General features: G+C 52.7%; 12 protein-coding genes across 12 annotated transcripts; 10 read left to right on the top strand and 2 right to left on the bottom strand.

Annotated features, from left to right (window-relative positions):
* Positions 1–12,237: 12,237 nt before the first annotated feature.
* LOC34623222 (ribosome-recycling factor) lies at positions 12,238–14,333 on the bottom strand. The gene is made up of 5 exons (XM_022736351.2): positions 13,760–14,333; positions 13,382–13,476; positions 13,017–13,100; positions 12,816–12,872; positions 12,238–12,435 (listed from the first exon to the last, which is right to left on the bottom strand). Exons 1-5 carry the CDS (start codon positions 14,331–14,333, stop codon positions 12,238–12,240), a joined length of 1,008 nt encoding a protein of 335 aa, XP_022590138.2.
* Positions 14,334–15,314: 981 nt separating this feature from the next.
* LOC34623221 (AMP deaminase 3) lies at positions 15,315–23,360 on the top strand. The gene is made up of 16 exons (XM_026336517.1): positions 15,315–15,386; positions 15,521–15,694; positions 15,925–16,251; positions 16,620–16,743; positions 17,591–17,640; positions 17,895–18,099; positions 18,289–18,390; positions 18,632–18,686; positions 19,560–19,692; positions 20,441–20,637; positions 21,068–21,246; positions 21,584–21,702; positions 21,905–21,918; positions 22,207–22,224; positions 22,559–22,672; positions 22,844–23,360. Exons 1-16 carry the CDS (start codon positions 15,315–15,317, stop codon positions 23,358–23,360), a joined length of 2,400 nt encoding a protein of 799 aa, XP_026192302.1.
* Positions 23,361–27,373: 4,013 nt separating this feature from the next.
* Positions 27,374–28,573, top strand: LOC34623220 (protein transport protein bet1). The gene is made up of 4 exons (XM_026336507.1): positions 27,374–27,493; positions 28,012–28,068; positions 28,267–28,341; positions 28,496–28,573. The coding sequence occupies exons 1-4, from the start codon at positions 27,374–27,376 to the stop codon at positions 28,571–28,573; spliced, it is 330 nt and encodes a 109-aa protein (XP_026192292.1).
* Positions 28,574–35,594: 7,021 nt separating this feature from the next.
* Positions 35,595–41,857, top strand: LOC34624156 (ice-structuring glycoprotein). The gene is made up of 10 exons (XM_026336516.1): positions 35,595–35,781; positions 36,361–36,408; positions 36,478–36,557; positions 36,676–37,187; positions 37,838–37,942; positions 38,055–38,282; positions 40,001–40,373; positions 40,452–40,832; positions 41,392–41,506; positions 41,691–41,857. The coding sequence occupies exons 1-10, from the start codon at positions 35,595–35,597 to the stop codon at positions 41,855–41,857; spliced, it is 2,196 nt and encodes a 731-aa protein (XP_026192301.1).
* Positions 41,858–43,840: 1,983 nt separating this feature from the next.
* LOC34618170 lies at positions 43,841–46,006 on the top strand. Its single transcript, XM_026336515.1, has 5 exons — positions 43,841–43,951; positions 44,118–44,375; positions 44,985–45,174; positions 45,526–45,571; positions 45,811–46,006. The coding sequence occupies exons 1-5, from the start codon at positions 43,841–43,843 to the stop codon at positions 46,004–46,006; spliced, it is 801 nt and encodes a 266-aa protein (XP_026192300.1).
* Positions 46,007–48,526: 2,520 nt separating this feature from the next.
* On the top strand, positions 48,527–52,308 carry LOC34618169 (protein arginine N-methyltransferase 5). Its single transcript, XM_026336514.1, has 5 exons — positions 48,527–49,068; positions 49,268–49,916; positions 50,115–50,234; positions 50,476–51,072; positions 51,133–52,308. The coding sequence occupies exons 1-5, from the start codon at positions 48,527–48,529 to the stop codon at positions 52,306–52,308; spliced, it is 3,084 nt and encodes a 1,027-aa protein (XP_026192299.1).
* Positions 52,309–56,988: 4,680 nt separating this feature from the next.
* LOC34618168 (general transcription and DNA repair factor IIH helicase subunit XPD) lies at positions 56,989–64,605 on the top strand. Its single transcript, XM_026336513.1, has 20 exons — positions 56,989–57,130; positions 57,399–57,484; positions 57,719–57,899; positions 58,036–58,137; positions 58,334–58,564; positions 58,844–59,010; positions 59,404–59,579; positions 59,854–60,055; positions 60,218–60,300; positions 60,812–60,917; positions 61,319–61,410; positions 61,654–61,840; positions 62,077–62,157; positions 62,494–62,645; positions 62,841–62,987; positions 63,194–63,314; positions 63,446–63,499; positions 63,710–63,871; positions 64,189–64,279; positions 64,460–64,605. The coding sequence occupies exons 1-20, from the start codon at positions 56,989–56,991 to the stop codon at positions 64,603–64,605; spliced, it is 2,709 nt and encodes a 902-aa protein (XP_026192298.1).
* Positions 64,606–66,414: 1,809 nt separating this feature from the next.
* LOC113147119 lies at positions 66,415–68,288 on the top strand. The gene is made up of 3 exons (XM_026336512.1): positions 66,415–66,720; positions 66,979–67,904; positions 68,195–68,288. The coding sequence occupies exons 1-3, from the start codon at positions 66,415–66,417 to the stop codon at positions 68,286–68,288; spliced, it is 1,326 nt and encodes a 441-aa protein (XP_026192297.1).
* A 2,032-nt stretch (positions 68,289–70,320) lies between these two features.
* On the top strand, positions 70,321–81,723 carry LOC34618167. Its single transcript, XM_026336511.1, has 22 exons — positions 70,321–70,525; positions 70,725–70,812; positions 71,923–72,119; positions 72,267–72,354; positions 72,506–72,559; positions 72,679–72,784; positions 72,977–73,567; positions 73,888–74,340; positions 74,561–74,695; positions 74,952–75,107; positions 75,502–75,560; positions 76,539–76,625; positions 76,777–77,684; positions 77,747–77,942; positions 78,007–78,083; positions 78,301–78,405; positions 78,868–79,006; positions 79,349–79,375; positions 79,695–80,426; positions 80,547–80,708; positions 81,030–81,194; positions 81,480–81,723. The coding sequence occupies exons 1-22, from the start codon at positions 70,321–70,323 to the stop codon at positions 81,721–81,723; spliced, it is 4,974 nt and encodes a 1,657-aa protein (XP_026192296.1).
* A 1,848-nt stretch (positions 81,724–83,571) lies between these two features.
* On the bottom strand, positions 83,572–87,379 carry LOC113147118 (AF4/FMR2 family member 4-like). Its single transcript, XM_026336509.1, has 8 exons — positions 87,211–87,379; positions 86,241–86,347; positions 85,793–85,993; positions 85,176–85,651; positions 84,792–84,879; positions 84,683–84,727; positions 83,887–83,901; positions 83,572–83,754 (listed from the first exon to the last, which is right to left on the bottom strand). Exons 1-8 carry the CDS (start codon positions 87,377–87,379, stop codon positions 83,572–83,574), a joined length of 1,284 nt encoding a protein of 427 aa, XP_026192294.1.
* A 5,135-nt stretch (positions 87,380–92,514) lies between these two features.
* Positions 92,515–100,298, top strand: LOC34622650 (probable alpha,alpha-trehalose-phosphate synthase [UDP-forming] 9). The gene is made up of 15 exons (XM_026336508.1): positions 92,515–92,619; positions 93,060–93,196; positions 93,500–93,629; positions 94,074–94,274; positions 94,317–94,886; positions 95,312–95,556; positions 95,994–96,111; positions 96,647–96,770; positions 97,034–97,263; positions 97,475–97,638; positions 98,182–98,292; positions 98,814–98,995; positions 99,496–99,638; positions 99,799–99,881; positions 100,079–100,298. Exons 1-15 carry the CDS (start codon positions 92,515–92,517, stop codon positions 100,296–100,298), a joined length of 2,763 nt encoding a protein of 920 aa, XP_026192293.1.
* A 4,874-nt stretch (positions 100,299–105,172) lies between these two features.
* Positions 105,173–105,913, top strand: LOC34624159. Its single transcript, XM_022737252.1, has one exon. The coding sequence runs from the start codon at positions 105,173–105,175 to the stop codon at positions 105,911–105,913; it is 741 nt and encodes a 246-aa protein (XP_022593151.1).
* Positions 105,914–114,513: the final 8,600 nt, after the last annotated feature.

Raw genomic sequence — 114,513 nt, 5'->3', positions numbered from 1 at the left:
CTCCGCGGCGCCCGCCCCGGCGCGCCCCCCCCGGCGCCCCCCCCGCTCCCAGGCAGACCCCCCCCGCCCACCCCCCTACCCTGCCCGTGAGTGACATCTGTTGCCCATCCCACACAACACCCCCCCCTCCCCCCACCATCCCAACCCCCGCCCACCCCCCCCCACTCCCACCCCCTCCCGTCCCCCCACACTCACACCCCCTCCCTTCCCCCCCCACATACACATCCACACATACGTATCCACGGAGCTTGCTGCAGGGGAGCAAACAAGAAACAAGGCTGCAATTGCCCTTCCCTAGCGTAGCTTACCATCGTGCCAAGTAGCTAGCCAGGCCTTGTCACGCTGGTCGAAGCGAACTCCCGGTATATCGCATTCGAAGTCTCTTGAGCATAAGCCAGCAAGCCCGAAGTCGCCAGACAGACTAACGGCTGGGAACCCCTCCACTCTTTCAGCGCCTCCTGCGTCTGCGAGGCTGGCAGCTGCTGCTGCGGCTGCGGCGGCTGCTGAAGACTCATCACTGCGCTCATCGGACTGCGACAGCTCTTCTTCTTGCGCGTTCAGGTTCCGATGTGCGCGAAAGCACGCGCCTGCTGCTGCCGTGAAGGCAGCAACTGCCGCGGCTAGCGGTGTTGCTTCGGAGTCTTCGTCAGCAGCGACAGTGGCCGTCGTCTCGCCTCCGCTTTTCCCCGCGCCTCCTCTTCCCTCCGCCTCCAGATCGTCCCCTAGGGAGGCAGGAGGGAAGAACAACGCGTGCGGCTGTTGCCGCTTCTTGCCTTCGTGTGGACTGCATGCGACTCCTTGCTCGCATGCAAAGGGCCCCCCTTCGGCGAAGTCTGCTAGAAAAGCGTCTGAGGGTCCACGAGCCTCTGTGCAGGAATCTTGAAAAATCCACGGTTCTGCCTCGGTGCCTTGTTGCTGCTGCTGGTGCAGGTGCTCCCTCCCACTGCGTGCGCGCTTGCTTGCAGCACAGCCCGCAGCAGCAGCAGCGGCAGCTCCTGCTGAACAGCCGCCAGCAGTGACGCCCTCTCCGTCAGCGGCAGCCGTCGCTAGCGCCCCCGCTGCCAAGGCTGGCTGGCGTTTGCGCCTGCAGTGCTGCGTGGACGCGGTCTCTTCCGCTGCATGCATTGTGCTGCTGCGGCTTCGAGAGGCGACTGCGTCTGTTGAGATCGCCGATCCACCGACGTGCGCTGCTGTGGCTCTCCCGTCGAAAGATTCCCTTAAAAAGGCTCAGCCCACTGCGAGAACAGCTCAACGAGGCTACGGTCCCCCCGGTGTATGCATGCCACGGGTAGCTCCCCCGTAATGCAGCGCAAACAATGCGCAGTCATCTAGTGCCCTGCTGCTGCAGGCTTTCAGTGACGGCTGCAGAAAGAGCTGCAACACCAACGTTCACTTCGGGGAAAACAGAAAAGTGGCTGCGACCTGCCTAGGAGTGCTTATGACGTGCGTCAAGTTTCGCGCTCTCTCCACGAACGTATGTATCTGTATGTCTCTCTCTCTCCGTCTCTGCGTCGCTGCCCACGAGCTGCGTATTCCAGAAGCGACACGCTCCGTCCCGTTCATGCGATGCGAGACCACCCGCTGCTGCTTCTGCGCGAAAGGCCCTCTCGGCGGTTACAAGGAGCCGCTGGTGTGTTGCTAACGATGCCCGTTTCGTCGCTTCTCCGCGCTACTACGCCATAATGCGACGCGAAAAACAGAGAAACAGCCGCCGTGCCAGCTGGCAGCGACAGGGCAGAAGAAGGAGGGGGCGGGGGCAAGTGGGATGGCTACGACTTGCAGGCACGAGCAGCCGCGGCCAGGGGGTGGAGGCGATGGATGGCGGGGCGGTGCAGGAAGCGGGATTGCGGGAAGCGTGGAGCAAAGCTCCGTAAAAAGAAGTCCAGCGAAATAAGCGCGAGGGAGGGACAGAGGGATCTCGGTCGGAGGGCCCCTCCAAGGGCCCTCTGCCAATAAGGCTTTAACCTCAAGCCCTCCGCAAATAAGGCTCCACGATTGGGGTCTAGCCTTCGAAGGAAATCAAAAAAGCAAAACAGCAGCTACAGGACGGTAGACGCCGGGAGTTGTCGAGCTGTAGCCGCGAGGGAAACAGACTGTAGGGGGAGTGGTAGACAGTATGAAATCTACAGTATCGGGGGGGCTGGAGATGGTGAGGGTGGAGGTGAAGCGAAGACTCGCATTGCGGCGGCCATAGCCGTAGAAAGCCAATTGGTCTACTACAAAAAACATAATAACCAATAATAAATCTCGAAACTCTGAACCTAGAGGGTGGCAGCTGCTGCGCCTCACGCGACCGTCGCACCCGCCCATGGCCGGGGCGGCAGCAGGGAGCCTTCAGGTGTACATGGCAGAATACACTAATTGAAAGTACGCACGCTTTCCTGAATTGTATAGGAGCTATTATCAGATTAGTTATGAGAAAATAAGGATAGCGATAACCCTTTCTCTCTATGGATTAATGGTTTGTGTTTCAAGGTTTGGGTGTAGATCGCTCCTTGCGGCTCGGGCGGAAGCCTGCGCTTTTTGAAGAGCGAGCAAAGGGCACAACGGGTAAAGAAGTGGTTCAGGAATACTATATGCCTTGAGAAGCTAAGAAATAAAGAAACAAAACAGGTGGGTTTGCACCTTGCTGCCTTTGGATGACCCGGGCGTTCGTTTTGCCAAACCACGCTGTGGGGTGTATGCTCGGAGTTCTCTAAGTGTACCAATTTCCCCTCTATCTTTGGGAGTGCAGCAAACTAGATAAATCTCTGCTGTTCTGGCAGAGGGATTGCACCTTCCTCCACCCAAATCGGCTATTGCGCAGATTATGATTATCCCAGGAATAACTTTGGGATACAGGAAACGTGATATTGGCACTCCTACGGTAATTAGCTGCTTTGAGATTTTAGGTGTTTAATACGATATGTAGTGGGGCCGCATCACTCTTTGTCTGGTTGTTTGACGAACAGAATGGAGGCACAAATTTCGAAGTGCCCCACTAGCTTGCACGCCGCTAGCCAGCTAGCCGTATACGCAGACACCGGTTTACTTTTCTACCATAATAGAGCACACGTGAACTCGGCGCAACGTGGACAGTAATGGGAAAGTGTACGCGTATGGGTCGCAACTCGGCGGCCCACCGTTGTGCGTATTGTGGGCTTCAGTGCACTTCCACACATTCTGCTGCTCTATAATATCAAATCAAAACTGCTAAAGAACTGACGAATTGGCTTGGGTATTTCGATATCTTTTTTGATGAGGGGGACTGTTAGCTTGATATAAGGCGTCGCATTGTATGACGCATGCATAATGGGCCTTCGGATGAGGGAGACCATGGGTAGTCCTTACATACTCCGCTGAGTTAGCTTCTCCCATGGTGCCTGAAGCAGTTCGCCATAAGCAGCTCTAGGTAGGTGCAGGCAATATAAAGTGTATTTGTTTTGATTATCGCTGATAGGTTTTGGAAGCGGATATCGCATGCCTTCACCTCCACGCGTCCCATTCCGCCGCTTTTTCCACTTCCCTCAATTCAAGCGCATTTTTTTGGACGGCAAGGCTAAGCCCTTTGTGCTTTGATATACCCGAACTGCTATTTTTCCCATTTTTGGTTTTCCGTGTTTGTCTCTGACGCTACGCTAGCTGTACACAGGAATAGTGGTAATCTCAGGACCACGAGTGATGTGTTGTAGTCCCGTCTGCAGTTCATATGAAGAGGCCCAGCGCTGTTTGTATATTGTGCAGCCCTCATCCCAATACGAGATGGGAAAACGAATCTGAAATACGCTTGCTGTAAGGTACGTCTTGGATTTGAGAGCATAAACATGTGGCATCGAGCGATGCCTTGATGCAAATCTATCATGCTTTACGCCAGCGTAATGGAATCAGCTAGCTCAGGTACGGCTACTCCTGCTTCCACCTTGTAGGTCTTCTTCGCGCATATGTCTCTCTCCTCAAACTTAACTAAACGCTGCAGGAGTCAGAAACCGTTTATCTAACCGGGCGATCATGGTTCCTCATATGATTCCTTCCATTCAAGGTTTGATCATTGTGAATTTTGGATAGTTTTTGTCATTTGTTTTTTGATTTTACAGACCGAATTCGTCGAGGGTTTTGAAGGCACAGTCAGCAACTCCAACACAATTTCTCTTACTTCCAACAAGATACAACGAGCAGACTTCTGTCTCGTTACAATACTTGCAGAAGCAGGAGGGCGAGATAGAATAGAGGAAGTCATCTGTACTTCAGTCCATTGTTATATCACGCGCTTCCTTAGAAACTCACCGAAGGCTTCAAATTTCATGCATATGGGACATGGACCTGTGTTAGTGTCGGTTGCTTCCTGTATTGCTTAATCCTTGCCAAAAATTTTCGAAAATGGACCATTGGGTCCAGTCTTCCATCACACAATCTCCAGTACGTCTCCTGTAATGTCTCGGCAGATCGGCGGCCCATTCAATTACGGAACCTTTAACAGTACATCCAAGGGACACCTGTACCCTAGAATTTAAGTTTTCTGTCGCGAGAATGAATCGTTGCAATGTGTTCCTTGTTCCCACGCAGAAACAGCGTGTTAACATGTCCCTTACTTGCCAGCCAAATGATGAGCTAGCATCCGATTTTTCTCGCTTATTGCTTTTATACTTGTGGTAAGGATGCCTGTCATATGGTATAAAGTATAGTTCCCTATTTAATAAATATAGAGGCTCTGCTGCTCCTAGCTAGCAACTAATAGATCCTCTGAGTTTTGCGATGCAGCGCACTTTAGTCTTTGCTTACTAGATATACGGTGAAGGCCAACCAGCTTCTTTGGAAACGAATACAATACAGCGAAATGTATCTAGCAGGCTGGATGGGCCCAGATAATTCGGTTTTATTACCGCGCACCCCGCGCATACATCAGTTCTACTGTTCAGCTAAGCGAGATCTGTAGTACGCAGGGGCTTGGAATTCAGACATGTCGAGGTATAAAAATTCATACGACACGTTGGTACAAAGCGGTCTCTTGAGAGCCTTCAATAGTGAAGAGACCCGTACATTTTCCGGCTGCATATTGCCTTTTCTGGTCTGATCTGACTGAAAACTAGATTCGGCCCTTGAAACGCAGGCGGATTCGAAAACGGACTATTTCGGGTTTATAGACGGCCCTCTGTAATTTAGTTCGCTTCCTGGATCGACTTAGGGAGCAGAATTGCAAATCAATGTGATGACGTGCGTTTCATACGCTCAAACTGTTTGCTGAAAGAGTAGTGTTACGTTCTCCTAGTACTCTACACTGGTTCACACGGTACGCGCATGCCCCATCACTGCCAAATACTTCTAGTCAACTGTTTTCGCGTATTCCATTCTAATAATGTAGACTCTGCCCTTTCCAGAGTGAATCAGAATAATGTTTGCTTGCTCAGGAAAATTCCGTGCTCCTAAGAGCCATGTATTTCTCAGAACTCTGGCCATGCACAAACTTGTTGCTGCTCTCAGCACACAGGGAGTGAAGGGGCCTGCGGCAGAAAACATGAGGTGGCACTTTTTGTTGTGCAGCTTCCAGACTCAATCAATCATATTGTTTTTAAGTAACAGTCTTCAGGATGATACAAATAGATGCATGCTACTCAACACTTAGGAGAAGAAGGAAAGCGTCCACCTAGGCAAAACATCCTAAACGATTCCACTATTCCCTTTGGTTACTTTTAGATAGATTACTGGTTTAAAAAGCATTTATTGCAGAGCAGCTAGACGGTCTACTTGAGCCAGTTAAATACGGAATTACTGCCAGTACCCAAAAGAACCACGGTGACTGCCGCTCGCCTTTCGCATTCGTTTGCTCTCGGAGTCCTCACGCAGACTTGAGAATATCTTCAATAGATCGGTTCTTAAGAGAACAATAAGACCAATAAGACCAACAAAAGCTGCAGTGTGCGCTATTTACTCTTCATCAAGCCACAGTTCTTTGTCGCCGTAGGTCTCGTAGAAAAAGCGGCCGAGGGGGGGAGGGCGGATAAACAAGGATGCCCGTACGTCAATGCCAGCCGATTCACAGGCGTACTCGCCGTCTTCTACCAGTGCAGCATTGGAAAATGCGCTGCGGGTTTCGTTAGGTGAATCTGTAAGGGACCCTTATCCTTGGGAAACGCTGGCTCCTTCTGCACCCTACCAGCATCGAAGGCCTAGGCTGTCCGCTGCTCGCGATGCTTCCAGATCCTCAGGTGTGGGATGGCCTCTTTGCACCACAACGTAGACATCCCTGAAGGTAAATCAGCCTCCAGAGGGGTATCTAAATAACCAGAGAAGTGATAACTTTTTTGGCTGCACACTGCTTGGATATCGATTTGTGTACTGCACCGTTGCTTTCACTAAGTGTGTTTTCGCCATTCTGTGTTCTCTGTGGGCCCTACCACGAAAGTCACATCCCTATATATCCATTTTAAGTGCAGACATGAGTGACAAGGAACACCGCGGGAGTTGTATCAGCGGTGCTTGAGGTTTGCGTTCGAAGGATGTAGAGGATCACATTGGCCAAAGATATTTTTGACGCTGTAAAAGAGAGTATCTTCCTACCCTGGGAGTAAGCCGCCATCTAGCCGCAGTGACCATGAGGGTGCGTGCCATGCCAAAACATAGGACACGCGTTCGCGCCTCTGGAGAAGCCGCGGTCTAGTGGTTCGACTGCAGTTATTGGCAGACGTTTCCTTCATCAACAGTAGAAAGGGCGGCGCTAATAACAAATAGAGTCTACGTAAACTGTGCCGGCCGGCGGGGGACTTGTTGTATGCTAAGGATTCGAGTTTTGCTGTAATGCAAACGCGAGGAACGAGAATAGGGAGATTAGTGTCCGAAAGAGAAACGTCTGACCGCGAGGAGTCATAGAAACCCTATAGTTCAGTTTGGTTTCATTAGCGGTCAGCAGATCCTCTCCCGCCACAGCGAGTCACCTTCAACATATTTCTAGAAAACAGAGATGACAATGGAAAGAGAGATGATAGACAGGTTGAAAATAGACAGACACTTGAAATGAAAGGCGAATGAGCTAGAGCTAGAGCAGTGAATGGGACGGTTCGTTTCCCGTGGAGGGCACGCTACAACCGAGCACGTGGCAGAAAAGGGAGGAGCATTATAGACCATTTAGGAGTAGGCGAATGCAACCTTCTCTAGCTTTGACCGATTAGTTTGAGGAGCGGCAAGTGAAGTTTGCCTAGAAGGGCCCTTGGCTAACTCAGTGGTCTACATGGAGGAAAGCACTAAAAAGGTTAGATTCTCCAGATGGCGCTTGTAAAACAGTAGCACATCTGTACGTGCTTTATTGCAGTCGCTACCCTCTTTTCAAGGCCTTCAGCTTTTTGCACATTCCTTTACGATAACAATGACACACACGGAGCATTCCACGCGGGGAAGCAACCACAGACCACCATGGGAAATCGATTTAAATCCTGGCACGCAAAGCGCGTACACTCGCCTTATTTCGTTATTGCCAGAGCTTCTTATAAGGCAGAATTAGAGCTGAATTATACTAAAAGGAAAACACCCATTATTTTCTCGCAAAGCAGTTCAGTAATCTCCATGGGGACCACCCACATCGTCTCTCACTGAAACGGCGATAAAACATCTCGAGTTTCTCCCCCCGTATCCTCTAAACTCTGAAACTACTATTTCCTCCGCTTCCTTCTTCCTATCGAGAACGTGCATTGCACCTTCAGGCACCCAAAGTCCCCGGCAGCGCCGTGATAGGCGTACTTACCGATAGACTGCCGCATGCTAGCCCCTTCAGCGCAGCCCTCAGAGACACTCCTTCCATTGAAAAACCAGCATATTTACTATTCAGGAACGCGAAATGCACGAGCATTGGTGTTCTTAGAACTAGCGGGTCGGCACCCTTCCTGCCTTTAACCCCATTCTTACCAAGTTTCACGGAAGTGAGATAACGGCATACAAATATACCAAGAACTATGGAAGTTAGTACGAAACATTCTGTGAATTGTTTCATGGCCTCAAAAGAAATATACCACGGTATTTTACCTCAAGAAGCATGCCGCAGTGGAGATGCCCCCCAATTTGGAGTCCCCCATAAGTAACCCATATACCAAGAAGCAAAACTCCATCCCCCTTCCGTTTTTCTTGCTGGTAGACGGGTTACATATAAAGTGTGGATTTAAACCGGAATTGGCGTTTAGTCTCTTTGCCATCTGCAAGGCTAACCCCGGGGGCTGCGCGCGCCGCAAAAGGCAGCAATGCTGACTTCTTCATCGTAGCACACTCAAGAGAAAGGAAATCAGGAGCAAATCAAGATAAATTTTGAGAAGCTGGAAATGCTTTAAAAACAAGGTTTGAAGGTGCTCAAGAGAACGGAGGGTGCCATTTCGACACAGTGTTTGCCGAAGAAGTTGAAAGCTTATTACTTTCGGTTACGACGTGAAGTCCAGGCTTTACGCCACACGAAAATATGTTAAGGATGGACAGTTTCCTTGATGGGTGAAAGCTGTTCTTCACATCTTGGGGTTTGGATTGGAGGTAGGCGGAGGATCTGCCTCAATGAGTCGAGCGGTCCTCTGGAATATAATGTGGGGCACGAAGTCCTTGAAGATGTCAGAAACGCAAAACGCACACACAGAGAACACGGCGGATGAAGAATTCCGACAGAAGCACATCCATTGAGACAAATGTATGCACGCAGAGCAACCACAGTCCTTTCCCCCTGTGTCTAGTAAAAGGGCCAGGAGGGTTCCCTTCCGCATAGTAGGGTATAGGCGTCTCAGCGGGAGGTATCAGGACGCCCTCATACAAATACAAACTCCAGGCCGACAATTTCATGTGCACATATTCACGTGTATGTGGGTCGACAGGCATAAACGCGCACTGAATGCATGCGGATGCCCACATGAGTGCAGACGCTCACGCATACAGGCTGTTACAGCAGCCCTTGCCTATTTCAAGCACCTCGCCAACGACCCCTGACAAACGCTTGTCGCCCTATGTAATGCAGTAGCAGCCACAAGGATGAATCTCACCTGATATCTGGAAAGAAGCTTCCTGCTACTCCCGCTGCAGCAACAAGCCACATTACCCATACAAAAGTAACAGCAGCAAGTTGCAGAGGCATACGAAGACTGCTGTTGCTCCTCATGTTGGAGTTCTGAAAGAGTTCGCTATGCGACAGAAGGCCAGAATTTATGGCTGCTTGCTGCTGCTGGTGCCTGTGCTGCTCCCAGCGGAGGTAAACATGGCGCGCGTTTTTACATTGCTGAGGGGTCGAGACGCAGATACCCAGGCAACGCGATGCATCCAGAGATATATATAGCAGGAAATGTGCAGAGAACAGCCCATCCACACGCCGGCCAGCGAGACTACGGGAGAAGAAGATCGAGTGAGGGAAGCGTCTCAATTAAAAAAATGCGCAGGTAGGGAACTTGAGCGAGAGACCCTTGCCAGTGCAAGCGAGAGGCAATCAGAGGAGCAGAGACGTAAGCCTTGGTGAGCAACAAAGGCGGCAGGCACAATACGAAGCGATAGTTTTGGAGCGGAGGGGACTGCTTCTCGTTGTGGTCGTAGGGGCGTACTGCATGGAGCTGGGGGAGAAGTATCAATGAGCGGAGAGATCCTAGCACAAGACACAGGCCCCCGATGGATAAAAATGCTGAGGCAGCGACAGACGCACTCCTGCAGCGGGCAAAACACAGAAAACGCGCATGGCTTTGCGATTCTACACCCACGCACTGAGTCTAAGGGTACTAAATGTGCCGCGAGAGAGGAAGAGAAAGATGCAGGGGCACAGCTATCGAGAGTGGAGGAAACGTGGAGAACACGCAAAACCCCCGAGGGATGCATATCCTACCAATCGTCGATGCCATATGCAATCATTGCGCAGGAGGAAGCAAGCAGGCCGTTTCGCATCCAAGAGAGATAGACATTCTCAAAGTTTAAGACTGCTGATTCGATCTGGAACAACATGCCCAATTGTTGGTGCTCATGTTGCAGCAGCTGCAATTGCTGCTGCACTTGTCGCTGCTCGTGCTGCTGCTGCTGCCGCAAGAGTCCAGCCCGTCTCAAGCCTCTTTTTCGCGAGGCTCTAAGGCTTCTTCGAAGCTCGTGCTGCTCCCGTGGCTTCTGAAGTGGCTGCTGCAGCTGCCGCTCGTCTGTGTCTCTCTGAATCCTGCGAGAGAGAGACACGATGCTAGCGAAGATGCTGAAACACGCCCCAAAGCCCGCACTCCTCTCCCTGCCCTGTCTCAGGTTCGCCTGCACAGAGCGACCAAAAGAAAGGGTAGAGGCGACAAGGAGGAGCCACCAGAAAGCGACAGCATGCGTTCAGGCTTCGCGAGGGCACACGAGGCAGAAGTGAGGGAAAGAGCGCAAGTGTCACTGGAACGATGAGGCTGAGAAGCCACAGCGGATAGAAACAGAAAGGGAGAAGAAGCCTTACCCACTGGCCACGGATGAAGAGGCAAAACGGATCAGGCCCAAGAGACGTGGATACTCGCTCCCACCGAGAGAGCACTCCACAAATAGCCTGTTAGCGCTGCTGCAGCAGTCCTTACTGAACATGCAGTTTTGCGCGTGAAAGCGGTGGCCAAAGGCAGCGATCCGAGGGTACGAGGGGGTGCTGCTAGGTCCTGGGGGGGCCCCTGCACAAACAGGAACTGTGCGGGGTGGGAGGGCCCCCCGAAGGGGGCCCCCACACTTCTGTGGTCCAACACCTCTTATCAAGGGATAGGAGGCCCTGCGGCCTGCAAATGAAGAAAGAGATAAAACCCCGAATACGCGTGATGCAGCTGCGGTCATTATTTCGAGGTGCGCCGTGCTACACCCGAAGCGCTACACTTGATACAAAAGACATGAGCAAAGAGGGCAAAAATTATGTGCCCAACTTGGGGGAGAATGAATACACCGCGGAATCGTGCGCTGGGTATGTGCCGCAGCGCTCAACGCTGGAGAGGGCGATCCAGGGGCTGCTCAATGGGCACGCATCACACAAAACGGCCGCCGATCAACCAGAGAGCAGTGCAGAAGATACGAATATATGACTATTGCTACGAATTCTGTGCTTGGGTGAGCCCTTGATGCCTTTTAATCAGCGTCCCCTCGCCGTATCGAGACATACAGCAGCGGGCCCAGCACGAGCCAGGCGGAATGCCGTTCATGCACAGAAGGCTTACGGATTTGAAACACCTTCAACAAGCTTTCCACAGGGGAGCTAGAGTAACGACAATAGCAGCTTTGACGCAACAAATACGAACAGTCCTTGTAAAGCAAGCGAGCGCTGCTTAATGTACTCGGGGTGCGCATTAAAATCATCCGACCTTTCAGTCCGCGCTCATTTGTCCGGCAGAGCCTATCCAGCAACGGCATGTCAAAAGAAAGAGGAACGCAGAAAAGTAGGCGAGATGAGTAGAGCATCTGGTAAGCGACATATGGGCACCCAATTCGCGTGCAAAGCAATTCAATACCGCGCATGGAATGCGCGTTCTCTTTTAGCCTGGGGTGTTTACTTTGCTTCTATTCTCTAGATCCCTTTTCATACCTCATATTTTTTCCTCTAAGCCTGTGTATGGGAAGACTCATTATTAGTATGCAATGTCTGCACTACAGCAGGCCTAGTATATACACCCAGATAGCCATTCCGGGCACACAAATGCTCGCTCACCGACTAAGTAACGCTACTGCTGCACTTAAATTAAGCTGCAAACCAGAGGATTAGAGAACTACCAGCCAGTGCTCGAATGCTATTCAAATGCATATGGTAGGCCTGCCGCAGCCTACACCTTGCACGCTAATAAGGAGCTTCCGCGCACACACGGGCCTAGGGAGGAAAAAGTGAGGAGTGAAAGGGGCAGTCGAAAACAGAAACAAAGTAGATCCGCTATGCAAAGAGACGACACTCGGCAGAGGGAAGAAGAGGGGATGGTCAAATGCTGATTAGAAGCAACGAATAAAACCTGCCATATCAACAGGTGAAATACCACACGTCTGGTGGCTTTTGTGGAGAATAAAGAAAGCGCCTCAAAGGGGCACGGACACCCTCTTTTTAGCGCGATAAGAGGCCTCTTTGGCATATTTCGAGCAGGAGCCGGCTAAAAGAAGCTGAAGCAGAGAAGAATGAGCACTACGCAATGGTCACTAGATCCCCACTTCACAAGAAGCCTGCTGGCTAGCAGGACAACACAGCTAGCCACAGGTGTGTATGGCTGGTTACAGGCTGCTATGGCTAGCCAAAGGGGTCATTGTACGCAAAAACATGTCGAACCCAGCTGCAGGCAGCGCTGCTCTGCATCACGTCGGGGAGGCGGCCAACTGCTTGAGCTTGTCGTTAAGAAGCTGATTTGCGCGTCTCACAGCATCATCTGTCATGTGCTGGAGCTGTTGTTCCTTCTCACGTTTGAGGGACTCATCTGCCCCCTTAGTTTGGGAACATACACTGTGAAGCTTTGATCTGAAATCCTGGCGAACCCGGCGAACTTGCACTTTGCACTGCACCATACAGAGCAGTATCACCAGCAGATGCCAAAGCGAAAAGGTAATGCGAATTCCCCAATAGGGACAAGAGCAGGGCGCCTGACCAGGCCTACATGCGAAGAGAAGTCTGTCTACAGTCCAGAGAGATGGAGCAGAGACACACACAGAAAAGAGAGAGTAGACACGGGAGCGCCAGAATCACGGGAAACGACATGTCACATGATGCCAACAGAAAGAAGGGATGGAGAGGCAGACGGCCCAAGAGGATCAGAGCGGAATCTACGCTTGCATACAGACGAGGGACAGAATGGTCTATGAAGAAGGAAACCGTTTGGCAACAAAAACATACATGGCCCTATACATATATGCGAAAACAAGGTCAGTGTACAGCTAACCCCTTCTGCCGCAGCCTTCGCTTGAGACACAAAAGAACTCCGGAGCTCCTCCGTCATCTGCACAGAACAACCAGCCACCCAGTTCTAACCTACACACATGCAGCCCTGCATGCTGGAACCTCCCTTACCTAAATTGCTTTTGCTCCAAGGGCCAAAGCCTGAAGCTGCAAATTTCAGCTCTGAACCCCTGGAGCTTAATACCTTAGGGAGCTGCACGCGGACGATTGTCGGCCCCTCTTCAGTGATACTCCAACGCTCATCCGTCTGGCGGAGAGCAGACACCACCTGCAGGAAGCACTCCAGTGTACAGACAGCTTTTGCTCTGCTTATGTGCCGCAGGTTATCGAGCATTCAGGCAGCGTCAATGAATTTCGACAATTTGAAGCAGTCAGGAGCACCGAAGCGGCAAAGCCCCAAATCCAAGTGCGATTTTGGTGTACAACAGCAGCTGCTGCCGCAGTAGCTGCTGTTGTTGTCGATGCAGTGTCGGGTGTATCAGTATTTTCAGCATTCGCAGCACAATGTCACGGCCAGTTCAAGGAGCAGCAATGAGACCGCAGCCCTACCTTCGAGAGGTGCTGATCGTTAAAAATCGTGAGCCTCACGAACGAGTTACCCCGAATGAGCACCTGTGCTAACTCGCCTAGTCGCTTGGTGCTGCCTGTACAGCCCCAAAGTACATGCCGCCCGAGTATACACCCCAAAACCTTATAAGGCGAAGAAGAAAACAAAACAGCGAAGCAACGATACACCGCTAGCCCCACATGCACTCGACACCTCGACGCCCCTAAGCAAACTGTGGAGTCTACAGATCGATCCAACGAAGTGGCCTCATGCCAATGGCGTCAAAGTTCGCATGCAGCTCCATAAGAATCATTCAGTGAATATAATAAGATTTTGGTATTGCTGCAGCTTGATCCTTCGGGACTGCGCTCCAGACTTACCACCGACGTGGACTTGGATCTGCTCGAAAACCTCCACATGGGGTCGGGATATCTGCATCTCCTTGAGCTTTCCTGCAAGATGCTGAAGCTGATTCTCCATTTGCTGCCTGGCTGCTTCCGCCTCCGCCTCAAAGCCCTCGAGCCCTGCTGCTGCTCTGCCCTCCCGCTCTGCCCCTTTTCTTCTTTGCTGGCGCTGATACTGGCAATCGCGACTGTCATCATCTACCTCGCCTGCATGTTCTCCCATATTTGCTGCGTCGGGGTTAATCTTTCTGAGGAGCCGTCGCAGCTTCTTTTCTTTGGCGGTCTCTCCGCCCTTCTGCTTTCCCCCGGCAAAACAACGCACTGCGCCACCCCAGCCAGAGTACACATTACTGAGCCAACGAGGTTCCGCCGCGGCAGCCCTCATAAGAGCTCCCTCCCTTCCGTTGCAGAAGTATCTGCAGTCATTTCTTAAGTACAGACTGGGAGGGGCCGTGGGAACCCAAGGGCCCTGTAGCTGGCTGGCCAGCGCCCCCAACGATGAGGAAACGCGAAACTGGGAGCTCCCACTCCGAGCCAAGGAAAGCTGCATTCTGAAGCATGCACGGATGCATTCAAGCCACTAAGTCCAGAAAGGAAGAAAATTTCCCGCAGATGATCTTGCTGCATCTGCAGCAGCAGGCGGTGCTGCTGGTGTTCTATAGGGATAGTGCCTGCGGCGATGCTGGCGCTACTACGACCCTTAAAGTGGTATGAGTGTATAAAAGGAAACAGACCCATGGATGCGTCTGAAATGCTGTAACGGAGTGGCAGCTACAATGAGCAGCAAACCACTTGACTCGTTTCTGTATTCGCCATTGCTGCATGCCCGGCACTCTACCCAATCAGGGGCCAGTAGCTCCCATTAGCTACATTCTACGATACCCACCTGTACTTGAGCCGCTTGACAACGCACCAGGCATTGCTGAGGCGCATTGAGAGAGCGACCGCAGGTAGACTCGAGCAGTGGGGCTGGAGTCGTGCATGCAGGTGGCCTACAGGGAGGGCTTGAAGCTCATGAAGTAACTGTGTTTACCGCTGAGTCTATTGCATTACCGTCCTGTTTCATCTTTTGCGATTTCATACAAAATCTTTGACGAGTAAAGCCGCCGGTGTTCCCTCTGTGAAGCCGTGAGTCTTTCGGCAACTTACAGTCTCGATGGCTGCAGCAGGGAGGCATTTTTAGGCAAAGATCTTTTTAGCTTTGCTTTATTCAGTCAGTATTAAATTCCGTAGAGCTCAAATAATGGTCTAGGAGAATTAAGTGAGCAATATATGAAAGGCTTCACGCCGCAATTATTTGCCTGCCTTCGTGGGCTCACGCGAAGACCCCACGAGGCCTTCTGATCTGAAAGGCCGGACGGATATAAACATCTGTTGGGAGTTGAGAAGAAGGTACGCCAGCGGAAAAGGGAGGATACCGATTCTGAAAGGAGGAAAAGGCCAAGAACCGACTGGAAACGTAGGGAGAGCCACAAGTACACATATAGATATACTTTCAGGGAAACCAGAAGGAAGAATCACAGGAACTAAAATGGACCAAAATGGAGGTCTAGGTCACAGATCGAATTCTAAGGAAGTCGGGTGGGACGACATATTCAGAAATGTACGTTTGCATGTGTGTCACTGCACGTTTTAATTCTTGCCTTCAGGCTGCCTTTGGCGTTTGTGTGCTTTTTCCGTTCTGCGCTTGTTCCCTCCCATAAGCCCTTTTAGCACATCTGGTTCTTCCTGCCTTAGGTGCTTAATCGCCGCCGTGATTCAGAAGATAGGTTAGAGGCCTCAAGTCCTTTAGGCGTTCCACCATTGGCGCAGCAGTTATCCCCATGTGGCACTACGTATGTAAAACTACAGCCAAGCAAAGACCTCACGATTCTTGCCTCTACATCAGACGAGACCATTCAGGCTGTTAAGGTAAGAACGAACATCTCGGGCGTAAGATACAAGGTTCGATACCTGGATACATATGAGTTTCGAAGAGAAGAGTGTATCCACGACGGGAAACTAGCGGGTTCCGTAGTCGCAGGCGCCTTCTTTGGACGCCTTTCGCTATTGAGGCTCGCTTTTGAGTTTTGGTGTACGTCTTCGGGTCTGTAAAATGTGCAAATTACCTCGGACTTTGAGTGCCATTTTTTCTTGTGCAGACCCTCGCCAATGCGTTGTCTCACCGGTGGCGTTTTATTGGCCGTTACAAAACGCCTCAGCCCTCCCCAGGGGTCCATGTGGTGTCTTTCCCTGCTTCCCAGTGCGGCGGGTGTCCAAGTGGAAAACATGCAGAAAATGGAGCACATACACAAAGCATGAAGGGCTGCTTATCAGCCCGTGGCCCCTGTAATTGTAGCGTCTGTGATGGGGAGGGCACGCCCATGCCTTTTGAAGCAGTTAGCAAGGAGCCACACTTTGAGCCATTCAGTGTCAAGGTGCCGCCGAGCTGTGCGGCCAAATTTAAATTCGTCGACGGTGTCATACAGGTGAGTGAACAGATGGACGGACGAAACTGAACAACAATGCTCAGGCCACATGGGTTATCTGTCGGCCTCGCACGTGACTTGTTTTTTTATGGGTAAAAGATATGGCTCGAGGCAACGCGCTGTTACCTTGCGTACCACTTCATTTGTTGTGCTTGTGATTCTCGTCTTGTTCCCACCTGAGAGTAGTTGGCAGTTTCTACTGCTCCCGGCGACTTTCAGGTACACGACTGGTTCATTTCGTGCTGTCGCTACCAAAGGGCGTTTGTCCTTCGAGGATCTGCAGCACTTGTGGACAGCTCTAGATGCAGTGAAACAAAAACCTGCACATTCTGCCTTTGTTGCTTTTGCATTCCTTCCTGCCAATGCAGGTGTTCTGGAAACCCGGAAAGGACTCCGAAGATCTTCCGCTTCTGTGGGATGCGAACACCATTCCCACGGTTCGGGAATACCTTGCCGCGCTGCAGGACGTCATGATTGCCGTTCAAGATCCAGGTAACAGCGTATTCCAAAGCAGAAGTCACACGATCTTGTGCTAGTGGCTTGATCCTCTTACCTATTTCGCTGAGGCCGTTCGAAACGCAGTCATTTTTGAGGGAACCTTACTTCGACTGCGGCGGCTGTCTGTAACTGGGGGGCTGCTCGGAGGTCATAGGCGCTTACGACCCCAGCAATAGGGGGTGTTTGGGTTCATTTCTTTACTAGTTGATCAAATGGAAAAAAAAGGTCCAATGCGTTTTGCGAGGTGTGCATTTTGTACCCCGTTTACATGTATCCTCTCGTGGCCCTTGTATGCCATCGTTTATAATGGTTGAATATGGTGTGCGTCTTTTTGATATGCAGCTTGCAAGACGTTCTGCTACAGAAGGCTGAAATTCTTGGAGGGAAAATTCAATTTTCATTTGATGTTTAACTCCAGTGAGCGCACACAGGATACTCATGAACATTGATGCCGTACAATCTACTTGATTGATGCAACAATACCCACAAGTAGAATGAGTATCTCTTCGCTGTGAGATATTATCAGGCGCTCTATGGGAACCAATTACCACCCTCCAGCACGGGAATTCTTCGTAGCTCATTTGGGTGCACATTTGTCCAACGATGTCATTCATGTGCTACTTTGTGTTTCGGTAGTTTGCCTGAATTCTTTCATTCGTCGTGGCGTATGGTCGTTCTTGCCGATGTTGTTTACCGTACAGCCAATTTGCCAATTGAACTGCGCTTCGCACTGCGTTGCTCAGTTCTTTGCTGTGTGAGCTCTAGCGTACTCGCGAAGTGACTGGTTGTATTGATTGCGCTCTTTTTTTGTCAATGCTACATCCTCATGCTGCACATGCAGGCACAGAAATAGAAGAGACAAAGAATAATAAACACCGTGATTTTTATAATGTAAGAAAAGTGGACACACACGTTCACCACTCGGCCTGCATGCAACAGAAGCACCTGCTTCGATTTATTAGGTGAGGCGCCTATTTGGCTTGAATGATCAAAATTGAGGGGTTGGGGTTGAATGCAGACCTTCTCTCCTTGTATTGTTATGGAAGAAGACCTTGCTCTCTGGACCCGGGGTCATCATAAAAATCTCAACGGAATTACATTCGAGGGATTGGAGATCTGCTTGTTAATAATTGACTATTTTCTAGAATACACTCGTTCTTTACTACAAAAGAATTGTAATAGTACGCGTCGGTTCTGGTGCCTTCTGCAGAAAAAAGTACAGAACAGAGGGCAACACAGTGGTCGCCGAAGAAGGAGGCCAGGGAGTTACTCTTCGTGATTTGTTTGACAGAGAACTCGGATTTAGCGCTAGAGAGGCATCCGTCGACCATCTCAATGTTCACGCACTCGGTATGTGGGTATGGAGACTAGCCATTACGGTGGAGACTTTTACGGTGTTTGGGGCTTCTGGAGAGGCTCTCAGTGTTTGATTTGTTGCGTGTACTCGCCTGCGGATGGTTGCTGATCCAAGTATGCTGTACCTTTAGGCCATAGGGGCGGTTGCTCAAGGCCCAAAAGGCGATCTGTGCGTTTGCGCAGGCTCTTGCTTTCAGAGATTTGATCTCTTTAACCAAAAGTATAACCCTTTCGGTCAGGCGCGGCTGCGCGACGTCTTCCTCAAAACAGACAATTATATCAAAGGTCCTTGTCTTGCCTCTGTTAGAGCCCTATTTTTTAAAGTTGCCCAGTTTGGAAGCCCGCATCCTCCTTGTCACCCTCACGTGGCACTCTGTTGGTGCTTCCGCCCACAGTGTCTGCCGCATTCTGCTTTCTCGCAGCTTTTGTCACTTATTTGCCGTGTTTGTTCCCCCAAACAGATTCTTTACTCGGGCCCTTGTACTCCAGTTAAGGCTTTTTTTCGCTTTCCTGGTGTGCTCCTCAGGGCGTTTTTTGGCTGAGCTGACGAAGGAAGTCATCGCGGACTTAGATGATCGCAAGTACAAAGGATGCACATATCGACTAGTTATTTGTGCATGTCTTTGGCGTTTGATCCGTGGATAAGGTGGCTTGATTTTTCCAACTAATACAAACTTTTATTTCTTTGTCCTAGTTTCCAATACACACCACCTGAATTTATGGATGCTTCGCTGACAGCAAGGACAGCAGCACTTTTTAGTGCTATTATACCAAGATAGACAATAAGCATGTTTAATCTCACAAGCTCATCTTTACATTTACTTGCATCTTGTAGTTAGCATTGTCTGTCTCCCTGATTTTTCTGTGGTTGCCTATCCTGTTTCGTGCACATAGTGAGCTTCCTTGCGTCTTCCTCTAAGGTACCTTGTGTTTTGTTCTGTGTCTTGTGTCCTATCTTATTCTTACTACTCGATCTCATTTTTCATTACTGCGCTCTCCTGGATGCCTCCCTCTGCCTTCTTCTGTGTCGCCTCCTCAGATACCAGCATGCGGAGTGGCGTGTGTCTATTTACGGGAGGTCTCCAGATGAGTGGTCAAGGCTTGCGGCGTGGGTCGTGGATAACGGTCTACACTCCCGCAGAGTTCGATGGTTGGTTCAGGTGCCGAGGTATGTTTGATACAGGCAATTAGAGGTAGAAATGCGCAGAGTCGCCCACCCAGCTCATTGGACGATAAAGGAATGGGCTGTCTAAGTAAAATGCGGGCATACTTGCGGACAGCAAGCAATCGAAAAACTATGCCAAAACGCGGTGCAGTGTGTACTGTTGTATATATCCAGGCCAAACAAGTTTACTACTCTGTTGGCGCATTTCTCTTGTATCATTGAATAAAGGGCAATTTTCTATGATTGCGTGGGAGTCGCGTATTTTCCTGATGTCCCTTTTGCGTTGCAGACTGTATCACGTGTATCGAAAGCGCGGTGAAGTGCCTGATTTTGGCACACTGCTGCGCAACGTGTTTGAGCCGCTTTTTGAAGCCGTGAAAAACCCAGAAAAGCATCGCAAGATATATCTATTTCTACAGGCGGTAAGCAACCAACGCAGACCCTGTTACTCGTGCTGTGGCCGCGGCTCGCGCTGCTGCTACTTCTCCGAATTTGGCAGACACTGTTCTTCCCTACTGGTTAAGTCGGGGGAATGGGGAAGAAGGCTCTGGTAAGCAGGTGTTTTGGGGCTTGGGAGCGTGGTAAAGGGCGAAAAAGGAGGAGATACTTATTCATCTTGTTCTTGGCATTTACAGTAAAGCGGTCTCATTGGTGCCTCACTGACAGTCCCCTGGAAATGCCTCGCGGTGAATTCATGAGTTGTTTATTCATTGGTTTTGGCTGGGAGCATCAAGCTTTCGCTTGGCCCTATACACGGTTCTTCATGCAGCTGAATCTTTACTAATTTGTAGGCTGCAGCATGGATCTTTCCGTTTTCCCCTGGCTTTTCCAGTCCCGTGTATCAGCCACGCTTCGCATATCCGTTTGTATGTGCTCGTGGTGGCACGATTTTAGAATGTAATTATCACTGACCATGCAGCGGTGTCCAGAATGGATGTCCAGATTTCTACGCCCGTTGCGGCTCTCCCTTATCCGATAGTGGCTTCGGTGTGTGGCTGTGATTGGATTACTGTGCAACATACGTGAATTCTTTAGCGAGCTTCTGTTGCCTAACAAACAGGCGAGACACACCTTCTGAATCGCCGTATGTGTGCAGCCAACTTGTGTAGCTAGCTCCAGCATATAACGTCGCATGCTATGCGTCCAAATGTACATGGTGTGAATGCTCAGATGGTTGGATTCGACTCTGTGGATGATGAGTCGCGCGTCTCCAAGTACACAATGGAAGGAGGAGAACTTCCAAGCCCCTCTGAGTGGACGAGCGACAACAACCCTCCATATTCCTACTGGGCGTATTACATGTATGCGAATATTCGCGCGCTGAATCTCTTCTTGGAGGCGCGAAATATGAAGACCTTGAGCTTCAGGTTCGTAGGAGCGCCGGAGGCGCTGGTTTAGCTATGCGGGCATTCATATGTACGTGTCTTGGTAGACTACTTGCTTGCGCTTCGTTTGTCGACGCCACTTGGTAGGCAGTAGTTTGTACAATTAAATGTATACTTAACCATCTGGGGACTAGGATGAGATCTTCAGACCATGAATTTTCGAATAACTGCATGCTCTAAAACGCTTTTCATGGTCCATCGGCGCATGTCTTTTTGCCCATTGTCGGTGCTGTAGAATTGCAGATTACAGCATGATGCCTGATTCTAATGCATTGCTGAGGGCTTTGTAATAAGCGGTATATAATGGATATCCTTCAGAAATTCGAGCATCCAGGCAGCAGGTAGTTGAGTCGCATGACGTGTTCGTTTATTCTTGATCTCAACGGTGATCTCCTGTTTTCGCGTTTTGCAGGCCCCATTGCGGAGAGGCGGGAAGCATTAGCCACTTGGCGGCTGCCTTTTTGTTGGCCGATGGTATAAACCATGGTATTCTTCTTAAGGGCGCCCCGGTGTTGCAGTACATGTTCTTCCTGAAGCAAATAGGAATTGCCGTATCTCCGCTGTCCAACAATGCCCTCTTCGTAGATATTGGTAAACGCGATGTGCATTTAAGTGCACACATGCACACACTAGAGAAATTGGCCGGCAACAAAATCCTAGTTAGCAGCCCAGGAGTTAGCGGAATAAGAAGGTTTGACTCAGTGTTCAATGGATACCGCATTTGTTGACCAAGCCTGAAAAGATACTGGTTGGCCCAGTGTCCAAGTCCTGCTTCAAATATTCAATCTTGCGTATATCTGGCACATGCACGTCTGCCCACAGTGGCAGGATCCTGAAAGCCCAGTGTCGCACACTGGTAAACCCTCCACAGGGCCGTATCGCTATGTGGCGTATGCTCTTTCCTTTAAATCATATGCCTTTTGCGCAGCCAAAAATCCTTTGTACTCCTTTTTCACGACGGGTTTGAATGTATCCCTATCCACCGACGATCCTCTGATGTTCCACTTCACCGATGAGCCCCTTCTCGAGGAGTATTCTATTGCAGCAGTACGCTGACCCCCTGGAGTATTATCTTCTCTTAAGTATTCTGGTCATGTTTTCGTCTCTCTCTTTGCACTTGCAGTGGTGGCATCCGTCTGTTATGTCTTTTGTTGGCCCTTTGGCTCCTTCTGCATGTTCGTTCTTTGTATTGTGGTGGTCCTTCCGCTTCGTTTTCTTGCATCTTAACCGCAAGTTCCCCCGTTGACAGATGCAGAGCTGGCAGCGAAGGGCCTCTGGCATCCACGACTGTCTCTGACACTGATATATCTGTGCTGCCCTGTCGGTCACGACACGCTCGCCTGTCGACGCTCAACTGCAAACCTGTTTCCCTCTATGCATTACTGTTCTCCTATGGCGATTTCAAGAATTCTTGATGCCTGTATTGAGGTCTCACTGAGTTTGTGCTGCAGCACGTCTGGAAGTTATCCCCAGTCGATTTGTGCGAACTGGCAAGGAACTCTGTGCTACAGAGGCAAGTGACTTCTCCATTTCCCCTATTTGTGCTATTAGATGTATATGTGTTCCAAGGTATCAGAGCTTGGATATATCGAAATCAGGAAGAATTACCAATAGCATTTACAGTAACAGCACTTGGAGGGTAGAGAAGAATAAACCCTGAACTGCTCTGTGCTTACTTTTCTTGGGTGGAAATGAAGGTTTTGCTTATGCTCGGTAGTATTTTTTGCTTTCCTCTGCGCCTCTTTGCCTCTGACAGCCTTGCCTCCCCTGCAATGCATTTTACCTCTCGAAGATTTTTGTCCTTTTGCCATTCTATACGTTTAGAGCCCATTGATTCGCTGTAGGTATCTGGCTTCCTACTTTTCCATTGGTATCGTTTCGCTGTCTGCCGTCTCTTTTGCAGTGGATTTGAGGTAGAGTTTAAGCGTCACTGGCTGGGAGACACATTTTGGTTGCCAGGCAGTGAAGGTAATGACATGTCTAGGACCAACGTTAGCAACATCAGACTCCAATACCGGTATGTGAAGCTTTTTCTCCCGTCGCTGCTACCCCTCCTGCTTTAACCGTAGTAAACCTGGCTACCTCTGGTCGGTATCTTGCCAGCGCTGGTACTCTTGGCGATGCCCCTGTACCCGTTCGTATATGGTTTGGTGGTCGCCCTTTGCTTCCCTGTGCCGTGCCTCTGCAGTATAGACACTTGGAGAGAAGAGTTGGAAAACATGCGGGAAATCCTCAATATGCGGATGGCTCTGACTGCAACTCAGCAACAACAGCAGCCAGAGGCTGGGGTTCTCAATACCTTCTCTTTGAGCTTGCCACCTCCGAGCCTGATACTGCAAATGCCACGCGGTGCATCTCCTGCCGATTCCCCTATGGCATCGAGAGGGAGAAACGGCACCCTTCCCTCCTCTCCAGGTTTAGTGGTCGACAAGGTGGAGTCTTCGCAAGGGGCATTAACACTGCTTCCCGCTGCAGCCTCTGGGTCTGCAATCAGTGACCTACCGTCTCCAAAGATATGCGTCACGAGCGCTTTGCCTGTCATATTATCTCCAGACTTGTCGCTGCAAAAGAATGACGAAACTAGGCAAAGGCGAAGAAGCGTGGCAGAGCAGGAGCTTGACGAGCTCTCATGCGCTGCACAACAGCTGGCTCTCTCGATGAAAATGAGCTTACCACAATCGCAAGAAAATGATGAATCCTCTTGAGCTTGAAAACAGCGTAGGGGCACGCGGAGGCTTCTCAAAGAGCCCTGAGCTTCAAAGAATGACCGTGCGTTGCTCGAGCACCTGAAAACCCTGCTGTAGATGAGAACGTCTCGGTGCCTCTTTGCTGTAGAATGCGTTCAAACATTTGCACCAGCAGCAAAGTACAATGTTGTAAGGGTCAGGCGCTCAGGGGCCTCAAACTGATGCCCAGGAAGTGCCGTACAACGCCGCATCTCTGTATACACCTATGCATACATAGGCTAGGGGGCTCTTCATAATTTGGTGTGAATACGGATATGCCCCCACCATGAAGTAATAGTTGTTAGGGTGAAGGATCTCCTTTGGGTCAATTCGGAAGGAATTGGGCCCTTATATACAGAAGTTGCACGGGTATTCAGCCGCCTTTATATTAAGCAATTAAACTGTATTGGAGGAACTGAGTTCCTTGTTCGTTCTGTTTATGCGGCCGTCTCCCAATCGTGGCTTTAAATCGTTTCTCGTGGTAAGCTCTCTTGTGGTTTTTTGTGGGATGCATGTAGAGGAATGCACATGCTTCGGCATGTGGCTAAAACAAATATACATTTTCCTCTGCTCTGCGTTGCCTCGCGGAGAGTGCACATTTAAAAGGTTCATGACTTGAAGCAGTGCGTGAGGAATAGTTAAGGGAGGCAGGTGTCGATGGTATAGAGCCAGTTCCAGTGGGGAAGGATTGAAAATAAGCAGTGCTACAAGCTTCCAAGATTAAGCGCTAAAGCCCATAGATGAAGTCTTCGATTGCCATCATAGGTTTTGTGATAAGGCATGAAGCTCATCCTCTATGCTGATGCTTTAGTACGCCTTGATTCAACGGCGCCTTTTAAATAACCAATTGCAAGGTCTCACTAGAGGCACCGACCATTTGGAATGAAACAAATTTTCGACAGACATGCTGCTCGCGGAGTATAATTTAAGCTCTTGCAGGACTTGCAAGTGGCACCACTACATCCCCCCGATGGCCGTTGGGCAGCGCTGAGATTCTGCACAACTACGACGAAAACGATTATTACAAACGTTTCAGGTGTCATAACAAGTAAGGTTATAGGGTTGCCTCCTTCTGGAGTGCCATCTGTTAAAATTGGAACGCTACAGAGAAGATTAGCAAGGACTGAAGCACAGGTGCTTTCCGCGTAAGCGTAGCGTGATCATATAGCTGTGGACCAGTCAGCCCCGAAGGTGGAATACACCAATACGCGATCGCTCTGAATCTAAGGTTGCCTTCATTTAGTGGGCCCGAGTTAGGCTCAAGAGCTTCAAACGAAGCATCTCTCAAGAGTTCAGGAAACACTCTTCCTCTCGATACATGTATTGCACTTTCTAAGGTCTCTATAGGGAGGCACTTAATTCCAGACTCAACACAGAGCATGACAGAAAGTTATTGAGCGCCCTTCCAAAAGATCTCCGCTTCCGGCATGCTCTCAACATTCATAGCACCTACCTGAGGCAGGGGGGTAGCGGAGATGCCCACTACTACACCTTTAAGCACTTCAAGCTTTCACTGCTGGCTGCACCTTCTAGCTAGAGCACACGGGCAGTGCCGAGTAGTGGAAGTGTATCGAACTCACTCTACTCTGCAACCAAGAAGAAAGCGAAGAGCCAAAACTGGGTAGTCAATCGTCTTTTATTTAAATCGAATATAACATTTAAATAATAGTACACTATTGCAGCTAGCCTCGGTACACTGAGGGAGAGCGCTCACATATCTACTGATGAGGCCACACCGGAGGGCTACCAAGGGTACCTTCTACGAAAGCTGTGTATAATCTACAATCTTATAGGTGAATTTGGTGCCCTCTTATATAGGCGGCAGGCAGAAACACCAATACTCTACCACAGAACCAGCAGCAATGGATACTGTGAGACGAGGGTGCAATTTTCTGTCTTCAATGGATCTCATTGAGTGCGACTCTGAGAACCAGGGACAACGAAAGAAATGACCATCTAACTGAGCTTAAGAGGTTGGCCAACGTGAGTGCATAACCCCACTACACTGTGTGAGCGGTCAGGGTGATGCACCAGGTATGAAGCCACCCGCATGGCAGCCGCATTTGCCCGCATAACATTTCAAAAATTTCTGAATTAGCTGTCTTCAGTTATGCTGTAGTGTGTGTTAGCTAGCTGGTTAGTCTGCTCTTGTATTTTACTTTTACCACGGCACATTCAGCTCCATCATAAAGCGCACATCTTGTTTCGTGGTGTCTCGTTGATATTTGCAACTGCGTGCAAAAGCCCAATTCCCAGCGCGTTATTCAGGTTTGCATAAAATGACACAGCCCCAAACCCAGCACAAAAAGATACAGTGCTTCGATGTCTCGTAGAAGAGTTCACCACCCGGTGTCTTTTCCCCTGGAAGCGCTCTACTGGCTCGCATTATAGGGTAGGAGAGAGATACAACTAGGAGGTACAGGGTTGCTGCATTCCTTAGGCACTCTGAGCCCCTTTTAACACCTATTTGCGCAAGGCAACCTAGAGCTCACAAACGGACAACATTGATTCTTATCGTATTCTGCGAACCTCAGAGTGTAACAACTAAAACACACGAACAGCCACATCAAAGGAAAAACATTTAACTGATCAATATTAAATGCAGCGAGTGAAATAGATGATTTCGAGGGTAGCTTGGTCCTCTAGGTGGGTTCTCATAGGTGCAGTGCTACAGGCACAATGGATGTCCTCTTTCCCTAGTCCACAGCTCTGTGGAGTGGGAATAAGGTAAGCGAAGAAATTGCTGTAAACGACAGAGCAGGTTGTTTCTCGAAGATCTGACAGGGTTCGCTGTCTGAGAGTCCCCAAAGTAAGGCAGTGGGGGTAACATTCCAGCATATTCCCCCTCTCCCACCTGTCCAATAACAGCTCTGTGGAGTTTATGAAGTCCTAGCTAATACATTTGGAAGCGAACAAGAGACAAGCATCAAAATTTATTTCTTTGCCAACGTGGATCACCTTGCTTTCATCCAAGTGAAAAGGCGGTCTACACATGACAGAGATTAAAGGTAAGCGTCATTTCCATTTGGCTGCCCGTTGATAGGCAAGCACCTTCTGCTGTGAGGAAAGGCATGCGTAAGGCTAACATTCTGCTAGCTTTGCTGGTAGCCCAATTGCATGCTGTAGCTAGCCCTGGGTATGTAAAGCTAGCTGTTGGGAGTTGTGAGACCGATGTCGTTTGATTGAGTCACCATTTGCAAGAAATCAGCTCCTTATTCTTATAATACTTACATGGAATGTTCTAAACTGCAGAAGTGTAACTTTTAGTGTACTTTTCTTTTGGGTGAATACGCACAGGTATTTCCCTCCTGCAAGTCATAGAGCTCCGCAATGGCTCTCTACGTCTTCAGAGGCTAGTTGATACAGTTGCTGAGTACTTTATCAGTACAAACTATATGATGTTTGCCTTGAATAGGGAGTACTGTCACCCTCCTTTTCATCCTCACCCTGTGTGGGGCTGCATGCGCTCTCGTGGCTCGTCATCGCGTGCCATATGCGCAATCAGTGCCTACCACAGGATGAGAGAGTGATTTCCAGAGCAGATAGAGTGTGACTATGTACCTCTGAATGGTTTACTTGCCCCCTCTCCTCTGTCTCCCGTATACGTTCAACAGCAGCCGTCACTCCCTGTTCCCGCATATCCCTATCTCGAGGAGCAAAAGGAAGTTTTTTCATAGTTCAGTACTCCCAGAGGAGTTCTGAGCTATCTTCTTACCCTCGCTAGAATAGCCTCTGCATCTCGTGGCACTCGTCGCACTTCGAAAGGACTCCTTTTTGTTCTGTGCTTATGCTGTAACCATTTCTCCTATTCGAAATTCATCCGTGGACTCCGCGGGTGCGCCCAACCGCGTAACCTGCTTACTCTACTGAACAGTAGCACCTCGGAAAGACACGAGGCGTACAGTGTGTCCATCCTTTTGTCCCGTGGCTGTTGGGGAGAAAGCGTCAGGGTTACTTCTTTCTAGCAGGCTGTGCGCCTCAACACCTCCCGCATGATGCGGAAGAAGGGGGAGGGCAGCGAGTGGCGCCAGGTGAGAAACCTGGATTCCCTCGAGAGCGAAAATGATTCTTACATCGCAGATCTAGAAGCCAGGGTTCAAGGCCTAAAGGAGGTAAGCTGCCAGCTGCGACGGACTTTTCTTCTTCGCTGGTTCTAAATGCTATTGCATTATTGTGCTCATGCGCGCGCTGTCGATGCTGGTACTTTCGTTGGTGGTTCTGCTGCTGCACTTTAGGCTGCTGTGGTCTTACCCTTCGTAGTTTTTTTCTTTGGTGTCAAACGCAGCGCGCCCGCTGTCTTCGCTTGCGCGTCTGCTCTTTCTACTGCTCATGTGGCTGTTTCTGCTTTTCATTTTCATGTGATCCTCGTGAATACGCCTTAGTCGTTCTCCTGGTGTTATTTCCGGTGGTGCTGCTCTTGCAGCACCTTGTTTTGGACCTTATTGCTGCCAATCGTGCTGATTCTCCCATGCATGCGTTGTCTCAATCTCGGCTCCCGCAAACCTAATATGTAAACTATCGTTTTTACTGCTTCCGAACCAGCCGGCTTCAGTTCTCTTATGGTGCTTTCTCCCGGAGAGCCTCCTCTGTGCTACAAGTAACAGTGTAGGGTGAGGTGCGTGCTATGCAGCTGAGCCTGGCAATGCGAGACGAAGTTCAGGCTTCAAACACTCTCCTTGGCACGATGGTGAGTCTGCACCCGAGCAGCCTCATGACCCCCAGTACCAGCAGGAACCCTTTCCCTCTTCGCACTCTTGGGGAAGGTGTGTTCTGGCTGCACTCCTGAGTGGTGGTGGTGGGAAGTCTGCCTGTTCAAAGAGGCAGCACTAAAATGCAAGACCAATCGTTTGATCTAGAGCTTAGCGTTTGTACATGTCGCGTACAGGTTGGACGGCTAGAAGGAGTGCGGGTGTCTGTGCGGAACTCGGTGCGGCGAATGGATCAAATGTTTAAGTCCGGGGTAAGCGTAGGGTTCAAAAAGCTCGGTGGAAGAGTGTAATCTATTGCTGAGGTGCGCTGATTTGAATAGTCCTGAATTGAAGGCATAGGCTTGGCAAGAATGATGGTTATGAGAGGTTGAAATCCGGCATGAGGACTTCTTTTGTATGCTGCAGGGAGGCTGGCACATGCTGCACCTGGCGGCATTCGTTCTCTTTATTTTTCTGATTTTCTATTTCTTCTTTGCAAAGTGATTATTTGAGCCCTTGGGGGTTCAGGATTTGTACAGTGAGGACTCATTGGCAGTTCCTCTGAACCTGCGTGCGCTCCGTCATCGCTCCCAGATAATTTAGAGCCAACATTGATGCTTTACAGTGGGAGATGGCTACCCCGCTTTTTAGCATGATGACCGAATCTCAGGCATTAGGGTTTAGAGATTAGGACTAGGCGTTGATTTTTCGGTTTTGCGGGCAATTTACCGCCTCCTTTTCCTTACCCAGTCATTCGAAAAGCTTACTTTCGCAAGCGCGCGCGGTGGCACATATTAATATTTTTAGGGCTCAATATTTTTGGCATAAGGCATGTGGGACCCTGTCAAGGACTGAGGGGGACGGGGTGCAGGAAGAGGGGGGAGCCGTTAGTGCGAACACTTACCAACTCGACTACACGCACAGCGCTCCGTCAAAACCGCCGAGAACATCATCTCCGACTGCCCTCCACCACCATACAGTGGACTAGGAAAGATTCCCCCATCTCAAGAAAAGGAGAAGCCAAGGCCTTACGGACTGCCACATTGGGAATTGACCAGTTGGGGGCAATGTATGGTGGGCTGAAGTACGAGGGTAGCATGCCGACGCTCCAGGGGTGCTCGCTACTGCTTGTAGGTCTTATTTAATCGTAGCAGTTCTCACAGCCCTAATTATGAGCCCAAGATCAAGGCCTTTCTTTGCTAGACCCTCAAATCGAGGCATTTATCCCACATCGCAGCACTGCCTTTTAAATTTCAATTTGACGATAGTGTGCACTGAAATGAAGCGTTGCGTACAAAATGGCTGGGTAACAGCTCAATAACACTCCCAGCTGTAGACCATTTCGTCGACGGGGCTCTAGAGTCACCGACCCTAATCCGTGAGAGAACGCATACGCCAGCTGTGCGTCAGGAACTCCCATATCTTCTGACCTCTCTCTTGAGTCTCACCGGTGTAATGGCTGTGGTGAACCTCTAGGACAGACACCAAAACGAGCAAAACGAGATCTGACTACATTGAACCGACGTGCGGAGAGAACTTTCAGGGGATCACACTACACTTTGGCATATTCCATTGCATTCCTGATATTTTAGTACAAATTGTCATAGAACTGACTCTTCGGTATGACTGAGATTACTTCTTGTTAGCTGCAGAGTAGAGTTGACTCCATTCGACTAGGAATGATGTTGCATTTCTGTTGTGTGCAAGTGGTAATGAGTGCTCGGAGTACTGAAGAGTGTAGTAACGCACATGCACCCTGGCTATCTCTCTCCCCTCATGCGGAATCGCTGAGGGATGGGGTCAGGGAAAGGGCGCAGTAGTTGAAAGGGCGCTCAACAGACTTTTAATGTAGTGTGTTTGCGACTAGTTGCCTCCAACTGGAAACTCTAAGTGCAGTTTTACATGATGAGGACTATCGACAAATTACGCAACAAATCGCTAGTGGGTCAGACGCTCCGCCGTTCACGAGTTTACTGGTGTGGGCGTGGTATATTAAAATCTTCATTCTACCTCTTCAATGCAGCTTCTAAGTTGCTTCTCAGACACGCGGACACAGCGGAAGCTGGACCTGCAAGCTTGAGGTACCCAACGAATCTGTAACAGTACCCTGGTGTAACTTCGGCAGCAGCAACAGAGCGCCACGTGTTGAAATCGATACCAGCAAGGAAGAGGCCAGTAAACAAAGAGGCGTATGTCTGACTCTGCAAAATATAGTTGGCACTTCCTTCAGTTTCCGTCATCCCTATATGTACGATGGCAGCTTGCACACGACACTGCGCCTACATGTCTTGCGCAGCTGCTCCTCTTAAGACCTTCGCGTCGTTATCAAGCCTCCTTGACCCGCCAAATGCACTCAGAGACGACTTCAACTTGCATAGCAGCCTGATGGTGCTGATTTGCTTAGTAAAATGCTTTACCTTTGCATCCTCACGAAGTAGAGTGTAGGTGGCTTCTACAGCGAGGCAAAGCTGAGGCGTGGCATGTCGCAAACGAGCGTCGCCGAGGAGTGGTTTAGACCAGCTATCTGAGGCTATGAGTTAGGGAAGTTATGGATGGCGCAATGCAGCAAGTTTAATTCTTTACCACTTTGAACCCTCGATGCACTCGACATCCTCTAGCCCCGTCTACCTCTTTACGCCGGGCCCTCGCCACAGTGTTTCTTATTGCGCTTCGTTCTGAAGTTGCTCAACGCGATAGGAGGCCGGTAACTCCCATGTTCAAGGAGTGTGAGAGGCCGCTATCCTTAAAACGATACGTACTGCGTTTGCGCGGAGCACAAGTGCCTACTGGCAAAGGAAGTTTTCTGCTGCGAGTGGCCACCTCTCAATTGCTCTATTTTGATGTTGTTGAAGCGGTAGATGGGTTTCTACGATTGGTTGCTATAACGCTAAGTCATAAGCACCTGTGGAGGGTGAACTCTTTGTCTATAGATTCGGTAATGCTTCTAGGGCACACAAGTTAAGGCGGTGGTGGAAATCACCCTGGTGCCGATCCACAACGAGATTCCAGGCAGTTTGCGAATTTCTCTAGTGTACATGCCTGTGAGGCGCGCCTGTCAACGACGAAATCATACTGCACGATTGCATGCACATGCCCGGAGTGCCCTTAGGATTCAGCAGCCGCTGCCTGCCTGCTGCCCCCAAGCCCAGGCCCAGCTTGTAGATCGAGGGTGAAGCACTTTGGGGGCCCACAGATTGACAGCCCTTACCTTAGCACTTGACTGGGTGTGGTTCTCTTCCGTGCTCTCACTCTCTTAAGGCGTTTGAAGGAGCGCGTTATGGCCAATCAAACACTATCGAGTAGCGCATCGGATATGCAGCACTGCGCAAAGACAGAGGCCAGGCGCGTGGCTGCGAACCGTGCCCACGATTTGAAAAGGCATTCTAGATCAAATTACTTCTGGAGGATACTGCGACGAAGGCGCACCCCATGCTACCGCTATCACCATGAAGAGCCTTGTCTGAACTTGGGACCAGACCCTTCCCTCTTTCTTCCTTCCATCCTCCTCCTCAGCACGGAATATCTGTGCTTAACATGCTGAGGCGCAAGAGGATGCATGTAGATACGGCAGCGGACGGGGCCGCAGTTCTGGCCGAGCCGTGGGACGGTTCTATGGTATCGGGGCAGAAGCACCGTGAATATAAACCAGGATTTCTGCCTATGTCTTTCAAAACCAATTGCAATGGTTCGGATTTTGACCAGTATGGAAGCACACAGGGTCACATGTATGCGCGCGCTCTGGTGCTGCCGCTACTGGAAGGCCAGCGGTCAGTTGGACAAGCCAATCCACGGGAGGCCTTCTTCCAGTGTTAGTGAACTCCAGGCACAATAAAGTAGGGAGTTCACACAAGAAGAACATCTGTTTACGTCAAATCCCCTGCATTTCTATCATGGTGTGCGCGCGGGCACCTAGGGGAGCCACTCTTGCAGCACTCCAGTGTCACGTTGATAGATGTGATGCTGCAACAGCAGCTGGGGAGGAAATACTCCTGCCGTAGACCCCCACAGTTTCTCCAGCAAAATTATCCAGTGCTCAAGGGGCAGTAGAAGCACCAGCGGCGGAGACAGTGGAAGACGCAGTGTCGAGAACAACAGCAGCCCCAGCAACTGCAACAGCGACTAAGGGACGAGCGGCTGCTGAGACGGCGGAGCTCCTCAAAATGGACTCCCCGTAGCTCGACGGGTAGCCACAGAAGCAGCAGCAACTGTAGAGCGCGCGTGGTGGCAGGGGCAGCAGACAGAACGTGGCGTCCTTCTCTGCCACGCCGGCAGAAGCCTGCAGCCTCAGGCATATTCATTGCTCAAGACAACGAGCACGTCGAACACAGCCGCATCGACAGACGCGGCGAAAAATGGCAGCCGTTGCTGCTGCGCTGCTGCAGCCTTTGCAGCAGCAGGTTGTCGATGCTCTCTTGAAGTCTCTGAAGGATCGGATCGGTTACTTTTTCATCTCCGAAGACACACAAGCAAAGATGGGCACGCATCGCCCCCTAAAACACTAACCCCATAAGGCTCCGTAGAGCTCGTTTCGGGAGTTTTCAAAGTTCAGCGGCTTTGCGTGGAGCTCCCCTAGCCAGCATGCAACAATTGCTATCAGCGTTCGAATGTTTTCCTTGTGCAGCCACCCTTTTCTTAGACTGGCCAATACATAGAAGGCTACACCGTTTGACCTCCGACGCTGCATGCGAAAGCTCTACTTCTGTCCCTGTGTCTTGTCGCGCGTGGCGCAGAGGGGTTGCTGGATCGCCTTCACTTGGAGCGCGTTGAGTTTAACGCCGCTCATCTCACAGATGAATTTCGCAGGCACCAGGCAAGCCATTTGAGCGAGGTCGTAGGCATTCCGCTTCTACGCTTCCCTTGAGCATGCAGCCGCCCCTTCACGTCAGAGTTTCCTTTTTTTTCTGCGTCGTGAGCGTCAGAACCACGGCCTAAGGGGGTTCTTCGGCTTAGCTTTAGCGCCTTCGTGGACGTGTGTGTCTGGCGGCTGCGGGTGCCATTAGGGGAGTTGCACTTTTAGTTTCTGCGCGTCTAAGCCAGCCTTGAGGGCCTACATTCTGAGAGACTCCTGTGGTATGCAGATCCCCCTGGAAGTGTCGGGGGGCGGCATTGCAGTGGTTGACGCGCGCCTGTACTTAACGCATGCGCGTCTTGATATTATTGCCGAGCGCTGCGAGTTGCATCTCATTCCGAAGGCGTTTGCAGCCGAATCCGTATGTCTCAAGCCCCAAGTTGGCATCATTTAGCAGTTGGAGGAGCTAGTGTCTGAGCTCTCTTTGCCGTCCACGCACGGCAGCGTAGAAGGGTTGGCATGTTTTTTTCGCCCTTCTTCTTCAGCCTTAGGCGTGAACACGCGCGTGTAAGGAGGGGGTGTCTGCTGCAGGAGGAAACCATCGCTCAGGTGACAGAACGTCAGCTCCAAGAGGTGCGTCCCTTAGAGACTCAGGCTCGCCTCGTGCCTCGGAAATATACCCCAAACCGCAGCTCTCCTGTGCTACAAACCCGTAAAAGCCATCCCCAAAAGACTAAACCGAAACAACCACCCACTCGAGCTTGCGGCCTGTCCGCGGATCGCTGCGCTGCTCCAGGACGCCCCTTGAGGCTGCGTGTTGTTACGACTGCCTGTTGGCGCTGTGCAGGTCGATGCGCATATACGGCAATTCTTCGTACTGCAGAAGCAGCAGGAGCTGAAACTGCGGCTGCAGCGACTGGAGCGGCTCTTGAACAAGCACCAGAGGGACGCGGCAGTGAAAAAAGAACTCGAATTGGAATTCAAAGAAGTGCTGCAACAGCAGCAGGTGGTGCGTGGTGGCTTGTTTGTTTCAGTGTCTTATTCACTCTTGGAGCCTCTAAACTGTGTAGACACGGACGGAGCACTCCTAGTGCCGCTTTTCGACCTTGAGAGACGCACACTCAGGGAACGAGGAGCAGTGGCGAAGGGGAGGGCCTGTGGATTTTAGGCTTTAGGCACACATGTGTATATTTATTTAATATACATGGATGCCAAGCCGTCCTGCGAAAAGCCGTTTGAGGTTTTAAAGGTATTTGGGTGTAGGATGCGAACTATGGCACAGGCCTCGGCAGGAGCAGAGACACCGACGCACTCGATGCTTGAATGGCTTCTGCGCTACTTACCTAACGTGAATTTGAGGTAAGCTGTCGGTGCGAGTCAAGCGGTGCTTGGGGGGAGGGGGGAAGCCGCTTGGCAGCTGGCATGAATGGATATTGAGAGTTCAGACTCAACGCGAGAGGCGTGCGGGTGTTTCGTGGACTGTTGAAGCAAGCTTGCGAAGCTTCAGGGGCTGCAATTTCGCTGCAGACTCGAAGATGTAAAGATCCGTTTGGAAGACGCTGGCGGTTTGTTTGGCCCTCCTGCCACGCTTGAGCTTAGCTTCAAGCGGATCATTTGCAAGGTGCTTCTTAAACCCTGCACCCTTCCTTTGACGCCTCTAAAGCCTTGTTCTTCGCATAGACATCTGTGAAACCGTGAGGCATAGTGTGGCAGCAGCTTCCGAATGCATTGTAGCTGTGCGTCTCGTTCTTCCGAGTCCTTGCAATGCTGCCAAGGCGCAGACCCCCTTTACAGAGCTTACGGCATCGAGTGTGTGTATGTATGTGCCTACGCGTGCATGTGCATCTGTATTATGGGCATGCGTATGTGCTGCGCGGGTATATGTTGCGTGTGGATGTGTATTAATACGTATGCGCAGCGTGGGTATGCGTTGCGTGTGGGTGTGTGCATTAATATGTATGTGCATGTGTATGGGTATTAGTGTGTATGTGTATTGATGTGTATGTGCATGTGCATGGGTATTGATGTGTATTAATGTGCATGTGCATGCGTATTATAACGTGTATGTGTCTGCATGTGTATTGATGTGTATTAATGTGTATTCCGCACAGCCAGCAGCTTCCAAGGTTCCTTGGGGCTTTGAGTGGGGAGACAGCACTGCTGGAAGGTCTTCTTCAGGCGATCCGTCGGGAGCGGCTGCATGCGTTGTGCTTGGGCCTGAGCATGCATTGCCTGAGGTGCGAGGTTCTCTCGCAGTGGACGTTTTGGTGAGGCAGCCTAAGCTCTCGATCAGCAAGAAGAGCAGCAGGGATGAGCCGGAGCTGTGGACAGACGTGTTAGAGACCTCCGAGCTGCAGCTGCACCTGCTGATTGCGCGTGAAACGGATGCCACTGCCACAAGCAGCGCTAATAATAACAACAACAGCAATGCTGCCGCTAGCGAGCAGCGGGATCCCCTCCGATGTCGGGTGTCGGTGCATCTGCTTGCTGGTGAGCGTGTAATGCTGTCCTTTGACTCCTTCTCGCTGTTCTACGCGGTGTGTGCTGCCAACAAGCTTGATCACCTCCACATACTCAAGCTGCTCAGCGCCTATAGACCGCCGGTAAGAGCTCCAGAAGCGTCTTCAGTGCTCCCCATCTTGAGCTTCCTGGGAGTCTGCCGCGTCTGAATGCGGCCTTGGAAGGGCCCTGTGTGCTGCTGGATTTCCAGAGTCAGCTGCATGCAGCACGTTGAGGATGCCGCGTGGGGTTGTCTCTCTTGTTCGAAGCTCGGCAGCTTCACGTGGGGTCAAAGACACAGTCCGACGCTTGCCTGCTGCTTGTAGGGAAGGCCTACCAAGTGCCCTAAGGCGTGGTGGCTTTTGTCAAAGATGTACACGCGGCTCCTGCGGAGGGAAAGAAAAGGCAGCGATGACTTCTTTACGCAGACAGAAGAACGGATTATGCACATGAAGCGGTTAGCGTCTTGGGGAGGTGGGGTGGCTTGAGAGGGGGGGGTGGAGACAAAGGGAGGGATGGGGGGGGTGGCGGGGGGAACCTCAGGTGTGGAAATAGTTTGAAGTATCCTCGCGAGGTTGGAACGCCTAATCGGCAACAAGGCTTCTGGTTTTGCAGCTTTGCATCTCGCGCTTGGCGCTTGTGCCGGTGTGCATGAGTCTGCAGGTTCATCCGCCTGTTCAAAATCCTGTTGGTGCAGCATTGGGAAGAGCAGCAACTGCAGCAGCAGCAGCAACAACAGCAACAGCAGCCGATTCCAGCGCTTGGGGAGGTCTTGGCCCCCGTGACGTCTCGATATCTCCAACACCAGAAGCAGCAGCAGCAACAGCAGAAAGGGGAGCGACGGCGGCAGACAGTTAGCCAGCAGGAGTCTGACGATCTTTTTCTGTTGCTGCAGTTTGCAAGACGTCCAGTTGCAGCCATGGCTGTCTGGGTGCTCATAGCGTCTAGGGAAATGGAGGCAGCAAGGGAGGCTCTCGAGCAAAGAGGAGATCCTGATCTTCAGGTGTACCAGCAGGCTGCGCGGAAGCTGCGGCAGCTGAGGCAGCAGCACGCCTTCCTGCAGCAGCGGCAGCAAGACCTAGAAGGCCACACTCCGGCAACCTTCCTGCAGCAAAAGCAGCAGCAGCAAAAGCAGCAGCAAAAGCAGCAGCAGCAGCAGCAGCAACGAGCTCCGAGGCCAGAGGAAGACCTCGCCGCAGAGCTGCAAGCGAACGAGAGCGAGCAGCAGCACCTCCTGCAGCAGCTGCAAGGCGGCGTAAAGGCAGCCTTGACAAACAAGATAGTCTCTTTCTTTTCAACCCCGAGCTCCTTCTGTCAGGAGGCGCGCGCCGCAGCAGTAGCTGTAGAACAGGGACGTGCAGCCTTGCAGCACCAGCTGTTGCAGCTGCAGGGGCCAAGAGCCACCAGCCTTCGCGACAGCGGCGCTAGGCTCACTGAGATGTACAGACAGCAGCAGCGCGCCGCAGCGGCTCGGTGCCGCGAAATCGAATCCCACAGAGACACCTGGAGGGTCTCAAAACACCGCATGCTGCTGTGGGCGGAAGTGCTCGGCGCCTACGAATCGCTGCTGCCTTCCCCAGCTGCCGATGCACTGCTAGACAGCACGGCTCTTGCGGATCTTCTGGAGCAGCACAGGCGTCGGCAGCTCGAGGAAAACTTCGGTCTTGAACTTGAGAAGCACAGCAGCGGACTAGTTCCAGTGTTTACCCGGAAGGCCACACGCATTTCCCCTCCAGCGTCTGTTGCGGATGACGCCGCAGCGCCTGCTGCTGGCGGTGGTGTCTCGTCAACAACTGGCGACATCAGAGAGGCAGCTGCGAGGGACAGACGGCTCGATTCGCGGGAGCAGCAACAGGCGCCTCGGCAGCAGCTCGGGAGACGACCCAGAATCTCCGCCGTGCAGGGTGGACAGAGGGAGCAGCAGCAGCAACAGCAGCGGCAGCTCTTGACAGCTGCGGCAGAAGCCGCGGCAAGTCTCCCGAGTCTGCTCTTGAACCTTGCGAAGACATGCGATCTGCCATTACGCGCAAGCCTCCACAGGTGCAAAGCCGGTGTCCTCTTGCGCAGTGTTGCCTTGCGATTAGCCCCCCTCGTGACGCTAGACACGTGGAAGCGTCAGTTCCAAATGCAGCAGCAAGGGCAAGCGTGCTCGCAGCAACAGCAGCAGCAGTTGGAGCAGCAGCAGTTGGAGCAGCACCAGTGGCTGCTCTTTGAAATCGCTGATGCAGCTGCAGAATTACAAACCTTGGACGGGGCCTCGCTGCTCCTGGCCATACGTTCTCTGGAGCTTCACTTGTGTCATGGAAGGATCTCCGTTCAAAGGCAAACCAGCAACAGAAGTACTGACGCCAGCGCTTGTTGGTGGCAGTGCTGTTTCAAAGAGCTTGAAGCTGTGCCGCAGCTGCGGATCATGCAAAATGGGGCCGGTAGCAGCTGCAACAGCGGCAGCAGCATCAATAGCTTTGAGGAGCCTGCAGCAGCCGCGCAGCAGCAGCAACAGCAGCAGCAGCAACAGCAGCAGCAGCAGCAGCAAGAGCGGCAGCAGCAAGAGCGGCAGCAGCAAGAGCGGCAGCAGGTGTTGCTAGGCAGCATCCCTGCTGCATCAGCATCAGGAGCGGCAGGCAGCAGCGATCTTGGAGGCAGCGGGCATAGCCAAAGAGGGATCGGCAACGCCTCGAAGTCGAGCATCTGGAAAAGTGCAGTGGACGCAATTGGTGCTGCGGCAGGGGCAGCAGCAGCAACTGCTGCAGCAGCTGCTTCAGCTGCTGCTGCGGAGTCGACAGGGACCCTCGTCAGCAGCGCTGCGGATGTAGAAGGAGGATTTTCACTTTCCAGCGGTGTCAGCATGAGCAGCAGCAGCAGCAGCCTGAGGGAGGCAAAAGTCGCCTTCCAGGAGTCGGTAAAGAGAGGAACGCAACTTAACCAGCAGCTTCAGAAACGTCTGTCCTTCCTCTTGCTCCACTTGACCTCCCTGCCGCTACTGCAGCAGCAGCAGCAGCAGCAGCAGCAACGGCCTCTGCTGCGCATCGGCCTTCCCCTCTACCTCCAGGCGACTGCCAGGATCCAGCATGTTTGGGGCTGCATGCAGATGAAGAATGTGGAGACAGTGCAGCTGCAGCTGCAGCAGCTGCTGCTGTCCATCGCTGGCGCTATCGTGGCTGGCGGGAGGGCAGGAGACTTCACGTCATGCGCAAGGTAGGTGTGCAGAGGCCCCTTCCCCACCCTCTTCGAGGCTGCTTGAAGCGCTTCGTGAGAAGTGGCGGCTGCTTGCCTATGTGTACGCCACGCTGCTAAGGCTTCTGCCGCTGCCGCTGTTTCTCTGCTGCAGACGCGGTGACTCCGTGGCCTTTTTCGGCGGGCTGCTTACGGCTTACAAGAGGCACAACGAGCAACTCCTGCAGCTGTATCGGCAGCAGCTGGAAGAGCAAAGACCCCTCCCAGGAAGCATGCAACGCGGCGAGAGTCCTCTTGCTGCTGCCGCCACTACCGAGCAGCGGCAGCTGCCGCGCGGCGAAGAAGGTCCCCTCACCTCACTGGCTGCTCTTCCTGCCGCTAAGCGCCCTGCAGCTCTGGATATCTCCTATGTAACAGGTGCAGCTGCTTGGGGGGTTTGGTCTGGTAATGCTGCTAGTTCCGCTGTTATTTCTGTTTTGGCTAGTAGATCCCGTCGGAGGAGGTGCTCCTGCTAGTGCCGCGCTAGTGGGCGTCTCGTCCTTTGCTGCCTGCTGCGCTCATGTTGCAGATCGGCTAGCTGCTGCTTCCGAGGCTGCGATCGCGAAGCAGCAGGCAGAAGAGGGCCTGTTGCAGCAGGCCTCCTATGCGGAGAGGGCGGCGTTTGAGCTGGAGACGCCACATCTTTCTGCTGCTGCTTGTCCTCTGTCCCCTGAATTGCATGCGCTGCTGTCTCTCATCGGTCTGCGCGTGCGGGCAGTCCTGCCGTCCATACAGATCTCCGTGCAGCAGCAGCAGCTGCTGCTGCCCATCAACGACGGAAGCGGCAGCAGCACGTGGGAGAGTCCGTACGAGAAGACGCCTGCGGGGGGGGCAACAGACGCTTCCAACGACACTCAAGGAAGCGCTGCAACGGCCTCTCAAGCAGCAGCAGGCACCGCCGTTCAACCTGGAGCGGCAGAGATCCTGAGCATCGCTGTGCGCGAGCAGGATCTCGCAGTATCCCTTAGCAGCAACAGCAGCAGCAAGCAGCCTGTGCTGCGTGCTTCGGTCGGAGGCGTCCTTACAGCAGCGTGTCCTTCCCCAGCGAGCCTGCTGCAGCAGCTGCCCCTGCTGCTGCAGCTGCTGCAAAGTCGATATGAAGGGCTGCATGCGTTGCTGCTTCTGCTGCTGCCGCCAACGTGGACGGCGATGAGAGCGCCGGAGTTCTTGCAGCTGCTGCAACAGCAGCTGCAAAAAAAGGCGCAGTCAGAAGGGATCGACACCCACAGGTCATCTCCCACCAGCTGTGTGTGGGCAGAGACAGTCTACAAAGTGGTCAGAAGTGTTGCCGAGCAGCAGCAGCAGCCACTGCTGCAGAAGCAACTCGGATCGCAGCAGCCCGAGCTTGAGCGAGAAGCCGTTCCTGAGGAGAGACGACTCAGCGAAGACCTTGTGCTGCCCCTATTTCCTGTTGCTCCGTCCTTTGAAAGCCGCTTGGCTGCTTCCCCTGCTGCTGCTGCTCCTTCAGCGTTCCCTCCCGCCGTTGCGGCTCGGCCTGCTCAGCGTATCCTTACTGCTGGTGGCGCCACGAAGCAACTCGATGTTGCTGCGGCTGCTGCTGCTGCTGGCATCCATCGACTGCCCTCCACTGAAGCAGCAGCAGCCCCTGCTGCTGCTGCACGCCAGGATCGGGCTGCCCTTTCTCCGAGATCTTCTCCCGTCCTGCGAGCTGCTTCGAAGGCAGCAGCCCCCCAAACTACTGCAAAAATGCCTGTCCGCAGTGCTGTTTCTGAGGCTCTGGCAAGCAATGCAGCCGCTCTTACGTCGGTTTCAGCAGCAGCAGACGAATTGGACGCCCCCAAGGTATCTGCAGCACCTGCAGCTGATGCTGCAGCAGACGGCGAAGCAGCATCTCCTCGGGAGGCTGAGAGCACCAAGAAGGAGGCCGCGGAGTATGCCTCAAGTCTCCCTGCTACTGCGGCTCTACCTGCATGTCGCGTGGATGCCGCAAAACAAACACCTTTGGCAGTCTCCCAAGCTCCAAATCCAGCCTCCCCCCTTGCACTAGAGGCGGTCCCTCCTGCAGCGGCCGTGGGGAGGCCTGGAGCAGCACACCCGACTGCAGCAGCGGGCAAAACTTTACTATCGGGTGATATATCACTCCCCCATGCAGCTGCAGGAAGATCGAGGGCTGCAATTGCAGTGGCATCGCCGGAAGAGCCGGAGGGGGCGAAAGCTGCAGCCACCTCCCAGAAACAGCGAGACGCTCTGTGCAAAGGACCTCCAGGGGTTGCTGCAGCCGCACCAGCGCGCGTTGTCAAGGCTGCAGCAACGAGTCGGCAGCAGCAGCAGCAGAAGAAGACGCAGAAACCTCTGTTGCAAAAGCCGCAACCGCCTCACAAACAGCAGCAGCATGGGCAGCAGCAGCAGCATGGGCAGCCACAAGGCCAACAGCAAACGAAACGACAGCGGGAGCTGCAACAGCAAACGCAGCAGCAGCAGCAGCAACACGTGCCCCATCCCGTGTTTGCTTGCCGAGTTTCTGGCGTCACCCCTCGCGCTGCGTTACAAAGAAGCTTGGAGGAGGCTGAGGCTGTCAGGGAGAAGGAGCGGCCGAGCTCCCTGACTCCCAAAACATCGATGCAGCAGCAGCAGCAGCAAGCTGCGGCAGGCCTAAATACGCTGGGGCTTAGAAGAGTCAAGGGCACTGATGCTTTCGTCATGTTCAAATAGCCCTTTGAAGCACAGTGTACGCTGCTCCGTCCCTCCTACTTACCTTGGGGGATACCGGCTGGCGCTGCAGCACAAGGCATGAGGTGCTGTGCAGCTGCCACAGCAGAAGCGAATCTGTGCGGGGTGCATTTAGTTGCTGCTGGCTTAGCTGGTGATTGCAGCGACCGCAGCCGATGCAGAGAAACCTGCTAACACTACTAAGCCTGCAGTGGCTGCTGCTACTGCGCAGTATGAGAGAACACGGGATGAGTCTGCTCTCCGAAGCTTCAGCGTCCTTGACGTCCGCATCTCTTATTAGTTCTCCCTAAAATACCCTGAAACACAAGACTCTCCTCTAGTGCTTAGGCCTTAGGAACGGGCTTTAGGCATTGTCTCCGAGGCTCTCAGTCGTGCGCCCCGAAAAAAATGACTTCCTTGTCACACGATCGGGCTATAATAAGCCTGCAGTGCTCAACACCATGCGTAAGTCTGCCTTTAAAGATGCTACGGCCCCCAAACCACCCTCCTCACCATCACACCACAGCTGCAGACTGGACAAACATCAACAAGGCCGTTTGCCAACATGCCGTTTTGCGGCTTCTGTGTGCGCTTCAACTTTAGTGTCAGCGCGCTGAAAATTAGGGTCCTAGAATATGGGCTGTGCCTTTTGGAGTTTATTCCCTTTGATGGATCGCTAGCCGTGGGCGGACTTTCTGTTAACGAGACTCGAGACTCCGCCACCGTCGCAGCATCCTCACGCATCTAAAATATGTATCTATACTAGTAAAAGTACACATCACCTTTGCATTTTGCGATACACTGTTTTAGCTTTAATTTTTCAAAGCGGTAGCGCCACCAATAAGCCGTCGAGAATGCGAAGGCAAGCCTCCTTCGTGCACGTCGATGTCCGTTGTGCTTTGGGAGGTGACCGCCAGGTACACGATTCTCTTATAGGCACACATCCACGCCTGATGCACCTGCGTAGCGAGCTTCTATACGGCTTCTGTCGCTAGAATTCATATTTAAAGGCTCAGAAACTACCAAAGGAGGCAGAATCGCAAGTGTTTTTCGAGAGGAAGCGCAAAACAGGAGCCCAAAGCGACATCCTAGGGCAGTCCGCGTCTGCTCTGAAGCAGCTGCAGCAGCGGCGCCGGGAGCAGCAGCCTTAAGGAACTCTGTCCCTACGGAGTTTAATTTGCCTCCGTTTTTAGTGGAGCTTAAACTCGTTCCATGGGGCCAATGTCTAAATTTGCCACACCAATCATGGTCGCAGGTCTTCGGGCAGTAGCTGCTCCAGGACGGGCAGTACTTGCAAGCATCGCGAGACTCCAAGATTTCCGCCTTCTCTAGCCTTCCCAGCACCAGCCAGTGAATTCTGCAAGAACATCGCCACCTCGTCGGCGCAACCCTGAAAGGGTTCATGAACACACTTCTCCCCCGGTCGAGGGGTAGCCCCCAGCTGCACATTACAGCGACAACACTAGATTTGTTAGTATTGGGACTACATCTTTAGTATCCTGGCAAGCTGAGAGATTTTCCTGAACCTGCTTGGAGCAGCAGAGCCACCAGGAGCAGCCGCAGCCATACTTCAGCCGGCAGAGGAGGAGCAGCTGCAGCGCTGGCAGCTGCACATTCTGTGAAGGACCCCTTATCACAACTGCCTGCAGAAACAAGCACAGGCACAGCGCACACAGAATCAAGCGCAGACCAAAGCACCAACACAGAAGTAGGAGCGCCGGCTGTATGTGTCTCGGCGGCACGAGCGGCAGCAGCAGCAGCAACAGCAGGAGCTAGAAGAAGCGAAGCAGCAAACCAAAGGAGTGCTACGACAGCGAGAGTCACAGCGACGAAGGTCGTGGCATTTGGGTCGGTGTCTGGTGGTGTTTTTGTACAATTCCCAGAATTCCATCGACGAGAATAGGAGCAGGTGCAGCAAATGAAGAAAACCACAGCACAGCTTCTGGAGGAGGGCCATGACTTTAAACCGTTGAGGATCCTTCACCTCCATGGGTGGGATGCCATTGTGATGGCTGTTTCTGCTTCTCCCTCTGCTTCTGCTCCTGATGCTGTGCAGAGGGAGTAGTGACCCTACGACCTAACTATTCAACAAACCTTGGGTATCACTGCTGCGATTCTCGTACCTGAATTGTTTACGAAGGATCTGATGCCATGCTTTTTCTCCCGTTGGTTTTCTGTGCTGATTTGCTACCCCAGCATCGATGCGGGCCCCCGCAGTACACTTGCACGGCAGTTGCGCCGGTTGTACGGGTACAGCAACACACGAGGAGGTGCCTATACATCTGAGCTGCTGCTCAGGGAAGTCGTCTTTTTCTCTTCACTCACCGTTGGGTTTATTCTCCTCGGTCTCCTTGCGTCCATTATGTAAGTAGGATCGTAACGCATGCGTCTATGGGCAGGTTGTTCCTTTTTGCGTTTCTGGAGTTGCATTTGCTGCCGCAATGGACATGCATCTCTTAGTGCATAGTTGGATGTATTCATGTGTGACAGGAACGGCGGCTGCTGCTGCCAGTCATCCTTGTGTTTGTAGCATCTCTGTGCTCGTGCGGGTGCTGCTGAAGCCGCTCATTCTGTTGCTGGTGCATTAAGGAGCTCGGTCTATGAGCTACACTTTGTTATGGGACTTCCGTATTTGTGGTGTTGTCGATTGTGTCAGACTATGCTGGATTGCGGCTGCTCCTTGGATCGGAGGCGTCGTTACGGGTGTCTCGGTAAGGCAGTATCGCCGTCCTGGTTATTGTTGTCGTGTCTTACGGTTGCTGCTTCTAGCTCGACACCATTATACTTGGCTCAGCGGCACTCTTTTGCACATTGCTGGTGCTGCAGCGGCTGCTGCTGTTGTTGGGTTCATGGTTTCGGCTTTGCCTGTTGCTGCAGTTGGCAAATGCCCAGGCCCCCAATTCTTTGGGTACAGATGGTGTTGCTCTTGCAGTGTGTTGGGTTCTTGTACTGCTGCAGCTGGCTTTAGGCGCCTTGTTGGTGTTTCTTGCATCTCTGGGCATTCCGCATCTGATGCTCTCTGTAGCGCGCAACCGCGCCATGAAGGCCTTCACAATGTTTCGCCCTAATGCGATCGTGGCGTCTTCCTTCGGCTCTGTGGTTCTGTTTCACATGTCGATTCCCAAGTTGCCGCTAGTACATTGCACATATCTCGACGTCCCTTTCGTTTTCTGCCTGCCCTCCTGTCATCCTCTTTGCGGGTCTGCGCGTATGGTGTGTCATCTTTCTGATTTCTTGCTTTTTCTCCCTCGGCTCTCTCGGCTTCTCTATCCCGTGCCTCTGACCCTGTCAGTATGGTCGTTTAGGGCCGTATGCTGGCATTCAAATTCTCGGTTGCGGGCTGCAGGTAGGATGAAGCCGCAAGGAGTACCGTGGCGCGTCCTTGTTGCTCGGTGCCTCTCAGCCCTTGTGCTTCTGGCTCTTTGCCAGCTCTGTGTCCCCCCCTGTGCCAAGTGGCTTCTTTCGTGCTTCTTCATTCACTGATGTTGAGCCAATGTATATGTAAATTTTTCTTGTGGCTTTTGGCATGGTTCGCTGTACGCGCCAACTTCTTTTTATGCCTTCATTGATTCACCTCCTACGGCAGGCCCTCTCTGTATTCCCCTTGATGATCTTGCTTAGCCTCAAATGCCACCATTTAGCAGCAGCAGGCCCAGTATTTAGGTGCTCAGGGACACAATCTTCCTCTCCCTGCGTGACTGCATACCTGTGTTCTTCCTTCTGCCTCGGTGCTTTGCGTTGCAGCTGCTGTTGTTTCCTGCTCAAGAGGCCCATCGCAGCTTCTTCGCTTCAGCGTCTACGTACTCCCTCAAGAAGTGGCCATATGTCCTTTTGGTGCAGGCAGCAGATTCCCGTGGCCAACGGAAGCAGCTTGAAGACTCTCTGCAACTGATTGAAACTGTACAAGCCGGCAGAGGACGACTCGAGATTCTTGGTACTAAGAGACTCCACACAAGATGATACACCAGATCCTTACTTCCAGATTTTTGCCCATGGTTTCTAGCGTGCAGTGTAACGGAACAAAAAGGTTTATCACCCTGAGCCTCTCGCCAAGCCACACACTGCCTAGACTCACTCCGCACGAACGCTATTTACCACCAACTAGTCTTACTGGCTCAATAAGCCTCAATCCCCGTATCATTCGACAATTGTGGTAGGGCGTCTATCCCTGCACCCGGGGAAGCGTTTCAACCGGGATCTCCAAGGCCTAAGGAGAAAACTTACCCCTTTTGTTGCCTTGTTTCTTATCCTAGCCATCTCCTGCTGTGTTGCTGCCCGCATTCAGAGACTGGAGGTGGCTCACTAAAGAAGATTGACGATGCCGACCTCAGGTACATCAACTGTAGGACCCGAACAATGTCTAAGCCATAATAATCCAACCTGTTTGTTCTGCTGGAGTCGTTACGGCTGTGCGGACTTCTCGATACAGATGGAGCACGCGCCCTGTGCGCTGGGTTAGTGGGCTGCTACCGGGGTGTACGTGCCTGGTAACTTCTTTGCAACAACGGCAGCAACTGCAAGAGCACGCGTGGTGGCAGAAGCGCGGTGTGGGGTGCTGTGTGTTGCGAAGGTCGTGGATAGAGGAGGTATTTGAGAGAGGCCGGGACCAAGTGCTGCAGCTATCTGCCTCGGGGGTAAAAGATATGGATACTTCTCTCTTCCTTCACACAGGGGGGACGCCGTTGGCACAGCCAAGCAGCCCTAGAACCACCAGTGTAGATGCACTGTCGCAACAGCTCTCCGCTGCATCCGATTCGCAGGCGTAAGCAGCTATGTGTTCAGCAGTGGTTGCTATGTGTGCCCCCCCGGACTAGCGCGCAGAACTAGCCGCAGCGAGCAGCAGGGGCCCAGTAGTGAACGGCAGGGCCGTTGTCGTTGGCATTTTCGTCTCCAAACTACGATCACTCACCATAGAGATAGCTCGCGACGTCAGTTTAGTCAGGTAGTATGATATTTGACACCGAGTTTGCGAATGCCCGGCGATCCTGCAGTTCTTCATCTCCCCAGTTGGCTTTATTTGTGTTGTTCGCCGGTGTACATATAAGCGATTGCGTAGAATCCTGATAAACTGGTTAGCCATCTAGCTAGCTATGCACACCAGCGCTCAAGCTCCACGTGTGGTGAGGCCGTCAGACAGCCATCCTTGCCTACAGTTGTATGCTCCCTTGGCTGCCTGGCTAGCCGCATGAAAAGCTTGCCGGCGCGGGCTCTTCCGTTGGTCCATTTAGGTAGCCGCGTGAGCAGCTGGCTGTGCGCGATCCTCTGTCGAGGTAGCCGCCTAGTAAATTAACCCAATTGGGCACGCAAGTGAGAGGCTTATATTGGCTCGCGAAGGGCTTTGACTCCTGACAGCATTTCCGGTTAGTGGAAGAAATATTTCTGAATTTTGCGAGTGTTGGGTCTTAGTTTCACGTAGAGTATGGTCCACGACGCTGAGTTGTGTAGCAATTAGCCGGAATAGCGATTCATATAGCTAAACCGATGCTCCAGCGCGGCAGCAACGGCTCGCCAAACGTATAAAAGCCCAAGTAGCGACTGCGCTTTAATAAGGCTTTTGCCTAAATTACGCGCGCTACCCATCTAGTGCCCTAGTTCTGCAGTCAGTACGCACATAGGCGTGTCGGCAGTGTACTGAACTGCAATGACCCCCTGAGAATGCCTTTTCACAGTTGACTGGACTGCACGTTTACACTGCATGAAGCTGCACCAGCCTTGTAAGTCTGGTTGTACGGCTAACGGCTTTTTTGGTTTTTTCTTTGAGTTACCTTCATGTGGTGTTGCCCGTTGCTTCCTCGCTGCGCACGCGCCGCGGGATTGAAATACAGCTGCTCAAAGAGGGCGTCGTGCTACGCAGCAAGAAGCAACAGCAGCTGCACCGCCGCAGCCCCTACCGGGGGTTTCCAGTTGCCATTTTGGTGAGGATTTTTGGTGGGAGTATGAATGTGGTGGTGATGCGAAGGCGTGTGCCCCATGCCGACCCAGAACTCATCGCTTGGATGAGCTGCAGGCCTACAATCGATGCTAAAATAGAAGGAGTACGCGAAAATCGTGTTTTTTCTGAGCTTGGCTCAGTAGGCGCGCGTTGAGTCTCGAGCCGACGACTCCCTTCCTCTCCTGCCGCGTGCAGCGCCCACGGCCTCCCTTCCAATCCGCCATACCGCGCCCTCCGAATTAGCCGTCTCCGTCTCTAGAGTCTGCTTGCAAAAGAAGGAACCTGTGGCAAGTAGCGCCAGCGAACGAGGCCTTAATCTAGTGAGACAGGCACTGGGGCAGGCGGGGTCTTAGAGGGGGCCACCCCCCAGCACGGACGGTGGGGTCATACTGAGAACTCTCAGAGTCTTTTTCTGCGTACTTTCGGCCGGTTATTCGCCTTAATCTCTTAGCAATTTTTTTCTGCTGACAGCGCTCCGCGAGACCAGGGAATTGGACAGTTTTCCTCCCACGGCCCTTCCCTCCGCCGATGCAAGGGGCCCTGCTTGTCGATCCACGAAGCAAGCAGCTACAGCGACTGCCCTCCTCCCCCCTTTTAACGGACGACCACCCTTTCTGGCACGTTCTGCAGCGGACTGCACGCTATTACTCGCTCCCACGCGGCCGAAACCCCCTCCGGCCGCGCGTGCGCAGCAGCGCACACGCATGCGCGTGCAGCGTGTGTAGGTAGAAGCAAGAGCAGCTCGAAGATGCCCCTCCATATGCCTGAGACATCGCCCTTGCCCACCCAGCTGCTACTCGGCCTTGAGCCCGTGGGCATTCGCGTTTCTCGCAGGAAGGTGCTCTCCCTGAATCGGCGGCTTCTTCCTGCGAAGCAGCAGCAGCAGCCACAGCTGCAGCAACAGCATCGGAGCGGCTGCGGCGAGTGCGCGGGGTGTACGGGGAACAACCGCAGCAGCATAGAGGTGGAGGACATCGCTCAGTTCATCGCCAGTGTGAAACAATTTCTCCCCCTGGATTTTGTGCTACTGCCGCTTGCAGACCCCAATGGGGATATACTGGAGCGCCTGGCGGCTGCTGCGGCCAGATCGGCTGTTTCCGCGCGAATTTCAGGAGCATCGGCGCCAAGGGTAGAGGCACAAGCATCCGCCGTCGCAACAACGCTGGATGCAACAGCCGATCCTTGGCTAGGAGGCGGCTGCTTTTCCTTCCCCTCCTTCACACCCCTAGGTCTCAGCGATCTGCATCTGCGCTGTGCAGACTGGGTCAGCTCTGTCATCGGATGCACCTCCATTTGGATACACCCAGACTGCAGCAGTAGCAACGACAGCAGCAACGAGGAGTCCAGCGTCGTGATGGCAGCCGATTCTAGGTATGGAGGCAGCTGTATCGCCGCGAGGCTCCAGCGCATTTACAGGTTCCTTAAGAGGCGGCAACTGCTCCTTCGGCGTGAGTCGCTGCAAAAAAAATTACTGATGCTGCAGCAGGAATCAAAGTCTGATGCCAAGTCGCCGAGGCAGCAACAGGAGCAGCAGCTTCAACTGGAGCAACTGCAGCAACAATTGGAAGCGCAGGAGGACCTTCCCGCTGCCAAGATTCACGAACGTCTAGGACGCCTGTACACCGATAGCTTCGCAGCAGCGAGTGAGATGCTGCAAAGGCAGGCAGACCAACAACAGCAACAGCAGCAGCAGCAGCAGCAGCAGGAGTTTGATAACGGGCCAGAGCAGGAAGAGCAGCTGTTGCAGCTAGCCGCAGCCGCATCAACCTCCCCCTTTCTCAGCAGCGGCTTTCATATGCGGCGATTGCACGCTGAGATTTCCTTTGCTGCGCATCTAAACCTACAAGCCATCATTCTGCCACCACCAACCACTAGGAAACCCCTTCTCTTGGCAAGGTGTGTATGCGCTGTGACAGGCGCTCTTATGAGGTCTTTGCTGCTGCTGCTGTCTGCCATGCCAAAAGGATTTGTTGAGACTGCTAGCTGTGTAATCCTCTGCGACTGAGCCATGCCTGCTGACAGGCTCGCTTCGCGCGCTGTACGTCTGTTCGTGAGGAGGGTTTGCGTGCTGCTGCGGCTGCTCGTGTTGCTGCAGAGTCATTAAGGCGTGGCTGTCTCAGCTGCAGCCCCCAACATTCTGGATACGGCTCCCACTGCAGTACAGCAAGCCAACAGCCGCGGCAGCCGCGGCAGCAGCAGCAAGGCGCGACGCTTTAGCTCTAGGTGCAAAGACACCTGAAGCAGCAGTGGCTGCGGCAGTCTTGCAGGAGCTGCAGCAGCTCGCCTTGCTGAATGAGGGCTTTGCCACTGCCGCAGCTTCCACTGCCAGCAAGCAGCAGCAGCAACACCAGGGAGACGATGACGAAGAAGAGCACCTGCTAGACCCCTGGGAGCAATGGTCCTTCCTGCAGCAGACAGTTGGAGTGTCTATTCACCTGGGCGTGGCTCTGCAGCTGACAGAAGACCTTCCCTCGGAGCTCGTGCTGCAGAGATGGCTAGCAGAACCTCTGCGGTGTGTCTTGATTCCCACAAGCATTTTCATGCAGCTGCAGCAACAGCCAGATGTGACGCTTCTGCGGCAGCATCTCACCTTCCTACTCCGCTGTGCAGAGCTTCGGGTGCGTCTAGTCCTTATTGACGACCGTGAGGCGGAAGCAGAGACAGCGGCGTCAACACCAAAATCAGAGGCAGAAGCAGCAGCAACTGCAGCTGGTGTTGGTGCTCTCCAGTCGAAGCGAGCTGTTGTAGAGCACAAGGACCTCCTAAGCAACAGCGGCATCACCAACAGCTCCAACAATGAAGTCGGGTGGCTGGCAAAGCTCAGCAGCCTTGGCAGCAGCTTTGGTGTGAACAGCAACAGCAGCAGTCAAAGCAGCAGCGACAACAACGGCAGCAGGCTTTGTGTTTACAAAGAGCTGCTGCCATTCGTGCGATGCATTCAGCAGTCCTTCCAAATGCTCCCTCCTCTGCCGCCGTCTCTGCTCTTCTCTAGAGGCCATCGCAACACCCTCCAAATCCCCATGCAACCTTTGGCAGATGACTTAAACGCGTGCAGCTACGAGGTATGTCTATGGGGAAGCCTTTGCCCCTGGTCTCCTGTAAGAGTGCCTTAACCTTGCGTGCTTGTGCTCCCTCGCCGCCTCTCCCCACGCATCTTCTGTCCAGCAGAGTCTCTCTATCTCTCTTGTTCCCTTGTAGCGAGAGGCTGCCTCCGCTACTGCCGACGAGCGGCTGCTGAAAATTCCATGGAGGCAAGCACTGCCACACGCCCCCACGAAAGGCTGAACGAGGGTGTGCGTTCAGGTCTTTGAACGCGATGCGACTAAGTACAGGCTCTATTCGCAAGCTATTTATCGCCGCCTGATTGATCTCTTGGGTCTGGACGACATCCACCAGGAGCAACAGCAAGCACAGCGCCGAGGCAAGCCCGTGGGGAAGCGGAGGAGGAGCCAGAGGTCACCTTGCGGCAGCAGCAGCCGCAGCCTCAGCAGAAGCAGCAACAGCAGCGACGATGAGCAGCAACCACAGCGCCAGCAGCAGCAGCAGCCCTGCAAGAATCCTTATGGCATCACGACTGCCTTGAACAATCCTAATTGCCTGTACATCTCAGAGGCCAACTTCCCGCTGCTGCAGCGGCAGCAGCGACAACGGCAGCGCCAGAGCAGCCGTCAAAGCAACGGCATTCGTACGGCTGCAGCGAAGTCAGAAGCAGCGGCATCTGACGCGGCGCCGCTGATCGAAGACTCCCCGCAATACAAGACGGCGATGGGCCGTTTCTCGTGCCTCGCCTTCCTTAAGGATGTTCGCTTTGGAAGCGAAGCAGAGTACTTAGGGTACCGCCCTCCAGCAGAGATGCACGCCCACCTCAGGGCAGCAGCAAGAGCAATCAGGGCAGCAGAGGCAGCCGCTATTCGCCCGTCCACATTGACCTCTTCTTCTGCACTGGACCAACAGCAGCAGGAAGTGCAGGAGGGCAGCGATGACTGGCCCCGAATCGCAGTCTATGTGGTGGGTGCTGGTAGGGGGCCTTTGGTGCAGGCAGCGTTGGACGCGCTGCGCAAAGTCGGTGTGCCGCCTTGTTTCTATTTTGTAGCCGCAATCGAGAAGAATCCGCAGGCGCTGTACGCGCTCATGGATCGGCAGCAGCACGATGCATGCGCTGCTTGGCGGCAGGTTGCCGTTGTGGCTGGCGACATTAGGAAGCCAGAAACTGCAGCAGCGGTAGCTCGGGCTGCAGCACGTGCTGCGGCGATTGGGAAGGGAGCTGTAACAGCCGCACCGCTTCCACCCGCGGGGAGCGCCCGCTGCGACATTATGGTCTCCGAGCTGTTGGGGTCTTTGGGAGACAATGAGTTATCGCCGGAGTGTATAGACGGCGCACAGCAGCTGCTGCTGAAGGCTGAAGGCATCTCCATCCCAGCGGCGTATGTTTCTTCCCTTGAGCCTGTCTCGTGTCCGCTGCTGCATGCCGCTGCAGCCGCTGCCTATGGCGATACGCATCAGCTAGACGCCATGTTCGTGGTCTATCCCCACGGCATCTTCAGGCCTTCAAGGGAAGGGCCTCGCTCGTGCTTCGCGTTTCAGCACCCAAACCCATTGGTAGCACCCTTCGCCACGTCTGCTGCTGCCAAGCGCATGCACGCATTTACAGAGTACATCCTCGGAACGCCAGCAGCAGAGACCACCGCAGAGGGCGATGCAGCAGCGCCAGCCGCCAATGCAGAAGCAGAACGGTGTGGAGTAGACTTTGCGTCTCCCTTTTGCCTGTCCAGTACTGCTGTAACAACAGGAGCCGCCGGGGCACAGGGCGACCCCTCAGATCGAGTATGCCTGCTGCAGTGGTCCCTCAAGAGCGACTGCACAGTGCACGGCTTCTTGGGTTATTTCTTCTGCTGCCTTTACAGAGATGTGTCCCTTTCCATAGACCCCCGCTGCTGCACAAAAGATATGGTCTCGTGGTTTCCTGCGCTGCTGCTGCTGCGGCAGCCGCTGCCACTGCGCAAACAGCAAGAGCTGGTGCTGGCTATCACACGCAAGAGCGATAACCACAGGGTCTGGTTCGAAAGGGCTGTCATGTCTCCCGTCGCGACGCCCATCCAAAATCTAAATGGCGTCTGCTACTTTATGGGGAAGTGAGCAAGGGCGCGGGGGGTGAGGGCGGAGCCATACCGCTGTTGTGTCTCCTTCCTTTGTATCACCTTTCCCCCTTCTGCCGCACGAGCTATCCGCGTGTCTCAGCTTGTCCACCAGAGCCTTCCGTCTCCCCGTCATCTGTCTGATGCTTTGTATATTGTCTCTCCGAGTCGTTCGTTTAGCGGTCAGCCCCACAGTGCGCGCCGCAGCACCTCCAGAAGAGGGAGATCAGGAAGTCTTACGCTAGATTGCTGGGCGGCTTCGCGCACGTCACACCGCCGCTAGGTTCCTATATCAGATGCTTTTTCTCTGCTGCCCCCTCTGTTCCTAGCGCGGAGCCAGCACGCAGGTGCCTGCCGCTTGTTGCGGTGGAATGCCCGCTGGCAAAAATGCCCTTTGTCTCGGGTAGCGGCCGGGCCGCAACTCCAAACTGATGTGATTCTTTTGGGCATTTTCTGGGTGTGTATCGGGCCAAGCTGCACTTCGGTGATTTCGACTACGCGAGATCTCATTCAAACGCGAGTTAGTACGGAATCGAGTAGCGTTTAGTATGGCTGTTTGTATCTGCTATATCTGCTGCCGAGTCAGTAGTCTCGATGCGATAAGAGAAGCAGTGTTGGATGCGTGTGAGCTATATGTTGCTGAGTTCAAATTGGCCAGACTGAATGCTTACAGCGCTAAGAGGAAGCGAACCCATCCAAACCATTGCTAGTTGTCTTGTTTGGCCGCTTCGCCCGAACCGAGCACGGTATCTAGTGCGGGAAAAGAGTTCATGCAATGTAATTGGGGCGTGAAAAATGTCGGTGATCTTTACATCGGAGTCTTTTTAATGTCCAGATTGCTCATCAGTCTTCAAAGCATCACACAAAGATTTTGATCGGATTTGATTTCTCAATTTTTTTTACACTGGTGCCCCCTGCCCAATAGCCTGCAATTTGAGTAAATTTAGGGCATCATCAATAGGCTTGCCGTAGCGGCCGCTGCATTAAACGGGCGCACTGAAATGTCCAAACACATACGGATATACTTGGGTTTGCGAGTGTGAGTGTGGACGCCGTCGTGTGCTTGTCATTAGGGTGACTGGAGGTCTGTATGAATAGGTCTGGGAGATCAAATGACGAGTAGACAGACTGGTGATCCGTGTAGCATGGCAAGTAAACCGCCAACGCAAGGCATTGGAAACGTTTGCATCACAGTAATCTTTACCAGGGGATTGAAATTAGTGCACATGAGCCACCTTCCGTCGTTTTTCGTCATCAATACCAGATTATACCCAAACGCATTGGACGATTGCTGCACTCAGTCTCTTTTCAAAAAAAATACCTGCCTGCAGCAATGCCTTCCCTCCATGCTATCGAATCTTCTGATACCGTGGAATATCGTTGGGAGCTGGCCTGATTTAGCCAAATGCGATGTGCCCGGCTATCATCAAGTGGCCAGCCTGCTGGCAGCGCATCATTATTCAGCAGATCCACAAAATTTTCTTTTGATATTTGCCCACTGTGCTGTTCCCCGGCTAAGAATTCACAGGAATTCTCAAGTAAAGCTATTGTGCAGGACCATTCAGACAGGATACACACTCAAAACTGTTTTCTCTACGTGCTCTGCTGAGCCGCCCGCATGAAAAATTCTGCCTCACCTTGTTCTCGGCTTCGACTCTGAGCGCTCACCATCTATGACGTGAGCCTTGTTGAGGAAACCAAAATGTGCTTTTGCTTTGCACTTCGCGGCAAACCAACCTCCACAGCATGCAGAGCTGCGGCCACATGCGGGCCTTCCGTTGTCATTGATGATATACCTAGGATTACGTAGGGGGAGCACGGATCGAACGAAGAAATCATGGACCATGTCGATAGTGCCAAATCTGGATGTAAAGTGGCATTCAAGTGTTGTACCCTTGCCATATGTCATGTTTTGCCGCCCGTCAGCAAACCCGACTCTTTGGGACTACTCGAACACTCGAACACGCAAGGGGCATTCCTGATTTTCTCCTTCACATCTAGTGCCACGTAAAGCTAGCAATTCTGAACCATCAATGTGGGGTTGTATCGGCGCAGAGTTAAATCGTGATGGGTCTTCATCTGTGGCTCTGTCCTCTGTAGCTTTCTTCTCTCTACCGCAGCCTGCATAATCTCTTTCAGTTTCCTTGGTGGGCCTTCTTTTCCTTGCTAAGCAGCCTACTGTTGCTGGGTTGATTCCCTCTGCTCGCGTTCTTAATTATCGTATGCGCTTGCAGTTCCGAATGATATGACCGGTTTCACACAATAGAAGTGGGTGGCTGCGGTTTTGTGGGGCTGCTACGGAGCGCACGTTGCCTCTGGCTCTTCTTCACTGATCTAAGACTGTAGGCTAGGGCTGGCTAACACAGCCCTGGCATCCACATGCTTGAGATATCAATTTAGCTGTCTCATTTGCCCTTCAACGCATGACCTATCCTCGACTGCTTCTAAAAGCTCAACTAGTCTACCATTTGCACAATTGGCACAGGTTGATTGCTAAAGTTGCTGCTTAGACTGCAGCCGCCTGACGTGTCACTTCGGACATACCTGGTAAAAACCTAAAACTGTTCCTAGTCTACATTGTGGCCTTCATAAGTCCAAGTTTCCTATTTCTTGAGATGCCGCTCTTATGATAAACTTTCCCTGCTTCAGCTCTCTCAATTCTCCCAAGCTTGCTCTTGAGCTGATTTTGGCATAAACGGATTAGTCAAGGCCTCTATGAAGGCTGAAAGTGAGTGATCCTTTCATGCAGATGACATTTTTTTTAGTAGAGTCACCATTGAAATTCTTCAGCCTCCAATAAACATAATGCAAAGCAAACTTGTTTCTCGACCGGCGGAGTACAGAGAAAGACACATCTTTTACCAGCTAACGAGTTCCGCGAGTACTTGTTCGTCCTAACGGCCGTCACATTGCTTTGACCGCAATCATCAGATCGACTCACATACAGATACTTTGTCAGTTGACAAAACCTGCCTTTGCACTAACTGCGGAGCTGTTATGTTTGTAAGAGGCCGGCCTCTCCTTTAGCCAACAGGCGTTGTGCCAGAGTTTACTTGTATCTCCTGAGTATTTATTTTACCTAGCCTGTTTCCACACAAATTCAAACTACTGAATTGCCATCTAGCTTGATCGTACCGAGACAGCTGTTCTAGGGAAACGTGAGATTTCCCTGCATCCATGGCCAGCAAATGGGTAGAGAACGGTTGCATCGAATTTCGTGGTGCTTCCAACTATACCGCTCCATGCTATGTCCTTGTAGAAGCGCACTTAGCTCCTAACTCACTGCAAGCTTGACAGACGGTTGCTGAGCATTCCTTTAAGCATCTTCCGCCTCCCTTGCTTGATCCCCTCTAAGCTTCCGACATGAGGAGAGGAAGCCGCGAGGGTGTGCGTATCTATACACTATAAGCGCACCGAGAATTCACAGCTAGTTGCACGGAGCATGTACCGCATTTGTACAGAGCATTGAGTGCTCTACTTTTCCGCGCTAAATGTACCCAGCAATAAGTAAATAGGGGAGAGAAGGTGTGCGAACAGACAGACCAGTAAGTCGTCTCTTAGTTAATTCTTAGCCAAATAGAACTGGTGCAGTAGAAAGCGTCAAGGTGTAGCCTAGAGATGCACACATACGCGAAGCAGAGCTGAAAAAGCTTGCTGAAGCGGGAGTCTGGATTAAAGATGAAATGATGAACTTTGGAAAGGGTTAGCCGTCGGGTATATGAGCTGTCGCGCCTCCACCTTCAGCCTTTTCCGACAATTGTTGCTCAACTTTCCCACCCGATGAGTAGGCGGCGCTGCTGTTAGCGAGTGCAATTCCCCTTGTAAAAACCGCGATTCCTCGAGGAAATGCTGCTTCGCTCTAAGCCTTGAGCCCTGGTAAGAAGGAAAATGGCTCTGAGACGCTTACGGATCTAAGTTTAGCTTGGTTTCCTCCTAAGGAATTCATTGAGCTGGCGTCTCGATGCGCTGTTGGTATTGGAGGGGTCGCAAGTGGCCCTCCAGACTCTAACATGCACTTTCACCCTCCAATATTACGCTCTAATTTCCAAAGACAACAAAGAATTCTCACGATTTCAGCGTTTCGCTCCCGGGAACGTCGCCTGTGGGCGGCAAAGTTGCAGCGCATGCATGCTGGAGCTGCTGTTGCCGGTACCGCCACTTAGTTGCCTTCTAAGCGAATGGCACCAAATGACACATTTTTTGAATAGGCTAAAACTGCGTAGAGAGAGGTGCGGGGGCAAGAACGGGCAGCAGCCGTTTGCTGTAGACTCGACGTTGGTTTTAGCCGAGGCGCAGCGGCATGCGCTGCCTGCCTTGGAGGATCTGCTGCTCCTGGTCGGTTACTTCCAAGGAGCTCGACAAATCTCGCTGTCTGCAGTGGCCAATAGACGCTTCAGCGGCAACAGGATCGGCAGCAGCAGCAGCAGGAGAAGCTCCAGCGATAGCAAGGCGATCTTATTGAGGCTTGCGCTGCAGTTCCCTCGCCAGCCTCAACAGCTGCAGAGAGTTCTCTGCGTATTCCAGCGCCCTTTTGCGCCTTCGCATCCGTCAAACGTCCCCATCAGGGGAGGCGGACGCTTTAGCCTCACATTTCGAACTGCAGCGCCAGAAATATGCCTTCGGCACAAAAGCAGCAGGTAGTCCCCTACTCGTGCCTCAAATCTCTTCCTCCCTTTGCAAGATGGTGGTGTTTTCGCTGGAAGGTGTTCGAGTCTTCTTCCCTTATGACTCGATTTACCCCGAGCAGTTCGCATATATCCGAGCGGTCAAACGGGCCGTTGAAATGCACGGGCATGCTGTCCTAGAGATGCCCACAGGCACAGGTATGCGTCAATCTTAAAACTGACGCCGAGGAAGCTCTCTAAATCTGTGGTCGATTATGCTTGATATCGTGGTCTGCACGCTCATACTCCCTCCCGCCGCTCCCACGGTGATATCTGCCAGTACCTTTGCCTTGGTGTGTGCTGCCACTTCCAATACTACATCGTGTCGGCATGAATATTCACGGGAGAGGGTGTTGCAACGCAGAGAGACACATTTGGGGAGCGAGATTGTGTGGAGGCTACAGGAATCAGAACTGTGATTTCGCAGGGAAAACGGCGTCGCTCATGTCGATCCTCACATCCATGCAATTCGCGGATCCTTCCATGGGACGCATTATTTACTGCACACGAACGGTCAGTTCTGGGGGTTTTAGAATATGGGCATAGGAAGTTTCAAGGTGGTTTTGTTCGACATAGAAGTGCGTCTGGAGCATCCTTAGGGCCTGCAGCTGCAGCGGACGCCGCACAGCGTGTGCAGCTGCATTCTTGTGCGCTATCGTAGGTATATGGGTATATATATATGGATAGCTGTTTTCGCGATCCTATACAAGGCTGCGTCCTCTTGCTGCTCCGGTTGCTGTACCGCAGGTCGCTGAGATGGAAAAGGCGTTGCTGGAGTTGAAGTTGGTGATAGACTACAGAATCAAGGAAATTGAAAAGGAGAAGCTGCAGCAGAGCCTGGTGCATGCGCAGCAGCAGCAACCTCTAGGGCAGCCAGGGCAGCCTCAGCCGGCAACAGAAGTCCCTTTACTGGGGAAAAAGATGCGTGGTCTGATGCTGGTGCTCGTGCTGCTGCAGTTGCAACGGTTGCTACTTAGAAGCACAGCATGTGTTTGACGCGAGCTTTTCGACAAGCTCTGCCCTTGAGACTTGAGCGTTCATGGCGTAGATGGTTTTTTTTGCAGAGTCTGGGTATTTGTTGGGAGTTGGGCTGTCTGCCCGGCGCAGCCTTTGTGCGAATGGGGCCGTCATGGCCTCCGCAGAGCGAGAGAAGATCGATGAAGGATGTACGCAGCAATCTACATCCCTTTGCGCACTGACTGCCAAAGCCACGGCGAACTCGCTGATTCCAACTCCTTGCGGCGGCTGTTGCTGCAGGGGTGGCTGCCCTCCTTGTCTGCACTAAGGAGGAACAGCACTCAGCTGAGGTTAGGCGGCTTTTCTCTCACCCTTGTAATCGAGTCTTTGAAGCTTCTGTTGCAGGTCGTAAACGAACGGCCCCGTGGGTGCGCGAAGCAGCCGCAGACCGCCACCAAGCCAGACTCGCGATGCGCAGGGTTGCCAATGCTGAAGAGAGCTCTGGAGATGCGCCTGCAGCACCGGGCGAAGCAGCCACAGATGTCGAGGACATTGGCAACGGCGATACGGCAGAGGGCCTATGTGCCTTTTACGAAAATTTTGATGAATATTTCACGCCTCAGCACTTCCCAGCTGGTCTGACTCGAAGGGTTCCGGGCTTTTGAATGCGGGCAGCCTTGTTCGAAGTCGCTGTCTGTCTCTTCTTTGCCATATACGATGTGTATGTGTGTACATATGTGTGCATGTGTATGTGTAAATGTGTGCGTATGTGTGTGTATGTGTATGTATATATGTGTGTGTATAAATGTGTGTATAAATGTGTGTATGTGCGTGTGCGGCAACGGCGCGCGCACTGGTTTGCTGACAACGAGCACGCACAGGGGCTGGTGCCTGTGGGTTTCTTATGGAATGCAGGTGTCTACACACTGGAAGAGCTGAAAGCTGCTGCTGTCCGGTGGCGCCATCCTGTACTGCAGCGCCCTCTGCCCCTCTGCCCTTACTTCTTGGCGCGGCGACTGCTACAGGTTGCGAATGTTGTCGTGCTGAATTATCAGTATCTTTTGGACCCCAAAGTGTCAGAGGTGCCGTGCACCCCTTCGTTTGGTGTCGTTGCTGCTGCTCTGTCGCTGGTGGCGATAGTGCTTGGTCGAGCTGTTGTCTCTTGCCTGTTGCTGGTGGCTGCTCATGAGGATCGAAGGCTGCTTGGCATGCTGCGCCTACCATTGGTGCTGACTGTTTCTGGAAGCTCCTTCTCCCCCTTCGGGATGGTGGAGGCGCTATTACTGCTGCTGCTGGTGCTATTTCCTCAGGCGGCTGTCTTCGGGCCCTCCAACACGGGGGGCCCCCTCGGCTCCCATCCTGGTGGCCCTTCCCTTGTGGGGTTCACGCGTACAGCAGCGCAAGAGCGCGCTCACCAGAAGCAGCAACGTCAGCAGCGGGTGCACCAGCAGGATGATGATGACCAGCAGCTGCAGCAGCAGCAGCAGCAGGAAGATTGGCTGGGGACAGACACAGGAGCCTCGGTTGTCGTATTCGACGAGGCTCACAACATCGACAATGTGTGCATTGAGGCGCTCTCCGTCCACCTCAATAAGAATACTCTGGACCAAGCTCTCCGCAACCTATCCGAGCTAAGCGAAGAGATCAAAAAGTTAGCGGCATTTAAAATACTCCTTCTTGCCTTCCCCTGGGTGCTCGTCGAGGGGATGCTGCTGGCGCGGCTCGTTGGGCGATGGTTGCTGGTCGTAGAGACATCTAGGCAGTCATGGATTGAGCGGTCTTTTGATAGGGGCGGCGTGTCACATGTGTCTCGCCATGCCTGCGGTTGCACTCTGCTAGTAGTAGTAGTTCGTCGAAATTGCGGTGTTGTGGAGTTTGTGCTGCCATGGACTGCCATTCTGTCTGCTGCCGCCCGATGCCCGCAGGCGTAAAGCAGCGGACTCAGAAAAGCTCCGCGCCGAGTATCAGCAGCTGCTGCAGGGCATGCAACAGCAGCAGCAACGGCGGCAGCGGCAGCAGCATCAATCCCAGGAAGAGCAGCCGCAGCAGAGGCAGCCCGTCACAGTTACATCAGAGACTTTTCAGGCACTTGCGAATCCAGTCCTTCCCTCAGACATTGTTGAAGAGGTGCAAAACCGTCGCAGAAACCTCGCCTGCAAACTTGAGCATCTGCATCTCTACATACACATACACATACTTACACGCACCCTGACGGCATTAGTCTCCCTCCTTACCAGCCGGCCTATGGGGAGAGACCCGCATGTGCAGCCTTGGCGCGTTTCGTCTTAGGCAATCCCTGGAAGCATCCGGCGAGCGGAACACTTTGTGGCTTTGATGCGGAGGGTGATTGCCTTCCTCAAGATCTACATCAAGTAAGACTTATAGATTCCGTGTATCGACGTACCGGCAGGGCCTCGAGTGCGTAGATACAAAACTGCGTCCTCTCGGGCTAAGATGCCTTCCGCCACCGTTTTCTCTTTTGCTGTTTGGCGCTGCACTTTCTTTTTGTGCCGCTCACCGCGTGGGCATCTGTGACATTGGCGTCGGGCCGGTCTTTGATCAGCTGTCTCGCTCGCACCTATCGATCTCTCAAGTCTTTTCCGACCCCTTTCCTTTCAACTCACCGGCGACACCTCCTTTGTATCCTTTCTTTACTTGAACCTTTCTATGCCTGCCTTGCTTTTCTTCGCCTCCCGCGCTGTTTTTTCGCAAATACCTTTCTGCGCGCCGTAATGCAGCCAAGCTGCCTTTCGTCATCACGCAGTTGCTGCTGGCGTCTTCAAGCTCAAATCTGCTTTTCTCTCGCTTCCCTCGCCGGATCAGCTATCTCTTTAAAAACTAAACGTTTTCTGCGCTCCCTTTTGTGCCCTTTGTGTTTTGTAGAGTCTACGACCTGAAGAGCGAAGGCCCGCTCTCCTTTCTCTTCGGCTTTGAAAAGGAGTCGTTGGTGGAGGGCTCTATTCTTCGGCACTTTCACTCGCGTCTCAAGGTCACTTATGCGCTCCCTTTCCCCTCATAGATTTGCATTGCTTTTCGTGGCAGCGTGTATCGGTGCTCCTGTGCCCACACTATGGAAACTTCTGCAAGTCGCTTCTCCTGGCAGTGCTGCTACCTCCTCGTGCTAACCCCGCTCTCTTGACTGTTTGCCCTCCAGCGGCGCCTCTGCCACTCCATTCGTTGTGTATCTCTTCTACACTTTATATGTTGGTTGCTGCTCGTCTCACCTGCTGTTGCCCTCCGTGATGATCCGTCTGCAAGCCGCTGCTCTGCGGGTTTCCACTCTGACCTTGAGCGGCTTGAGGCCCTCTTTCCGCCCCTAGACGCATCCCTTACTGCGCTGGGCCACCCGACTCAGTGTCTTCGCTTTCTGCAAGTTTTTTTGTCCTCAAGGCGTTGTTGCTGGCGCTCCAAGTGACAGACCTCGAGAGGCTCCTCCCTCTGACGCTCGTTGCGGACTTCTGCACCCTTGTAGGCACCTATTGGTAAGCGGAACCATTGCCGGCTTGGAGGCTAAGCTGAGATGTGCGCGCGGAAAGCACCTGCTGGACGTTCTTTGGAATGAAGGATACGTGTAGCATCTTTGTTGCGTTCAACGCGCTCTCCTCAGCACGGGGCGCACCAAGCCGGCGTACATCGGCCCCTGCCGCTTGCACGTCCCCTTCGTTGCGTCATGGCGTTTGGCAGCAGTTCAGTGAATCGCTTGACTTTGCGGGTGTTCGCTGTAGGGATGGCTTCATAGTGATCGTGGATCCGTACCCGGAGGCTTCTGGGCTGCACGATCCGCTGCTGCAGCTCTGCTGCTTAGACGCCTCTCTTGCAATGCAGCCCGTGCTGAAGCGCTTTAAAAGCGTCATTCTCACGTCCGGCACCATCTCCCCGCTCGAACTTTACCCAAAGATACTTTCTTTTGTGGTAAGTGCCACGCTACAAAGCCCGGAACCAAGCGTGTAGCCGGGTCGATCCTTTGGCAACGGGCAATGCGAGGCTGCCGGACCACCGGTTCTCCGAGTCAGATGCCGAGGGCCTTACTGCCTGCTCTCACGGGGCTGCCAAACGCGTGTTTGTGCACATCCTGGCTGGATGGAAGCCTGCACGCCTGCCCGCTTGCTCAAGGTTCGGGCGCAGTACGTGTGGGTTCCGGCGTTCAGCCCCTTATAGCGGAGTCCTTCCCGGTGTCTATGGATCGCGCTTGTTTCTGCCCCATGATTGTCGCGAGGGGTGCAGACCAGGCAAGTCAAGCACCAACCCTCGCTGAAAGGCACTTGGGTGACTGTTTGCCCTTTTCCCAGAGTTTGGCCTTGTGGCGTGCCGCAGAGCGGTGTGTCTGCGTGCGGCAAGAGCGCTACTTGCATGTGGGCAGGAGCCACATGATCCCGGGCTCTGGCATGTGTTGGGGGGCTATAGCTTAAGGTAGCACGCGCTCATCTTCCGTGCGACAGGCGGGTTGAGCGCCAGCGGCGTGTGTCTGGCCGTAAAGTCCGGGAAAGCGAGCGCTCTGTGTGGGCTGTAAAATTGGAGCGGCCTCCTTCAATGTTACACCCAGTCCGCTGAGAACTTGTGTTTAGGTGCCTCTAACATCCAAGTTTGAATACCGGCACGACTTGAGTGTCCTGCGAAACTACGCGAATCTCCTGCTGGACCTGTGCAAGGCGGTTCCCGATGGGCTTGTGTGCTTCTTTCCATCGTATGCGTACATGGAGACTGCAATGTCCTACTGGTACGGCCCTCGCAGGCTTAGAGCGTGGGGTTCGGGAGTCGTCTGGCTGCCTGGGCCGCCTAAATAGGGCTCTGAAGGCCACTGCGCAAGGATTAGGGCATGCGCGTTGCTTGGAGCAAGGCTTTTGCTCGGGCAACGATTTCTAGGATAGGGCTCTAAGATTGGCATCGCGGCGTTCAGGCTCTGTGTGTGCAGGTACGAAAACGGATTCCTCGCCCAAGTGCTTGAACACAAGCTGGTTTTTCTCGAGACAAAAGACGTTGTTTCCACGACCCTGGCGCTTTTTAACTTTAAGAAGGCGTGCGACTGTGGCCGGGGTGCCGTCTTCTTCTCTGTTGCCAGGTATGGGGACTTATTATTATGTGGCTTTAGGGCGTGCTTTAGGGGCTTCGGGGTCAAGGGCTGGCTTGCAAAATACCAAGGTGTTGGGGAAGCATTCTCTTTGCACGCATGGAGTTGCACATCGATCCGAAGCCCTCCGTGCCGACTTTCGTTAAGTTTAAGGCTTTCCTTCGAGGGCTGATGACGCATGGTTTGTGCGTATTTAGGGGAAAGGTCGCGGAAGGAGTGGATTTTGACCGGCATTTTGGGCGCTGCGTGGTTCTGTTTGGCATACCTTATCAATACGCTCTTTCGAGGGTCTTAAAAGCCAGGCTGGACTTCTTGAGGGTCAGCAGCTGGGGTACAGGTGTTAGAGAGGCTGGGTGTCGATATCTTAGCCAAGGCTTTCCCTCTTCCAAGTGCTCTAGGGTGCAGGGTGTAGCTTAAGAGTTTGGGCATTGTTGTATGTCCGTCCTTAGGAGCGATATCAAATCCAAGAGAACGAATTCCTCACCTTTGACGCAATGCGACAAGTAATGTTGCGAGCACCGTTGTTGCCGTTGTTTTTCGCGTCTTTCCTTTGCATTGCGCCTGCTGTTGCATCTCTGAGGCCCAACGGTTAGAGCTTTGCGTGTAGCATATGCGTACCGACCCTCGTGCCGCCGTGCGACTTAAGGATTTGGGTGCGTTGGCGCACGCTTGGCCGTTTGCTGCCTCAGTATTGGGTTGTTTGTGCATCTCAGGCAGCACAATGCGTGGGGCGGGTGATTCGTTCGAAGCGGGACTTCGCGATAATGATTTTTGCTGACGCGAGGTTCTCACGCTCAGACAAGAGGAACAAACTGCCCCCGTGGATCACGAGATATCTTGACCAAGCCCATCTCGCACTAAATACTGAAACCGCCGTAAGGGTTACAACCTTATCTCTTGAAGCACGAACCTCCACAAAGTGCCTACCAGGATACCCAAAGCTGCTGTATACATGCTGCCGCAGGGCGCATCTAAAATTGTTGACAAATAACAGTCAGTGTATCCCGTATTGTTCTCAAATCCTTTCGGTTCAACGCATCTGCCTCCTCTCTGTACGCATCCATCTCTATCTACACATCCGTCTGTGAGGACCTTTAGCTTAATTCTTCTGCAAGAGAATAGGGGCCTATATTTCCGGCTCTGAAGCGGTTTTGCTTGTGGACTTGTCCATACGGATTTGTTTGTGGCGTAGGTATCTGTTTGCCGTTCCTTCCTAAAATCCATTTCTCAGCCTTGCGTTTCCTCCTCGGCCCTAAGGCTGGGGGCGTCCGCCCTGGTGGACTGCAACCGTTGCTGGCTCCAAGTTGCAAGGGCCTTGTCTCTAGACACAGAAATGTGTTCTCTTGCACCGCTTCAGCAGAAGAAATTGCTGCTGCTGCAGCAACAGCAAATGCCAAAGAGAAAGCGCAGCAGTAGCGAGGGTGAGACAGATAACGCTCAACAGAGGCAGGCTGCACTCACAGACCAGCCTCCTGCTGCTGATCCTGCTGAACTGCGGGATGCCGCAGCAGCAGCACCTCCAGCAGCAACAGCTTTAGACATTCGAAATGCAGCCGAAACAAAAGCGTCACCGAACGCTGAGACAGTGCAGCACGCCTCAGTATCATAAGGGCATAAATATTTAGATGCTGCAGCTGTTGCTGCTGCTTATTCCTTCAAATTCTTCGTTTTAATATTGCCTCGTAGTATGAGGAAGAGCCGCCAGACCAAATTGCTCTTGTTCGCAAAATCTTGATAAGGTGTATACCCACCCTTCGAAGCAGGAGGGATCTAGTTCAAGTTTTTCCGAGTTCAGCTGTCTATGCAGCGGATATGTAATAGTCGTGCCCCTTCCAGGTAGCTGGCTAAGCTACGCTTTGGCGCTTTCTATGACACTACCGTTGTACCCAAGAGTTAGCAAAGAGTCGACAAATTGCGTTGTCTGCTCGTGCATCTCGTTCATTGCAGATCAGTGTTCGCTCCTCACAAGAAGACAAAAGGCTCTGTGCGTGTTCACTTCAAGCTATGCAAGTGTTTGTCAAAGCTTTGAGTGCTTAGAGGATGTAGCAACGGGCACCTTAGCCGTCTCTTTCTTCCAACGTCCACAAGTTCGAGACGCGCGGAGGGGGAAGAAAGAGTTTGTTTTGGTATTGACACAGCAATTTTCTACTATCTATGTATTGACTTAGGAGTTATGTAGCTCCCTGCGAATATTTTGGGGCGATACATTATCGCTTGCATGCACGCATGTTCTCCCACATGATCGGCATGTCTAGCACTGTACTGCGCAGATCTACAGTGTGGGCCCTTGTAAGCAGTACTTTGCGGGTGGGGGACTGTTTTGATCGCTATGAGAAGGCTGCTGCTTTGCATCCGAACGGACATCATACATCCCGGGAATGTGTGGCGGTCGGGCAAACGAGACCAGAGGAATCCCGAGCGCCCCTTTTTTGAGGGCATCTAAAAGAATTTAAGATTGTCTTCAATTGGTTATGCATTATGTCGGTCTCTCGATGGATTACTCATAGGGAATGCAACACTCATAGTGCATGCTGGTGCCTGCTTCCCATGATCACTGCGCACAGTAGGAACTTTGCATTTAAATTACTGGGGAATAAGTGAAAGCAGCAGTTGGTTAGTTCTATTGTTGCGAACGATGGCATAGAGGAAGCAACAGCGAGGCACAAGAGTAACACTATGTACAAGGGGACGTGGGTCGGTGGTGGTCGTCTTTTTCATGGGGCGTGAGTTAGGCTTCAAGTTGGGTGCTCTTCGGAGCTTTACGAAATTCTATGGAACGAGTATGCTAAAACAGAAGAAAATAGATTCGGATCTTAAGTCATAGGCCTCTGGTGAGGGAAAATGGCTAAGGAGGGCGCCAAAACCTACTCTGAATCCAGCGGGGGGTGGTGATGGGAAGTAGCAACATTGCAGAACTGCATGCGAGGCATTTGTTGGCTGGGGGCCCCGTAGATTAGGGCTAGGTTGTAGGTTTTAAAATTTATAGTTTAAAGATTACGGCGAATCGATTCCTAGAAAGCCGCAGCGCAGCCGTTTCCAATTATTTTTACCTCAGGACGTGCAGCTGCGGCTGTGCAGCAACACCACCCCCGTTGTCGGATGCGAGAAACGATAAGCTGAGCGGCTGTGCAGACACCCTATTCGTAGCGGCCTCCGAGCTCGCAAAAAGATCTCAAGCCAACTTGTCTGCCTCGGCAGCAGCATATCAGCAGCAGCCGCAGCTTGCACCGGCAGCAACCACTGCCGAAAACGCACACTAGGAGGGAAGGTCAGCGGCAGCAGCAGCACCCATTAGAAGCACATAGTAGTTGCAGTGGACCTTTGCATTTGGCGCCAGAGCCAATACCCTGCGGGAGCAGAAGCAGCTCCAGCGAATCAGCAGCAACGGCATTGCCACTGCCACAGGTGCGACGCTGCGATGCGACTGCTTCAAGAGGAGGACAAGGAAAATGCTGCCTGCACCAGCAGGGTGAGCAGCTGTCATGAGGAGAGCGTCCAGCTCAAGAGCCCGAGGCAAACGCCACCGCTGACGCACGAGTTCTCGGGGGAGCAGACCAGTGGTCCGGAGGCGAACCCCCCAGTAACAGCCAAAGCAGGTGTGGAAGCGGGTAGCAGCAGCCGCAGCAGACGCCTACGCAGTACACGTCAGTCTCCCTCTCAGACAGCGGCCTCAACGGCATCAGCAGAAGTGCCAGCTGTTGCAGACACCCCTGAGACGTGGAAGGCCCCACAGCAGCAGCAGGAGCACCATCAGGAGCAGCAGCCGACCAGCACCATTAGCAGCAGCACCAGCAGCATAGATGCCTGCTGCAGCCTCAGCAACAGACGCAGCAGGCGTCCCAGGAGTTTCCGAAGCGAGAGTGGTGGCACCAGTACGAGCAGAAGGCCTCGCAGCCGCCGCACAGCACCAGGAGCAGCACCAGCAGGGGAGACAGACAAAGAAGTCACAGAGGCAGGATTAGAACCTCCTTCTCCGTCCAAGGAAGCTGGCGAGAAGAGTGCACATTCGGGGGCAGATCGCAAAGCCGTCTACACAGAGACAGACACTGAAAGCGGCAGCAGTGCCTGCAGTTTTAGCTGTAACGAGCTCACGGCCAAAGGCGAAGCCCCCAACAGCAGTCGGACCACCACGAGCTCGAGTGATGCGGCTTCCAGCATTACTGAGGTCAGGCGTAGCAGCCCAAGTGCAGCATGCACTGCGTCTGCTCCCTGTGATTTGTCACCTTCCTGCTTTGCTCCCTTCGATTTTTCCCCTCCTCTGCTGTTGAAGCATCAGCAGCAGCACCGTTGCTGCCGCCGCAGCAGCCACCACAGCAACAGCAGCAGCAGCCAGCAGCAACAACAGCAGCTGATGCAGCATCCTCTCTCCCCTTGGCCGTCTCCACTTTTCCAGCGGCCCAGGCCTAGCAACAACTGCAGCAGCAGCCGGCGCAGCAGCAGCGGGAGTCTCTTTGCTGCTGGCTTCTCCCCTGCTGCCGCTCAGCTGCCTCCTTTCGACTTGTGGCTCTCTGTGTCTCCTCGCGTCTCGTCTCTCGAGAGAAGCAGCAGCCAGCTCTCGTGCTGCAGCAATTTGTCTCTCGCGCTTGCACGGCCTGTTTATACACCTCCGCAGCAGCAGCCGCCGCAGCAACAGCAGCCGAGAGAAAGTGAGAGGGGTTCTCACTGCTGCAGCAACAGGGGATGCTCGTGCAAGCAGCAGCGGCAAGGGATGTGCATCAACAGCCTGCTGCCACCGCAACAAAACCAGCAACCCCATTTCCCGCAGTCCTCTCCAATTGTAAGAAGGGCACGCCGTATGTCGGACGACAGCAGCTACATCAACAGAAACAACTGCTGCTGCAGAGCTTCTGGAAGCTCGGGGTGCCTGCTTCTCACGACCAGCTCGCAACAGAAACCGTTGCAGCAGCAGCAGCATCCGCAAGGGGCAGCTGGCGGCCTCAGCAAACGGCCTAGAGAACTAGGCAACAGCTGCAGTCGCAGCAGCAGCAGCAGTAGCAGTAGTAGTAGTAGCAAATACGTAAGAGGCGAAACCGCCTTTGGGGGAGCACGAGCAGCAGCCGCGTAGGCTTCAAAAGATTCTTTAGGGGCCCGTGTATGCACGCGTTTGCGCGTGATGGGGAGGGGTCCCGCCGAGTTTGGAAGCCCCCGCTTTTGCTAGAACACGCTTTTCTTTTTAATTACTAAAATGCAGGATTTAGGAGGCGATGTCATGGACGCCCCTCCGCGAAGTGGGCAGGATGCGGGGTGCACAAGGGTCGTCATGTAGCTAATGATGTAGCGGCTGTTACGTAGGTTTGTAGAGTTTACGATTCGTCGCAAACACCTTGAAGTTCAAGCTACTGTCTGTACACCTAACTCTGCCGCAAAGGCAGCATCTATTCAGGAGAACGAATGACCTGATAGTGAGCGCGAAGCCTGCAGTGGATCCCCTGAAAACCCTGTACATTCATAGTCTGATTCCCTGTAAGGCCTAAACTGGCATAAACCGAAGCCTCTCTTCGTGGACTCCTCACAACCTTCACAAGTATCTTCTGTGCCTCCCTCAACTCTGTGACAAGCAAAGTGTAAATGCAAACAGTTCAGCAATGATGTTGAGGAGTTGCGTGCTTCAAAGGATTCACGGGTTTGGAAGGGAAGACTGAGAAGGCCCGACCCCAGAGAGCAAGCGCGGATCGGCTTACACAGAGGTTTAAGTAGTTTGTACCGCGGGTGGCGTGGAATGTCGTGGTGGAACGGCTCTGGGCAATGTAAAAAATGCATAAGGGTATGGAAAGGAGCTCTTGACCCTTAAAATAATTGCAGAGACGTCTGTAGTATTGAGCACAACAAGAAAGGACGGAGGGCAGTAGCGACCAAAGCTCTCAGAACCTGAAAATTAGCGCAGGTGCATGAATTCTCCGTGCCAGAGGCCAGTAGGGGGTTTGTGTCCAGTAATTATGTGGGGGGTTGCTATCCCGGAGCTTGCATCACTTGCATAATATTCCTTCATAGCCTCTTGAATTTGAGGATGTTGAGCTTAAATGTAAGCGTAGTTAACGAGTGAGCTATCAACAATAACTTTTCTCCGTTAGAGGCTTGAGACCTCAACGGCAATGGCACCCACTGGAGCAGCGGCAAAGCTATTAGCACAACGGTTCTAGCTTTATAATAAGTTATTGCTGCTCTCTCATTCTTCAACGCCGCCTATAGTCAAACTTAATCTTCTTTTTATACTCGAATATGGAGGAACGGGTCACATTTACAGCGAAGTCCCGAACAACACCTTTTCCATTATAGCGCTAGTCGCTCGCTAAAAACAATCATCCACCTGCGCTAAGCTTCAGGGCCTAAGAGCCTTGTTAAACTAGACGCACACAGGACCCTGAACTTCTTATCTATGAGTGTTTGGAGCAACCATTTAACTGACAAAAACTTAGCTGGAGCCGTAAATGTAGTGCTGGCTCACTACAACGGGGGTACATTTAAATGGAGGCAGATGTAGCAGGCCAAGGTACACCTGGGCCCGTTCTACTACACTAGCCATATTTGCTGACGAACTAGTAAATAATTGCATAATTAGGCTGCATGTGCAGCATGTTTTAGCGTATAGTTAGTGCAAAGTGATGAAAGTCAATGTTCCAAGTTATAATGTGCTGCTAGCTGTGAACGATGGGATTGCTCAGAAGGTTCAGCAAGGCGCATTGCAGCTCTCTTTTCCGTTCATTAAGGAGCTCTAAGGGGTGAAATCACTACGAGGTTAGACGAAGCTCTATTGGGAGGACACCGAAAATCGGTGGACCCCAACTTGTACATTGGATTTGAGGCCGAGTTTTCCTTTGTAGACCTATTCTCGAACGTAACAAAAGCCGTCAGTACTAGTGAGAGAGGGGCACTTAACGTCTCGAGGCCTTTGTTGATGCGGTAGATCCACCTCCCAGCCCCGTAATGGATATATATTGTATTCTTTCACACCGCTCCTTCCCCCTTGTCGTGAAGTTAAGGGCGGGTAAAAATACGGCCACGTAGAGTGGCAGCCATGCACATAATACACCGAGGACAGCGTTTCAAGCAATCTGCTAAGCCTCCTGTGGTAGGACTCTTTGATAGTGTGGCCGTTCAAGGGATCGGGGCACAGCTCTAGCCTGCTATTTGCTTCCGGAAATTCATGTTTCACTTTCGGAAGGAGGATGGTTTCAGGGGCGAGCTTCACCCATTATCAATGTTCTTCCTACTAATAAGGTTCGAAGCCTCTTGAGCTAGCGCAAAGGATGCAAAATATTAGTGCAGCCCACTCCGGGAGTCTCACCAGAGGTCATGCAAATAGAAAGGGAAAAAGCTTTACAAAATGCCAGCCAAATACAAAGGACAGACTGAAGCCGGAAATGGAGCATCGCGTAGCCTGCGAGAGGCGAATAAAGGGCCAGGTGCATACATGCGAGGGTCAGGGAAGGGCGCAATACTAGAGCCGTTGACAGAGTTCCGAAAGGGGCGAAGGTGCCAAAAACCGAAGAGTCAAAACATGACACCTACTTGGAGCAAAGTTTCCTCGCGTGAGGCTTTTTACCAGGACTTCTATCACATAGGTCGCCGGTAGTTGCCTGAGGGATGCCCTATAAGGGCCTGCACCTCGACATTTCACTAAAGAATTATGTGCACTTACGAGTGAAGAGGCAGCAATACACCAGAAATCATAGAAGTAAAAGTTTACTGTTCTATGGCCAGCCATACCGGTGACTCTCCAACGAGCAGATCATGCTCAAGTCCCCGGCGACACAGGGAATAGTGCTGCGGCGAAAGGGTTTGGTGCTTCTGGGACAGGAATTCGAATGAAGAGAGGGTATAAATTGCACTTACATAGAAATGCAGCCATTTATTTTTTTAAAGTGGATGGTTTAGCTTAGGCCGAAAGCCTTGATGCGGGCTGACCAGCGGTATCGACAGAAGCGGCGCACCTGGGGCACAAGCCCTAATGCGTAAGTCTCACTCCGGAAACTTTGAAGCATGTATTTTAAACCCTATACTCTCTTTCCATGGTGGTTATTTGGCCCTCGACTCTCTTGTAACTAGCGCTTCACGCACATGCTACAACAAGGCAGCAGCTCCACTGCTGCTCCTACGGCACATGCTGAAGGCCTCAGCTTCTCACCTGCATTTCTCCGTTTGGCCCGATCCTTTTCTTCTCTTTCTGCTTCCCAGGAGAACCTTGCAGTAGCAGAGGGTAACCCGGCAGCATACTCCCTTCTTCTGGCGCATCTGTGCGTATCCCTTTGCTCCAAGTCCGCATCTCCTGCGTTTGACGACATACGCGATCTGTAAGGCGGCCTTACCTCCATACGGGGCCCTACAGGGAAGCCCATGGGGTCATAAACCGTGAGCGATGAACCCTAGCGGAGCTAAAGGCACTTCCTAGTGCCCCCCGGGTTTGAGTCCAAACCATCGTCAAAAGCCGCCAGCAGCAAACTATCCTACATACTTGGCGACTCCAAGAAAGAACTCGCCTACTATCTCTTCCGAATTGAGCCCTAAATCGTCCTTGCTCTCAAAAGCCTTCGACCCACCTGGGGTGTGTGCTGTGCGGAACGCATACTTTCCATCTGTGCACCCGTTTCTTCATTCAGCTCCAGAAGTTTCCTCCAATCCGGCTTCCTGAGAACAAGGTGCGGGCACTGCGGTCTTCAAATGGGGCTTTTAGCTGCGTAACTGGTGCTAGAAGCGTTTGCGCCCGTTCCTGCTTTTGATGAGCTATGGGACCCTCCATCCCCGCTGCTGCTGCCCCCCATGCTCCTGCCACGCCTCATGCTCTTGCCCCTGCTGCCGGTCCTGCTGCCTTCCCCAGTGCTGTAGCAGCCGCTTCGGCGGCTTGCGCTGCACTGGGGGATGCAAGCTCGGATGTCACCGTAGAGCAACACGAACACCAGCAGGAGCACGCGCAAAGGCATCGGTGCAGCTCAGCTGCGGCCACTGCACACAATGATGGGACTCCCGGGAGTGTCGCCTTAATTGATGGGAAATCGGCTTTGCCTCCACCGAATTCGACGCAACTGGGGTCTCCTCGCAGCCCTGTCCAACGCCGCGCCAACTTTCGCTCCATTGTATGTGGAAAAACTGCCGTTTCGCTGCTCAAGGAGCTGCAGGGAGAAGCTGGTGAGGCCTTATAACGAACGGTTTGGGGCAGAGGATCTGTTTTTTGTGGCGGGGGTCTCTCAGAGGGAATGGTGGCCGTACGGCGCTCTCTGGGCCATATGGCTCAAGGGTCAAATTCCAGCGTATATAGCTGCTTTTGTGCTGCAGGAAACCCGTCGTATCTTCTGGAAACGACACCGGAAAGGTCTCTGCTGTATGCCCTCCTTAACCCTGTTGTGCTTCTTGCGTTCTACAAGTAAGTTTCAACCTCAAAATTCGATGGCGATGCGCGCATTCAGAAATCATTTGGTTGAGGAACAGATGACAGCACGCGTGCAGCTCAACGCAAGGGGCCCTGCGCAAGGCTAACGGCCCGGAGCGTTTGGATTGAGGTGTGTTTGGTTCAGGTTTGTGGAAGAGCAGCGCTACAAGCAGCTGACAGCGCTTAGACTTGCAAGGAAGTAAGCAGTAGCAGCTGCTCCCGCACACACATTCTCGGCAAGCCAGAGGCCTTCGCTTCTGCTCAGCTTTCACAGAGCACCGTTCAGCTATTAGACTGTTGCTGCTGCGTGGTGTGCAGCTCGCTGGAAGAATTTCTTCCCATAAAACCGCAGGTTTTGGGAGAACATGTCTATCTGTTGCACACTATGGCCACATTTTCCTATTCACGGTCCTGCTTTAATAAGGTAATTCCCGAGCGCGAAGGTGGTTTTTGTTGAGACAGCAGAACCGATCTTCTTCTTCGCCACGGGCTCTTGCGTGCTTGCCTTACTGGGTAGCCAGTTTGTTTTGTGGAGGGGTTAGGGCAGTGGGGGGAGAGGATGCGAAAGAACGGCGGTGCTCCGTATGTGTGCTTCTGCGGCGAATGAAATGCGTAGACGAAGACGCTGTTCTACATGCGTCGGTTGATTGAGCCGTGTATTGCGGTCTTGGTGTATTTTGGAGTTTCTCCGGAAGCACTTGGAGTACCTCAGTTGCTGAGGCAGGTCGCGACTCCAGATGTGAGCAAACGCGAGGGCGAGTACCGGGTGTGGCGTCCGAGTCGGTGGGACATCAAGGCAGAAGATTCTCTTGAAGGGAGCAGCGACACGCTTCAGGACCGGGCTGCTCACAAGCGCTTCGCCAGACATCAGCAGCAGTTCGTACTGCAGCAGGAGCAGCAGCGACGTCCTACCAGCAATGGCGCGCGGGAGTCCTTGCGCGGCCAGTGCATCACCTCAAGCGATTCTGTCTCTGGGCCTATGTCGTTCGCAGCCGTTGCGTCAGCAGCGAAACCGACCTCAGGGAAACTGGAAGCAGTGCACACCTCGGATGAACCGAAGCTAACATGGGATGCGGCGCTCCTTGCTCTGGTCGACGGGACGTCTCTCGTCAACAGGAGGGCTAGGGCCAAATTTCTCTGGGCTGTCTCCGATTGGCTGCTGGCGCTGCTGTTGCCTCTATGGGAAGAGTTTAGAGGAGAATCACTCGTAAGGCTGCAGGCAGGGGCGTTGGCGTTCGCATTGTACAGCGCTGAGCTGATGCCCCATGATCGCATCATAGCGTTTTCTTCGCGGTGTCCGCTGGCACGTGCTATGGCCGTCTCCGTGTGTCTACCACCAACTCTCTGCGCGATCGTCTGGTCTTGTTTCCGTCGTCACCCCTTGTAGCCTTCATTGCTCTCTCTGAGGCCTGGATGTGCAGGCGCTTTCTTCTCTTTCGAGCTGCTGCCGCAGCGCTGTGGAGTTGCGGAGGGCTTGGGGCTCACTCTGGATGCTCTTCGATGCTGTGGTTGCTGCTGCGTCCTCAGCCCCAGCTGTTGCGGGATGTGTACCATCCTCGTTTCAGCGTCAAAACAGCCATTCTTGACAAGATCGCGCGCATTCGGCAGCAGTCCGACGCGCTCCTTGCTGCCCTTTCTTCTGCTTCCCCAGGCAGCCCGGTTGCTGCTGCAGCAGCGGGGTCAAGGACAGCGCCCAATTATTCGGCTCTCGCAGAGTCCATCCTCCCGTCACCGGAGGCACAGCCACTCCCTCAGCCTCAGCAGAGCGACTATCAAGCTCTATCGGCTGAGGGAGCAGCATTTGGAACAGGAGACACTGGGGGACCCCCCGGAGGGCCCTCCACGCATCCCACAGGATCTCGAAAGGCTGCGCTGCACTCCCTAGCATTTAGCTCGAACATCCTGCAGAAGCAAAGCGCCCTTAAGCTGGGCCTTATGTCTCTTGTTGAAGAGCGCGCGAGAGAACAGGGAGAGGGAAAGGTAGGAGTTGAGGAAGGAGGATTTGGCCGGGCGACATCATCATGGCGTGCTGCTGTTTCTGCCGCTGAGTTGCTGCGGCTGCGTGCCACCCCATGCGTCATCCTTACCATTCTTTATTGCGTTGTGCTATATGGCTTTTTATATTTGGCTAAAAGGACGATGGCACAGGGTTTAGCGCTAAGGGCATGGGGTGTGAGCATTGGAATGTGTGTGGCCTCAGTTTGGTGGCGCGGCGATAAATACGGAAAGTCCTTGTTACGCCTTGACCGTCGCCATGATGCGGGGCATGGAACTGAGCAACACAATGAATGCTGGCATCGTGGCGCTTGCTCATAGAGATGGAAATCAACTGGACGTGCGCTTCCGGTGTTAGAGGCTCACAATGGGGTCCAGAGCTAGACTTTAGGTCATAAGGATTAGGGATTAATATCAAACACGGAAATGCGTGTATGTGTGCGTGAGCGGGTGCAACTAGTGCTACGCGCCGGCTTGGCTGCTAACCGGCGTTTGCGCATGCTCTGGCTGTTGCACGGCTTCCAAACGCAACATTGTCCAAGTACTGGGGTCCACTAGGTTCAACGCGTCTTGTGTGTGGTTTGTGCGCTCATTAGTTAGGGTTCCTGTTGGATGAGCCGTTGCTGTTGCACGTGCGGCACTTTCAGTTTAATTGTGCGCCTCTGTTGCCTTCTTCTCTAAGCGTCAGTTTTGAGGACATCGCCCCAGACGCATTTGAGTGCGCTAGGGAAGTCGCAGGGATTACGGACCAGGTACAACCGCAGCTGCTTCTGCAGTGCAGACGGATGCTGCAAATGTAGTATTTCTCGGGTCGCTGCTAATGGTGCGCGGCAGGTTTTGCTAATAATATTTATAGGCGGGGTGATTTTTTTGCGGGGGAGGTGGCTTGATGATCCGACTTCTGTGGCAGTAGAACTGTCGCGTGATTGTGTTGCAATACCGTGAATCCTTGTTTGTGTGGGAGTGCTGCACACGAGCGTGGGGGCGCCCCTGTTAAGACGTCTATATATATATTTAAATAGATATGGGTACGTACTCATAGATGTATATTTATAAATGTATATTCATAAATATATGTGTAGTAATGGATTAATATACATGTATATCGAAGAAGAGAGGTCCGGGTTTGTCTTACGTTCGCTTCAGGAATACCGCAACAGTTTGTGCTCCACAGACTTTTCTTTCATTGAGTTTCAGTCCAACAGGTTAGTTGAAAGCAGAAAGCCCGCGAGCAGGCGGATGCAGGGTTGATTAGGGGGCCTTAGGGCGTCAGAGAGGCGCCTTTGATGGAGGAAAGGGAAGGGCATGCAGCCAGGATGGCCTCACGGCGATCGAAGAGTGGGCAGTGGGAAAATGTATTTGGAAGTCGGGGCGGATCAACAGAGAGAGGGAGTTTAGAGCAGGAAGCACAGATAAGGGAGAATGCACCTACATGCATACAGAAAACACACACACATACACCCACATGCACTGACCAGATACAAGGAGCCGACAGAATATCAGGGGATAGTCCTTTGCGCTCATGAAGTCACTATCAGCGAGGAAAAACGACAGGAATTTTTTTTGAATTGCACACATATTTAGAGCTTTCGCTTGACGTGTATTTGTATGCCGTTCGGTTTTTTTCGGCGGGCCATGTGCATGTGTGCCTCTTCGACGGTCGGTTCCCCGCGTCGGGCCCGGTATTTTTGTCCGTTGATGTGTTGTGCATCATGCCTTCATGACACGCTTCATGTTGTGTCTGCCAGTTTTCCCTTTTCGTGTCTGTTGATGTGTATCTGCTTGATTGGCTGGCTGCTGCCGAACATATCTTTTTTAATAAGGTCACGTGCTGGCTTGTAAAATTTTCTCCCTTCGAGTATTTTCGTGGCTCTGGGACTTTTGAAATTTCATTACGCTCTAATTGTTTGAGTGCATGCATCTCCGTCCGTGAGTGTCGCTTTCTTGTTGCCTCGCTTTTCTGGGCCTGTTCTTTCCTTGCGCTTGCAGCTTCTTCGATTCCTCTTTCTGCAAATGTGCTTGCCGCTCTCATGTATTGTTTTTTCCTTCGGCGCTTTTCATCCCTCTCTTGTCAGAGTACGAGCGCCTCTTTTTTCTCCCTTTTGGGCATGCGTGTGTGCTCCTCTGTGGCCTCATTTCTTCCGACGCTTCTTGCCCTTCTATGCGGCTCTGTCTACGTGCAGCAAGAGTGGTCAGTTCTTCTTTTTCTCTCACGATGGGAAATTCCTTATTAAAACAATATCGAAAGCGGAAGTTGCACAAGTGCTTCGGTAGGCCTCGCACGCCAATCTGCTGGAGTATAATACAGCGCACCAGAGAGGAGATGCAAGGTCTTTCTTGCTCCGGGGCATCAATGCATAGCAGGCGTGTACTGTGCCTCATGCCTTGGGCTTTCTGCTGGAATGTTTTGTCCTGTCGCAGCTTTCTTCCAGCATACATTGATCATATTCTGAGCACGCCACTTTCCCTCCTAACGCGCATCTTTGGGATTCACAGAGTGGAGTTGTACTCGGAAACTCCCGCAGGGGCTTCAGAAGGGCCTCCCGAGGCTCCTCATGTGGATTTTCTTTCCTCGAATAACGGAGTGTCTAGGAGGCGACTAGTGCCCCCCAAAGGGGAACCCGGGATTGGTGCGCCGGTCGACGGGCCCAGCGGCGCCTCGTCCTCGAACAACAGCCCCCCATGGTGCCCCACAACAAACCTTTCAACATCGCCGATTGGATTCAACTACGCAGGCAAGAGGCATGAGGGTGAATCTGGGCGGCTAACGCCTCCGGGCACTAGCAAGGAGGCTGACGAGGCGGATTCCTCTCCATGGTGGACTGAGGGCAACAGCAGGGTAGGAACTCTCGGTGTAGGGGCAGTCGAAGGGGCTACTGGAGCAGGAGAAGCGAAAACAGCGGCAGCTGCAACAGGGGCTACACAACCACCGGCACAAGCGCGCTGTCAGCAAAAAACTGTAAAGCAATCCTCATCGTGGCTCACAAGAAAGGGGCCCTCCCCCTTGTTCTCCTCGCAACTCACAAGGAGAGTTTTTTCGGCAACCAAGGTAGGAATGACCAAGAAAACGCTTGAGAAGGGGTCCAGCGCACAGAAGGACATGGCCAGCATCCTCGTGGCCGGTGGATCCTTGCGAGATATGCAACCCGCAGCTCTCACCTCACGCATGCAGTCTACACGCCATATCTGTACAGATCCCACCTGCAGTCCTGGCAACAGATCTCCCGGAGCGGCCCCAACTCACGCCGTGGCTCCTTGTGCACCTACGAGAGGGCATGGTAGAGGGCTCGCTGCAGGCGGCCGGGGTCCCACCGTACAGGACAAAACAGGCGAAAAGTTGCTGCCCTCAACGGTGTGCGACAATGGAATTAGGCAGACGCACAATAAGGAGCAGCAGGAGCACAGTCACCACCTGCAGCAGCCCAAACCGAAGGCGCCTTACCGAAAGGACAAGCGAGAGAGAGTCCCGAAGACAGGACTGCTGGCAACGCTGAGGAACCACCAACACCATCGGCAACACCGATCTCAGTGAGATGCTGTTACCACGTCCGATGGCGACGTGCTGGTTGCTGCCGTTTGCTGGCAATGTCTTTTTGTACGTGGAAGAAGAAACCACCCGTGATGTTTGTGTGATTTGGACTGGAATTGCAGGGGATCGGAGCCGCGGGATATCAAGTCTCAGGAAGCCCATCGCACTCTTGTCACTTCGGCATACTTTATCGCCATGGGTTAGCAGCAACAGTAGTGTAACAGGCGTGCCAACAACGAGGGCAGCTGCCTTATCTACGGTGTCTAAGGCACTGTCTCGGCGGATCTGCGCCTCCAGTCTGCGTCCCTCGCCTAGGAACGTTTCCCCTGTCGTATTCACGCCATACGATGTAGGCCTTGCAGTAAAGGGCTCCGGTTGTCGCTGTGCTGTTTTGTGTCGTGCCGACGTGCGTTTAGGCACTGCGTTCGACCCCTCATTGGGACTTAGCGAAGCGTATGACATAAAGGGCAGCATCGTCAGCAGGTTGGCACGAGACGCAGACAGGGTCAAAAAGGATGTCGGTCAGTCTATACCGAAGCAGGTGCCGGTGTGGCGGGTGCTGCTGCTGCACTAAGTAGCCATGCGCTCCTCTCACAGCGACGGAAAGCGAGAGAGGCTCTATCTCTGCTTGCGTTGCAGCTTTAATCTCCCTTACTGGTGTTGCCGCAGTAGTTGTTCCCAAGACACCTTTTACTGCTGCATACGGAATTATTTGTTAGCTTGTGCGGCGCTTCGTTGCTTCTGTATGGCATCTAGTCTTCTAGCCATTTCACAGCCCTCTGGTTTTCATTATTCATCGCTCTTGCCACCTGTCTATGCAGGCAGCATTCTCTTCTTCCCCTCTATTCGCATCATGATCGTATTTTGCGCTGCCCCTCTGTGGTGTGGTTCTTCCTTTCATGCTTTCGATGGGTCGCTTTCGCGTGGAGGTTCACGTTTCTCTTCGTAAACCCTTCACCCTTGTCTCTGTGTTTTTGGCGCAGACTGGCTGGAAAGCGGCAGGCGTTTGCGCATGCGGGAGGACGAGGCCCGCATTCTGTTAGCTGCACATGAAAGGGACTGTCGCTTCTTAGAAGGCTTGGGGGTCTTCGATTACTCCATGCTTATCGGAATTCATGAATGGTACCCGCTTTCACGCTGCTGTTATTGCCGTTGCGGGTGCTGCTGGGGTTGCATGAGGGCTGACGCGTCAAGGGATTCTCGATTGCATTGACTGTTGCCACTGTTCGCTACCTCTCAGCCACGTTCGCCGGTGCGGGTGCTGCCATGCTCGGTACGGGGGACTGTCCCGCCGTTACTGCTGACATTGATCCTGTGTATGCCTCCCTGGTTTGCTGCTGTCCTTAGAGGTACAGCAGTAAAAGCAGCCACATGAACAGCAGCATCTTCAGGTTGCGTCTGGTGCTTGGGGCCTGCCTGCAGCTTGGACAAGGACAATGTAGTTTCTTGTTCGTACCTACCCAGCCGAGGACCTCTCAGAGACTATACCACGTAAGCCTTACTACACTGTATTTATTTTGCCATCAAAGCGCATTATGCCGCGCGTTTTCGCCCTCTCTCCAGGCCCACAACAGCCGGCTTTGGGTTGTCATTCAGGTGTCCCTAAGCCGAAATACAGCCAACACTGAATCTTAGTTTGAGTTCAGCACTACACATCCGCACACTGTGCCCTACAAGGTTTCTCTGCACCCTGATCAAAACCTTACGCTCCATCTTGAATCCGAGCCTTCGTCATATTCATAAGCGTACGTCAAACTCCACGGCGCAGGTATGCCTACTGTACAACCGAGGGCGCATTGCTTTCGTGCAGGAAGGCACATCTTTCTCTGGAGAAGCTGGATACTTGGGGGGACATCCCGAACGATGGCATGCGGCGGAGTATGGAGCCCGACAAGAGACGTCCTTCACGGCAGTCTCATGGGGCCGTGAGTCTGTTGGATCAGCAGCAACATCAGGAGGAGCAGCCTTCGCAAGTCGCATGTTTCCAGGAAGCAGCCGATACCACACATCCGTGGGATCACATGGACTCTCCTGCGATTCCCCTTTCAACGGCAACGCCTTCGCCGCCTCCGCACTTGCTCCATACACCGACAGAAGTAGAAGCTTTAAAGTCAGTTGCAGCGCCCCCAGGGCCTCCGCGATCCAACCACTCTGATGGTGACAGCCGCATACTCTCAGGCGACAGCCAGGCTAGAGTCAACGTTGTACCCATTAAAGGCCACGAACTGTCTTCTCGCAATTGGGATGGGCCCCCGCGGGGCTCCTCAGCATTGGGAGGCTCTGTGGAGTCGTCCAATATCCTACTTGCAGCGCAGGAAGACGTGGAAGGGTCTGGTGGATCCCCACAAGGAGTGCCGTCCTTTTCTGCGGGGGCCTCCATGGGCGTGGCTCCCCCATCCCAAGAAACTGCTGAAGAGATTGCTGACCAGGCTTTCCAAGAGACCCCCGATGTTGCTAATGCAGTGAATTCAGCTGTCGATTTTGCGTGTCATTCTGTAGTGTCTGGCGGCACACCGCGTTTTGCCCCTACAGATCAGTGCCCGCGAGAGCAGCAAGAGCAGCAAGAACAGCCGCGTCGGAGCAGCAGCAGCAGCAACAGTGACAGCTGCAACGTGGGTGCTGTCCCTTCTCACCGGATTCGGTTCCAGCCTACAGAGTGTAGGGAGCCCACAAGGGGGCCCCTAGCCCCCAGATCTAGCCTTCCAAGAAGGGCCACCAGATCCAAGGGGACTCGCATCAGCGACGACAATAGCGAAACCACAAGAACCGTCTACTACCCCTATGGACAGAGCGTAGCCCTCTCCAGGGCGTTTACCCAAACAAGGTATAATTCGCAATTTAGGGTGCTCTCACCCTAGGAAATTTGTGGCTGTAGGGGCTGCGTAGGAGTGTGAGAGAATTACTGGTTTAAGCAACACGATTTTCGCAACTTCTTCGCCTTCACGGTTGACGCCTTAACCGGGCTCTCAGGGTTAGAGACATTACAAGTACTTAATTTGCAATTGGAATCCGGCGCATCTTTTTTCTGGAAACCTGGTGGTTTCATAATGGAGATCCTACTTGCTTGAAGGGCTTAGGATCTAGGAAGTAAGGTGGGTAAGTGTTTCGGTTTGAGCATGCGTTGTTGTGTGGTGCGCGTGTACAGCACACCCTACCTGGGTGCCCCCGCTTTTGAAGGGGGATTTGGCTTGAAGGTGATGAGTGTTGACCGCCGGGAAATATTTTTCTTTGGTTTGATCGATTTTCTCTCTCCGTACACTGCGCGGCGCTACTTCCATACCGCCTATAAGCGTCTTAAGTCTACAGCCACGTAAGTTTTGGGCTGCATCGGCTTCTCCCCTTGTGCACGCGCACACACTAGCATAAGAAAACGGTGTGGCGGGCAGTCCAAGGAGGTGTACGAAAGCTGCATGTGGCAGAGTGGATCCTTTGTCTCTAGCTGTGTCTTCCACCTCGGTTTTTTTCAGACAGATGGAGAAAAGGGTTTTTCGTCTGGGAGTTGCCACACAATGTGCAATTCACGCTTGCGGTTGTTGCTGCAAGACTAGAGGAAGTGTTGGAGAGCGCTCGGTTTGCTGGGTTTGCTGTGCTGCAGTTGTCAGTTCGGCGAGATCTCGCCGGTTCCCCCTGGGTACTACGCCAGGCGGCAAATAGAATTCGTTCAGCAACATGTAATAGAGGCAGTGCCCTCATCGAGGAATTCTTTCAGTTCGAAGGAAGAAGGAACTTCTATGGGTTTCACGCAGCAGCTTTTCCAAAAGGGCGACTCCGACAGGAGGTTCTCAACATTGCCTCCTGTGGAGCAGGATACACTTGTCGAGGACCCCTGTTGGCCATGAAACTTGCAGAATTACCGACGGAGTGGCTTTAAGGGCGTCTGCTGACCCCCACTTCCCGGTTTTCACAGGTTTAGCCCTTGAAGCGGCCTTCGGATCTTGGGATGAGGAGCACTGTTGGCGGTAACTGTCTCAGTGCTCTATTATGTGCCCCGTAACTTCCCGCCCGTCGCGACGGCGCATCCGCCAAGGCAGAGGAGACCCACTGTTTGCTGGTGTGGGGACCTGTGGAAGTGCTTCTGGCTTGTGGAAGAGTTCCTGGCTCTGTCCGTTTCCCTTCTAGAAGTGTGTAGTAAATTGGTTGTTTCGAGTGCATGCGCGCTCCTAATAGTAGTGGAGAGAGCAAGCGGTTCTCAATTTTCTTGCACAGAAGCACTGTATTTCTCTCATGCCCTGAAGAGAGCAACCCGCCCACGATAAATGCAGTCACCATCTGCTGAGCAACGGCTCCTGGCTTCATATGGCTCAGGGTCCTAGTGCTCTCATTTTAATGGCCTCGCTGCATTCGGTGCCCCGTCGGGCTGCTGCACGCGCTGAGACTGCGGCTTGTTCTGGATGCCGTTAGCAAGGGGGAGGGGGGCAGCAGGCTTTGCTTCTGCCGATATTACAGCTCTACGCGATTTCTGCCAGTCTACAAGTGATTTGTAACGCAGAGGTCTGCAGACCTTTACTTCGCTGCCTCTTCACTTCTGCTACTCGCAGTGCAGAAACAGCGGACGGCATAGATGTCGGTAGTATTTTATAGACAAGGGGGTTATTCCAGCAGACCCCTCATTGGTAGACTATTGGGTTGCCATGGCGTCTCAGATACCCCTATGTGGTGCCTCGCCGGCAATCGGGGAGCAACAGCGGCGGTGCCTCATTCTGCGGCTCTTCCACTGCGTCTCTTGGGGCTCTCCCGCTTTCCCATTATGTATTATGGTAACCTTCATCCTTGTGCAATCCTCCGTTTCTTCAACTCCTGAATGCCAAGTTCTCTCCCGGCCCGTTCTCTTCAGTTATCTCCTATAACCCTCCCCTCCACATCGCATTGGGGTGGTGCATGGTTCCTCAGCTCTCCATGTGTTGGAAGTATCTTTTCAGCTCCCTTACTGCGTCGTACAAATTCCTCTAGCAAAATCACCGCTTGCCGTCTCTGCCTCTATCCCTCAACAAATGCCAGCCCTTTTTGTCGCTTCCAGTCTAAATTACGAATCTTCGTGTTTCTGCCTGGCCGTTCTGCTTGCCTATCTCTCTGTGCCTTCATCTGACTCAAATTGACTTTCCCTGTTCCGATCCTTTTGCGTGCCCTTCGTCTCCTTGTACGATCACAATCCGCTTGTGCCTGCGCCTCCCCGTTTGCCCCCTTTGTAGGACTCCCGATGCCCCCTGGTGCTGCTAGCTGCTGGTTGCTGCTGTACTTTACTGCCTGAGGAGGCTGAACATTCGTCTCAGCCTCTCTCCTCCTACTCAGCATATCTCCTCTTGTGTGTGTTGTGTTGTCTCATTCTGTAGCTGCTTCTAATGCGCGCTATCACTGCTGCACTCTATCCCGTTATCCTGCCCCTCTCCTCGCATTACTCAGGCTCCAGGTCGAGCCTCGGTGTTTCATTCCGTCCCTCACTCCCTGCTCGCTGTTTTCATTCGCTCTACGCCTCATCCGCACACTCTATGTCCCCGTCCCGTGCTTCTTACTCCCCTCGTCGGTCTTGCACTCTACATTTAAATTACAAAGACGTATGCATTCCTCCCCCCGTCTAACTGGCTGCCTGCCCCCCTTGGTGCCAGACTACGGCTCTGGCTGCCGCCACCCTCTGTGCGCTGTTTCCCTACTTGCTCTTCTGTATCGTAAGACATCTGGACCCTCAAATATCATCTTTTCGTCCTACAATGCTTGCATTGTCCTGTTGGTGCTTCTACGTCGCTATGTGTGCATGTCGCTGCCCCCATCTGCCCCTTTCCGAAGTCAATATGCGCCAATCCGCTGCCGTGTATCATCCGCAAAACGTTCGCGTCGAAGAGAGCAGAATCCAATAAAGAGGCGGCGTCTGCCAACTAAAGGCGATGGCGGCCCTAAATCACCACTCATGAGAGAAGGCAATGAGCAGAGCATGCGTCCCCTTCTCATGCACCACATAACAACTGTGCTTTCATAGCCGGTATATGCAGCAGAAGCAACCGACGCTGCTGCTGCTGCTGCTGCTCTCAGAGACAGAGCGCCCTTCCGCACTGGCGTTCAGGGGACTAGGGAAGCAACTTGTTTTTCTTGGTGCTGCGGTGCGCATATTCCTGCCAGTGTAGACAGCTGCTGTTGCGACTATTGCAACAAGAAACAGAAGAACCCCTAAGTGCAACAAGCGCTGCAGGAACTCATCTTAATGGCGCTGCCAGCAGGAAGCAACTTTGGCAGCAGATGCAAGGATGCGCAAGGCGTACAGCCAGTGCTGCTGCCATTACTGCTGCAATTGGTGCTGCAGCCGCCCTATGAGGGAGTGCAGCAGCCGCTGCAGGTTGTTCAGGCCAAAGAGATAACCTGCGTCTCTCGGGTGTCTGGACAACAGAGACACATGTGCAAAATCAACCATGTACACGGAGAGCGAAGCAACGACAGCATCTTCTGCGCTGCGGGGGCAGCACCACTCGGCTGCGTTGTTGCTTTTGCTATTTGTGTTCTTGGTTTCACTGTTGCTGCTGCTGTTGCACCAGCAGCACTTGCTGCTTGGCGAAGGAATAGGATCAGCATCGTAGACAAGGAGGAGGGAGGATCCATGGAAGGCCAGAAGAGACTGCCTCCTGAAAAAGGAGGCAATCGGCTGCAACAGCTGCAAGCACCTCTGCGCCAGCCTCAGAGACAGCGTAAGACTGCCATTGACCCCAAAGAATGAAGCAAATATGCTTACAAACGCCGCATCCGTTTTCAGAGAATGGGCAGCGGCTGGTGCCAGCTCGACGGACAGCGGCGGGGGGAATAACGCAGTCGTACGAGTCTCCGTCCTTGTTGCCGCTGCTGTACCTGGCGTTGCAGCATCTGCTAGCGGCCACTGCGCTTCACTCGCTGCACTTGTGGCATGCCCTTTCCCACAGGCAGCTGCGTTTGCTGCTGCCAATCCGTCCGCACTCGCTTCAGAAGCAGCCGCAAGATCACGGGGAGCAGAAGGCGAAGCCAGAGACGGGGCCTCTCTAGGACGGAAGCCACAAGGCGCTGCCACACCGCAGACAGCGAAGCCGTGCGTAGCAAATGATCTGCAGCAGCAGCAGCAGTCAGAGCAGAAGCAGCATGCAACATTCCATGGGGTGGCGCGCGTTCATGCACGAAATACGAGATTCGAGACCCTTCCTTTGGCAGGCCTCTCTTCTAACACTTCCCGCAAAGAAAGCTCCCCCCTACGATATCTTAGGAATACACAGACATACATGTAGAGAGAAAGAAATCGATTTCCCACGCCACATGTGGCTCTCAAAGACGCAGCACCTACCTGTTTTCCGCTTTGATTTGCATGCGTTTGATCTTCTCCGGATCTTTGCACTGGTCACTGTGCATCTGCTTGCCCATCTTGAGATCCATCACACATGCCCCGCCAAGCGACCCGCAGACATCCAGCAGCTGGACGGCGCAGCGGAATAGGCTGTTACTGCTATTGGTGTTACTGCTACTGCTGCTGCTGCTGTTACTGCTGCTGCTGCCGCTGTTGTTGTTGCTACTGCTACTGCTGTTACTGTTACTGCTGTTACTGTTACTGCTGCTGTTACTGCCACAGGCGCAGCTCACACCACACGCACTGCCTTCAGCGGAAGTACTACTGTTTGAGCTAATGACAGGAGCACATGCGAGCGCAGCCTGAGACCTCTTTTCGCTGCTCTTGCTGCTCCTTCTCACTGCTACCGCATCGTCTGAGGTGTTGCTGCTGTGGTGGAGGGGGCCGCTGCTCTGGCCGGGCTCCATGTCTAAAGGCTGCCAGTTGTGTTGCCAGTACACCCGATAGCAGCGTGGAAGCATTTGCAACAGTTCCCTCACGACATCGCCGCTTTGACTGCCCTGATAGGCTGCGGAAAAGCCCTCCGCTGCTTTTGCTGCTGCTGCCTGTGTAGCGGCCTTTCCTGCTGCCCGTTGACGTAGTGCATGCGCCACAAGAGCCGCGGGGAACTCCCCCGAAGGAGATGGCGGGGGTGCTGAAGAGAGAGGCGCTGCAGCTGCTGCTGCAGCAACATCAACAGAGGCCTCATTGCTGCTCAGGAGATAGGCAATGGGAGTTCCCGAAGGAAAGTCCAAAGGAGCCTCTACAGCCCCCCCTGCCTGCGCATTTACCCAATAATAAAACGCCGCTTCTCCCCAGTCGCAAAGCTTCAGCAGCTGTGGTGGCTCATTGCTGCTGTTGCTGCTGCAGGCTTCCTGCGGCAGGAGCCAGCGGTGTCGTTTTCCTGCAACGATGCGCCGCCGTAGCTGTGTTAACGCTTGTTGTTGTTGCTGTTGCTGCTGCTCTTTCAGTTCCAACTCATCGAGCTTCTGCTGTTGCTTCTGCTGTTGCTTCTGCTGTTGCTGCTGCTGTTGCTGCTGCTGCAAGTGGTGGTGTTGCTGCTGCAGGTGGTGTTGCTGCTGCGGCACCTGGTGTTGCTGCTGCAGTATCCTGCTCGTGACGTATGCGTGGCCCTGCAGAGTTGCTGCTCCCGCACTCATATTCAGAAACGGCTGCTTCTGTTGCTTCTGCTTCTGTTGCTTCTGCTGTTGCTGGTTGCTGAGTCCGTGAAGCTTGTGCTCCTTCTCTGAGTGGTGTGGCGGCTGCAGCTGCAGCTCCTGCGATTGTTGCTGCTGCTGGTGCTGCTGCTGAATGCCGAACTCAGGTTGCATGTACCGAGTTCGTCGGTCGGCAGTTGAGAGCATCGCCTGCACTGCTGCCGCTTAAGATCCTCTTGTCTGCGCAGTTGCTGCTAGTGCTGCTGCTGGCGTCCCTACTCCATCTGGAGATGCAGCAGCAGCAGCTCTGGCTGCAGCTGCTGCCCCGCGCTGAAAAGCAGCAGCAGCCAGAGCAACAGCTTGGCCCTCTGATTCAGCTTCCGCTGTTTTTGCCGCAGCAGCGGCAGCAGCCGCTGCTGCCGCTGTTGCTGCACCGGCTGCGCCTACTGCACGGACGACTTGGCTGCTGCTGCTTCATCAGGAGCAGCGGCAGCAGCCGAAGACACTTCCTCTGTGCTGGAAGAGGCCCTTGAAGCTGCTGACGCTTTTGTAGGGGGTGTTTCCTGGGGGCCCCCACTAAGCTGCAAGAGCTGCTGGGGGGCCCTGGGAGGGGAGAACGCAGCCTCTAGAACCAAACCCGAAACGCCACACCCTAAATCCTAAGCAAGAACACAACAACTCAGAAAAAGGCTAAGGGCGTGCTCTGGGCTGGGGAGAGAGCGCATGCCTGCCCTGCTAGACTACTTCCCGTGCAACTGCCCAAAGCGGGGTGCAAGAGGGAGGGCAGTAGGGACCGTATCTTCGGAAACCCTGGCTTTAAGGAAGCAACATGAAGCAACAAGTGGTTTCTTCGTGATTAGGTTCTAAGGGGGTCGCTCCGGGTGCGCAGGTCCTGCGTTTGCATCCCCCTGGGGCTTGTTCCGGTGCTTTTACAAGCAATCCCCGTACCCCGAGGACCCTCCCGAATTCGGTCACTTTCATGAAGGAAGCTGTAAACTCCACTCTCATGATCAATGCAGTCAACAAATTGGACGCCCTGAACCGTCCACCCTCCGCCCTCTGCCGCCGAAGGCAAAGAAAGTGGAAGCTCCAGAATATCATAGAAACATCGTGGGGAGGCGCACACACACAGATCAAGGGAAGCCTCGCGTTGCGTCATTTTAAAGGCTCTGTTATGGCCTCTCCACTTACTACTGGGCTATCAAACATGCTGCACGGTTTTCATGGACGCTGCTGGGGACTCAAGTCCTGCGACACACCTTTATTGCACATGCATAGAGTGCACCCTCTTGGCCGGCTTGTCAGTTTTCAAGTCACAGCTCGCGTGCTCGCCTGTACGGATGTGCTCATGGTGGTGCTGCATCCAACAGGGCTGACGCCATAAGTCAGTCTGCGCATATGCTGCCTTCTCATGTGGCTGGGCCCATATATGTACACTATACAGCTAAATCCATGCCTTTAAGGCTTGAATAGGGGACACTGTGAGCTGTATTGTCTGAAGATGCCACTACAGACTGCCTGGAAAGTGCGTCGTGGTGCATCTACAAGACCTCAAGGTATGGTGTGCCGCTTTTGGGCCTCAGGATGACTCAATTAGCAGCTGGCTCTATAAGAACTTCCAGGAGACATGCAGACATTGCAGTTCCAGCGGAGCTAGCTCCATCGCAGCCCTCTTCCCCCCTCACCCCCGGTGGCCTGGTGGTTTCAGTCGCTGAGAGGCATAAAATAACCCTCTAGGGGTCTCTTCGAATTAGAAAGAAATCATAGGCTCACCAGTGAATGGCATTAAGATTTGGATATGCTTACAGAGGCTTAAGTAGAATGGTTTTGGCATGCGTTCTCAATAATTTCCGTATCTTGAATCGTAGTTGCGGGGAGATGCAACTGTCACCGGTGCCTCGGTGGCTCGCACAATCTTGGGGTGAATGGAAAACAATTTTTCACTGGACAGGTATTTGAAGCCAACTGCGTGCAGTGATATTTAGTGTCGTCTGAAAGATGGGGCTGTTCCATCTTCTGGTCTGCTGCTTCCTCCTGCTCTAATGCCTCCACTTCTTCTCGCGACGAATGCTTGCCTGCATGCTCTTATGGTGCATGCGTACTTGGGGTTGCACATTTTCTGGCTTTTCTCCCTATCCTTCATGTCTCTATGGCAAAGAATAAACTCAGTGGGCGGAGCGTGTGTGACAGAGCCTCAACAATCATTTGGTGCCTTTGGTCTTATCTGCAGCCAGCAGGGATAACCTCCAGCCGTCTCTTTTTGTTTTCCACAAAGTGCAGCGCCATAGTCGAAGTTAGTTTAAGGGGCAAATTCTGGGAACTCTCGCAATCGCGACTTTGAAGGGGCCTCCACTGACTTCTACCTGTAAAGGTACACACAGCCTTCATGCCATTGGCACGGCGCATGTGGGTTTTGGGGTCTTGAGAGAAAGCAAGATCATCTTGGGCCTTGCAAACTGTTAAGAAAAGGCTTCAAACGTCTATCTGAGTTATTTTTGATATATATTTACCTCTAGACTCCATACAAACTAAATTGAAAATTACTCGGTGTCTTTCAGAAGTGCTCTCCCTTTCCACTGCCCTCTACCCTCGGCATTCCTACACGGGGGACTGGCGGGGGTGGGTGGAGGAAACCAGCTAGGGTGCGCATTGCAGCACTCTGAAGACTTACATCACACACATGCGCAGGATTGCGCCTTGCTGGGTCGAGCTTACAGTACTTTGCAATAAATGAGACATAAGGACAACATGAGCCACTCATATCTTTGCCAATTATCTGCTAAGTTTAACTACTGCATTGGAAGGTGCCCAAGCGTAGATCATCCTGATTTCCGTTCCCCCTTTCTATTTCTAAACACACGTCCTCGTGCTTCACACTTGTATATCACGACTAGCTGAGAGCAGGCCAGCGTAAGAAATCCCTCCCTGCTTCCTACCCTCAAACAGCATAAGCCAGAATATAGTGCGAATGCGAGCTGCAAAATATGCGTCAAGCACTTTGGAGAAGCAAAAGGGAAGCAAACAACACACAGTACCCAAAAGCAAACGAGATAAAACAAGAACGACCGCTCCGGTGCAACGGCTTGCTTCCGCCAGAGCGCTGAAATGTGAGCCTACTGGTATGATAAAACAAAAGACAAGCCATGTGCGTGAAGGAACTCGAATTACACACTACTTTAGCTGTGAACCCTCGTCTTATGGAGCAATCTCTACAATCCACTAATCCAGTTCATGGATATTCGATTTCACAGCCCTAAAAGATGTTTAAGGAAGGATGCAGAGGCAACATACCTGAGAGTTCTACGCATTGATTTGAATGCACAGCACACCTTCACAATGGTAAGTCGGTGTTTTGCAAGCAGTGTCCCTTGACTTTGGTAATCATTACAAGCAGAGCATGCACTATGGAAGGAGACTGCCAAAAAACGCAAAGAATACGGTCCCTGACTCCTGGCTTTGTTAACCAAGCAGAGCCACAAATTCTCCAGCAGACAACGAACTTTCTTCCCTAGTGCATGCTCTGCTGGAAATGATTACCAAATTAAAGGAGACTGCTTGCAAAGCTCTGACTTGCCATTGTGAAGGTGTGCTGTGCACTCAGAATAATGCGCAGCACTCAAAAGACATGTTGCGTCGGCATCCCCTTTTATACATCTTTTAGGGCTGTAAATTCGAATATGCATGGGCCGGATGTACTGCAATCTAGAGATCGCTCCATAAGGCGAGTATTCGCAGCCAAACTACTGTGTAATTCGATTTCTTTTTCACACATTGCTTGTCTTCTGTTTTGCCACAGCAGTAGGCTCACACATTTCAGCGCTCTTGCGACAGCGAACCAATGCACCGGCGTGGCTCTGTTGGGTTGTCCCCTTGTTCACTGCTGGTTAGTGTGTGCCTTTCTTCGGGTCGGTCTCATTTAAGCGATTCCAGAGCTTGCGCTTCGGATTTGCACCGTATACTCGTTTCCGCATGCTTGAAAGATTGGCCAAAGAGCGGGAACGTTTCAGCTGTCCTGCGTTCACCTGGTCTCAATGGTCATGTACGGAACATGAGATGGGGTATTTGTAATTGAAGGAAGGTAAATTGTGGCGGGCAAAGCTACATTTACACACTTTCTACTACAGTGGGTACATTTGTCTAGGAATTAGGTTTAGAAATTGACTCCTTGGCTTCTTATTTTTATTTATGGCAAAGTACTGCTAGCTCGATACAACGCGCATGGTTGTGTGCATCTGTGGTAGATGCCACGCGCAGCTCGCTGCGAGTGCTCGGGGTTTTGACAGGATGCAGGTATGCGACGCTAGCTGTCCCCTTCTCTTAATGCTGATTACGGTGATATGCATGGGCAGAAGAAGGTAGAAGCTCTTCTAACTACTTGCTAACGTTCCACTAAGGTTGTACTTAGCTAGGGGTAATGTGTCACTTAACGGAGACATGCAACGTCACACCTTCAAGAAAGAGTTGCCTGACTTCTCTCTGCCTTCACCCCTCAGGATCCCAACATGAGGAGGGATGAACAACTGTGTTGTCCGGTGCTTTGCCCTCTTGGTATTCGGAACATTCCCAGCTAGTTGCACTGTGCACGCAGGACACATGCGCACCATCTTACGCCTTGTATTAAGCGAACATCACTGTGCGCTAAGTAAGCTGCATCAACAGACAAATCAATCATGCGATTCTCTCCTATTTCTGAACTGAATTTGATGAGCGTAACAGAAAGTATGTAGCTGCAGCGTGGCCTGCTACGGTGTCCGCAGGGATGGACTAGGCAAAAAACACTAGCCCCATTCTGCCAATGTGTGCGCCCCACTAATCTTGGCCTCGCATTATCCCAGTCGTCTTCGTATTTCTGATTTATGCTAAATCAGTGCAATAGCAAAAGAAGAAGCAGGCTCTCTGAGGACGCCCTGATCGTATCTTAGCCACCGTGTTCGCGTACATGTGGCCCACGTGGTCCGAAAGCCCCTTGTTGGCCCTAACCAGAAGGTGGAAAGGGCTTTGTTAGTGCAGGCATCAAAGAAATAACGACAAGCAGAATAGCAAAGACAGCAGCTGCTCCTACGCGGGGTGCGCCGGGCATGATGGATGTACGGGCATCATCCCCGTTCGAGAGTCTATGAACACTGGATCCCCAGGAACCTTTCGAACAGATCCAGGAAAACCCATTCGGGAGCTTTCTGCGTTTTATTCATCATCAAACATGTCACGTGCAGTGCACTCTCTGAGGGTGCCAGATCCCTTCACGAAAAGACTAACCCGATTTGCTCGAGGTCCATGAAGCCGCAAGCTGCGTCGTATGTTCTTGTTAATAAGTGGTGTGCAATTGCGAGGCCTTCGGGAAAGCGAAAGCAAAGAGCAATTTCGAGCTGAAGGTTTGCACCGCCGGGTGTGTGGATTGTTCTTTGTGGTTTCGGCTTCGGGTTTGGGGTCTTTGACTGCTCGGCCAACGGCAGCCCAAGCAGCAGCTGCATGCCGCATCGTCTTGTGAGCTCTCTCCGTATAGCGTCCTCTTCTCTACTTTCTTGCTAGAGGTAATACGTGGTAGAAACACCAAGCGCCAGCGCAGAAAGAATACCAAACCTGCAAATAACGACGGCGCGACGGTCAGCGCGCCCTGCACCCGGGTGAGAATCCTTGCATCTCCAGTTCTGCACCAGGAAGCCAAAACTGTAGAAATCGGCCAATATCCTTTCAAAATATGAAATTGCAGCGCGCACACACACTGCTACGGAGCCTGGCCTCTCCAGGAAGCACCAACACCGACTGAGGGGCCCCCCAGCACAAGCAGCAGCAGCAGCCATAGCAGCTTGAGTAATAAGCGTATCTGCACCGGTGCCGGCGTGACAGCTCTCCACCCGGGCTGCATTCGCTTGGTCCTCCCGGGAGGCTCCTCTTTACACCCCCCTTCGGCAGTAGCTTGCTCGCGAGCGCCTCTCTTTGTCAGTTAGTTGCGAAGCCAGCATGCAAGGTGTTCTCCACGCAGTGGCCCTTGCGGAGACCCCTTGGGTGGCCAAGGAGTCGAGACTCAGGGCTTTCGCTCTTGCACTTGCATCTTGTTTGTTTCAGGCGCAGGCGCATACGGAAATGTAAGGGGGGAGTGCGTCTCCCTCCTTCAACGCCAAGCCGTCCAGAAGTCTACGAAGATGAAGGCCCTGTACACCCGCACGTTCTTTCGGGTTGTAATACCGACTGAATTTGGAGAGAAGGTGGCGGTTGTCGGTTCCGAATCGCAGCTCGGCAACTGGCAGGTACAAAGTTTCGCCTACCTCCCCCCTTGTTGCAGTCGCCCCTCAGAAGCCCTTCTGTCTGCGCTCTTTTGAGGAACTGCCGCGAAATGTGGCACCGTTTGCATGCGAATGCACCTAGCCGCTGGATCTGGCCGGTGGAGGGGCTAGTCCGCAGGCAGATCCTTATCTCGGCGAGGGAGGCGTCAGGGTCAGTGGGGAAGCCTTTTCCGACAAGACACCTTGTTGCATAAGACTGGCGGCTCAAGAGAAAGAGAGTATTGGGGGGGTTTTCCTCTCCTTCTCGCTCTGCGTCTTCAGTCTTGGCCGCTCAGTGTCTGTGTTGCGCTATGGCCTCCTTCTCTGCTCGTGTATTCCTTGGACCCTGCGCTTCTTCCGCATCCGCCAAGCCTTTCCTCGTGTAGAGTTTTGTAGCGTCGGCAACCCGCCTTGCGTGTCTTCAGGTTTCTCGCTGCCATGAGCTCGTGACAAATGAAGATGTGGTGCCCGCGTGGTTTAGCAAGAAGCCAGCGATCTTGCCGCTCAAGAAGAAGGTGGCATACAAATACGTTGTACTGAATGATCGAAATGAAATCGTTCGGTGCGTGAGATGTTTGAGAGCTCGAAGCGCAGGCTGCCAGCGCACGGCATGTGGAGATTCGCAGGCGCTTCATGCGGTTTCGGTTGGAAAGAGCTGTTGCTTAGGGAGGGAGGGCTTTGTTGCTGCGTATAGGTACTGTGTCGATCAGTATGTGTAGGTGTGTGGAAGCAACGTTCCAAGACGTGCTAAGGGGCAGCGGCGCGCATGCAAGCGTGGGTGTGACGAGGCGCTTGAGGATTGCTATTTTCCCAAAAGCCATGTGTTCCTAACCCCCTGGCGAAGCCATGTTTGTGTGGCGTGTAGGTGGGAAGAGATTGAAGGCAATCGCGAGCTGACACCCACAGGGGTCGAGATGCTCGTTGAGGATGATAATGGATACATTAGAGGCAAAACATCATGCGAGATGCCGGTGTCCCTTTCTTTGGACGCTCAGGTGGGAAAGTGAAGGAGGCGGTTGGTCAAGGCTTTGTCTCTCTTGCTGTCCATCAAGTGGTGCTTCTGCCTGCAGAGTATTTTGCCTAGCTCGCGCTCATGATACGTGTATGCGGCGTTGTGGATTGCGGCAGCGTAGAGGCGATGCGCCATCCTCCCGTCATTTGCAGTATTGCATTGCATTGCGGTGTATGTGCATGTACATACGTATGTATATATATATGTGTATGCGTTTGTATGTGTATATGTATATACATATATGCATATATGTCTATGTGTATGTATCCATGTGTACAAGTATGTATGTGTATGTATCCATGTGTACAAGTAGGTATGTGTATGAATCCATGTGTACAAGTATGCATTTGAATGTATGTATATATGGTGGATATTTATATATACATATTTATGTATATGTATGTATGTATGTGTGGCCCTTCAGAAGCCGGAGTCAGAAACGGATCCAACGGGTTTAGCGGAGGCGCAAGAGCGTTTGCTATCTGCCCAGGAAGGCCGTGTGAAGATCGATCAGAATGACAGCCTTCTCGTTGTGGCGTTGGAGTTGCCGCTGAGGGTTGTTCGGGTGTCCGAGCACCACAATTCGGAGGCAGAGAGCAAAGCGATCGCTGCTGTGGCAGCATCTGCTGCTTCAGGAGGGGCAGGAGTTGCAGCGGGGGGAGCAGGGGAGAGCTCCCCTGTACCACAGCTGCGAGACGGGAGTGGCGAGCCAGTTGCCTTTGCGCGAAGTGCTAGTGGTCGCTTTGAGTTGCGTCCATCGAAGTGCACTTTGCTGCCGTCGCTATTTCACCTCAGGAGGCGGACTCACCTGCCCGTGTCTTTCTTCGGCTTTCCGGGGGTTTACACGACTGACGAGGAGGAGAAGGAGGAGATCAGGCAGTTGCTGGAGCCGTATAGCTGCTTTCCAATATTCTGCCCTGAGAAGGAAATGGCAGAGTGCCTTTGTTTCTGCAATCAGATCATGCGTCCACTCTTCCACAACGTCCTCTCAGTGGACTCAGAAGCACAGGAGCCGTATAATCCGCAGCTCTGGAGTGCCTACCAATACATCAGCAAGCTCTACGCCACCGAGGTGGCCTTGCACATGCAAGAGACAGACATTGTCTGGATCCATGACTTCCAGCTGCTCGTCGCACCCATGTACATCACGCGCAGAAACCGAAGAGCAAACATTGGGCTGTTTCTCCACGTCCCTTTCCCCTCGAGCGAGATCTTTCGCTGCCTCCCCTGCAGAGAAGAAGTAAGCGGAAGAGGTTCTAAAAATCGCGCGTAGCACCTCCCTTGGACGGTGCTGTCTGTCTCTCTCTTTCTCTTTTCTCTCTCTGTCTCTCTCTCTCTCCTGCAACCCCCAGCCCCACCTCCCCGAAGCCTCCTCCTCGTCTCTGCATATTCAGAATTTCCCACGTCCCTCTGGCTTCTTCGCTTTTTCGCGATGTCGAGACACCTCCCCCTTCCTTCTTCCGTGGCGGCTCCCGATCCCATCCATCTACACTTGTTTTCAGTTGCCTCACGCTGCAGCGCTTCGCACACTGTCTGTCTTCCTGGCGGATTGCTGTTTTTTCCTCGCTCTTTCTGCCGCCGTGTGTCTTGCCAGCCTGCCGCTTCTTGCGATCCTCGCCCGTGGGCTACCCCGTCCTGCTCGCTGCCTGGTGTGTCGCTCTGCAGATCCTCCGTGGAATGCTCTGCGCGGACTTGATCGGCTTCCACTTCTTTGAGTATGCGCGCCACTTCTTGGTGACCTGTAAGCGACTTCTTGGTCTGGAGTACTCCTTTAGGCGAGGGGGTCTCTTGGCGATTGACTTCGGAGGCAGGAGCGTCTTTGTCAGGATTGGACACGTGCATGTAATGTACCAGAGCCTCGAAAAGGCACTCCGAGAGAGCGACTGCAAGCAAAGAGCAGACGCTATCCGGTAAGGACGACGCACAGCATGCACTTTTGTGCCAAGCGTAGGGGCAGCGTCTCCAACAGCAGCTTCCGCGAATGCGTAGACGCATAGACAGCTCCAGAAGAAAGGCTGCCTTGAGGCCAGTTGGACTTTGCAAGACTACGCACGAACCTTTAAAACCCTTTTCATGCGCCTTACCATCACGCCTGCTGCGTTGAGCGCTCGTTTAACGCGACTTTATACATCTCTCGTAGACGTTTGACAGGACTGAGGAAGGAGGACAGCCCTCCTACTGCCAAGCACTCGCAGGCTTCCATGATGCCTCTGTGTGTGTGCTTGTGTGTGTCCTGTACGTGGACAAAGGTCTGTGCATGCTGCCTTCCCCTCCCCATTCCCTCCCTCCTTGCATGCATGCGTTTATGTGCGCCTCTGGGGGACCTTTCTGCCACTTCTTCTTGCAGGGAACGCCATCAAGGAAAGTTCATTTTCGGGTCTGTCGATCGGTGCGAGCCTCTCGCCGGCTTGCAGCTGAAAATACGCGCGTTGGACAAGTTCCTCGAGTCTTATCAATATGCCAGGGTGCGTGCAGCATCGCTTGTCGCACCGCTCCATCCCATGCAAGCGACTCTGCACCGATTTTTGCATGCATCCATGCAAAAATCCGATGCGAGATGGCGGGGGGGGAGGGGGGAAGCGTGCGTGCATGCATCTGCGCGCGTGGCTGCTGGATGCTGATAACTCCGGGAAGGCATGGGTAGCCTAACAGAGGATGGAATATAACTGAACAGGGTCTCCTTTCTGCGCTGGCAATTCTTCCTGCGCGGATTGATCCTCCACCCGTCCCACCCTGTCCCTTACAGAGCCTTTCGCCTTCTCTCTTGACTTCTTTCGACTCTGTTTTTTCCCTCTTTCAGTTCTTTCGATTTCTGTGCCTTTCGCCCCGCTTGTCGTGCTGTTTGCGCGATTTTTCGGTTTTCAACGTCTATTTCTGACGGGATGCCGCTGCATTTGCATCTGTGGTGAATCCGAATGCCCCCCCGAGCATCCGGCAGCATGTCAGTTCTCTCTCAGCGTGTGTGTGTGTGTGTGTATGCGTGTGTGTGTTTCCCCTCAGGGCAAAGTAGTGCTGTTGCAGTACGCGTATCCGGTGCGCACCACTGAGCGGAGTGATGAGCGTGCGTTGGCTGCCCATCTGTTGCAGCTTACGAAGGAAGTGAATGACAAGTATAGCGATGCAGGTTAGCCATCAGCAAGCAGCAGCTGCAGCCTGCACAAACGGACTTGGCGACAGCTGCAGCACGCCTGCGTCTGTCTTTTTCCCCCCTTAGCTAGTTGAACCCGATGCCAAGGCCCCTTCGCGATATTCTCGCCAACTCCCTCGCTGCCCTCGTGCCAGCCAGCCGTCAGTCCGCACGCCGACAACAACAACGACCCTTCTGCTGCTCCTCGCATCTCACGAGACTCGTGTATCGAGCTCTTCTGTGTGGAATGGGGCGGTCAGGATGCGACCACATCGAGTTGGTGGTGAAGGAAGTCGAATGGGAAGAGCGCTGCAGTCTCTTCATGGCTGCCGACTGTCTCCTGGACAGCTGCATCCGCGACGGCCTCAACCTCAATCCTTTCGAGTACTATTGCTGCCGGGCAGGAGAGAAGCACACAGCTGCCATTCTCTCCGAGTTCACTGGATGCTCGAGGGCCCTTGCATCGCCTATTCGAGCGAACCCGTGGAACGTAAGCGTGTCGTTTTTTACAGCCTTCTGGAAAAAATTAACAGAAACGCGCGGTAGCGGGGTAGCTGGCGGCTGGCTTTTCCCCAATAAATACAAAGGCGCACTGTCGTGCGCACGCTGCTCCGCAGTGCTAAGTTGGCTACCTTTTGATGTGCATGCTTGCATGTGTATGTATGCTTGTGTGTGTATGCATGTGTGCTCGTGTGCGCTAGTGCGATGCAATGGCTGCCGCAATGGATACTGCAATAGGGGGCCGCGATAATATGGAGGTAGCAGTATCGCGAGATCGCACGCATCTACAGCACAACAACACGCTTAATTGGGCAGAAGAATTCGTGTTAGATCTCGCTAGAGCCAGAAAAAGCGCCGACTTTGTGTACTCTTCGATGGGCTTGGGAACGACATACAGGATGATGGGGATGGATTCGCACTTCCGGTAATTAGCTTGAGACCCCAAATACTCAAAACACACGTCACCCCTCCTAGCGCATGAGGCACTCAAGTGCGCCTCTTTTCTCTCTAGAGCTTGTCCTTTTGGTATGCTCTATGTCTGAGTCTATGTATCTGTCGTATCTATGTGTGTTGCTCTGTATGTATATTTGGATGCCTTTGTATCTATGTGTGTTGCTCTGTATGTATAGTTGGATGTCTTTGTATCTATGTGTGTTGCTCTGTATGTATAGTTGGATGTCTTTGTATCTATGTGTGTTGCTCTGTATGTATATTTGGATGTCTTTGTATCTATGTGTGTATCTATGTACATATCTATATGTATGGGTATATGTGTGTATATAATATATACATATATATATGTATCGATTTGTGTGCTTTGGGGCTGCAGTCTAGGGTTTTCATGGGTGCCTGTACATACACGCAAATCTGCGTGTCTGTCTGTTGAATATGTGTCGTTTGGTTGCAGATACTTAGACACCGCTCTGGTAATGAACGCTTTCCGCAACTCTCGGCACCGAGTCTTCTTCTTTGATTGCGAAGGAACTCTTGCACCTGACCAGCGACGGCTCACTATGATGTATGCACACACGCTGCGGCAGCGGTCCTTGCTAGCGATTGCCACAGCGTAGCTAGAGACTGCCACAGCGTAGCTAGCGCCGGTGCTTGCAGGCTTAGGGCTGCCCTCTTTTGTATCCTGTCAACACGCTCAACACACACAACACTACACAACACACTCAACACACAACACAGCACAACACACCCAACACAACACAACCCAACACAACACACAACACAGCACAACACAACACACCCAACACAACACACAACACAGCACAACACCCAACACCCAACACACACACACACAAAGCGTTTGGACAGACGGCAGCCGCTGCCTCTCGTATCTACTAACCTGCCCTTCCTTCCTGCTCCATCCACAGGCAACACATGCCGTTGCCCCGCCGCCTTCTTTCCTTCTATCCTTCCTTCCTTCCCTCCTTCGTTCCCTTTCCCTCCCCCTTCCCCTGCCTTTTCTCCGTTTCGCCTTTCCTCCTGCCTTTGACGCAGCCTCTGCGGGCTGCTGCCGCTTTCGCTGCACAGGCATACGAACGGAGAGCAGCTGTTTGCAGCAGGCCGTCCACCCTCCCCCCAGGTGCAGAAATGCTTGAAGGCACTTTTGCGGAGCCCTAAGAATACGGTTGTCATCCTGAGCGGAAGAGATAGGACGCTGCTGGAAGACTGGTTTAGAGGAGTGAAGGGTATCGGCCTTTGTGCAGAACATGGTACGTTTAAGGGTCTCTTTATGCATAGGTGTGCGTCTTTAGAAGCTGAAAGGGGGGACAAAGGCAGAATTTTCCTAAAGGGAAGTTGATAAAGAGCGCTAAGCGATACATCTGGGGAGGCGGGTGTTCACCGTCCAATCGGATAGGCGGGAAGGACTTGTATAGGGCGTGAAGAAGCCTTCAAACAAGAAACGGCTCTGCGTTTCCCCCTTTTCCGTTCTCAATTTTGATGTGTTTCTATTGATCTCCTTGTGCCGCTGTTGAAATCATGCCGCCTATCACCATGTGGACCCCCTTCCACAACGCCTTCTTGCCTCCTTCTACCCCCGCATTTTCCCCTTACTTTCGGGCGGCTCCGCGCGTTGCTGCATCGCGTTCTTCGCGCTTGGATTGCTGCTCCTTCTTTGTCCTCCCTTCTTCTTCTCCCTCCCTTTCTAGACGCGCTCTGGCTCGTTCTTCTCGTCTGCATCCTGCTCCTCCCTTGAGCGCTTCTCTTTCAGGGTACTACTACCGCCTTGATCGGCTGACGGGAGATGAATGGGGCTGCATGTGCCCGGATGCGGACTTCACGTGGAAATCCGTCGCCATGGAGCTGATGCTGCAGTACGTCAAGCGGACTCAGGGGTCCTTCATTGAAAACAAGGTAAGCCAACCTCGCCATTTTACAGGCTTCAAGCCGCATACACCCTCTGGCTAGACTGCTCCGCCTTACCTGTTGAGGCGGAGGTTATGGCCCAAGTGTCGAAAGGAGACAAGGCTGCGCCTTATCTGTTGAGGATCTTTTCTTTTTTTCTGTGGCGTAGGGAAGCGCGTTAGTCTTTCAATACCGAGACGCTGATCCGGATTTTGGTCAGCTGCAAGCCAAAGACCTGTCTAGCCACCTCAGGCAAGCCTCATCTTCTGCAGCTGCGCTGTACACCCTAGTGCACCTGTGTCCATGTATATATGTATGTGTTATTCCTCGGGGGTGAGGCTTCTTGGCAGGGCGCTACGTTTCGTGCGAACGGAGCGCTTGCCGTCTGTTTGGGTGCTTTTGGGTGTATGTACGTGTACGTGTGTATGTGTGTGGGCTCTGCTGCGCAGTGAGTTGCTGTTTGGCTATCCAGTGACAGTCGTCAGCGGCAAGGGCTACGTGGAGGTGAAGCTTCTCGGCGTGAACAAGGGGAGGGCGGTAGAAAAGATCATGCAGACGCTCACAACCCTCCACGGAGACATTGACTTTGTTCTCTGCATTGGCGATGACAGGCAAGTGCACCACGTGCTTATCTTCATGTTGACTGAGAAAGAGGAGGGAAGGTGGTGACGCTTTTTTGGCGAGCGAAAAAGGGGCTGCTTCTACGCCTGGGAGGTCCCCACACGCGAAGCACACGAAGGGCTGCTGCCCGTGTGCTTGTGTAGCATTCTCTCGAGAGCAAAGCAAGAGACTCTGCCTTTAGCGTCGCGTTGTGCTTTCTTCCACTAGGCACAGAGGGGATGCGGCAACAGGCAGAGCATGCGCGAGAGGGCCTGCTAGGGGCGCGCAGTAGGAGTAGGGGTTAGTACAGGGGGCGGGGGGGAGAAGGGAAAAGGGATAGAAGGAAGAAGGGATAGAAGGAGTTGACTCGATGTCACTCCACGGTAGAGCGGTGTTTCTTGGTATATGGGTTTTAAGAGGGGGAAAGACCTCTTTTCGGGGTGTCCTAATGAGACTTTTTCTTAATTTCTTTCTCTTTTCCCCGATTCCACCCTTATTCCCTGTTTGCATGCGTCTTGCCATGAGGCTGTAGACTGGAAGCCTGCGTGCGTATGTGCGCTCTCTCTCTCTCTCTCTCTCTCTCTCTCTCTCTCTCTCTCTCTCTCTCTCCCTCTCTCTCTCTCTCTCTCTCTCTCTCTCTCTCTCTCTCTCTCTCAGCCTGCCCTACTACTACCGCCTCCTCCTGCTCTCATTCCCTCGCCTTCTGCGTCGTATTTACTTTTTTCGCCTTCCCCTTCTGCTTCGGCTGCTGCGTTTTTTGTGTGCTCTCTGCATCTCTCTGTTTCGTGTTCGGGCGGCTCCTTTCTGTCCTCAGCGAGTTTGCTGACAGCCAAGAAATTGGCCTCTTTCAGGCTTTACACAAGGCTCTCCTTGGCAGACTGCTTCAAGGTCAGAGCTCCTTCAAAGGGATAGCTCCCCTTTATATTGCTGCCCTCGACGCCAGTGCAGCTCTCGATGGCTTGCTGCTCTTGCGCCGTCTGTCTGGCGCTTCTCCTGCTGCCGCGTCAACGGCAGCCGCAGCAGAAACATCTGCTCCTACCGCAACAGAGTGCAGCATGGCTGTCGCCTCCAAGCGGCTGCTTCGCTTGTACCCAGCCGATCGCTTGGAATTAGTCCGCCACATCCCTTCGTGGCTGCAGCTGCTCCCTCCCGCCGCGCGTGCCCCCCAGCCGTACGACATCCTCCTCGAGCTTGTGCATTCTGTGAGCCTACGCCTGTGCCTTTCTTTACCAAAGCCTTTTGCGCTCGAACTACCACCCCACCCCCTAGGGGTGGGTGGGCAACCACCTCTAGACGGACGGCTGTCTCCTAATGTAGCGCTAATTCCAGTCTTGTATTGCCGTAGGTCGTGCGTTTTCGGATTTCGTCAGTCTTGCGAGGCTGGGCCTGACACAGCTTTTTGACGCGTGTGTTTCTGCAGGTGCTGCGAAGCGTAGACAGGGGGTGTAGCGAAGAGGAGGGCTCAGGTGAGAGCGATGGCGTCGGAGAGGCTACAGGCGAGGGGGAGGCAGCAGCAAACAGCAAAGCCGCTTCCCCTCCAGCCAACAGCAAACCCCTGGAAATCCGGGCGGAAGGAGCTCTCAGAGCGAGTGTTGCCGCGCTGCTTCGCCTCATAGAGACGGACTTGTGTCTCAGACTGGGTGTGGAATCTGCAACAAAGGCGGCAGAAGCACGAGGTACACCAGGCTACTCTCCTGAAGGCCTTCTCTATGTAGCGCGTCTGTTGCTGCTCGAGTCGCTCCTGCCTCCTGGAGCTGGAGTTACGCCAGCGGCTGCGGTGCACATATGTATATATATATATATATATGCGTTCTGGCTTGGTGGCTGGTGTGTGCTGGCTCGCAGATGCGATGGAGAGCTCTGAATCCTCCGACTCCGCAGCTGCTCTTGTACAGCACCGGGTTTGGACTTGCCTGCCTTCGAGCGTTGGCACCAACGGCGCTTCCGTCTTTATCGCCTGGAAGGGCAACAGCGACAGTGCGAGCAGCGGCAGTCGCCACCAGGGAGTAGAGGAATTGCTGCAGCTCTTCGTGCGGTACCCCGTGCTGTCTGTACAGCTGAAAATTGATCTTCTGCAGGTGCGCTGGTGATGCACTGCTGTATTTTGTTGCGTGCTGCCTTTTCTCTGTCACGATGAAGGGTTGGTGCCGCTTTTTCCGCTATCGATTAGAGGTGTTGGGAAGTATATACATATGACGCAGAGTCGACTTCTGGAGCCTAAGCTGCGGAGGGGTTGGGAGTGACGGACGTGGCTAGTGAATCTGTGCAGCACAGGGGAGGCAGGAGGGTGTGGGCAGTCGGAGCAAGGTGCTCTGAGTGTGCTGGTGTGGCGTGTCTCTTGTGGTGTGTGTCTCAAAGGATCTCGCTGGCCTTTTGGAGCTTTTAACGAACCTCTCCATCTGTCTCTCTGCTGTCGCGGGCACTGAGAGCTGGTGGGCTGTCTTTTCGTCCCTCAGTGAGCATCTGATGCAGTGCAAGTATCCGAGATTGAAGCTTGCTGCGGCAACGACTGTTGCGGAGCTTGTCAAGCACTATATGCATGTTGGCTCGATGCGTGGGCAGCAACAGTGGCGGGGTCCAGAAGAAGTGGAAGGCGGAGCAAAAGTCTCGAGGGGTACCAACATGTTCCCCGAAGGCGGCGATACGCAGCTGCACCAGAACTTTTGCTTCTCTGGCGAATTCTTGCAGTCGGATGTAGCAGCAACAGAGGGTGGTGCTGCAGCACAGCCCCTGCCTGAGGGAGCGACTTGCCAGGGAACTTGGGCTGTTTTGTCACTCTGCATTGCTCCGCAAGCTGAGAAGGGATTGCAGCACCAAGATGAGGGGTGTCTGACCGAGTCAGCAGGACGGATCCAGGAGATGCAGCGATCTCTTCGTCTGCGCCTGAGTGAGGCACAAGACAGAGCAGACGCCTGTCGCAAGGCAGCAACTGGGGGACTATAACGAAAGCCCTAAGGTAAAAAGGCGGAGGCGGAGGGATACACTTGTGGGGTAGAAGAATGCTGGGGGGAGCCTCCTAGGGCTTTCTTCTGCTTGCATGTGTGTCGCATTCGTGAGTGAAGCTGCGTTGGACAATCTCTGCAGCGCCTGTCTAAATCTTTTAAGCTCCTTTAACGTTTCCGTTGGCGGGCCTTACACAGAACCACACTAAATCTTTTATCTCGTGGAGCCTCAAGAGATCTTTTCTGCGAACCTCTTCTCATTACGAACCCATGAGGTCCCCAGCATCGGGGTAAGGAGAGAGGCCAGATTGAAGCTACCGGCTTTCTCCCTATGAGCAAGCTTTCCAGCACGCGCACGTAGTAAACTTGCCCCCCAAGCGCGTAGCGAGTCATAGGAGGCTCTGGAGCTTATCCTTTCCCACAGTAAATAAAGCTTACTCAACAGTACACGCAGTTCTTAACACCATTGCTACAAAATTTCAATTGCCAAGCGGCAATCATCTAGGTGTAAGCGCGTCTGATATTTTTCGAGGCGTGGGCTGCTGAATGTGACCAGGCCCCGGCGGAGGTGTTGAGCTCCTCAAACTCACTGTTCTAGAAAGGCAACACGGCATAAGGAATAAAAAAGGCGGATTAAAGGCACAGTGCACTAGAATACTCCAATCATAGCACCAAGACTCCTCCATCTACTGCCGGTGATGTTCGATATGAGTTCCCCGCAGGGAGACACTGAACTCCCACCTAAAAATTATGTTAATCGACAATCATCGAGTGTTTTTCAAGGAAACTCCCCGCTCTCCATGCCTACTGCCTTAGACATTCTAAATTGGAAGCAAAATGGCAACTAGGGAGCGCGTTGCAGCACCCTTTTTATAAGCACCGGGCACACCCACAGCTTGTTGCACTTTGCATCTAACGCACGTGTACACACCACTGCGTCCTACTTGTATCAAGCCAACACTACTCTACAATATATATCTCGTACGCACGGTCAAACCAATTAAGCAGTTGTATGGTTATTCTTAGTTGAACATAACTAGTATAGTAGGAAACGAAATAGTTTGGCTTAGCTTGGACACTAAATGCTGCTAATATGTTTTATTTTTCAGTGCGAGGTTATCCCTACGCCAGGATTACGTACGTTGTATGCACGTGTGGTTCAAGTTACTCCACGCAACTGAGTGTGATTGGCCAAAGTATACAGAAAATGCAGCTGCTTGCACGCTCGTTCCCTTTCTGCCCTGCTTCTCCTTCCTCCCTAATCTCAAAGACATTGTGAGCTCCAGGTACGGCAACTAGGGATCCCGTGGGAAGGAGCGTACATGGAAAACGTCCCCCTGCCTTACAAAAGGTTTTATCGAGATTCGCTTGGACGAAGACCATGCGAGGACTGTTTCGCCCGTTTTCATTGTAGAACATGGCCCGGGGATTGCACAAGCTTTAATCTCTCTATGCGCTAATTACTTACTTTGCCTTCCGTCTGATGAAGGAATTCAGTGGCCTCAAATTTGAGAGCTCGATACGGAAAGGACGAATAAGCAGTGGGTACAAAAGCGCGCAGAGGCGCAAGAGCAGTGCGCAAAACGGAGTAGCAAAGGGATGCAAGACAAAGCACGAACTTAATGGGGTCAAAATAATGCACTATGTACAATAAAACGAATTTAAAGTCGCACTGACGCACAGTGCTAAAAGTTGCCAGTCGACTCCTATGGTGGCTTGCTGGTTTCGGACGAGTTCAGGGCTGCGAATACTGGCCAGCTACTTCTTAACAGTGGGTGTAAGGCTGCTTGACTCCATGACATTCAACTATTTAAAACTTTTTGCGCTGCTTAAAAGATTTGGGGGGAAGCCGAAGTGAGCCGAGCTAAGGGTATCGGTTTTTCTTGCATGGAAGCCATAGTGCCATTGGTCCAGGTCTCGCAGCCGTCATCATCGTGTTCCCCAACGATGCGTCAAAGTCCTTCCAAGCGGCCAAAACACCTCTTGAAGCTGGTGTTTGCTATGGCCGTTCTAAGCTTCTTTCATCCCTCTGAGTCTACAGCGCTGGTAGTACCTGCAGCGAAACTGAGGACGGTCAGCCAGCATTTGCATCACCAAGAAATCCTGGATTCCTCGGGGATTCCCGGGGGACCTCCTGAAGCACCTCAGAATGAAGCCTCTAGAGCTTCGTTCTTTTCTCTCCAAGGGTCTGGGCGGCTTCTGGACAGTCGACGCGCTGATACTGCGTTCGTCGAGGCACACGCACGATCAGAAGCAGGAGCCGCTAGGCCAGACACAAAGAAGTATCCAGCTGTAAGTTGTCAGATCTCCTTCCATGGGCATTACGACGAACCCCCCATGGTACAGGTCAAAGCTGAAGCGCCTCTTGATGATGCCGTTACGGCCATCTTTGTAGACGAAAGTAGCCGCTTTTGGGTTCACGGACTTCAGGGTAATGTCAAGGTGCCATCTAATTTTACTTTTGGCGCTGAAGGGACGGAAGGAGATTACGCAGACATACACCCCCCTGCTGGCACAGGTAAACACCGCTACACGGTGATTCTTTACTCTGGTGTACCCCACCTAGGGCCTAGACTCTCCTCGCTTGCTGGCACACCGTGGAATAACAGGGATCGGGCAGTTGAATCGTTGAAAGTCATCGAGGATGACTTGAAGAAGGAGAATGGACAGCATCCAGAGGAGCTCTGCAGATGCTCCGTTGAGGTGTCTGACGAAGACATACAGAATGCACTAGTCGTGTAGAGAGGGCAACAGCTGCGTCTTACAGGCATGGCGAGTCAGAGCATTTCGACGGGAATCTTCCAAGCACACGCCGCATATATATATATATATATATATATACATATATCTGGTGAAAATCTCAGGGGATGATGTGTTGTAAATGTTTGAACAGCTAAATTCAGCGGTTACCTAGCTCCGACTGTAGCAGCGCCGGTGGTTGATAAAGGTCTGCGTGCAGCTTTTGGTGTGTGTTTTGGTGAGTGGCATACTGCGTACATGCCTGTCAGCTGTGTACAAAAGAAACTATGCATTCATGGAATTCTACATGTACAGCAGCCCAGTAACTGCACTTTTCTTTTGGCTTTCAGAAAACACCTCGAGGGCTTGTAGAAAGATGTACCTACTCCGCAGATTGTGTGGGGCAATCCCAAAGTGGTTGTGCCGCTGAGATAATATAGCCCATATTCATGTTGTACGGTGACTGAAAGGGAGGAGGGGCCTAAGGAGACTGTTAGAAGCCGCCACAGCCCGCAGCCAATTTGCTTTCTTCGAGGGCAGGGGTGCTTTCTGCCACATAAAGGCCCGCAAGGTGACGTGCCTCAGTGAGGCCTTTGTATATATACATATATATATATATAAAAGGCTTCAGCCCTTTTTCCTTCGCAACAGGCGTGTCGCCAGGACTGATTTTCCTTTGGTCAAGCAAGGGTTTCGCAGCTTTTTGCTGCAAGTCAAGATATCCTGTGCTACTCACCTCCCAGCTCGCGGAGCTTCCCTGTTTGGAAAGCTGCTGCTTGCTAGGGCTTGGCAAGTGCATCAGGCTATTTCCTTAAAGGTGCTTGTTTATGATGTAACCCTTTATCTAAGTTCTCCGTAGAAAGACGCTGAGCTTCAGCTAGATTCAAACCACGCAAAAATCTATTGAGTAACTCTAAGAAGAGCTTCCTGCTTTTTCTGCCAGTGCCACTCTGAATTCTCATTATTATCAGTGGGACAGCTAGGGAGCGCATAGAGGCACCCTCTTAAGTACACCGAGACTTTGCAGCAAGCTGCATATAGCATTTGGCGCACACGCAGTTAACGTGGTGTTTTCTTCTACCGAGCTACGAGTACTTTGCATTAAGGCAGATATACTGACTGCCAATCCAATTCGTCAAATATTAAGAGTTTCCTTGTTGAATGTAACTAGTTTAGTAGAACGCATTTGGGTGTTCGATTTAGCCCGAGATAGTTTTCCCCATTCAAAGCACACGCCCTCATGCTCCGTACCTGCCCAATGAGACAAACTGCGTGCAGGACAGAGGAAGAATTCCCGCCCTATCGCCACTCCCGAAGCATTCGCCTGGGCACATCGCAAATATCGCGGAACAGTCCAGGTCATGCGCTCTGTTTATCTGCCTCAAGGCAGCTGGAAGTGGAGATATATTGGAAATGTGTAGGTGGGTCGCAAATGCACAGACGAACGCACTAAGGAACTTCGGAACTCATTACCATTGAGATACTTTTTTAAAATCCATAAAGCCTCCAAATTTGCAACAAGTATAGCTGAGTGACTTTTTGAGCGGTGAGATAGCTGGACCAACGGATCAAATGGGTACTTTTGCTTAGCCATTTTATGACAACGGAGGTGCCATCTCGACACTTGAACTCCGGTAGTCCAGCAAGAAAATCCATAGTCAGGTCAGTCCAAATCCCTTTAGAAACCGTACGGATCTTCGAAAGGACAGGCATAGGAAATCACCCGGCTTCAACTGCTGAATATCTGGGCACAACACAACCTGAACCTTGGCTGCTGGATGCATCCCAAGAAACGCGAACACTGTGAAAGCCTTTTCCATGTATGCAAATTTCAGCATGTCACCAAGAAACGACATTTTGTGCTTTGGGCATAATTGCACTGCGGGGCAAAATCGAAAAGTTCGAGTGAACCTAGGTGATCTATTCTTAGCCGCTGCAGGTAATCCTCAACGTGGTAGTGCTTCACCCCGTTGAGCCTGAAATTTGACAAGAATAGCGGATGCGTGGGTGACAGAAGCACACGACTCACGCAATTTCGATAGATTCCGTAAATCGTTTAAAGCAAGAGAGGTTGAATTGCGCAATACTGTACCGCTGAAGCGTCGTGAGAGCGCATCGGACACCACGTCGGTGATGCCCATGACTTATTCCTGTAAATCTGTATTATTGGAGGCACCTGGGCCAGCGAACAACTCTATGATGATAAAAGTGCTGAAGACTCTTTGTGAAGTACATGGGAGACTGATGGCCGGTCTGAACAGCAAACCAACACCCATACATGAGACCAGTATTTTTCCACGCTCCACTATGCCGCAAAGCTTGCAGTTTCCAGCACTGAATTCCGCTGCGCGATTTCCGTGAAGCGTTAAGAACAGCAGGCAATAGTTTGACGATTTTCTAAGCTTGCACCCTGTCGAGAGGGAATAGAGCCCACCTCTGTGTCAATGGCTTCGGTTGCTATCAAGAAATGAAGCTCACGCACGGGTAGCGCAAATACCTCAAGAATGGTAAGCGACCCGATAAGAGTTCTTGCTGCGGCATCTGCCTCCTTTGTTTAGGTCCTAGACTGTACTTTCTGAAGTCTACGAGTAAGGGAAGCAGAGAGCCGAGCAAAACAAGAAATGAAATTTGTAAAATAAGATACATGCGCAGTGAAACTATCATCATCCTTGTGGGTACGTAAAGGCAAAGGTCATTCCTTGATTGTGTCACTCCTACACGGTGCTTCATTTTCTGCAGCAGCAATAAGGAATATCCGAAACATAATGGTTATACTGAAAACTGAAGCTCGCCCTTCACTTACCATTACTTGTCCTGCAACGGCAGAAGTGCACAACGTAGGTGTAAGCGCTGTTGCACGTTTTGGCTAGTAGTAAGTCGCTGTCCATGGAATACCCTCGACTCTTCCTTGATCAGCTGATCAACATTTCCAATGATCCAGAGATTGTACCTTGCTTAGATTTGGCATGAGCATGTCTTATCAGCATACACGTACACTTAAGCTTCTGAGTGCGATTGTTGAGTGCCGCTCTGTGTCTGTCCTTAATGCGAATAGGGACATGTAGGAGGGCGTCTGGAAAGTCAGATGGAGAATGGACTGTTGATTCGTCAGTGTACAAAGTAGTTAGTGGGTGATTCGCCAAGAGAAGGCATTGGTATGCTCTCCAGGGGCTTCAGCCTTTACGCACATGCGCCATGTCCTGTCTTTTTCGCCACCTACATCATGTCGTACCCCAAAGAGCTGGTCGTCTCCTACATTGTGGCGTCGTTCCACACTCCATCTCCCTGCCGCTCAAGGTCCCGGCTTCACTTTATGCAGTGGGGCGTATTGAGACTGGGGAACATAGCTTATGGCTGACTCAGGGATTAGCTGAATACACTGCGCTGGACGATCGGCAGGTGGCCAACCTGCTGGCAGCCCGTACTGAATTAACACAGCTGCGAGCTAATCGTTGGTATTTAAATTCCGTCTTTTCTTGGCTAATACTTTATAAAACCGCCTAATATAGAACCACTTTAAAAGATTTTATTGCCTCACACAAGCTCAGAACCGCCTTCTCTCACTGCGCTGCTGAGGCGCCTGCATGGAGACTTTAACTGATGTTGAGGCACCGACGGAACCCCACTCACCACAGATGCAATGTGCGTTGTAGAATGGGCCAGTGACGTCTTCGTCCTAGAGCCTCCTAGCACACTAAACTTCACAGCCCCCAACTGGGGGCCGCATGTGCGCCTTCCATTGGGTCGCTCATGGCAGATCTAAGATTACATCACGGTGCATGTATCAACCATAAAGGTTACAGGCCATGCTGGCTGGACCCAGCTGCGACTTGAAGTAGCTTAAACTGCCTCAGCTGTCCGAATCATTGCGGTTACTCACCAAGCGCCCTGCTTCCGCCGGGCTTATTCTTGTCGTTCCCGTTTGGGGGGTCTTCGCACTTCGCGCGGGGACTTGCGGACCACGTCGGAGAAGCACGTGCGTTATTGGAGGGCTATTTGAGGCTGCCTAGGCTTGTGGATTTTTTGGCTATGCATACTTGGCCACCTTAGACTGTAGGGTAGGGCCGTTTGTCACAGCCCCAACATCCAAGGGTTCAAAATTCCGACCATGCTCTCCATTTCCAGAAACCAAGACGACGCTGTGCTCATTTGCTTTTGAACCTCAATTAGATTATTGTTGGGGAAGCCCCACAGATCGGTTGCTTAATCGCTGAGTCGTGTCCATCCTGACCACCTGATGATGCATTTTGGGTAGGTCTAAGATTAAGCAGTGATGAAGCAGCGTTTTAAAATCTGCGTTCTGGTTTTAGCAAAAGAAATCTGAAATTTTTCGAAATACAGACAGATCTCCCTTCTTGTGTGTTGACAGAATTCAAAGCATGCCTTTGAGCTTAACTGGAATATAATCAATGCGTCAGGACATGGCTAAAGGCATGAGCTGTCGTGATATGTAGGCAGACGACTTTTCCTGAGACAATAGACCCACTGTTGAAGTAGATCCACCTCCAATAAACGTGCTGCAAGGAACACCTGCTTATCGTATCTGGTTGGTACAGCACGACAAAACGCCTTATGAGTTTCTTGAATACCTACCAGTCCTTACGACGGCTATAGTGCTTTGGTCCCCGCAACCGAATAGACGCATCCCCAAATATTTTGCCGGCTGAAAAATCATGTCTCTCTATACCCTGGGGAGCTAATGCATTCACATCAGCTTGCGAGCCGACATGTGATATACCAACCGACGTTGTGTTCGCCATCTCGTTTTATCACCAGGACGATTTGGGTCGCCAAATAATACCAGATCATTAATTTACCAAATAACTCGGTCTAAGCCACCGAACTATACTAAAGGAAAGCTGAAGTCATGCTGTATCCATAGCCAGTGGGTGAATGAGAACTAGCTGCAGTGAACTACGCACTGCTAGGAACTGTACCGTTTAATCTGAGGTTTCCGCAGGGAGACTTGTAACTCCGAACTCGATACAAATTGTACAAAGTTTATCGAGCTTTATACGGAGAGCGCTCTTTCTATTCAACTGCCATGTGAATTTCGCTTGCCGTTAGGTTTTGTATTTACCGTTATATCGATAGAACTAAGCTGCATCAGCACTTTCGAAACATGCCGCAGAATCAGAGAGATGTCCTCAACCTCCTGTCACGAATAAGCATAATACTGGTCGAGTTTCAGCTGGAATACACTTAACACCCAAGGCTATTCGGATGATGAAAAACAGGCGCCTGCGGAGGACGTCGTGTGCCCCCTCCCGCTGTGCTGGTGCTTCGCCCGCACACAGCAATGCCTCTTTGTTATCTTGCCTTGGAGGTTCTTTGTTGAGTGCTTAGTAAACGAAAAGAGGGAGAAAGGGGGAGAGTGAGGCCTCTTTTGCCAATGCTAGCGATGCTTTCTTCGTAGCCGAAGGGTGCTATTAGGCTCCGTCGTAGGAGCAGCACTTCGTCTTTGAGTGCCATAATTCTTGTTCGACTTAGCTTGCATAGTGTTGGCATTGTCGTGTCTTGCTAACCCCTCGCCCAAATGCTACCTGCTTACCTAAAGCACACCGACTGGCTGCGCCAAAGCTGATTGAGTGTTGACCAAGGCACAGGCAAGGTGCAGCACGCGGTTTGCTCTTCCTTCCGCCACGCAAGGATACAGGAGGCCAAATAAAGAACTATCCTTCGTTGAAACCATAATTTTTCGAATAAAATTACTTAGCGCTGCAATAGGGGTGCATGCATGAGCGGACCAACTTAGCGGCTCAAGCGCCAGACTCGAACGGTTACGGGAGCATGGTTCAGGCACAGACCGCTCACCTTTGGCATTTACAGGCCTTCCGTAACTCCGTGTTTGTACTTTAGCCGAGTTTCCTAAAACGGACTGCTTGAGAAGAAAGGAGTTCAAAGAATTGCAGTAGCAGAGGCTGGAGCAGTACGCCAGCCGCTGAGTAACTTCGGAAGATATTCCCCCCGGAGAGCCCGTTTCTATTGCCTTTATCCGCTTTGCTTTGGTTTTATTATTTGTCTCCCTATTCTAATCACTGGCGCTGACTACCAAAGCTCTCCAGTGGTCCTTCTGTGCGTCTCCGACAGCCGGCGAAGAGTGGTCGCTTCGAAAGACGGCGCTCTTCCCGCTCACCAGGCTCCTTCTCTGGTTCTTCCTCTGCTGTAATAATATACGCGTATGCCACAGCATCTTTGTAAGCAGGAGGAGGGAGACGGCAGCAGAGGTTTCACTGGGTCACCGGCAGATACAAGAAGACCCCAAAGTGGCACCTTACTGCCGTTTCTGTGTTCGTCCTTCTTCGCGCTCTTGCTCTAGCAGACGCGCTTGCACCCCTTCGCACCCCGGAGACTGGACTCAAGGGGTCGGTTGCGGGTGCTTCGGAGATCTGCGTGTGGGCGGCCCTCTCGCGGCACACACGCGCTGTCCATACACTCGAGATCTTTCCTTCCGTCTTCCCGCGGCACTGTTCGTAGCCTCCTCTGCAGACTTGGGACGAACTGCTGCACTTCGACGGATCCTCCCGTCCTTCTTGCGGCACCCCGAAAGGCGCACACGCACAGCTGGGGATCCGTGGTCTCCCTAGAAGTGCTCTTCTCTGTTTTCAGCGTCGTATGCCTCACCCCTCAGCCGTCTGCTCCTAAAATGCAGTTCTGCGCCGATGCCATCTGACATGGCTGACTGCACAGAGCCCTCCAAGGCGGTGTGGGGTTCCGGGGATCCTTTCCGCGGAAGGCACCCCGTAAAGGAAGAGAGGCCTTCAACAGGGGATACTCATAGAGTCTCTCTTTCTACTGCGTTCAGCACAAGTGCAGAGCCAGAAGGCTCTCCTTGCGCTGCTCCCAGTGTTCGCCCTAAGCCGGAGCTCCTCCTCGCAGCCCCTTCTTCTGCCGACTCGACTCCACCTGCTTCTGCTCTTGCCGCCGCTCATGCCTCCGCGCCTCCTCAGCAGCAGCACTCGCTACCACCCCCGGAAAACGGAGCAAATCCGCTTGTGGGGTCTCTCCAGTCCATGCGGCTGCTGCACGAAGTGCAGGAAGTGCCAGGCCCTCATGGAGCCTATGCCCGTCACCTCATGGGCTTCCTGCAGCGTCGGTGGTTGACTGGAGCAAGAGCTCACCTCCCCGCTGGCAGCAGCGCCTCCCCCTGGCGTCTCGACGCTCGAGCGGGGAGAGGCTTCCTCGCGGAGGCAGGAGGCAGTCTTGGCATTGGCAGGTGGTTCGAGGAAAGGGAAAATCGAGGAAGGAGGGGGGCTCCGGTGGCGGGCGCCGCGATGGCGTCGGCTGCGCCATCCCCGCAAGCACGAGGCAGCGGAGCAGCAGAGGATGCGGATTCCGCAGAAAGTCAGGCGCGGAGGGAAGAGCGCGCAAAAGCCTCAGCGGCATCTCTCATCCGCCTTGCGAGCTTCGAAGAGTGCAGCAGCATTCGCAAGGGGGCCCAGCGGCTGAAGGGGCCAGTGGAGGGAACCGCACCGCTGCCACCAGGCACGACCCCTCGAGGGCGTCCTTGCTGCAGCGGCATCATCGGCAGCGGCCTCTCTCGAGGAAACGAGGGGCCCTACTCGACACCCTTCGCTGTGCTGCGCTCCCTCTCCTGCCCAGGAAGGCTGCGAAACGCAGCAAGAGCAGCGGTAGCAGCATACACGGGAAAAAAGCACCCCCACGGAGAAGAAGGCAGAAAATCGGTGTTTCTCCACACCTCCACAGCAGAGGCCCCCCACCCCCGCCGGCGACTGCCGCTGGCTCGTAAAAAAGCGGAGCTTCCGCCAGCACCTCCCCCGCAGCCAGGGGATGCACTTGACAACCCTTCAACAGCAGCGTCAGCGACAGCAGCAGCCGCAGCAGAAGCAGCCGCCGGCGACTGTGGAGGGCTGCTCCGCAAGAAGCTCTGGACGCTAGGGTCGCTTCCAGATCACGCAATGGTGGTTACTAGGCCTTCCCAGGTGGGTCGCCTCTCTTCGTGCTTCTTTCCCCCCCTCCCGAGTGACAGCAGCTCCAATGGCTCTCGAGGAGATCACACGACGAGACATCTCAAGCCTGAGACCACCGGCATCAAGGTACTCAGTAGGGCGATCTCCCTTCTGAAACGCGGGAAGGGGGGGGAAAGGCCTTTTTTCCCCCCCTTTCCGCTTCTTCCCTGATGAACCCTGCCTTTTTGCTGATGTGCCTGCACCGCAACGGCATGCACTGTGCCGGCGCTCTCCTTCGCGGTCGAACGGATCATCTGCGAATCATCCCGCGAACTCAAGATGCTTCGCGATGCCTGCGTATCAGCGGCTCTCCCTCTATGCGTGTGGCTGCCTCGGCGTGTGGCTGTGTGTGTGTCCTCTATCAATGCCTGCATATCAGCGGCTCTCCCTCTATGCGTGTGGCTGCCTCGGCGTGCGTCTGTGTGTGTGTTCTCTATCAATGCCTGCATATCAGCGGCTCTCCCTCTATGCGTGTGGCTGCCTCGGCGTGCGTCTGTGTGTGTGTTCTCTATCAATGCCTGCATATCAGCGGCTCTCCCTCTATGCGTGTGGCTGCCTCGGCGTGCGTCTGTGTGTGTGTCCTCTATCAATGCCTGCATATCAGCGGCTCTCCCTCTATGCGTGTGGCTGCCT

Source organism: Cyclospora cayetanensis, unplaced genomic scaffold, assembly GCF_002999335.1.
Source record: "Cyclospora cayetanensis isolate NF1_C8 unplaced genomic scaffold, CcayRef3 CcayRef3_contig_130, whole genome shotgun sequence".
NCBI lineage: Eukaryota > Apicomplexa > Conoidasida > Eucoccidiorida > Eimeriidae > Cyclospora > Cyclospora cayetanensis.
The sequence above is the reverse complement of the archived record's forward strand: the minus strand, read 5'-3'. Positions and strand labels throughout refer to the sequence as shown.

Coding starts and splice junctions, on each gene's coding strand:
- LOC34623222 (XM_022736351.2), bottom strand. CDS start 14,333: ATGCAGCTTTCCTTGGCTCGGAGTGGGAGCTCCCAGTTTCGCGTTTCC. Junction 13,477..13,759: donor GATCCAAGTCCACGTCGGTG/GTAAGTCTGGAG, acceptor GGGGCTGTACAG/GCAGCACCAAGCGACTAGGC. Junction 13,101..13,381: donor ACGATCAGCACCTCTCGAAG/GTAGGGCTGCGG, acceptor TGCTTCCTGCAG/GTGGTGTCTGCTCTCCGCCA.
- LOC34623221 (XM_026336517.1), top strand. CDS start 15,315: ATGGACCAAAATGGAGGTCTAGGTCACAGATCGAATTCTAAGGAAGTC. Junction 18,100..18,288: donor TCTCAATGTTCACGCACTCG/GTATGTGGGTAT, acceptor GCGTTTGCGCAG/GCTCTTGCTTTCAGAGATTT. Junction 22,673..22,843: donor AACATCAGACTCCAATACCG/GTATGTGAAGCT, acceptor GTGCCTCTGCAG/TATAGACACTTGGAGAGAAG.
- LOC34623220 (XM_026336507.1), top strand. CDS start 27,374: ATGATGCGGAAGAAGGGGGAGGGCAGCGAGTGGCGCCAGGTGAGAAAC. Junction 27,494..28,011: donor GGGTTCAAGGCCTAAAGGAG/GTAAGCTGCCAG, acceptor CGTGCTATGCAG/CTGAGCCTGGCAATGCGAGA. Junction 28,069..28,266: donor ACACTCTCCTTGGCACGATG/GTGAGTCTGCAC, acceptor TGTCGCGTACAG/GTTGGACGGCTAGAAGGAGT.
- LOC34624156 (XM_026336516.1), top strand. CDS start 35,595: ATGCCGCGTGGGGTTGTCTCTCTTGTTCGAAGCTCGGCAGCTTCACGT. Junction 37,943..38,054: donor GCGGCAGCAGGTGTTGCTAG/GCAGCATCCCTG, acceptor CATCTGGAAAAG/TGCAGTGGACGCAATTGGTG. Junction 40,833..41,391: donor CACCAGCGCGCGTTGTCAAG/GCTGCAGCAACG, acceptor CTGCTGGCTTAG/CTGGTGATTGCAGCGACCGC.
- LOC34618170 (XM_026336515.1), top strand. CDS start 43,841: ATGAGCTACACTTTGTTATGGGACTTCCGTATTTGTGGTGTTGTCGAT. Junction 44,376..44,984: donor CGATTCCCAAGTTGCCGCTA/GTACATTGCACA, acceptor TTTGCGTTGCAG/CTGCTGTTGTTTCCTGCTCA. Junction 45,175..45,525: donor AGGACGACTCGAGATTCTTG/GTACTAAGAGAC, acceptor GCCCGCATTCAG/AGACTGGAGGTGGCTCACTA.
- LOC34618169 (XM_026336514.1), top strand. CDS start 48,527: ATGGCAGCCGATTCTAGGTATGGAGGCAGCTGTATCGCCGCGAGGCTC. Junction 50,235..50,475: donor TAAACGCGTGCAGCTACGAG/GTATGTCTATGG, acceptor GTGTGCGTTCAG/GTCTTTGAACGCGATGCGAC. Junction 51,073..51,132: donor GAGCAATCAGGGCAGCAGAG/GCAGCCGCTATT, acceptor CAACAGCAGCAG/GAAGTGCAGGAGGGCAGCGA.
- LOC34618168 (XM_026336513.1), top strand. CDS start 56,989: ATGGTGGTGTTTTCGCTGGAAGGTGTTCGAGTCTTCTTCCCTTATGAC. Junction 58,565..58,843: donor GCCTCAGCACTTCCCAGCTG/GTCTGACTCGAA, acceptor TATGGAATGCAG/GTGTCTACACACTGGAAGAG. Junction 62,158..62,493: donor TCGCGAGGGGTGCAGACCAG/GCAAGTCAAGCA, acceptor ACTTGTGTTTAG/GTGCCTCTAACATCCAAGTT.
- LOC113147119 (XM_026336512.1), top strand. CDS start 66,415: ATGCGACTGCTTCAAGAGGAGGACAAGGAAAATGCTGCCTGCACCAGC. Junction 66,721..66,978: donor ACACCCCTGAGACGTGGAAG/GCCCCACAGCAG, acceptor TCTCCGTCCAAG/GAAGCTGGCGAGAAGAGTGC. Junction 67,905..68,194: donor CAGAAACCGTTGCAGCAGCA/GCAGCATCCGCA, acceptor TGCAGGATTTAG/GAGGCGATGTCATGGACGCC.
- LOC34618167 (XM_026336511.1), top strand. CDS start 70,321: ATGCCAGCCAAATACAAAGGACAGACTGAAGCCGGAAATGGAGCATCG. Junction 74,341..74,560: donor GAGAACAGGGAGAGGGAAAG/GTAGGAGTTGAG, acceptor GTGTGGCCTCAG/TTTGGTGGCGCGGCGATAAA. Junction 77,685..77,746: donor CACCGTACAGGACAAAACAG/GCGAAAAGTTGC, acceptor CACAATAAGGAG/CAGCAGGAGCACAGTCACCA.
- LOC113147118 (XM_026336509.1), bottom strand. CDS start 87,379: ATGAGAGTGGAGTTTACAGCTTCCTTCATGAAAGTGACCGAATTCGGG. Junction 86,348..87,210: donor TAATCACGAAGAAACCACTT/GTTGCTTCATGT, acceptor GCAACTCTGCAG/GGCCACGCATACGTCACGAG. Junction 85,652..85,792: donor GTCAACGGGCAGCAGGAAAG/GCCGCTACACAG, acceptor CACAACTGGCAG/CCTTTAGACATGGAGCCCGG.
- LOC34622650 (XM_026336508.1), top strand. CDS start 92,515: ATGAAGGCCCTGTACACCCGCACGTTCTTTCGGGTTGTAATACCGACT. Junction 95,557..95,993: donor CAAAGAGCAGACGCTATCCG/GTAAGGACGACG, acceptor TTCTTCTTGCAG/GGAACGCCATCAAGGAAAGT. Junction 98,293..98,813: donor CAGCGACGGCTCACTATGAT/GTATGCACACAC, acceptor TTCGCTGCACAG/GCATACGAACGGAGAGCAGC.
- LOC34624159 (XM_022737252.1), top strand. CDS start 105,173: ATGGCCGTTCTAAGCTTCTTTCATCCCTCTGAGTCTACAGCGCTGGTA.